Source organism: Ammospiza caudacuta, chromosome 3 (assembly GCF_027887145.1).
Source record: "Ammospiza caudacuta isolate bAmmCau1 chromosome 3, bAmmCau1.pri, whole genome shotgun sequence".
Taxonomy (NCBI): domain Eukaryota; kingdom Metazoa; phylum Chordata; class Aves; order Passeriformes; family Passerellidae; genus Ammospiza; species Ammospiza caudacuta.
The window spans coordinates 98,294,021-98,438,199 of record NC_080595.1 but is presented as its reverse complement, the minus strand read 5'-3'; positions in this window follow the sequence as shown (position 1 = coordinate 98,438,199).

Sequence of the window (144,179 nt, the reverse complement as noted above, 5' to 3'; positions counted from 1 at the left end):
CCCCACAGCATGTGTTGGTCTCCTAGCTATTGGTGGCTGTGGGGGTGGTCCAGCGTTGGCACAGCAGGGCTGATGGGGGGTGCAGCCAAACTCCCTATCTTACCTCAGAAAAGGGGTTTGAGAGGGAAAACCCTTCAGTAAGCAGTGGGATTAATCACATCTGGGGTGGGAATGGCAGATTGGAAGTGCAGAACAAAGTGAAAAGGTGGCTTTGATTACAAGGATTCATAAAGTCATCAGTCAGAGAAACCCTGGGAAAGACCATGTTGCTTGGAGAGGGAGAGGAACAGAAGCTTTAATTTTCACGTTTTTCTTGTGCCATAAAGCAGAGATCACACAGGGAATGCCATACCCAGCCCCATCTTGCCACAGACCAGCTGCTGAGACGTGAGCTTTGCAGTCCTGCATCTCCCTGGGGGATGAATCCTCATCCTCTTCAGAGGCATTTCAGTCCAAACTGAAAGAATATTAACCAAGATGGCTTTGTGTGTGAGAAAAGGCAAACAATCTGTTGTACAACTGTGACTCCTCTGTGTGCAGAGACCTTCATTCTGTTTCCCTGAACTGTAAGAGAAAGGAGGAGGATTTACGTGGTAGAGTGGCAATGGATGCTTCACAGGGACAGAGACTGGAGAGGTAGCTGCTTGGAAAATTTCTGTGTGAAACTGAAAACACTGAACTTTAATTTAAAAAAAGAGAAAACTTCAGTTTAGCTTTCAGCCAAAAATGGCAAATGATGGAAGAATTGTGGTTTCCTATGAAAAAGTAAGAGAAAAATTTCCAGGAAAGTTTTTGTCTAGTCAAAAATATTCTGTTCCATTATAAAATAAATTTAAAAAAAAGATTAGATCAGACAATTTCTTCCCAGTCCTGGTTAGGCCCAGCATTCCTAAGAGGACAATACCCACTAGATGTCAGTGTATTGCCATGCAATAAAAACAAATGAGCCAGAAATGTCATCAGGAGTGTTTTGGGATGAGGATATTTCCACTGTGCTGTCTTCTGTCAAAAATGTTGCCAATAACTCCTTAATTTCTGTAAAATTCCTAAGCTTTGTATTTCCAGAGTTTTTCAAGGTCGTTGCAACACATTCCATGGACTATGCCAGCCAGATATTTTTCCACTACCACATCTAACCCCCAACTGACCTTTGAGTCCCCAGATCTTAAAAAACCTTTAAGCAACTTTAGAACAGCACATAAAAGGAGTGTTATCCCCCTGACTTCTCTACCACCCCCACCTGCTCTTTCAGTTCATGGTGTTGCAGATTTTCTAGAGACAGAGAAACAAGCACTTTATTTAGCTGAGGGGTGGGTACACAGAAAAAAAAAATAAATTCTGCAATATTTTAAATAGCTGGAGTAAATACCTCTCACTTTGATACCAACATGTGAAGAAAAACAGAGTGCATTCTATGAAACACAGATGTTAAAAAAAATCTATGATTTTCTTTCTCTCAGCAATTGTTCATTTTGGGATTCAGGTATTCCAAGCAAAGGCCAAAAAACCCCTTTGAGATAATGACTACAGAAAAGTTTATTCTCCCCACCACTTCTGACAAATGCTATGATACTGCAAACTGCTCTCCTTCACTTTTGTCCCTGAATGGACTTCAGTGGAATTTATGGCAGTTCTATCACAATAAAATGTGGCCAACATTTTCTAAAAGTTGTGATCTGTGTGGTGGGCTGTTTCAGTATATTCTGCTGCTTGTGTCTTCTTCAGTACCTTCAGTATTGTTTGCACCTTCTTGAATATTTATTCTGTTTTAAGAAAAATGCACAGCATTTACCTCTGGCAATAGGAGAAATTGTTTAGGCCTTAGATAAGAATGGAACTTTCTTTCCTAGATGCAAACTTCCATTTTAGGAGAGTTGTTCACATATTTCTGCTGCTGCATTCAAATTTGAATGTTCAGAAGATCAAAACTGCCTTTCACATACACCTACAAATACAAAAACAAGTGAAATTCAGATTTGGAGTGTTTTGCATATGAGAAGCCAGTTTTTCTGAATAGCACATACAGACACCTGAGCAACATTTTACATACAGAATCAGTTAGGGCTTCTGGGTTGAAGCCTTTTCTTGGTAATCAGTTGGGATTCCTTCATTCTTAGTAGAAACTCTCTTTCTTAAGAAAAGTAAAATTTTTTTTCTGAAGATTTTTTTTTTGTAGAATTATTTTGCACCCATGAATTCCATGGTTTTACATAGCTCCTATGCTTTTAAACACCAGATTATTGGGAGACAGACAGCCAATTAGGAAAAGAAAAAATGTATGTATCAGATCGGTATTCGCAAGACCAGACAAAATTGGAAAGAAAAGAAGAGCCCTCTTAGTCATAAAACTTCAAAGCCTCACATTTCCTTGCAGAATAGAGAATGCAGGAGTGAAAATTGAGAAACATGCCTCCCTGTGTTAAATACCCTCCTGCTCTGCTTAGTGGTGGGCATCAAGCCATGCTTCACAGTAATGCTTGTGGGAGAGACCAAAGGACAGGTTTGGCTGGCCACCAGTCCTAGGATAGTAATGAGAGGAACACATTTAATTAGAAATACTGGAGCCTCATCTTCTGCCCAAGAAACTGCTGGGACTGAGCTGCACAAACTAAACTTGTGGCTGGCACAGAAGTGTAAAAAGGTAGTTAATAAGCTAAGTTTCTTGGTGTTTATTGGACCTTAGGGCCAAAAAAATTGTCAGTAATGAGACCCATACACATGCAACTTTCTCAAAAGGAGCCTGAAGAGATCAGCAGCAAGAGTTTTGGGGAAAACACCAGCTCTATATGTGTTCTGACTGGCAAGCACTATTTCCAGCCACATTTGGCTTTCATTTACAAGTCATGCTTTGCACATGGAGTCTGTCTCACAGGTGTAGCATATTCCAGACAGCAGAGATCAAACGAAATTGGATAAATCTGCCTATTGAGACTTAACATATGATGTATACTGGAAGATATGATACAACACCTTTGGTCCTCTGTAGTTATTCATAAGTTGGAACACTGTCCTATTTAAAGAGGTTCACTGTAAAATTTTATTTAATTTGTTCTAGCCCAACACCTTCAAATCATCATTTGGGATTTTCCTTGTAACTGAAACAGTTTATGGGAGCTGTGACATCTCAGGTGGGTCTTTGTTTTTCATCAGGTCCAGGTTGATTACACAGTCTGCTGCTGACAATTATTTCTTCCAGGACTTTGGGAACACACAGTAATCAAGCAGTTGAAACAACAAAGGAGTCAACTTGCTCTATTCCTTTGCAATTTCACTGTTTTACAAGCCCTAGCCTAGAGGGTCATCAGAAAGATTTAATTCTTCCAATGATAGTCCAGATATTTCTAGAAGATGGGAAATAATAATGCTTTTGGCATCAAAGTTTGTTCAACAAACTATAACAACAAGAGAAAGAAAAGTCCAAGGCTGTTGTTTTTCACTTTTGTTTTGGTTTGATCACTAATGTGAAAAGAATCTTCTAGTAAATTTACTGGTAGTAACCCTTCTATATGATAAATTCTATCCTCAGGGTTTATTCTGATAACCCTTACCCTGAAAAGAGTAATTAAAATAATGTGAAGGCTTATATATTCTCACTGTCTTCGAAATGGTCTGGTGTGGGATTTTTCTCATGCCAAGGCTTAGATCATTGAAAGAATCAGGATGAGATAAAGATCCTTCTTTGGAGGACCCAGTGATCCTTCAAATTGTGAATGGAAATAAGAACCATCATCATGTTCTTGTACAGAAACCAAGAAGTGTTTAATCCTGGGGATGTATATTCTCCAGACCAATTTATTTAGAAATTATTCTGTTGTGTAAGAATTCTGACACTAGGAAGCAGAAGACAGAGGAACCTAAGAAAAAGCAAAATGTTGCACATGAATAGGAATGGATCTCCAAAGTACAATGAGAACTGTGTACAATGAGAACCAATGAATAGTATTGCCCTTGCACTGAAGAAAGGTGGCTGGCTGGAAGATGACAATAAGTTTCAGTCAGTCTAGGGATGCATCTGTAAAGAAGAATATTAGCTATATCTTCTGAAAGAGAAGTGTATTTCTACAGCAGAAGCCATTTAGCACCAGGTTGATTTGCTTCCTTCTTATAACCATTCTGGAAAATTTAGGACATGGTACATACTGGCAAGCAGTGTGAATGAAGAGACTAGATCAGCAGCTGAAATGCTGTTCTACAAAACCCTAAGAATGATATCTGCTCCACAGGAGGAGTTAAGGAGCAGCTCCAATGCCCTGAAATCTTGCATCTTGACTTGGTGCGATAACTTGGGTGACCAACAGGACTCAAGAGGGCTCCAAAGTGAAAGGCTGCTGTCCCCTGGACCCTCTTTTTCAGGCCAAGAAATTCTGAGTCAGAATTCTCCGTAAAGCACACAAAGGTGACTGAGTCCCATACTGAAGGGGGACACATAATCTTCACTTTGCTACAATAGGTTTTTCCTGGGGAACTTTTGTTTGGGCACTCTAGAGGAACCTCTAAGGATGCCTGGGCCCACCTCTGAAATGTCACAATGGACCACCTGGGGACAGTAAATAAAATGGCCAGAACATTTTGGTCTGGTTGGACATTTTTATGTTCCTGCAGGAAATGCTGCCCATCCCCAGCTGGTCAAATCTAGAGTCCGAATAAACAAAGAAATTCATAAGTGTGGGAGAGCAGCCACGGACAGCAGCAGTTCTTCAGATCAACTCCAGAAAGAAAGTCACCTAGAAGATAGTGAAGAAGATTGCTTAAAACATAGGGCACAGCAGAAGGTGAGAGATGGGCAGAAACACAGGGAGGATATTGCTGGTGGGCTGGAGCAGCTGCTGAAAGGGATGTAGTAAAAGATTTGATCAGCTCAAGGAGATAAATGCCAGGGTTGCACTGCTTGGCTTGTTCCTGGGAACAGAGTGAGAGTCCAGAACACTGGGAAGATGGTGGGATATGATGGCAGAACACTCTCCAGAGGTGCTGGACAGACTAATATAACAAAGTAGGGCTGCCTGAGGTTGGGGAAATGCCAGGTACCTGCAGGCAGACACTATGACACTGCAGACTGTGGAAACAGAAAGGAGAGGTGGGAGAGCAGAGTGGAACATTTTATGAAAAGCAATAATATGCTGCTAAGATACCAACTACAAAAAAACTGAATCAATTTACTGAGAAAAGGATGTAGAAATATCTGGATAGATGTTTAAGAGTAAAACAAGTTGCTCTGCCAGGACAATCTGCCTTTAGACAGCTGGGAAGGAACATGAAAGGGGCTGACTAGCAGCAACCTTCAGCTGAAGTCAGGCTGAGAGGGAAAACTTTCATGTCTGAACATCAAAGATGCCTAAAAGGCCTAAGAAAAACTTGAGAGATTTTTTTCAAGCATTGTTCTTGCCCTAAGCAATGCTTGGCAGACTAAATAGGATTCTTCTTCAAGGTGTGAATTTAAGTTAGTGTTAACTCTGAGGCACAGTGTGAAATGTGATGGTCAGTGTACATGTTAGTGATTATCCATATTAATTATATGTAATAAGAATATATTATAAGTCAATAAGAGTGGTCTGGGACAAAGAAATAGTTGAGGGATGAGATTTTTGGTGCTGGACAATGTTTAGCAAGGTTATTTTTACAAACCATACTCCAGGAATCAACTGTTCCTTCTGAGATTTTTCAGAATGGGAAATTGTGACACAATCTCTAAGAAGGTCACCAAAAGAAATGAATGGAATTGTTTTGCCCATATAAAAATAACAGGGGAATGCTAAAATTCATCATTATTGGCAGCCTCAGGGCACATTGTAGCAAGTCAGTGCTGCTGGGACAGTGCAGAGAGGTTTGGACCAGGTCTGCTTGCACTTTGCCGAGTTCACATCATTGCTTATTCAATTCTCACTTTCCAAATATGAAAGCCAGCATTTTTCATATTTTGATGGCAAAGTCCAGCTGAGTTAATTAAATCAGAAGTGAGAAGGATACCAAGTGATTTCATAGACCATGTCAGTTGTGTTTTTTATGTAGGGGATTTTCTCAGTATGCTATTTGGAACACGGAAGAAAAATCGTAATATTGTTGTATTTCCCCCCAGTTTTAGTATGCATGGTAAGTTATGCTCCTCTGACTGTGCCATCTTTGTCAGGAGAGGTGTGGCAGCTCCTGACAAGCTCCGTGCCCGACCAGATAGGTAACAGCAGAGCAGCCTTAGGATTCAGACAACCATCCAAACTGATGGAGTTTGACAAATTATTCCATGTTCATTGAGTAATTCTGTGGATATGATTTAAGCATAAGGCAAATTTAAGTTACTCTTTTATAGCTTCACTCTCTTTTATTGCAGGCTGAGAAGTCAGCAGCATCCAAACTAAGAACTATCTTCTGTACTTACTCCGCTGGAAGAGTTACGGTAGTAGACAATGGAAATTTTATGTGATGGCTGAGTAATGGAAATGAAATATGGGTTCTACTGTTCAAGACTAAATATTGGGTCAAGTTTTACCATCAGCATGCTTTGACCTTTATTTGCCCAGAGAGCTAAATATCCCAATTTTCACCACTCAGCAGTCCTCCCTTCCACTTCCATTTTGTTGTGGCTGCTTTCCTCTCTCATCCCTGTGTATAACCCCGCTTATTCAGGCTTCAGATATGATTATATGAGGACTGACAGCAGCTGGTAAATAACTGTGATAGAGGGTTATGTGGTACAGACATAACCTCTCCAGAAATTGGAGGATGGCTGCAAGGATGATGTGTTCACAAAGACTATTACCAGAACCAAGAAAAATAAGGCTATGGACTTAGTACAAGGACAGCAGGATTTGAACCCTACAAAATTTAATTTGACCTACCAAAAAAGTCTTTTTGCTTTTGTTGACACCTTTTTATCAGGTCTCTACATTTTCAAAGTGGCATTATACAGTGAATCTTACTATATAAAAAATGAAAAATACATTAGACTTTTAACTGAGACAGTGAGATGCACACCTTGACAAAATTAAAATGTGTTTTTCTGGCCATTAGAGGTATATGAAGTTATTTTATGGCTCTCTGTTCTCATTAATTTTTGCATGTGGCTATTCATCAACAAATATATAGTATGAGTAATTTCCATTAAGAACAGTTATATTAAAGTTTTGGTCTCTCACAGTACAACTCCAAGAGATTCCAATGTGGTCATAAACTAGTAAGTAGCTAAGTGATTCCCTCAGGTAGCATTAACAGAGAGGAAACTGTACTGCCCACATGCCTAAGACAGTTTTCCACTGATTTTCCATTAAGTGTTCTGTAAGTTTGCTGAAGTTTGGTTGTTGAAAGAAGCCAAAATAATATATGGAAAAGAAGAATTAGTTAGAGGTAAGAGAATAATACTCTGAGAGTTTTTTTCAAGTTTGGGAAGTTGCTCTTTAAATTTTTTCCATTTTTCCAGGAACCACAAACAAATTTTACCTGCTTCAGCGCTATATGCAGTCTTACAATGTCTTGTAGGATTAGGAAAAAGGTTTTTGTGCCATGCTGAAAAACTCTCCTGGTGTTCTATTTTCTTGTCTCTAGTCTATAAATTGTAAGTATTACTAGAGGAATTAAGTCAGTGTGGGATTAGATTAAAGAAAGGTTACTATTGGTGTAAATAACAACCATCAAAAAGAGCATGAGAACGAGTGAGGATGTCTAAAAATACCCAAAGGGAAATATCTGAATACACACTGCAGTTATGTTTAAAATACACTTTTAATCTGTAGTCACTTGGTGATGCTCTTGAGTTGTATTTCAGCTTTGGGACTGATAATTTGCAGAAGGGAATGTGCTACTTAAATGCTCTTCCATTTTCACTCCAATCCCCAAGCCGAATCCTGAATTCAGTAGGGTCCCATTGTACACTTCTAAGCTCTCTCCTAGGTCTCTCCTGCACAGACTCAGTAGGCTATTCTGAAGTCATTGTGAGTTCTATGCCAGAAATGATCAGTCCAGATGGTGTGATGCATCTCATTATTTCCAATCCTCTGAAAGTATCCACTGAAAATTAGTTGTTCAGACTCTCTTCAGTGTTCCTAGAGACTCCAGAGAGTACTTCATCTCAACTCGCCATAAACAAATTCTCTTTTGACCACACAAGAAGCCTAAATGGGTCAATTCCCTTTTATTTGCGAATCCTTCCTAAGTTTGTTTTCTGGTTGTTTTTGGCCTTGTGAGTTAACCCAGCCCAGTACAGCAAAGCTGGGATCTACCTGAGATACAGCAGAGAGCATCTCATGGTATAGAAACCATGAGAGACATGACCAAATGTTCAGAGATTTCTGCAGTACCTCAACTGTAATAGGAACCCAAGGACCTAACCCATATCTTGAAACAATGGTAAAAAAAGGCTGCAGCAGCTCTGCCCTGGATTTTCCAAGACATTCCTTTCATGCCAGCTTCCCATGGATTCTCTGGGAGCTGAGTCTTCTGAAGCTGCAGCTGCTGAAGCCCAGGAGTTGGTGGAGTCACCATCCCTGGAGGTGTTTAGGAGGTGTGTGGATCTGGCACTGGATAATGTGGTTTAGTGGTTCAGGGATTACAGTGGCAGTGCCGGGTGGATGATGTTAAAGATCTCTTTCAACCTTGATGTTGTATGATTCCATGATTCTCTGATCCTGGGACTGTTCTGACACATTGCTGTTCATCTATAACAGTTAAATGGGAGTTTTAGAGTGATAAAATGATCTAGGAAGTTTTGACTTGTATACAAGGCCAGAGAACCAGTTACATTTTATTTTTCATCATATGTACTTTCTGTATCATCTATTTTCTCAGATGGGTAATATCTTTAATATATTGACTACTTGGATTAAAACGTTATTGCAAAGCATAAATACTTACACAGACACTCTATATTCTGTGTTTTAAGAGTGTGTAAAAAGGAAGCTACCTGTGTGATGCCAGAAAATATGCCTTAAATAAATGGTATTTAAAAGAAATACCTGCAAGTTACACAACAGATGATTTTATATTTAAGGAAACTCAGTTGGAAGTGGGGGTGTTGTATTCCATATTTCTAGCGTCCCATACTGTACCAAGCTGTTCTTCTCTGCAGCTCAGTTCTTCATGTGCCTTCTCAAAGGCTCCTCCTGGGCTCTCGACCCACCCCTATTTATTCCAGTTACCTTCACGAGCTACACCTGCTGCCCAGCTAAGGACTTCACAGCTGTAGCTCGTTTGGAGTAACTAGGACCCACACATAGATCTTACAGGGATTCTCTCCATAAGGACCCACTTATTTAATACATAGATTTTACAATACATAGATCTTAACAGGGACTCTCTCCATATGGGGGGACTTAAAAACCAGACTCAAATGTGAAGGTCTTTTCATTGGTAATGCCCTGTCTTTCCAAAGTGTATGCTTGAAAGTTGTAAGTTAAATGTTTTTACTTTGGCCTTGTGATCTGACTAATCACAAGCTTAGAATTTGTAGATATTGTATCAATACCAATTTTCCTTAAATTCCAAAGTTTTTTCTTGGTTGGCAGCAATTTAAACAACATGCAGCAGACCCTGTCTAAATGGAACATTGCATTTATGTTGCTGTGACATCTCAAGTAAATACTATTTCAAAGTTTTATTATTGGATGTGAGCAGTGAACACACAAACAAGGAAAACCAATTAATGCCAGACATTATTTTCAAACTGTAACATCCTGGGGGGTGCTTGAACCTAGTCAGCTGTGTGGGAATGTGGTGGAAGTGGGGTGCACTAAACAAGCTGAGAAAGCTGCTGAAGTACTGAGGAGGTGCTGACACTCCATTGCCTGTAGCAGAGGAATTTTGTTCTCATAGACAGCAAAGGTGCTCTCAAGGCAGCTGCTAACACAGCCAAACACAGCCTCCAGATGATGGCTGAGCCATCACCTACCATGAAGATGTCAGTGAGGTTCACATGAACTTGGACATTTAAATTTCTATTCCCCCTAGTCTGCAGTGCATTGATTGATGTTGCTGGCAGGCTTGTCAGCATTTTCTGGTCCCAGAGCCATGATTCCCATAGAATCCCCTCTGCTCAGGCAGAACAGAATGTTTTGTCACTGTAACTAAAGGGCAAGGGCACTTTTAACCCTCTCTCTAGGAACAAAAAGCAAAAGCAGAAATCCAACTATAAATGTTCCTAAGCTTTCAAAAACAAATTACAGTTTTGCTTTTGGGTCAGAGTCCTTGTCCTGTGTTCTCCATCAATGGAGAGAAATAATTATCTGTTGAATCAGTGAATTCCTCTCCAGCAGATTTCTCAAGCCCTATAAAGGAGTCTAATACATTGAACAAGACATCTGTATTGAAAATTTGAAGGAATGCTTATTACTATTTTGTCTCAATCGGTATTTTTCTCTCTATCTCTTTTTCAAGAAAAGAAAACAATCTCTGTATTCATCGGTCTGGTATGTGTAAAACATTCTGTTTATTTCTGAATGACCACAGGAAAAATTCTAAAGTTGTATGTTTACTGGAAATTGTATGAATTATATGAATTATTAGTCATACAAGCCCCTTAGTTTTGTAAAACAAGGAAGAGCATATGTTTTAAATTTGACGTAAAATAAGGTCATCTTACAGAGGCAGAAAACCCTGAATTTCACATATTGGAAGAAATAGTAATTCAGAATAGCTCTAAAGTATATTGCCACAGCCTATGCCAGACACTGAAGATATTTTCTACTTCTTCCTCCACCTATTTTTTTTTTATTCATACAAAACCACTCTTTGCAAGAAGAGGGACTTTATATCAGGATTTGATTGTCAACTGAATGTAAATGATGTTTTTCAATTAGCATGTTTGAATATTGAGTATTAACCTGAGAGTAAGTGCCCTTAAAATTTAAATGGTTGCTCCTGCAATAGTTGCCAATTTTATTTGCAGATTTCTCCATCTCAAATATATCTTACACTGAAAATGACATAGTGAAACCAACAACTTTAGTAACCTTAGAATATAAGATTATTTGTAGAACTTACATTGTTTTTAGGCCAAGTGCTATAAACAGTCATGTTTTCACTGCATTCTAAACTATGTCTATGTGATGTCTCAATGTAATTTAAAAAATGTGTCCAGGTAGGGTAGAGTTACTGGAAAGATATATATTGATCACCTTGCTTTTCATTGGAACTGCTGTCTTGCTAGGGAGAATGGATGGTGGGGAACAAGGGGCCAAAGACTGTAAAGCTTTGAGGCATGCCAAATGTATTAAGACTGGAACCAAGGCAATTCTCTGCTTGAATCAATAAATTAAACTGCATTCTCCAAGCTGCTATTTAATAATTGCTGATGATGGCTTGGAATATACTGTGTAGTCACTATAATGTGTAACCTAGTGGCAAGCCCAGAGATAACATTGCCTCTGCCAGCAGCTGTTGGTGTGGAAAACCAGATATAGTCTGTAGTTACCTATGCTTTACTTTCCAGCTCTTTTGTTCCTATGCTTTGGTGTCTTAGACCCAGCTGGGTCTCATGGAATAATTAAGCTGCTGGACGTTGAGGATGGCCTGGGAAAAATGTGTGAAACGCTGCCTGAGAAGGCAGAGATGCCTGAAAGGAATTAAAGGGATCAAAGAAGGAGATCTGACCTGAATACTACAGCCAACCTGGCACACCTTGTCATAATAATATGATAATATTAAAATAATCTTGTCATTTTGCCTCACGGTTCCTCACAAAGGACCATCAGGACACAGTGGCCTGGCTGCAGTGATGTGGACTCAGAGGTATTTTTGTGAGACTGACCGAGTCCTTAACAATTACTGTATGAATGCCTCTGAACATGAATTTTCCTAATTTGTGAGTAATTTTAACCTTCACTTTCTTTTCTGTAGAACTGCTGCCTAGGTGCACTTCTGTGCTGCTGATTATGCTGGCTCAAGTGCATAACTGTGCTCTTACTGAGGTGCATTGTGTGGTTCACAGAATGTTCACAGAATGTGCTGTGTTGGAAGGGACCCACAAGGATTGCCAAGTCCAACTCCTGGTCCTAAACAGGACCATCCCCAAGAGTCACACCATGTGCCTGAGAGCATTGTCCAAACCCTTTTTGAACTCTCTCAGTCTTGGAGCTGTGACCACTGCCCTTGGGAGCCTGTTCCAGTGCCCAAACACCCTCTGGGAGAAAAATCTTTTCCTGATATCAACCTAAGCCTCCCCTGACACAGCTTCAGGCCATTCCCTTGGGTCCTGTCACTGTCACCTCAGAGCAGAGATCAGTGCCTGCCCATCCTCTTCCCCTCACAAGGAATTTGTAGCTGCAACGAGGTTTCACTTCAGTCCCCTCTTCTCCAGGCTGAACAGACACAGTGCCCTCAACTGCTCCTCAAGGCCCTTCCCCATTTTTGTTTGGACACTCTCTAATGGTTTAATATCTTTCTCATATTTTGGCACCCAAAAGTGCACAAAAGTCTTCAGGTGAGGCCGACCCAGTGCAGAGCAGAGCAGGACAACCCCCTCCCATGCCCAGCTGGTGATGCTGTGCCTGAATGCACCCTAAGGAGGTCAGCCCTTCATTTTGAGAAGAGCAGTCAGAATTCCCTTTCTCCCCATCAGAAACTTTATTTCAACTCTTCCTTACTCCAGCACCACCTGCTGTTTCAGTAGCACTGCTCTCTTCATCACAGAAGATTTACAACTCATCAGCTGTAAATCAAGAAGCAATTCCTGTGGAATTCCTTGAGATTTCAAGTTTGGCATTGATTTCTGATAAGTAGTCTCTAGGCACAGTTATATGTGATGATTAAGCATGCCAGGGAATGATCTTGGGATCAAGAACCTCCATCATTTGTGTGACTTATGAGCTGTTAGAAGAGTCATGGTTGTAATTTTGGTCCAAACCAGCTAGCAATTTCTTGAGTGGTGTCTGAACATGGGTGGGGTTGATATGGACGAGATTGCACAGGCTGAATAAAAGGCACCTTAAAAGTGGTCAATAAATTAGGAAGGGAAGGAAGTCAAGCAGTGTGGGTATAGGATGTTCTGTTCTAGAAAATGGACCTAAGAATAATTTAGTTCACTTGTAGTTTTGTATTGTCTGGACCTCTTTTTTTCATAGTAGTTGCATTTATTTATATTTTGTATATTATCTATTTATTCCCAAGTTACTTATGAAAATGTACATGCACTCATGGCAAAGGACAGAGAAAGTAATTTTATAATTTGTCAAAACCTGTGCTGAACAGTTTGTTTGAGACAGTGTTGTGCAGACTGTCTTTTTTAGGGAGTGATATGAGTGACTAACTTGGTAATGGAGTTGGCAGAGACAGTGTTGGCTAAGAGCTTGGACCAAGAGCTTTGATGTAATAAAGCTGCACTTTCAGGGCCTTTTCTGCAGTGTTTTGGACAGCCTGGAGATCCAGCGATTACTGCTCCATTATATCAGTCCCCATGGGTATTGCCAGCTGATCCCCACCAAGCTGCTTAAGTGCACTAACTTCTGAGAACTTAGAATTTGACTAATACAATTTTTTTTTCATTCTGGATTAGATTTATTAATTAGTCTTGCATGGATTTAGAAATTCCATGTACTTCATGTTTATTTCTGGTAGGAATGTTGTTCTTTTGAGTTTTAATGGAAGTGGAAAACCACTTTAATCTCTTTTGAATCAATTTCATCTCAATTGAAACCTTTTGTTTTTACATGGACTGTAGTTAGGAGCTTTTGAATAACACTATTACTGGTAGAATCCTTAAAAAAATTTATCTCTGTCACAGGCCCGCTCTGCCCACTGAGGCACGATGCAGTCATTATCTGTTCTTATGTGTAGAACATACTTAATAATAGTCCGGCATTTCTTAAATTTTTGGACCTGATATTCTGGAATAGCATATTTTTGGGTATAATTAGGACCAATACTGTTATTACAAAATAACTATCTCATTTTCTGGCAATGTCCAGCAATTTCTCCTTGACATTTAGTCCCTAAATATCATGGTAATACTGTTGTTTCCACTCTACCAGCAAAGTGTTTAGCAATTCACCAACCTCTGTTATTAACATACAGTAAAAAGTAAATATTTTATCAGAAGATAGCTCAAAGATATTCAAGAGATGGATCAATCTTTCAGGGCTGGCAGTACCGTAGCAAGTTATTAACAGTTGAAGGGAAAACTTGATCAGTACTAGAGTTTATAGATTCTAAATGAAGGTGGGTGTTAAAGAATATTCAATGCTGACCTGATCATTCCATCACTGTGAAGAATGTCAAGACTGTCAAGACTCCTGTTGGGAGGGAATATAGCTTTGTTTGTAAAACATAAAATAATTGTAGTATTTTTTAGCCTTTCCTTCCTTTAATTTCTTTGATAAATTGGTGGATACATGGCAAGATATAATAAAGGAATGAATGCAAATCCTTTCATTATCACAAGTTAGAAAATATTTGCACCAAGGTGGCATTTATGGGGGAATCAACAATTAATAATTATCAAGACAGACTGAATCAGAACAAAGCTGGTCTCCTATCACTGGGGAACGCTAAAACCAAATTTAAATTCATGTTTCCTTCCCACAGAGCTCTGTAAGGTTCCTGGTATAAACATATTAAAACTTTTTTATACAATCATTATTATATCAGCCTTAAGTTATAAAGTTATAGGGTCTTAAAGTAGTGTTTGAAAAATAGAGGGATTTAGATAGTGGATTTAATGGTAATTTCAGTGCCAGTAAAGGGCACTAAGCTTCATTATTGTACTTTAAAACCTGTTTGGATCAGGCTGCTGTGTGTACGTGTACGAGTTCAGAATGTGTGCATGTGACAGCCAGGGTACAATAAAGCATGTGTGGGTTAGCTTGAACACTGTTTCCATTCCACAGTTATAATCTAATGAAAGTACATAGAGGTTTAATTTAAAAAGCAGCATTGAACTCTAAACCACTGTAGTGCTAGGACACAAGCTGTGTAGAAAACCACATGGGAAAGTGGTGATTACAATATTGCATTTTTTCTTGTGGACTCTGTTGGGTTCACATAATGTGCTCTACCAAAGTATGTCTGTTTTCCTTTCCTCAGCAGAACAAAAATGCTATTGCTGCTTCCTCTGCATTAGCCATGGTGTTTTATTTTGCTCTGTGGACATGCCATCAGTCCTGTCATTTAGTTCAGTTTCAGCACAAGATTTAGGTTCATGGGCACCTCCATCAAGACAAGCAGCACTTCCCTCCATCCCCTGCTGTGCAGCATGCTGGCTGGGAAAGGTGACACAGCAGATCTCAATGGGTTCTTTGTGTATGATAGCTAAAAACACTTCCCTACACAAGTTATTAATAGATGATAACTGGTAGAGGCTGGACTATGTAATGGCTTAGATTACTTGGTCTCTTGTAAACAATATCCTATTTCTAAAGGGAGGGCATTGAAGAATTGCTGGTTGTAACCGTGCAATTTGGCACCATTTCAGCAGTTTTGGTCAACTCATAAAGTTAACAGCTTCCAGGGGCAGTGCAAGAAGTGCCTTCTATTTTTCAGCTTTTTACCCCAGCCTGCCACAACTATAAAGAAAGGCTGTGAATGATTTTACTTTGAATCACTGAGTAGATGCCAAGTTATGATAAACCAGATCTCCCCTCCACCAATGATCCCAAGGGTTTGCCTGTAATTCTGGCCCCTCGCAGTCTCAGCAATGGCCAAACTGAACTGTACCTAGGAAAGGGCCATATAATAGTGGAGGGTCATATAAAACGAGGTACTTCACTACCCGGCTTGCTCATTGACAAACTGAATTAAGCTCTTTTGGGGGTTATCAGAAGCACTTATTGCAGAGGCTCACAGCAGTGAGCTCCAGGGTGAGTGGAGGTCAAATCAGGAATGGCAGAGAAGGGAGCAGAAGAGAGGGAAGTGCTGCTGAGAGCCCGAGCATGAGAAGCTCTCCTCCTGTGAGGCTCTGTTGACAGGGTCACTGATGGCTGCACTGGAAACAACCTGGGTGGCAAAGGAGGGCTCTGACAGATTGTTTAGAGGTTAGTGACACATGAACCCCTGCCTCAGGGTGGGTAAGTCTGCCAGTGTTTCTCTGGTTATCCAAAAGCATCCCAGCTCCATTAGGATACAGCTGGTAATGCCCAGTTCTCCCCTACACGTGGGAATTGGAGGCAGCTCACTTGCCTGGCCCATGAATTGCTTTTTGTGGGGCTCATAGACCCTTGGTACATCAAAAGGTATTTTAAAACCTGTCCTGTCTCTATTGCTAAATAATTTATTGCTCATGGGGAAAAAAAAAAAATCAGTGTGGGCTGCCATAAACCCATGCACTGCAATTTAGAATTCTAAGTTTTGTGATGTAACCATCACATAGATTACACTGTAGTTACCTTCTGTAGCTATTGTTTCTGTCTATGATATGTTTTGATATGAGAAAGTATACACAAAGAAATAGATCTGCATTTTCCAATATTTAAGATTTCTAGTCCATTTCATCTAAAAAGTCATGAATGTGTTAAACAGATAAGCCATAACATATGCAACTTTCCCATAGATTTTTTTTATTTTACAAAATGATCAGGAAGTAATTAGGGCAACAGCATTAGACTTAAAAAATTGGCCTGTAATTGAATGACTTAATTTCATCCTATTATATACATGTAAATTCAGAGTAGGTTCAAATCCAGGAACTTCATTTTTAGCATGTATAAATGTAGAGACTAGAGATAATGTATTTTTATTTGTGAATGAAAATATTATCATATTAATTTAAAAAAAATCAGATTTTTCATAAGCAAGATTTCTAATCGCAGGAAAAGATAATAATTAGAAAAGGACTCATGATTTTTCTTTTATGATTATAAAAAAAGAAGAAGGGAAAATCAAATGTGCATTTGTACCACCAAGAAAACAAACTATAGCTTTTAGGCAGGGTCCTAGATTCTCTTTTTTGTAGCTGTGCACATATATATCCTACTAGTGATACAAAAATGGATTAATTTTCACATGCAATCAAAATTGAAATAAACTCCAACCCAAACAAACAACCTTCTACTCTGCTCTATTTAAGTACCACAAATGCAACACATAGTGAGATACAAAATTACTGTTGAAATAATATTCCCAAGTCCTAAGGAAAGATATATTTTACTTTATGACAAGCAAAAGTCAAAACCTTGGAGAAATCTTTATTGAAAAAAGGTGTTTATTTCTACTGCTGAACAACCAGAAATAAAGTCTCTCTAATGTTTTGGCTGTATAGAAGTCACTTCAGCTGTACTCTGCTTAGTCCCTATCTCCTAGACTTGCTCTGTGGAAAACAGGTGGTTTCTTCTTAAAAATAATATCCCCAAATTCTTAAGTTGTGGGTGTTTTTTGTTTGTTTTTTTGTTGTTGTTGTTTTTTTTTTTTTTTTATTTTTTATTTAAGACTTTAACATATTTTCTCAGGATTCTTTCCACTTGCTTAAGTGAAATGCCCTAAGATGCACTTCATTCTGCCTTGAAGAAAATGTATTTAGGTATAATTATTTTTAGTTAGCAGTAGAAGTGGGAAAACCCCCCGCTTTTTGTGTGTTTATAGCAAGGGTTTCCCTGAAATAAGGTTTAACAAGATTCTCTTTGTCACTGTTTCATATTACATTCCCTCTTCCAGACAATAAAAATAAGTTTACATCTTGGAAACTATGGTTGAGTAATCATAAAATGAAATGTATGATGTCAAGAATAAAATAAACAAGCTGGAGGCAATCTGGCAACATGATAAAGTAATAGTTTAATTGTCAGAAATGGCCAAACATATAAAAGGGGAAACCCAAGTATGGGTAAACACAGATCAAAGTCCTAGCATTGGAGGTTTTTTAAAAATTCACTAGACTGAACCTTAGCAATGGAATAAATATTTTTAGATTATTTTTTCCAGAAAACATAATAGAAAAGTATTTACAAATTAGTGGCTGATCAAATGACTGCTGAATTACCATTTCCTAGTTACTCCATATAAATTATAATGGAGAATCAAATGTGAGTGATGTAATTAACTATTTTTTGTTACTTGTTCTTTCAGAAGTCAATAAACTTCATGGAGTCCAGAGAAAATAAAAATAATATTATTTATATACCCTAGCCACTCATTTGAAAAGTACCTATCAATTTCTAGATAGTTCTTGGGCAAATAGGCTTCCCCTAAAATTTTGTGAATGATAGAACTTTTGCAGAGTTCTAGGGGAGTGAGGGTGCTCTGTGGTCTGGAGGAGTAGTTTGACACCATCCCAGTCTTGTTCTCCCCTATCTTGTATCTGCTGTTGAGTATTTGTTGGCTGGAGACCACCTCTACTGGGGCAGAGAGCCCCATTCTCAGTGATCCCCTGTGTGCCTCTACCTCCCTTATGTCAGGGTGGACACCCCACTGCTAAGCACTGACTTGCTGACCTCTTCTGACAGGGACATTTTTGCTGTTAGATGGAAACCTGAGGATCAGGAGAGGAAGGGGATTCTCCCATTTTCTCTGAGACTTGAGCACCTGCTGCAGCAGGTAGCAGATCAGAGATGGGCAGTCCTGGTGGGGCTCACAGAGTATCCAACACCCACACTTCAAACCACCCGACAGCGTCACAAGATCTTCCAGCCTTGGACAGCTCAAACCAAGGGTGAGATGTAGGACTAAACTGTTCTACTGGTAGAGCTACAGGCACACCCAAGCTCACATCCCTGCACCCTCCACAAACTCTTGTTTCCCACAAAGAGGGAGTTTGGCTGTGGAGACTGTAAAAGTGCTGTTGAAGACTGTGACAGCTTGCCCTGCCTGAAGGCTTGGAATATCTGGAACCTAGAGCATGATCATGCTTACAAATGTAGCTCATATATGCTGCAGGCTTATAGTGAATGTCTTGATTTATTTTGTGAACCCTTCAGTCAGCATGTTTTCTGTAATTCTTAAAAACTTCATCAGCCCAAAATCACAAGAATAATTACTTCAGTAGGGCTTCTGCTGAGACCAAGGATTATGGTAATAACAAATCTGTAATCTACTTTGATTTTTGCCCTTAGTTTAGATAAATGACTGCTATTACTGCTCTGGTGGTTGTTTACTCAGCAAATGAACTTCGTGCCAATTCACTTTATTGTACTTCATAATTTATTTGCTCAGTGCTGTTTATAGTGTGACTAAGCTGATGAAGGCTCTATGATGTTTGCATTGAAAATGCTGTGAAGAACACCAGACTGATTGGTGTATACCCCGTGTATAGGGAATCTTTCATCGTGGAAAGCCACTAAAAACTTGATACATATACATAAGAAACAGCACTTCTCAAAACTGATGACCTTGTAAACTCGCAATTTCTTTCCTACACTTTTTATTTTCAAAAACAAACCTTTCAATCACAGCTTCTATCTCTTATTTAGATATTTTTGCTGTCACTGTTGGATGAGTTAATTCCCAGTTCCAGGATGACTCCTCCCTTTTCTAATACAAGCCTTCACTTCTCTGCGCCATTATCTTGCTGTCCTCTATACACATAGATCTGGATGATCCAAGCCTTCTTGTAAATTCTATGCAGCAAGAGATGCAGGGCTGAATTCTTCAGGCTCTGATTTTTTGCAAGTCTCCATCTACACACAGTGACTTTTCCAATCTGCCATCACCTGGGAGAAGACCTGGTCTGTACAAGTCAGGAAGGGAGATTTGCACTCTTAAATCCAGTTACAGCAATGAGTAGCACCAAGTTTTGCTCCACTTATCTGGAAAAAGCAGCTGCTTTCCTCCACCAATAAGTCATTATTGTCTGAAATGGTCAGGCATTCCAGAATAAATATTTAGAGTTGGCATTTTCAAGGTTCGAACAGAATTTCATTCTGCTGTTAATATAGCTGGTTCTGGGATTAATTAGGGCCACAGATGCCTCTGTTAGGCTGGAGAATATTCGTCAAATACATAGTTTGAGTCTGGGAGTGTCTGTACTATTTTACTTCCCACTCATTGAACTCTTATTCTGCTGTAATGATAAACACAGAGAAAATTGGAGCTGACCTGGGAACATGATAGGCAAGAGGAAAACATATAAAATACAACAATTACTGGAAAATGTCAAAGAATTTTATGTGGAAACTTTTGGATAAATTTGGTGGCCATTTGAAGAGCTGAGCCAGTATTGAAGCCGGCAGACAGGGGCATGTGTGCATCTAGGATTAAGCATGAATCAAAACACATAAAAAAAAAAAAAAAAAGATGACATTTACTTACTGTGGAGCTATATTGTTATGGACCTCATTATCACGGGCAACCTGGTTAGCTGAATGCCATTCCATGCCTCCTCTGGGGCTCCTCTTGGCATTTTTCACAAGAATAAATTCTTTAATAATGTCTATATTTTATTGTTATTTTATTATTATATTGCTGTACCCAGGCTTTGCCTGTGGTGCAGAATGTGCTTGAGAGGTGAATAAAAGTATCAAGCAGATGGTGACATTCCCTGCAATTATCTTCTCTCCAGAAGTCTGAGACTACTTTGCTTGAGGCAGGTTCATAGTCCCTGACTAAATGGTCTTACATGAATGTGTGTGATTGCTTTTAGACTTCTGACATTGTGTTGAAATTAATTTAAGAGCTTAAGAGATGGTTTGTGTGAATACCCCCTCCTGTTCAATCACTACTTGTGATGTGCTGACTTCTGATAGTGCTCTTGCCTCTGTTTAGAGAGGCCAAGTAGTGGGACAGAAAAATAACCAAAAAAAAGGAGTTTTATATAGATATACATCTCAATAGCCCTGATGGAGGCTAAATAAAAGGCTAGTTACCTCTTTTGGCCAAGTATTAGAACACTCAAACATGAAAGTGTTTGAATCCAGGGCTCAGCTTTTGTGCTTCGTACCCATCTCTAAGAAAAACACAGTCTCCAGGGCACATTTGCGATAGAGGAGCTGAAGCCTCTCTCTTGGTGGCTCCTGCGAACTTCTCTGAGATGTTTCATGGTCATCCTCAATAACCAGCACAGAAAGCATGAGAGCAGCCAGAGCAAACCTGTGCTCTGTGTTGGAGATAGTTTCTCTCAAAGCATTTGAAATAGCAGACACAGCTGGGGATCATTTCCTTTTCCAAACAAACATCACAACCTGATCTTTAAAATTCCATTTTCTTCAAAAATTCATCCAAAGCAATATATTAGGGAAAAGATTTTAAAAGCACTATGACTAAAAGGGCTCCAGGGAAACAAGATGAACTGATTAGACATTTTTCTGTGGTTTGATAATTCTACAACACTTATTCTTATATTTTTGGTACATCCAAAAGTAAAGTAGTTGTTACTCTATAAATAACTTGTTAGCTAGAGAAGCAGAGTGACAGACCATGTATTATATAATTTTGGGTTGGTTTGATTTGGTTTAAAAGATGTGCTCTATTCTAACTCCTACAGGATATTCCTGTGTATGTGTATAGCTCTTGAGGCAGGGTCAAGTGACTGCCTCTGTCTGTTTATTAATCTGAATATTCCTCAAACAACCATTTTTATCCATGTGAAGGAATAAGTTCCAGAAGGATGTGATGGGGATTAGCAGGCCAAACCTATCTCAATATGCCTTGTTTTATACTGAGCCTGGAATGAATCTATGGAGAGACAGCAAGGATGAAGAACAATTGCTATAAGGTCAATGAGCCTTTGAAAGACAACCATTGCTAGAAAATTATTGCTAATTCTATTTTAATCCTTAATGCTCCATTGTCTCTGAAGAATTTGTGAAATGAAGTTATGATATAGTACATCTGAAATGAAGGTTTTTGTAGCTGACCTCTCAAATCTTTAAGTAGGGATGGTATGTAGTTGACACAGACCAGAGATCTTCCAGCTTTCGCTCAATCTTAGATCACAGAAATTGATATACTTGTAAAAGTGTGCTGCTCTTACGGTGTTCTAGGCAAACACTGTGAAAAGGCATTGATTTTCAGTGGATTTGAACTCCAATTAAAACATTTCTGAGAATACTTCTCTTAGTTTTATTGTACTCAATAAGATGGATCAGCAACTGGGAATATCTTTGAGCTACCATCTTGTAATCAGCTGCTGCAGTTTTTAGAGTCCACCATAAAATATTTTTGTTCTAAACCTGAGTAAGCCTATGGTATCCTTTTCTCCCAGCCTGTCTGTATAATTTACTGTCTCTATAGAACAGATTCAGTCTTCAGTCTCCTCCAGATGTCTTCTGTCTTCTTGTCTCACATTCCCCTTAAAATTTACTACATAAATTCACATTTTGTACAGCTTTATTATTTGCATGCAATAATAAGACTTCTACAGCTTGAAAGAAGGAAAATTTCTGCCATGGCACATTCCCCATGAAGAAAATCTCTTCTAGTGAGTGGCATATACTGCTTCTTCTATAAAGTTAAAAATGTGATATATCACAATAAATTCCTATTTAAAGTGATAGCCTTATTCAAGTGTTGTCTTCTGGACAGAAGATTTGCTTTGTGCTCCAGTAACATATATCTGTCATCTACTCCATGAAGCAGCCTCTACATATTATACACACAAATTTAAAACAAGAGCTTTTTATGAGCATGAGGACAGTGATAGTGAATGTGGTTTATATTTGTATTTGGATACCTCAGCACCTTTTGTAGAAATGATGTATAGAATTGTCCATGGCAGCCAAGGTGGGACAATTCACTCTGTGCAGTCTGTGAAAGGGAACTTTTAAATGGAGTAACCTCACTGATTTTTGCTGGAAAGAGATAGATGCTTATATAGCACATAAGGGAGATGCTGAATCTGGTAGCCAGACAGAGGTGAAGCTGCTGCACCTCCAGACCCTGGGTCCAGCAGGCAGTGAGGCAGAGCATGTATTCCCAGCAGGCACAGACACAGTTGTCCATGTAAGCAGTACACGTGTCACACAGACAGACATTCAGCACCTGCACAAGCACAGAATCATCATTGTCACCACCCTCTTCCCTTCTCTGGCTGATCAGGAAGATGTCTGCTAGTGTGGGTACCCCAGCAGCTGTCTTATCCACTGGTCTGCCTGCTCTCCTGTGGTGAGCCTGACAGGAGCTGGGTGATACTGGAGTTCCCTCCTTTGCCATTGCTCCTCTCTGCTACTTCCCTCTCTGGAGGTCACCTTTTCACTGCATCAGCTGACATGTGTAGTATAGAACTAAAGATTATCTGCTTTGAAATACTGGATAGAAATGGAGTGAACTGGTGTTTGAAGAGGTTAAAAGAAATTCAGGGACAGCAGCTGCTGTAGAGTACTTATAGGCAATCTGCAGTAGTTAATGTTAAATGTTAACAGCCAGCATGCAGGCTACAAGGGTAATGCTTCCTTCACATGACGAGATAAAAGTGCCAAACAAGTTGTACTTGTTTTTACCTTTTCAAGCCTTATTTATATAATATTTTTCAGCAGAGAAATGATGTAGTTCTGAGTTTCCATTCATCATCTTGCATCATAACACTCTTGTTTAAATGGAGATTCAGAATTCAAAATACGGAGCAAAAAATTCTCTTAAAATGGAATAAATTCAGAGCTTTTACTCAAATATTCTAGAATTTTGGCAAATTGTGTCTGCAGATTTGATCTTTATGTCTTCCTGTTTCCTATTCTGAATGTTGAAAATATGATTATAAATAATATTGATAATAATAATAACCATAGTAATAACATAGAGTGTGGTCTCTGATTAAATAGCTGTGCTCATGCAGAATGGTGACTGTCTGAATGCTTTTCCAACAGCATGAACCATAGGAAAACCTCAGTTGGAAGGGACTTTAAAGATCCTTGCAGTGCTTTTCCACTGGTTCCTCTCATAAGGCTTTGTGTTTCTTATAGAGGTGATGGATCTTGGAATTGTTTGGAGACATGAAAATAAGACGAATCCCATCAGACTTCACAGATTTTTTCACTTGACTCCAATAGGTGGATGAGACATGAAAGCTTAATGTATACATTTGATGTCTGTTCAGACTGAAAAAGATGACTTTCCAAGACGTCTAAGCTTTTGGGGCTTGGGAATATGCTCATAAGCAGCAGAAGGTCACAGCTGACACTGAGCAGCTGGGCCTGTTTTGAAAGTTTGTGGTCTGGGAGCAGTAAGATAAACAGCAGCTCATCAGAGTCTCACTAAAAAATAAATAGAGCATGTTATCCCCAACTTTTGAACAATTAGGGAAAAGCATCATAATGGACTTTATTAGTTATAGTTTAAAAAAAAATGTCCAGGAGGCCCTGATTTGTGGGAAATTGGTTTTGGTCTGGAGGAAGAGAACAGTACTGTTCATAGTAGTTCAGTTATTTGGCCCATGCTCTTGGCAAATATAGTGATTGGTTTTCACTTAAATCAGCTTCCCTTATGAACAGCTGATATCCCAAGTTCAGTTCATGGACCTGACTGTGTATTCCAGCTAATTATTCCTAAAGATTTTTTATGACTAAGTTTAAACATTTATTCTGCAATTTTCTGCCTTCTGTTTAAAGCCTCATACAAAAATGGCACTGCAGAATTCCAGTGTCTGAGCTGAATATGAAGCTAATGATCCTGAACTGGACTCACATATTTTGCCATGTATTTGGGCCTTCTTGTTTTTTAAAAGAACAAATGATGATAACATCTATTGGTTTTCCTTTTAATGCACTAGAATTAGATGTAATAGAAATTTTCCAAAGTGCTGTAAGCAGAAGTATATAAAGTTATGCCAAAAAGACTATGAATAATAGATCTGAAGAAAATCCTGGAATTGCATGTGTTCCATTATGAGGTTGCATTAGGCAGAACTCATTTGCCAAATTTGCTATGTTTTGAAGAGTATTTTTTTTGTATGATTTTTGCTCCAAGAAACCAGAAATTGACATGCGATATATATCAGCTGTTGGGTAGGAAATTTGCAATGTTTAACAAAGAAAATAGGTAAAAAATAGAAGATTTAAAAAAAAAATAAGAATACTTTGTTGAATATGAAAGAAATACCTGGAGAAAAGAGCCTTGTTGGTTTCTTCTACACACACTCTGTAAGTGTGTATCTTCAGACTGCCTCCACAAACAGCTCCAAAACATCAAAGAACTTCAGAACTGTGTTAGTGTCTTCAGGGGAGCTATTAGAATTTCACTTTTCCCATATTCCATACGTTAAGTGGTTGGCAAAATTAGGATTGAAGAGTTGGATAAAAAAAAATTACATTCACTGCCCCTTCCTAAGCCATCATGTACTGAAACTGAATGGATTATAAATAAGAGTAAACAGGCATTTTGAGAAATTTTTACAACATGCAAATCAAACAAATCATCAACAAAATGTTATTTGTTAACATGATGATTAAAACATATTAACAGTTTCTTTAGTCAGCTATACTTACTGAACAGCAAAATCAAAATGCAACTGATACTTACAATTGAGAGACAGTGGATTTTACATACTTGTGCATTCAAAGTTACCTGACATTGTTTCTTGACTGAAGTGGTTTACAATTATGTTTTTCTATGTTTGTGTCACAGAAAAACATATAGTTTTTGAATCACAACAGACATCTAAAAGATGTCTATAAACACAAAAGGACTTTGCCTTGTCTGAACTTTGATGACAGAGGTGATGCTTTTCCAGAATTCATCTTTACAAGCTGCTTCAAACAGAAGACTCAAGTACAAAATATCTAGTGTAGTTATTCAAGTTGTCTCTGATTGGTCATGCTAACATTCTAACTGAGCAATAAGAAGTACATGGAAAACTCAGACAAACACCAGGGCATTTTCTACACCCTTTGCAGTTTCTCTGTTCACATTGAGTCTGTGGAATGGCTGCCAAAAGGTGACATTCAGGAATGCCCTTCTGGGCTGGTGAAGGCAGAGGGTGCACTGTGCCTCCCAGTGGCAGCATGACTGTAGATGTTCTTGAACCAGCTGTGAAACCATCCCCAGGGTACCACAAAGTGCATAGAACAGGGTGTACAGCAGACTTTAAAGCGAACAGGGAGTCCAACCCTAAAACCTCATCACAGAATTTGTTGCTGGTAAAGCAGATTCAACGTCATCTTCAGACCAGGAGTATTTGTATAAGTACTATAATTTTCACCTCCCCTCTTGCATTTCAAAACTACTAGAGATTATTATATTGGATCCAGATGATTGTGAGATAGAACTGATTTACAGCTCTGTTCCCCTGAGTGGAAAAGAATGACATCAGTTTCAATCAAAAGTGTGGTAATTTTTTTATTCATCCTTGTAAGTGTCCTTTTGTTTTACTTTCAATACATTAGGCAATATATTTACTCAATATATTAAAAATATGATTGACTAGATATTTTTGATATGAAAGTGCTTCTGGAAAATGTACACTGGTTAGTTTCCATAATATATTTCATATTACTGTTCTCTTAGTAACTCTCAGAAGGGAAACCATCACTTAAGCCATTTGTCCAATCTGGCTATAAATCAATGGACACTACACTGCAGAAAATATTCCTTCATTGGCAGGGACTTCAATGAGATGACCTCATCATTTTTTCCATCTCCAGTATAGAGGTGTCTACGATTTATTACAATCTTAATATAAATTCAAGACTATGGATATGTTTTTATGACTTATTTTCACAATGACAAAAAAAGGCCAACATAAGATAGCTTTATAGTGTCAGGATATTAAAATATGTCTATCCAAGTTTATGGTGAAATTTAAGTAGAAAGCATCTGAAAATGACTATTTTCTCATTTCTGTTCTTTTCTACTATATAAAAGCAATTAATTCCATTACAGAGAAGCAATGTTTTTCCTGTCAATTCATGACTTAAAAAGAAAATTTCAGTTTCACGATTATTTTAAAACAGTAAAATCTGCTAATCTTTCCAAATCAGATGGCATATAATTGCTTTCCATATTAGGACAAAGGTTTAAAGTAGGAGCTAGATCTTACAAAGTGTCCAGGCCTGAATAAGACTTCTTGCTTGCTTTGTTTAGAGAAGCAGTCAGCTTACCTCTTACCTAATAGTTCCCCTCTGAGAATTTTAGATTCAGTAAGAATTACTTTTTCATCCTGAAAACTCCCAACATTTAACTTAATGACTATATGCCAGCCTTTCAACTAACTGTCCCTGGAAACCAGGGGAAAGAAAAGAGACAAATTTAGTATCCCAAATGACTTTTTTGATATTGCTGGACTAAGTAAACCCCAAAGGACTTTCAGAGATGCTGGTACTAGGCTATAGTAGCTAATACTGAAAGACTAATGAGATAATTGCAGTAAAGCTCAGGAGCATTTGAGGGGCTAAAGATGTGAGGAGAATATCTCTGTTTGAGAAAAGAGGCCAAAAGGGGACTTCTTAGGAGTAAGAATGAAGGCTGGGTAGGACCACAAAATAAAGAGTTATACCGAACAATGGAGAAAAATATGGAGTCTGGAAACCAACTAGAAACACAAAATGGGCTTTACAACACTGTCTATATTCTATAGAGCCTGATAAAGATGGGATGGTCAAACTTAATTTTGTCATGCAAAGCCCAGTTGTTTTTCAGTGCAAATCTGTGGAAGAAGACATGAACTGTGGCAAACAAGGGATTGCAGCGTCCTCATCTCAACTTTACTCCAAGTGTACACACAAATCATGTGCAGAATGGGAATCAGGACTCATATGGCCTTCCTGGAATCCAGACCCTTTCAGTGGGTGACGGGTCAGACCAGTGAAATTATCCAGACTACCGTCTACAGGATGTTGGACTGGTTCCTGAGGTCATAACTTCTCCCCTTTCTGACTTAATCACATTTTCTCTTGGTTTTGCCATGTAAAAAGGAAATAGTTTAACTGTTGTTTTGCCTAAAAAGGCTACCTTGAACAGAGGCTGGACAGAGTTAAAGGAATAAAGTAGGTGTTTATTGAAAGGCCTTCAAAGGATGGGCAGCACAAGAGCTCGGCCGAGATGGACCCAGGATGGATGCAGGATGGACGCAAGGTGGACAACCGGTCACGAGTTTTCACACTTTTATAAATGTTGGTCCATTTACATATTGGGGTCAATTGCACAGTTAGAGCTTCAGGTTATGAAGTCTCATCCTCCCAGATTGCTCTCTTCAATTTGCAGTTGTTTACACTTTTTGGGCCCAAAACTGCAATGGTGTCCTTGGTTCTCAGGCTGGAGAAGGATTGTTTCATCTAACTAAACTGTGAAGAGAACTTGCTAACACTTTATATGAAGGTCAGAGTCACACAGTGAGGCAGTACAGAATCTGAAAAACATGAAAACTAAAACTTAAGACATCAATATCCTTTCTCAAGGCTGAGATCTTGAGCACATTCCTGTTTGCACCTGCCAGCAGATGCAACAATCACACAATGACAGGCATGGCCATTGTGCTTGTTTGTGCTTTTATTTTGCAGCTGTGGTTGGCCCTTCTGAGCCTCCTTTAACCATGACCATCAGACGACCCTTCAAGTTTCCTTTAGTGGTACTCACTCGGTGATCAAGATACACTCTCCAGCTACACCACAGAAGCCATCCCAGACTTCCAAAACAGTGGTAAATTGCATCAAGTGTACCACACACCTAAAATGTTGTATAATGCATATTTCTTTGCCTTTTGCCTGTGAGGGGGTTCTGTATGTTCACTACATGTAGCACATCAGTGCAGGAAGTCTCAAGATGAATATGCAATGTGCCTTGCAGTCATGGTGTCTAGGCATACACCAGTGCCTGTGGCTTCTGCCTTTATTTCCTGTGAGGGAATGTCTGATTTCATTAAATTTGGTGGTGATTCCCTAAGAGCTCTCCAGAGAAGAACAGTTTGAGAGTTGTGCATTGATTAGAGGCCCTTGCCTGTGCAGAGACCCTTTCAGGTATATATGATGAATTGGCACAGTTGCAATGTCAACATGGTTGGCAAAAAAGAGTTTGAGGCTGGGAGGAGACTGTTGGTAGGAGAGGTCTGGGAAGAATGAAGGAATTGAATAGATGGGATCATCATCCATAAGCAAAGTGGGGAAATAGGAGACCTAGGATGTCTGGTGATCCAGATGGATAGAAAATATCAGAGAGAAATGGAAACATGAGAGGCAAAAACCTGCCAGAGACAGCAATATAGCTAAAGGAGCTATATGTGAGCTGACATAGAAAGGAGAAGTGAGGGAAGAGGAAGGAAGAAGAGCTGTTGGACATCCAGGACCTCTGTGGGGAAGAGAATTATACAAAGGTGAGAGGAATGTGTGAAATGTGATTCTTAGAAAGGCAATGATGAGGAAAAATAACATCTCTCCCAGATGTTTGTATTTTCAAGTGAAAATATGATTATTTATAATAGATATAATATATTTCTAACTTTCAGATAAATATTTTAAAGGCCAAAAGCATATGCCAGTGAAGTCAATAACAAAACTCCATGTCCAACCTGTGCGAGGATGCTATTAACACACATATATACTTATAATATGTATACAACACTGCTAGGGGAAAAATAGTTTTACATTGTTGTCATACAAATAGCCAAAAATAAACAGAATAATTTTAGGTATTTTTCTCATTTTCACCCCTGTGAAAATCTATCTATCATCATTCAATGCCTGCATGTCTTGAAGGCTTTCTATCATCATTCAAATGCCTGCATGTCTTGAAGGCTTCAAAGCTGGCTGCCCATTCACAAATGCCTCATTAATTATTTAATCATAGATATAAATGTTGGACAAATTTTTTACTTGGACTATGCAGTTGTTGCTTCCATTACATTATTTCCACACTGTTGGCTGCTCTTCTGTGTCTTTTTGCTGACAATAATTTTTTTCAGGTCACAGTGTTCCATGGCTTAACTTCTCCAGAAGACCAGGTATTAGGAAGGTAAATGATCACCAGCATGGAAGATGGAAGAGACACTTTCATATTTGCAGGAATGCAGTTGCAGAGAAAAGTCCCATAGATTCATAGGAGAACAGGAGAGATCAAGCACAGCCTGTAGATTTTTGGAACGCATTAGAATAAACAAGAATCTTAAATTTAATCCCTCCTGTTTACAAGTACGTGATGTTTCAATGCTTATTTTGATAAGTGTCTTGGAAACTTCTGTGTAAGGACACCTAAAATGTAACACTTGTGGTACCCCAAGACCAACAAATTTAAGTAATGAGCAAATGAAGGAGTGATTGTTAGACTAAACTCACTGCTTAGGTGAGTTCTGACAGATTTTCTTCTTGTTTGCAAGAGGAAAGGCATTGCTTGATTTGGCTATTTTCCAAAGCCACCTTTTTGGGTTTTTACATTGAAAGAGGAAGAGCATCAGCTCCACAAACTGCAAGTTCAATTATAGTTCACATCTTACTGGTCCAACTGAAGCAAAATTGTTTTTACAGGTATATTAATGTGCTTCAGTTGTGTAGGATCTCCACTTTTAAGGTAACCGTGGAAATATGAGCCTGTGCTCATACACTGAATATTGAATCAGTCTTTTGATGCTTTGCTGCTAATGCTAGGTTTCTTTTGCTCGTGTATAATTTCCTGCTAAGACTGGGAGAAGTGTGCGTCTCTGTGAACCCGTGGAGTATGGAAGGTGTTTGGCTGAAGAGTTGGAGACACTCAGAGACGTTGCAGCTGCGCTCTCAAATCCTGCCTCATTTTTGTGAGGCTGTGGGGAGAATGGTTTGCTCTGACTGATGTATTCAGCAGCTCTCTGCATTTTTGCCCATCGATCATGATGGAGAATCTGTGGAGTCTCTCTGGATTTAAAGCTTCCATATATTCCCTTTCCTCCCCAGTTCTCTAGGCTGAAAGTGGCATGCTTTTCCTCAGAGGACAAGTCTGTTTCCCCTCTATGCTGCACTTGGAAAACAGCCGTCAGCAGTGCCAGCTGCAACACTCTAATTAAACCACTGGTGTTTTTTACTGTACTTATTATTCATTACAGAACAGGTATGTTTTCTTACAATTTGTTCCTAAGAAAAGAATTTTTCAATATTGTTATCACTTCTTTAAGGGCTGGGCCTTGTTACCATGTCTGTGACTCCCACCTTCACAATGCCCATTGCCAAGACGATGTTTCTGAAAAACATTCTTTAAGAACACCTAAACTAAAGAGGGTTTAGATTACCATGGTTAAAGGTCTATTCTTTTCAGGTTGCTCCTTAGATCCTAAGGATCTAAGCTCTAAGTAAGCTTGCTTTAATTCAGTTTCAGTTTTGCTTTGAGGAGGAACTTGGACTTGATTATTTTGTGAGACCTTTCTGAGTTATGCAGGGGAGGAAATTCTACTGTAGGTGCTGAAAGGTTGCAATACTTTTGTCCTGGGGAGACACAGGGTGCAAGATGCACCCCTGTTTTAACAGTCTGGTCTTAGCATGGTGGCTTTTATGGGCCTCATTCTTTGCTGCCTAAGCCTTCCTTTTAATATAATGAACTGATGTTATTTGTGGCAAAAAAGTAGCTAAAAACAGCAACATAAAACTTTTCTCTTGAACCCCAGAGCAATCCCAGAATGGAAGGATCATTAATTCAGTATGCATGACTAATTATTGCTATAATTCTTATGACTACTTCATGGCAAGGATTATATCACTGAAACTCACTTAGGGTGAATCATTCAGATGAAGTGGGCCAACATTTACCTTTCTGTTTTGCTCATACATTTTATTTAGTGAGTATTTTATCTATCTTATTTATGTCAAGATATGTATGAGCATGATATCTCACCATCATCTACAAATTTTAATTTTCCGGCAAGAGAGGTGGGAACCATCTAAAGAGGACAAACAGAAGAACATGGGTAGATCACACTGTCATGGTTTCATATGATGATCCAATAGGAAATGTTACCTTAATCTCTGCAAATCCAATCAAATAAAGAAACTGACATAGTATAAATGAGAAACAGCTCACAGTCTGTCTAACTAATATCCTGTTTCTGATGGTGAGTCACATCAGTTGTTTCAAAAGAATATATGGAAAACGGAAAATAGACTTCTAGGTGTGGAAGATTATACTAGAAAAGCTTCACACTAACTTCTGTGAGTTACAGATTTGTTCAGCTTTCTAAAATATTTCTTGGACATTGATAGCCATGGCAACTTCTAATTTTTATGAGTAACTTCTCACATTTTCCTGTCTGAGAACACAAATGTGAAATATTAGTGTGGGAATCCTGAAGCTGAATAGATGACTTTGACTCCCCACAGTCTTGTGGGAAATAACAGTGGCATTGCTTTTTTTAATTTACACACAGCTCCCAGTACACACTTATTTTAAGATGACATATACATCCATCTGCAATTTAAAGAAGTACAGCTATTTAAAACTTTACTTTTTTCAGTTTATGTACCTCTCTTCCATATAAATAATTAGGCTCAGCTGAGACCAAGGCACAGGTACATACATGTGTACATGTGCATCCACACCTTTCCCTGGAGACTAAATTTGCTGATCTTTCCACTGAAGCTGAAAGCATCTGCTAAATACTTTCTGCTCAAAGGGAAATGAAATGTGAGGGATTTAAACTTTGCTTTCTCAGTCATTAAGTGATGTTTATTCTGCATAGCATTATAGGATGAAATCATGCTTTTCTTTTGTGTGATTTTTATACTGACATAAGAAATACTACTGCAATTAGTCATGAACCTTGAATTGCTTCCTTTATTGCATTGAGCTGTTAAGACAAACACTGGAATAATATAATCTTTGGCGAAGTATTAAAAACCAAAATCAAGGATATAGACTCCTGAGAATTTGGAGAAACTTATCCTAAAATGCCTTCAGTCTAATGATTTACCGCTTGCACTTCCCTTTTCAAAGGATATTGGGATGTCTCTAGCTCTGGGCAACAGATTCTGGGAAAGGTAAGACCAACACAATCACACCTGTGATGGATGCCTGTTAATTCCTCACCACAAGTTAGCAGCATTCATCTGCACTGACATCTGCACTGGCATGCACAGTGCCCTGCTTTGCTCCCCTAAGGGCTTACTGTTCTTCCACCATGATGAGCAGCTCTGACAAGAATGGACTGAGATTGCAGGCACCTTGCAAGTGGAATTGAACTGAAAACTCCCTGAGAAGAATCAGGGTCAGCTATAGGCAAAATAGTGGCAGGATTTCATTTCTGAGCTACACTGGAGTCTAAAAGAACTGAAAATCTAGCCCGTGGTCCCAACCCCCATGAACCAGCAGCAAGCACAAGATTGTGAAGCCTCCCCAGTCCCTCTCCTGCCTCACATAAGGGCTGTATGTACTCCTGTCTTTGTAACAATACAGGGTTGCTTGTCTAAACATACAGTCAAAGCCTGCACCTCAGGAATCTTTGACTTCCTGAGAAATCCTGACTTTTACTCTTTTACCTTTCAGCTGTCAAGCTTCTTATTGTTATATATGTGTTTCAAAAAAATGAACTAAAATGGTCTTTAAGCAATTTAAATTAAATTTTTCTATTCTACTAAGGTCTTTGTCTTGATAAACCCTCAATTTTTTCTTCTGTTAAGCTGTCTGTCCAGCAATTCCCAGTTTAATGACATATGGGAACATGTATAAAATAAGTCTTAAATGAAATATAAATCTTTCTTTCAAAGAAGGTCCAGGTTTGGCTTAATGTATTTGCTTAAAAAGTAATTATTTGCTACATTCACATGTCTAGGAAAATAACAAATGCTGACTTTTTAAAAAATCCCCCCCACCCAAAAAAAGGTGAAGGTGAATAAAATACTAAATAAAAAGGTGTCCTATTAAATTAATATTTGAGACACTAGAAAGAAATTAAAAATTTGACCCTTTAAGCCAACAGGATAATTTATAGCATATGCTATGGCATTTTGCTGAACTGAGCTGTACAGCTTAACAGTCAGCACCCTGAAGTATTTGTCTAAGAAACCTACCAGTCAGCATAGTTAAAAAAGGGAATCATTCTAGTTCCATTTTACCTTATGCAAAAAAGATATATTTTGGGTGTCTATAATTGGGTTTTTACCTTAAATTCATTTTTATGCTTTGTTTGAGCTTTTTACCTACAGTCAATTGTTAGAAGTGAAGGTGCTGGAAAAAGGGACATTCTGAGCAGCTTCTCTTGAAATACTGTAATTTACAGCACAGAACAGTGATATGATAGCAAAACTTTTCACTATATGGACTAAATGCATTTTTCTTGATTATTCTGACAGATATCTAGGAGACAGTTCACCTCTGCAGGATGCCAGCAGGGTGGGTCCTCGTGCTGTGCAGCACAAGGAGTAGTTCTCCTGATCTGGTCCCAAATGCCTCGTACACCAACGCCTATTGCTCCCTGGAGTCAGCATGAATATCCCAGAGACTCCCATTCAACTTCATTGCTCCTTTAGTATTTATTTAGATGAGGGCTTTGGACTTCACCTAATGTAAAGATCATCAATTTTTTCCATAGATCAACTTTTTACGATCAAGGTTTCTTACCAATGTTGGCAGAATTCCATGCTGTCAAAGTGAATGCTTGACGCACCATTCTCTGGGAGCCATTCATGGTGTTCAGACCTGGTAACTTGCTTGGAACATCAAGCATTACAGAATCACAGAATCCATTAGGTTGGAAATAACCTCTGAGATCACGGAGTCTGAACCACACTTTGTCAGCTAGACCATGTCACTGAGTTCCATGTCCAGTCTTTCCTTAAACACCTCCAGTATGGTGACTCCACCACCTGCCTGGGCAGCCCATTCCAATGCCCAATCACCCTTTCTGTGTAGGGCTTCGGTCTAAAGCTCAACCTAAACCTCCCATGCCACACTTTAAGACTGTGTCCTCTTGTCCTGTCACTGGCTGCCTAGAAGAACAGACCAACCACACCTGCTTACAGCCTCCTTTTAGGGAGCTGTAGAGAAGGATAAGGTTTCTCTCCTGAGCCTGCTTTTCTCCAGGCTAAACTATCCCAGCTCCCTCAGCTGCTTCTCTCGTGCTCCAGACCCTTCATCAGCTTCTTTGCCCTTCTCTGGACTTGCTCCAGCATCTCAGTGTCCTTCCTGAACTGAGGAACACAGAACTGGACACAGGATTGAGGTGTGGCCTCACCAGTGCCCAGACAGGGGAACAATCCCTGCCCTGGCCCTGCTGGCCACACCATTGCTGATACAGGCCAGGATGCCACTGGCCTGCTTGGCTGCCTGGGCACAGCTGGCTCATGCTCAGCCACTGTCAACCAACACTGCCAGGTCCTTTTTTCAATGTGCCACTTTCCAACTACTCTGCCCCAGCCTGTAGTGCAGGGAATTGTTGTGGCAAGCTAAAAGCTAAGAGTGTTGGTGGAACTAGACCCCCACAAAGCAGTACATCCCTCCTGTCAAATTCATCTTCATGACAATTGCATCCCCTACTGTAGACCTAAGGGATAAAAAAAAATGGGAACGCTTAGCGCAAGTCACTCTGCTTTTACTGCTGAGCTGCTGACCATGGAAATAACATTTAAAATGTAAAACCCAAAGAGCCTCTTGCAATCAAGATCATAATCATTCTGTATCCCTCAGTCTACTTTCATCCAGAGATAAGTAGGTGAAGTCTGCAAAATATGTCACTAAAACTGCAGCTGCTTCTGATACTGATTGAAGGGAAGTCCTTTGGCCATAATTGTTTTTAGAACAGACCTTTAAACCAAAAAACTGGTTTGTTGACTTGAAGAATGTTCCAATTTTTGAGCATGATTGATTTTGACAGTTCTCATGTAAAGGAACCGCTATAATGATAAACTGTCAACTGTTATGGTGCTGTGAATTAAATCTGCTGAAGAAATGAAGGTTTACTTTTTATTTCTTTTTTTTTTCAGGAAAATTACTTTTGTAACTGTCAAAGGTTTAGTATATGGACTATAAAACTGAGACATTTTCCAAATTAATTGGCCAAAAGCAGAAATAAAATGTCTTTGCCTCTATAGCAGTTCCCTGTTATAATCATATTTCAACACATCTCAAAGCTTGAAAAGTGTTAAAAGGAGATTTTTTTGGTTTTTTTCATGCTTAGCAAAAAAAGTACAACTATTTTAAAGAACAACACATAAAACACATAGAATTATTTTTCTGCCTGAGTGATCTAATTTTTACTGTTTTAAATTTACGTAAAGAAATATACACTCAAAACTCTTTGGACAAGAAAACAGTTTGTGGTACACTGTAAAATTATTATTCAAAATTCTTTCTTTATTTTATAAACACAGAAATGAAAAAGATTATTAATACGCAAAATCAGCTTATTTATTCTAGGTGGTTCATTTAGGGGTTGCCATATACAAATGGCAGAAAGGGATAAATTAATGTAATAATTCATCTGAAATTCCTTTATTTCTGAAATTAAGTAGTGTATGCCTTCTCTCTTTGTGTCATGTTTTTTCAGTTGTATAGGTAACTATGCTTCACTGTGAAGTCCCCAGTTTCTGTCTTCAAATAGTCCTAGTAATAATGCCACATTTTAAAAGAGATGAAATTTTAATGTAGATTAAAAAAATCTAAATACACAGAAGATTAAAATCCTTTCTTTTTTCTCTGTTTTTGCTTTTTTGTTTCTATTGCATTTATACATGTACAGTGAGAGTCTTTCTAAAGAACTATTTCTGGATAAGTGAAAGCTACACAGCAACATAAATTGCATCTACACTGGACAAAGTGCTTAGTTTATTCTCCATGCAACTACAGAAGTGAAAATATAGCCTTGTTAAGCTGCAGTGATTAGACAGAATAGCTCAGCAAGGTATCCACAAAGTTGCTTCAAACAGATTTTGGCAGGTCTTTTAAAGTTGTTTCTCAAAGCCCTCTTGTGGTCCATTGCAAAATAATGTATGGCTAAAATACAAGGCAATTACAGTGATTCATGTCTTGGAAAACTGGGCTCACAGGAGGCAGAATCGGCTACTCAGGTAGTATAAATCCCCTGACTGCACAGATGTCAATACTGATTTATGCTCTATAAGGGCTTGATAATCTCAGCTTGTAAGAAAAGAGCTCCCTAAAGATGTGATTCAAAGACCAATGAAGTCATTGGGAGGTTTTCCATTAATTTCAGTGATTTTGAGATCAGTCTCTAAGCATTTAATGTTAATTTAAAATGTAAAATAGAGGTAACCCTGGAAGCAAGTGCAAACACACATATATATTTAAAAAGACACATCCAAAACATTAAACTTCAAATAAAACTTTGAATGAGAAACAGATTTAGAAACTTTAAGAACTGTAGGCAATGAATTGCACAGATTATCACCACTCTTACAGGCTGTGCTTTGCAATCCCACTATAGCTTTCCTTAGGTTTCATCTCCACTGTGAAGTGAACGTGAAAACACACACCATATAAGCATAGTAGGATTACAATGCAGAGAGAAGGGTTTATAGCAAAGACTTGGAGCTGGACAATTAATGAGATGAATTTTGGCTGGTGTCTCCAGCTAAACCTATTGTGCTCTATTTCCAATTTTTCCTAGTGTTTTTTCACTGACCAGTGGAGGCCCAAAGTGCCACATTTCAAAGGAACATTTGTGTTTGAGAGATGTTTGATTGACTTCCTATAGAGCTGTATGCATTAGCACCCACAAAATCCAGTGACCACTGTTGATGTTCAGGAGGACAGGCAGAAACACCATTCATTTTAGCAGAAATGCTGTTACCTTGTGCTAGAACAGGCTGCTCATGGAACCATAGCATAAGCTAAGACATAAATATAGACACTGACCTCATGAAGAAAAATCCACGTTTTTGCATCTTTGAGCATGCAGACCTGATGAAAACATGAGCTCTCTTGCCATTAAAATTCAGAAATCTATTCTGCGATATTTGGAGCCTTATTTCACTTTTTTCCCAGTCTAGTGAAAGCTATTTACAGTAACATTTTAAATTCAACCAGCTTGGCTATTAACAAAGTAATTCTTTGCGTATATAATTAAAATGATATTAAGACCATTTTGAAAAGTTTTTATTTATATTGCAAAGCATCGCAATATGGGAAAAAAAAAACTTTGTCATGCAGCCAATCATATATGAAGAATGAAGTAGTATTTCTATTATCCATTTTATAAAATCATAAAAATAATTCCTTCATTATGATAAAAAGAATAGTTAACCAAAAATCTATGACAATTTTTCTAGTCTTTGTCCAGCATGATGGAGAACCTGTATGTATAAAATTATGTAATAAATGATTTAAGAAAAAAAAAGACCTGGGTTTTAAAAAGAAAACCTGGTTTTGAGTTATTAGAGATCTAGGGCCAATTTTAATCATCATGAAATAAAATTCAGCTTTGTTGAGGTTAGTGATTTTTAAGGAGGCAGGAACAGTCCATTCTCTCCCAATGTTTTTAGGTTTACCACACTAAACAATGTTTTTTTGATTAGAGAAAGACCAATGTATTGTGATTATTTTTATTAGATTCATTTACACCTTTAATGATTGCCATTATTTTGAAATAAGGATCTATGGAGCTTGAATAGGAAATAATTACACTACAAAAAATATTCTTACTGTACCAAGTAATATGTCCAGCTACACTGAAGTCAGTATGGTTTTTTGGCAACAATAACTTCTTCTCTAAACAAATTCACCTTTTCAAAGGACCTTTACCCTCCCACTGGAGAGCAGTATTTCTGCTGGCACCCTCACTCCTTTACATTCTTGTTTGGTGATATTCAGGAGAAGGGTTCTGCTGCTGACCCGAAAAGTGAAGTGGGAAGCCATTCCTGATGTAAGGGACATGAAAAATGATGGGGGAGATGCAGTGGACATTCCTGTGGCAGGCCAGAGTAGTCTGTCTCTTCCCTGAAGATACCTCTAGCTCTTCTCCTTCCACTGATTTCTTAAAGGTTGTCCATAACCTTTTTTCCTGACTATTTCCCATGTTATTATTGGTTTTTCTCCTTTACCCTTCATCTGTCTTTTAGTGACAACAGAAAAAAATTGACACCTCAGTAAACATTGAGATATGAATCCAGAATCCAGCATGAACCACTGAATCCAGCATGTTATGCATGAATCTTTCCGTGGAAGTCTCCGGCTTTGGAAGAGTTTTTTGACACAACAAGAAGAACTAGTCTCCTAACCTTTGGTCCTTCTGCTGCAGTTTGAAAATATGCCTTTTTCTTATTCTTGAGCTCCCATGTCTATTGCCTCTGATGATGAATCCTTCAATGGAAGACTGCAGTAAAATTCAGATCTAGCACATAACTGGTGTTTTGTGGGGTCTAATTGAGATAATTCTCTGCATTGATTCTGAGAAAGTAGGTGGAGTGGTACTAAGCAGCAATAGCCCTTTTTTGTTCTCTTCAGAAAATGAAATCAACAGCTCAGCCATAATTCTGTGACCCTTATTTTGTCAGGTTTCGGTTGGCTCTGAGTTATTGGTAAGATTGCATAGTGCTTTAGGTGAAATAAGTTACATTCCCACTTGACTTCTGTTTTTGAACTCTTTGTCTTAATTTAATACTCAACATTATCATAATAAATTACTGAAATGAAATTAAATTTTTTTTACTTCTTTACCAGGGAATCAGTGGCATTGATTTCAGGTATTAATACTTTTGATACAGTTCTTACTGTATATTAAAGGCATTGCCATAAAAATATGATGGAGAGTAATGTTTAGATAGGATACTTACCACAGGAAAGTGATGATCAAGTGAATGATCAAGTGAATGCATAGATTATATTATCATGGAAATATATTCTGAAATATTTGATTTCTCAGCTTGCAATTATTGAATATGTTTTCAGAATTTTCAGTGCTCTGTGAAATCTGTGCATGAAAGTTTTGGTAAAAAATATTCCAAAAGTTGTAAAAATAAAGCTGAATAAGTAATAAATTATTCAAACCCATCTGGGGACCTGAGTTATACTGTCTGTTTCTTGGCTTTAGGTGTCTATTCTTGCTGGAGTGTGTCATAGTTTCTGTTAGAAAGCGCAAAAAACCTTACCAGATGATGTCAGCACAGACAAGGTGGCTCCTGGCAGCAGATATTAAATAATGGCTGGCCTCAAACATGTGAAATGCATTTGGCTATCTGGCAGCAGGCTGTGTGACCTCTCCTTCTAGGTGCTTTAGCCCCAGCCAGCAGAGTCCCTGGCACAGGGGTGTGAGCACAAGCTTGGAAACGTGTCCTTACTTCAGGCTGAGGTGCAGAGGCAGCTCCCCACACACCACTGGCTCCTCTTTGATCTCCTCTGACAGGAACGCCCACTTGAGGCTTCCTGAGTTGAACATTTTCCTCTGGAAAGAACAAAATTTATTAAATTAGGGGTTCCCAAAGTTTCCTTTCTGGAGGGCTATGTGATAACTGGGAAGTCCATAATAGAAGCTACAACTTTCCAATACTTAAAGGCTTCCCCATTCCCCTTCTCTGTTCCAGACCCCATGAGGCTGTATATGAAGCCAGATGCCAGGTCCTTTTGTTTTCCCAGGTGCTGGGAAAACTGTGCTGGACTATTGCCCAGTCCTGGCAATGCCCATGGAGGAGACCTTGCTGAAGTTTCTTGGGCTTAGTGTAAAAGCATAAAATGAGTTGAAGCTTGGGACACACACTGAAGCTTCCAGGATCCATCAGGTGAGTCAGTGCCAGCCTCTGATCACTCAAGTTCTGACACAAGGACTACATCTTTCTTTTGGGAAACTCTGCACTAGAGGGCACCTGTCTTTTGCCCTCAGCTGGAATTGTCATGCTATCCCTCATTTGTTAAAAAATGCACGTCTGTACATATGCAAAAAATAAAATGAAGCAAAAACCCATCTGCCAATCAACAGGCAAACCCAAGAGTGCTTTGCCAACCAGGCAGCTGGATCTTCTGAATTGTTTTAAGTCCTTTCAGATATAGTCTGAACTTCTCACTGAACACATTTGCTGCTCCTGCAAGGACTGGCTCAGCTTCCCCTGCTGCTGATGTGGAAATGTAAATATCAGCTTCCTCTTCCAAAGAGGAAAAGCAAATATTGACCCATGTTTCAGGTTACTGCATTATCCTGTTTGCCTTTGTCTAGCCTGGAACCAAGCAAAATTGATACATTTATATATTTGACCTCTCTCTTTTAGAATTATTCAAATCTTTCCCAATTCTGAAAAAGAACTGGTTAAAACATTTTCTTTTGCTTGCCCTTGTTCAGTGGCACCCAGTGTCCTAGCAGCCTGTGTGCAGCTCTGAAGATCTCCTGCACTGGTGGTGTTGCCTGATTACCCTGCAACCTTACCTGGCCGTGGTACAGAGGTGAAAGAATCCTTATGACACAGGAAGTGTTTTGCACCTTTTAGTCTTGAATTAATTTTTACTGCAGAGGTGTACAGCTTAAATGAGCTCAGAGACTGCTACCAGCCTTCCAACACACACCCAAACACCTCCTGCTGCCCTTCCAGCTTCATTCACTCCAGTGCCTTCTTTCCCCTCTTTCTCAGGTTAGCTCAGGCTGTGAGACAGTGTGTGATGTGCTGCCCAGGATGGATAAGAAGAGAGAAGAAGCAGAGGAAAGCAGCCAGCCAGGAGATAGGAGTCCTCTGGCAGGGCCAGTACGTGGCAGAAGTTTCTCCTAGGCCAGCCAGCAGTCAGGAGATGTAAATAGTCTGACTGGCATCAGCTGGGAAGTTCATAGTCAAAAGGTGTACACTGCCTTATCCCTGATGGGCAGCAGAGACTGCCTGATGGGCCAGACCCAGCCTGCAAACTGGCTGCACTGCAATCCTGCCTTAAACCTAAGAAAATAATTTTCCTTCTAGAATAACAAAAAAAATTGGCCTTAATTTACTGAGTTATTTTGGAGTATGAGATGCAGTTGCTAGTTACTTGGATTGGTGTTGCTCCCTCATTTGAATTTTCCAGAGAATGATGTGCATGCCATCAGAAAGGCATGCAGTTCTGGTTCCCCCTTCTCCTCGCCTCATTCACTTCCACAGCAGTTCTTGACATGTGTGGTTTGCTGTTCCTGCTACCTGGCCTGAAACAACAGCCTCTGCCCCTCTGACTTCTTTTTCCACTGCAAAGATCTTGCTTAAACTTGAGGCTGCCTTCTAGAAAATGGTAGCATTTTCCAGCTAAAACATGTGTTTTCTTCCTCTATGAAGAAAGCTTTCATACTTCCTCAGGAGATGGTTTCCAAATAGCACTCCTATGCCACTACCCCCAGCCCCCTTGCTGATTTAGCATTGTCAGTGGCCCAGTAGTTCTTCATTTGCTCTTAGTATTCTTCAATGACCTTGACAGGGCACCATATTCTACAGCCCCCCTCTAGAATGAAGGCTTTTGTCCAGTTGTTCAGGTAATATAAAAATCTGTTTTTGAAAAACCCAAACCTCTGGCTACAGCCCTCAGTCTTAGCTCACAGATAGGTACTATGGATAGAGGAAGAGCATTCAAGGACTGTGGTGTCTTAGAATTTGTGGGTAAATGGTTTGTGGTGTTATTACTCCACTGGTCTTTCCCACAGTAGACAATCCCTTTTAAAATGCCCAGGGCTTCTTGTTTTCATATGAAATGAAACCCTCTCTGCAAACTCTGATTTTCTGCCCTGCATTTCCATTGGTTTGCACAGATTAGTACTTTGTCTTGCTGTTTCCTTTATGATCATAAGCAATCCTTTCTGTGGTTGATCCTGCTCCTGTGCTGATCCCACATGCTTTTCTAGCCAGCAGACGAGAGCATCTTTGCTGTCTGGTCTGATTATTTTGCTGAGTATTACAGATTTGTGATTCACTATTTTATTCCAGTAACTTTTTGACCTGCGTTAGCAATGAGGTAGTTTTGTTCTAGGCTAGCCTGTACTGTCACGTCCCACACAGAGATTTTTTTGTGGCTGAATGCCTGAGATGATTTTCTAAATCTCTGCTAGCTTTTCCAGTTCTCATTCCTATACATGTATTTTGGCACAAAAAAATAGGGCAAAGGGAAATTCTAGCTTCTCTCCATTTCCTGATTCTCTTGTCTGGTAGGAAGTACTTGATGATCATCCTTCCTAAGATTTATTTCTAACATCTCTACCTAAATCAAGACATTTGCCTGAATATTCTGATCAAGAAAAGGAAAAGAACTGCCTCCTGGCAAAAGCCACAGACTTTCAGGGCTACCTGTGGATGCACACATGAAACCAGGAAGGCCATTATGCTGAAGGATTTAAGACATACCAAATTCAGTATTTTGGTACAATACAGTAGAAGGAGTTAGAGGAACCAGTTTGAAAGTCCTCCGAGAGTCAAGCTTGGAGTACAAAAAGAACTTCTTGTATTGCTTGGGGAGTTGATAAAATAATAGTAATGGATGCATTTGGAAAGAAACACAGTTGTTAACATGTTCCTCTTTTTCTGGCAACAGGAGTGTGGGAGCTGAAGTCAATGTAATTTCACTCTATCTGTGTTCAGCAACAGAACACAAAATAATCTGATTTTTTATTGTTAAGCTGGCAGTACAGAGACTCACAGTTTCTGAGTTCTGGAAAGCCAGACATTCTTCTGAACTGAAGAATATTAAAACAAGACAGCTTGAACTCTGCTCTAGGCCCAGGAGTGTAAATCTGGAATAAGTTCACTGGTTTTGATGAGGATACTTTGGATTTACACCAGCAACTGAGAATAGAACTTGGCTCTGTGTCTTATTCTTCTGGTGGTAGTGAAAAATATAATTCTAATAAAAGACATGCAAGTGATCACAGGAGTATTCTCATACTGGTTCTACGCCTCAGTTTTAGATGCAGGATTTGAGATTGTGGAACAAAATCCAGTTTATACCAGAGTAGCTCTAAGAAATCTACTAAAGAGGAATTCTTCTATAAGAAGAGCAGCAGTTTAATGCTTGCATGGATCCTATAGCTTTCCTGTATTCATCTGTATTGCCTTACAAGAGGAGATTAAAAACTTATTGTTTTGTTTTTTTATTTATTTTAGTCTGTGGGTATAACACACAAAATTTGGTTTAGGGAGAAATTGTTTGGAAAAAGGCTGTGTGTGTTGCAGGAACTGAAGAAGCCTGAATACCTTGTGTTGTAATGCCTTTACAGAAATGTCAGTTATGGAGTAGACCATTATAGACACTGGAATTATCATCTTTTGGACTGCAGCATTATTCCTTGTAGCCCAGAATTGTTTATTGTGGGTAACTGGTTTGCAGGTGAGAATATTACAAAAACAGTAAAGTTGCCTGATGTTCTATCTTCTCATCTGTGAGAACATGTGTGAAAAGTCTTATAGACATAAAGCTAGAACCAGATCAAACCTTCAAAGATTAGTCTTTTTCTTTTTGATAATATTGCAAATCCTGCTATGATTTTCCAGTTGTTTAGGCGCTATATTGCAAAAACTTTCTGAGCCACCCTTCTTGCCATGAAAAATCCACAGATACTGTGATTTAAAATGTTACACAGATGGGAAAGTTTCTAACAGGCATCAAAGCCATTAGATTTGTATTGTTTTTTCTATTGTTTGGTAATATTTGAGAGGGATTGGATGCGTCTGTGGCCTGGCTAATTGCAATGAAAATTACAGAGTATTAGAAACAAATGGGAAGATGGAAAAGAAAGTTGTGGTAGGATTTTGAAAGGAGTTTTCAATCTCATGGACATTTATTGCCACTTGAGTGCCTAACTGCCTCAGGCTGTATTGGAAGTCCCATCATGAGAGCTGGAAAAAAACAAAACCCCAACTAACCCATGCCTCTAGACTTAAAAACTCAAGAAGCTAGAGTCACAGACTAAATAGAGCATGGTTTGAGGCTGTGCTACGCTTCTGCCACTGGCTTTGATTGGACAAGCATGTGCAAATGCTTTGATTTTTGCCTAATGACAGAAAAAAAATCAATAGAAGTGTCATCAGGCTGCATATTTTGCTCTTTATTCACTTTGATAATCCCTCTCCTTAGCTGGAAACTACTGCCAGTGTACTTAAAATGTAATGTCTTAATCACATAACCTCCTAAACTCAATGAGGTGATATTTAAAGTTTACAGGGATGATACAAGAAAATCCAAACACTTTTGGTGCTAAATGTTCTTGAAACACAGTATCTCTGGATTTTCTCCAATTTCTGCATAATGAACAGTTGAAACCAAATGGTGTTCCAGTCCAGTAATACACTTACTGTTTACATAATAGTTGAGGGACATGAAAGGCTTTATGAAATCAATCAAACCACTTTTGAAGTTGAAATAACTAATAATATTTTCAGATAAATTCTAACCTAGTTTACTCCAAGACAACAAATAAATCTTAGGTTTTTTTATTCTTTGGTGCTTCTCTTAGCCTTCTTTTTTCAATATTCTCTCAAAAGAAACAGGGATAGATGAATAGACTGACTTCACTGATGTGGGCTTCTTTTGAGACAGAGAACTATGCTTGGATGCTGTAAAAAAAGGTGGCTAGGCACACCTCATTGGGCATGATGAACAGGGCTTTTACTGATGTCATTAAAGATTATATATTTAGTTATGTGTGCTTTCTACTGAAAAGTATATTCTGTCACACAGATGGCACATCTGTTTTATATGACATTTCTTGAGAGTTATTTGCATGAAAGTTCATTAGTATTCTAGATTCTGTTTATGTTTTGGGGGGTTTTCCCAAATGGGGTTGCTGGTCCCTAACACAGAACCACCAGCACTGCAATGTTACTGTAAAATACTTACAGCGTCCTCAGTGAAGGAAGGGTGACATGGGTAAAACAGTAAACATAAATTAATTCAACATGCCTGTCTGGGTTTTTTTGGGTCTTTCTCTTGCTCTGTTCATAGACAAGATCCACAGAGGAGATCCAAGTATTACCTGCATATTTCTATTTTGGTGTTTTGTTATCAATGGCTTTGGGAGCATGAAACACTTTTTCAGTGGTAGCTGTGTTCTGTTCTGTGTTCTTCTATGGTAAGGGAGAAAAAGGAGTTGACAAAGGTCTTTCCTTGATCTTTCTGTAATAATGATGGAAGACTGAAAGGTTTTGTCACTTCTTTGCTGGCTGATAACTGTAGGGCTACACATTAGGAAATCTGAGATCCTTCAGAGTTGCAAGCCTACAAGAGAAAACTGTGCTTCAGTTTTTCTCCATAACCCTTACCCAAATATTGATCTATGCTGTCAAACCATAGCTCAGGTAAGTCTATTATTTGCTTGCTTATTGGATATGTGTTTATTTAATGTTTTTTTCTATCAGTATAGATATTAAACCCCACATTCAGTAGCAGATGATGGGGAAATCAGTAGCGCTGCTCGCAATACAAGTCTGAATTCAGTTAAAGTCTAGTGGAAACAGAACATATTCACCAGTAAATATCATCATGATTGATAGCTGATGATTTGCTGTTTAGACAGAAGAACCCATCTCTGGAAAAAATGGACATATATTGTACTAGCACTTAAAATACTACTCCTTAGTTATTGGCAAGCTGATACCAAGGAGAGTAATAATAATCATACCAAATGAAGAAGACATCTAAGAAAACTAAGTTTAGATATGGTGAATTTGCTTCCTTAGAAGACTGTCCAGCTTGGTACTTTTAATTTTTAAAACTTTGTAACAGTCTTTGCAAGTGTAAGACATTTTGTAAAGTCAATAGCGAAGCAAAAGTAACGTTAAGACTGAACAGAAGAAGTAATTAAGCATAATTAATTAGTTTTACTGTCTATTTCCCAATATAATGGTCTAGAGAGACAGATAAAACCCCTGAAACTGCAGGATGGTCAGGCAATTAATGAACCTTAAAATGTAGATCTGTTGTTATAGAAAAGGGTATGTCACTTCTGAGTCGGTAGAGTATTTATGGCTTCTCAAGCACCAGCTCAGCAGGGGTATTTTTAATCTCTCATCACTGAAAAACATTCTTAATTTGAAATTCCAAGTTTTTTATCTTTTCTATTGCACAGCTGACATATGTCAGGGTTTTGAAATTCATGGTTTGACATCAGATACTTTGAATGTCTTGGGAGTATGGAAAAATCTGTGTGATTTACTATTTGCCTTCTTTCAGGTAAGTTTTTCAGGCACAGTTCTGGCATGTGAAGGCAGCTGAGGAACTGTCTTGGCTAGGCCAGTAGGAGGCTTTTCTTCCTTCTTCTTTTCTTCTTTACTGGTGCATGTGTAGCTTCTTTGGTAAATCCATCTCTTTTGTCTTCCAAAGAATCAGGGCAAAACAAAGAAAAGAAACAAAACTTGTGACACATGGAACTATGAAGTTGGACTTTTAACCTCATTTATTTGTATTCATTTGCTAAGTCCTTCACAGCAGGAATTGTCTCCTTCCCAAGTTAGTACAAGATGAAACCCTGGAGGGGGCTTTGGGAATGACTGCCATCAATCCTAAAATAGCAAGTGCTGAGTTTGATCCAGAATGGTGTGTTTGCAGAGCTTATGCACTGAGTAGTCTCAATTTCCAAACTTATTGTGGTTAACAGACTGAAAGGGAAAATATTTGCATCTTTTCATTACACAACTGGACAAAAATTTCTAAATGACTTTCAGCAGAAATAGGCAAATTTCACATCTCTCAAGATATGATATAACAAAGATGAACTTTGCTGCAGCTTTGAATCTTAGCTGCAATTCTACATAGATCTGAGAAACCTCCAGTTGCTTGATGGTCTGAACTGGTTTCTGATACCTAACATACTCTTGAAGATGAAGATGTAGGGTAGATCAGTATAGAAATGCCATAAAAAATGTATCCTAAACTGAATATACTAGCATATAGAAGTTACTTTATACTACAGGCCAAAGGCTATTGCACAACTTATATAATTTTTCTGAATCTTTCATGCAACTTAATTCCTTTTGCTAATTCTTCCCTTTCAAAATTCCCAAATGTATTTATTGTACCCACTTGTGTCAAGTCATGACACTTTCAGACAGTGATAACTAGTAGGCAAAGTTACCCAATGTGTCACCCAAGATTTACCACAGTAGATAAAGCCCTGGTGTGAGATTCAGTCCCTTCCCTGCCAGAAAGCAGCTGAAGCCAGCACCATAACTTGCTAACAGCCACTGTGGGGCTTGCAAGGGTGACTGCATGGGACAAAATATTACGAGGCAATGAGACTTGCTGCTGAATGACAAAGATGCCACACTTCAGTCTGTGATGCCACATGGAACCTTCTAGTCTGTGCTGTCCAACTCTGCCTCCTGCTGTGCCTGGTTTTTCCAGCTTGATCCCTTGCCTGTTGTGCTCCCAGTTTCAGTTGTCATTCTGTTGATTTGGCTGCAGTGAGCAGGGTTTATGGCTGTCTTATACGAGCCCTGAGAGATAGGTTTTTTGGTGTGATAATTCTCTCTCTAAGTCTCCTAATTGCTGCTAATATTTGTTTTGCTTTCATAACATCTCTAAGCCAGATTTTCCATGAAGAAGTTACCAATAATGCTGCATGCCCTGAGGATTCATGAGCATGCTCCCCTGCTGTGTCAATTTTTTACTCATTCTTGGTAAACAGCTCTTGTCTGGGACAAGTGTGACCTGAAAGACGACATGTGGTGCACTGATGCTCATCTGGATTTTAGGAAAATGCATGACTAGTTGAAGTCAGTCCTGTATCTGTGACTGCCGGTGGTATCAGGTTCCTCTCACACAATGTCTCCTCTCTGTGAGCCAAAGTGCTTCAGGGCACAGGCCAGATTATAGCAGTGCTGTTTAGTTTCCTATCCAGCATTTAGCTCCCCACATTTTCCTTGTGGATTGCTTCAAACTGCCAGTCCAATCACGTGATTTAATGTGCAGCCAGCTGGCTGGAGTACACTCAGAGCCTGGTTGATATTTGGAAAGAAGAACAATGCCTGATTTCAGCTGAAATAATGGAATATGGAACATGATTTTTTAAGAGTCTGCGCAGCTAGTCATTTGTCAGATTGGTTACAAATGATAGTCTTTCCATCAGAACAATTAAAGGGCTTCTACAAAAGCAAATCAGAAAACAAGATAATGGAAGACTGTCCTAAGCACTTTGCTGATGGTCCAAAACTTGAGCTTTGCCTCTCAGAATTCAGTTTCTCAACAGAAGAAACAAAAGCTGGAGACAAAGGACATCAATATTAACTGGTTGCAGGATAGCATGTATGTATTTCCACAAAGATGTCTCTCAAACTACTAAGTGTGGTTTAGGTCTTCATTCTCTCTCTGCATTTCAGTCTGACATTTCATACATACCCAAGTGACTTGAGCAGTTTGGGCAAGAGCAGTGTTACCTCAGAATGAAAAACAGAAGTAGAAAAAAACAGCCAACATGCCAAGAAAAGAAGGATCACTCACTTCTGCTGCCTGATTTCCTCTTGTTTATTTGTGAATTTACATAAGTAAACTTTCATTTCTACTTTGTAGTTTAAGTTGGTTCATTTGCTTCTGCAGGAGAGTTTTCAAAAATGCTGATCTTGGCTTTCACTTAGCAGAACTGAGTCTTGTGAGTGTGAAACTTGAAGGGCTTGTTTCTCATTCAGTCATACAGGAAGTTATCCAGGAAGCTGCAACCAAGAAGATGATATTCTGAAAACATTAAAGAATATTAACAAACTCTGAAGAACAATGATATGACATCTCATGACCTTAGGTTAGCAATAGAAGAAAGTTCTATTTGATTTAATTAAAAAAAAGTTTGATCTACCTCCCTAAATAAAACCCCTACCTATAATACTCCTGGCAGTATATGTTTGCTATGTACTGATCCTGGTGTATGGAGAAATAATAACTCAGAGAATTGAAAGTAACCTGAACAATGTGCAATAAGGCCTTGTGTAATGTGCCAATGAACAGTGACACCTGGCATGAATGTTTGTCTCAGCTGCTGTCCTTTATGAATGTGCTCCTGTGCTGCACCTGAGTCTAGCCCTGCCATGCCTAACAAGCCACACTAACTGAACAGTGAATATGAGTTGATTTGTAGAAGGAAATCAGGGATACTGAAGCCCTGCTGCTGACTCTGTGCACACTTCATAGATATTTAATTTGGAGTAATTCTAGTTTGTTTTCTTGGGCTCTTGGATCATAGTGATTATAAAACAGAATCAGCCATAGAAGATTTTGGATTAGAAAGAACATTTGAAAATATCTAGTCCAAACCCTTTGTGTGCTGGACATTAGGAACATTCTTTTCAATTATTTTTTTCTCAATTCAGCTTGTGTCTTGGTACCATCTCACAACCAGGCATGGTAGCAGGAGATGACCCAAAGACCCATGCAGTAAATTCATGAGACTACTGAAAACGTTCAGACTCCTGAAGATATCCTGGGACAAAAAAAACCTCCACCTAGCCTAGATTATGATAATATTAATTCTATATAATTTTAATTCTTATTTTTCTAGTTAATTAAATACATAAAATGTTATGGTTTGTCTACAATCTCAAATGCAAAACCACTTGGCTCCCCTGCACCTTCATAGTCTGGTTTGCCCTTACCTTTATATACAAGAGCTGGCAGAAAGATTAGTGCAGTACAAAGAAAAGTGGTTTTTGAAAAAACTTCATGGGCTTCTTGGGCCTCTGTCCCACTCAGGATACCTCTTGACCTGTTTTATGAACTAAAAATAGCAGGAAAGTGAGATTGCAGACGTCAGGCCTGAGAACTGCTGAGCAGATGCAAGAGAACTGTGCAACAGTCACTAACTTATTTTCTTGTCATAGATATCTTGGGCTTTCCATGCTGCAGAAGCTTGTCCTGCCCTTTAACTAGTATTGAAGCCATCTATATTAATCAGCCTGTTCATAGGGCAGGAAATTCATTAATAAATTATTTAAGCAAGGAGATTATATCCTGGCCCAACTCTCACTGACTCCAATGCAAGGATTTTACTTCTCACATCTTGAAAAAGACAGTGACAGAGCTATTGCTTGCTTCCCTAAATACAAACAGATTAGGCTATTAAATTACCTCATCACCTTTATATTAATGCAGGATTTATTTATTTATAGGGCAGAATAAAAGCATGAGTGCTGTTACACAGATGAGCAACACAGTGGAAAATGAAAGCAGGCTGAATGTCTTTCAGTGAATACATTTACTTTAATTCATGACTCAGGCCTAATTCTCGTCATGATTTTGTTATAATAAATTCTAAATAAAATAAGATTACAGTGATAAAATATCATCTCTTACCAATAATTACCTAGAGCACACATGCAAACAGTTAGACTGTCTGTCTACTTTGCCTGTTAAACATCAACTTAGCTAAATTTTTCACTATTATTTCCAAAACTGTCTTTGAAGCTTGATCTGGAACAACTCATCCCCAGAACAATGCCTTAGACTTCTCTGCCCAAAAGAAACGATTAAATTACAAGGAAAATAAACAGTTTATCATTCCCATGATTAATACTCACTTTTGCCTGAAACCTACATTAAGGAGATCTCGTCTGTCATAAATTCTTTTTTGATATGCATCTAAGTTGCTTGAAGTAAGAGATTTCTCAATTACAGCAACCCAGAAGTATTAAAAATGATAAGTTTTTAGTCATAAAGTATCATCCCATTGAAAGCAAATTGGTCCTTAGGAAGGAACAGTATAAATTAATCTTTGTATCTAGTAATAAAAAAAAATCTGAAAAATTTATGACATCAACTATTGCCATTGTTAACATTATTTTTTCCAATATCTCTACAGGCATAATAAATCTGCAATCAGTTTTAACTTTATGGCATTTAGTGGTATGCAACAGACTAGTGCTAATGAGAAGTGCTTGCTAGTGTCAACTCCATGCTTAAATTTGACAAGACATCTCAAAGGAAGTATGAGGAACAACTAAAATGGAATTTCACATGCAGTAGCCTATTGCATTTGCTTTTTTACTGTCAGTCAAGATAAACAAAGAGGGACAATTTTTTCATGTCCAGTTGAGGGTGAAATTATTTGCATTTAAAAGGGCCTGCAACTATAGACTTTATAGCCTAGGATCAGTGTTGCTACTATAGATGCCTACAATAGGTGAGATAAATCCATGTCAACATGAAAAATAATTAAGGTGCATGTAGTGCCATGTTCCACCCCTTCAGCTTTCCCCATCATTCCTATTTTTCTGTGCTTTATCTTAATATACAACTTCAAGGCTTTCCAACACTAGAAAACTAGGTTATTGAGAGTAAAACTGGTACGAGCAGTCAGTTTCTACAGAAGAATCCTATGGGAAATGTCCTCAATGGCTTTACTGAAGTCCAGGTAGTCTACATCCACAGTCTTTCCCCCATGCAGGTCATCTGGTCATAGAAGACGACCAGGTTAGTCATGGAGGACCTGTCTTTTCAGGATCAGGCTGGCTGGGCCTGATCCCCTGGCTGTCCTGCATCCAGCACATGCCGGATGATGGCACTTATTATGATCTGCTCCATGATCTTCCCTACTTGACAAATTTCTAGGTCTAGTATAGCCTTAGCAAAAAACTTTCTTGGTCTATGTTTCTTTTATCAAGTTGTGCTTCTATGGTAATTTGCATAAAAGTGTTGGTCAAGTAACTGATATTCATCTACGGCAGTTAGAAATAGTAAGATGCAGGTAAATTATGTGACTATCAAGTTTTTTGTTAAAAAAAATTAATATTATTTAGGCAATTGTGTAAAAATAGCACAATTGTTTTGACAAACTAGTGACTGTAGTATAATGTTCAGTTTGTAAAAATGTAGATTTGTGTCTGTGTATAAAATTTAAAAGACGTTTCGAAATGTGTTTCAAAATAGTTGAAATACAATGTTCTTTCATTGTTCTTTCACTTGTGATTTATTGCCCCAGTGCTGGTCTGTACCTATATCCTTGTCTGTTAGCCATGCTTTCTGCTATGATTTTTTTTTTTAATTTTATGAACTTTCTAAGGCTTCAACAGTCTTTATGTGTGCCTTAATATCAACATCAGTGAACTGAGAGCAGCATCTTGACTGCCAGTATGTATTTCAGATGTCTATTAATAAATATACTAGCAGGGAAAATAAATTCTTCCTAGGTGAAATAACTGTTGAAAAAAAACTATGTGAAAACCCAACTCACTGTGGAAAGAAAACTGGTTGAAAGGTGGTGCCTTTCACACAACACTCTGTGCTGCAAGTATAAATATGAGAGATGTGCAGTTTGTGCAGTGTTATGGTCCATGAGTCCATGCCAGTGCCTTGGAATAGCATTTTCTCACATCTGTTCCTTCCTTAAGTGTTTGCCAAAAATGTTGAAAGAAATTGTTTCAAGCCACTTAAATACTTGCATTGTTGTTTGTTTTGGTTTTTTTTTTAAATAAACCTTTTTCACATTAATGGTCTATTTAAACATGACATGGTCTGTCACAGTTTAAACTACAGTCTAGTTTTCCCATGATCTGTCTTACACAACAGTGATTTTTTTTCTTGGAAGGATAGCTTGCAAAGAACTGGACTTCATAGATTAAGGTAATTGTTTGTAATAGGAAAATGATGAAGAAAAAGCAAAACAGCTCTCTTTTTTTGAAAAAGAGTGAAAAGATCACTCCTTCAAACCTGAACAGAAACTTTAAATTAAAGTATTTGTCCCAAGGACAAGAACAGTCCAAAAAACTAATCCTGATTATACAAGGATGTGACATAGTAAACCAATAATGTTAAATCATTTTAGCAATTTTCACTCTTTTCTGACCTACATTGGTGTCTTATTGTTCTAATAGCTCCCAGTTTGCAGCTTCTTCGCTACACTTCACTGAAAGACAAAGATCATCTGCGTTCCTGTGCCCAGGCTCTTTCATTGCCTTCTCTGTGTCTAAGTTGATCACCTTAACCCTTGTATTACAGCTTTCTTCCCTGCCATTGTCCAAGACATGCTAAGGACCTTGGACTGGGGCTATTTTCCAGAATGTATATGTATTTTCATTTGCCTTGGGATATTTCTTTATTCATAGTATTAAATTCTGAAATTTAATTGTTGTTTTGATCTAAGCACCATGAGGATGGGGTTCTTGGAATGTTTAGCTACTTTTATATATGGAAAGTAAGGTTTTAAATTAAAAGGTATGAGCCTCAAGGGGCTACCTGTCTCTTTTAAAAGACTGCAGCAACTTATCAGAGCATACAGATGTGTTACACCTCTGGAGGTGTTAAAGAGGAAAGGTTAGAAATACTGTGTTTTCTCTAACTGTGCAAAAAGCACTGGCTGAGTACAAGCTTACAAGGTACTCTTCTGAACACAGACACAATAGCAGAGGCAACATCTAGGGATCTGAAAACAGGGGTTCTGATATGGGTCTTGCACACCCCACTATTACTTGTTCAATAAAAGCCTTAGTTAACGATATTGGCTGGGAGTACCCTTAAATCAGAGGAGCATGAAAGATCATCCATGTGACTGCAATGTTACCACTAATTTTTGTAAAGGTTGTAGAACTTAAAAGATATCTATCTCAACAATATTTCTTTTGGAGGTGTGTTTGTTTTTATAACAGTTACCTCCTAGCAAAGACTGTAATGTGGCTAGCTAGGTTTAATATAACAGCTGAGGCAGGTAACCTAGCTTTTCCATCTTATTGGCAACAAAGTTTGGGCACTTAGAACTGAAATCAGCCTGCTACCTTCGATCTAAAAGCCCTGAGATGTTGACTTAGCTGTTGCTTTAGCCAAGGTATGCCAAGTTTTTTTCTGTTGTTGTTAACATGAACATACCTTGTGACTGAAGATCAGAAGGATCAGACCTGACATGGGAAAAGGAAGAAGGAAGAATGGTTGAAACTACAGATCCTGCGAGTTCAAATTTGCATTGCTATAGATGCTATAGATGGTGTAACTATGGAAATAACTTACCATTTTCTATTGGAATTTCAAAATTTCTTGATGTCACACAAGAGACGGAGACTTGGAGACTTTTTTTCCTTTCCAGTGGTGTTAAGTTAAATAAAAGTAAAGAAAATACTGTTTCCAGTAAAATGAAACTGTCATAACACAGTCAAATACTTGCAAATATTACAAAATGGAGGAGATAGCCAAAAATAAAAAATCTGAACAGGCACACACAGGGCTGGACTATTAAGTACGTTTCATGTGAAGACTATAAATACAATTCCCTGAGCCTTTCTCTAGTGAGTTGAAAAACCCCCAGCTATTTTCAGTGAGGCATTCAAACCACCAGTGAGTAAATGTTCACCAGTTGCTCAAGGGCAGGCTGCAGGGAGCCCTGGGTAGCTTGGTCTGGTGAAAAGTGTCCCTGCCCATGGCAGGGGGTCAGAACTAGATTGTCTTAAAGGTCCCTTCCAACCCAAACCATTGTGTGATTCTATAGTTTGAAGCAAAGGCTCATCTGAGTTACACTTCAGTGCAATAGCTCTATCACTAATATGGAGCAATCCTGCAAACCTGAAAGTCAGGAAAGTTGTGAGTTTATTGGTTTGACTGTTTAGTGAGAAAAAGGAGAATATGCCTTCATTGGTGGGAGAACTGTAAACATGTCTAAGCATCATTTAGAAAATTAGTAACATCTATGCATGACAGAAGGCTCTAACCACTAGAAAAATATTAAATAATGATTAGTCCCATCAGCTGAGGGACGTTACAGACTGTGGTCTTTGGCTTTTAAATTATTTATGTTTGAACTCTACTGCATTAAAGCTTTAGCAGAAATACACTCGTGTCTTATGGCTACTTTCAAAGGTGTCTAAATACAGACTCTGGCAAGTAGAATTACTTTCACCATGCAGCAGAGATCCATTACTATAAACATCCTATGTGGTCATTTCTTCACTGTGGCCTCTTGCTAACTTCAATACAGGAGTCTTGCTCTTCTTGTTAACTTCCACTGTATGCAAACAGACTATGTAAGACATCTCTGTCTCCAACCATGTCAGAGACATTCTCAAAGAAAAGGAGAGGTTGGAAGCAGGTCCAGTAATGCCAGGGCACAACAATGTAAGCATTAGATCATCTCAATTTGCCATTAAAAATATTTTCTTAACGTGCTTTTCCAGCTGGCTTAAATTCTTTGTTTGAGCTCTGTGGAAATCAGATTCATCTTGACCCTGAATGCATTGATGAGTTCTTGGTCCATTTATTATTACAAATGGTTATTTTTTAGAGGAAAAACAGTGGCTAGGAGAAACATTACAGAAATGTTTTCTTAACTCTGGTGTACCTTGGGAAATTCAGGTTTGGGTGAAACTTTAACCTTTTGTTTCCACTGCAAGATGGGAACTTTTAAATTCTACCAACTTTTGCTATTTTTACATTTATTTAAAAAGCCCCTCTGTGGGTTATAATAAAATCTGTGTGTCTCCAAATAGAGTTATGTGGATTATGTGTGCTGTTTTTCCTAGTATTTCATCATGCTCATTATTAATATTGAACATATCAAAGGAGTAGCCAAAATAAAGCAAACTGTAACAGCTGTGGAGATGCACATTTCTGTATACTGGCACGCTGATTCGTGAATTATGTGTTTCAAGTAACCTCATTAAAATGTGTCCTTTGGGAAAAAAGCCTCACATATCTCTTTTTTTTTCAAAGTCTTTCTCTCCCCTTACATTCCTGAAGTGATGGAAACATGGTGCAAAACATCACAGGCCAAGACATTACAATAGAATCTTGAAAAGCAGAAGAAATGTGTTTGAGACATTTCAAAAATTGAAAATTTCAGCCAGAGTGGTTCCCTCAGTGCATGAGAGCTACTGGCAAGTCTAAATAAACTCAGAGTGCCATGTAAATACTCCATGTGCTGGAAAATAGCTTGAGAGTAGAAGCAGGTAGAATAGAATGGGCCCAAAATCCTCCACTACCTAAAGAAGAGTCACAGAGATGTGGTCAGAGTCTCCCCAGAGCTGATCCCCAGAGCAGACATATTAATTTTCTTTAAAAACCAAGGCATCAAAACCAGGATATGAATCAAAACCACAAGCAAGTTAACTAAGTACAATTATAATTGCACTTTTGGAAACTTCTGAATTTGAATTTTTTCATGCCAGTGGGCTCTATCATTAAGTGGGTTATTTTAAAAAATTACGTGAAATTTTTCCACACTTCTCGCTGGGGCTGGACCTGGAAATCTGTGGAAGAGGACAGCAAAACTCTTCCTATTAGTTGGGCTAACTGGTGACCCAAGCTAGCAGATCTGATCAAAGGCTTCATTGTCTTGAACCCTTTGCTAAGATCTCACATCTCACCATGTGTGAGAAATGTTTCTCACCATCTCCAGTTGGCCCAGAGACTACACTGTATTCTGGTGGGTGATGCTCTGGCCCCTGTTACCACTGGCACCTTCACCACCTCTTGGCTAGACTATAGCTGTGTGACAAACCTGAGCATGATGCCTACTGCACTTTGGAAACTCCAACTGATAGGGAAGAATGGAACACATCTTCACAGCCACGCTGACCACCTGGGATCCACCAAGCCACAGAGATTACCCGTGGTATTTCAGTTCAAGCTCAAATTTCTTTTATATCTCTGTGAAGAAATATGTGATTGACCCAGTATTGGATCTTTGGGACTGCAAGAAAGATGGAGATGGACTTTTTATGAGAGCATGGCTTTAAACTGAAAGAGGGCAGGCTTGGTTTAGCTTTTAAAAGGAAATTCTTTACTGTGAGGCCAGTGAGGCACAGGAACAAGTTACTCAGAGAAGTCTTGGCTGTGCTGTCCCTGAAAGTGTTCAAAGCCAGACTGAATGGGGCTCTGAGAAACCTGCTCTAGTGGAAATTGTCTCCAGCTGTGGCACAGGGACTGCAATGGGATGGTCTTTAAGGTACCTTCCAACCCAAACCATCCTTTGATTGCAATTTCTGCTCTTTTGATATGGACAGTGCATTGCAAATGGGATAAAGCTCATCTCTCAGAGCTTTCTTGTGTTTCAAACAGACCTAGAGCTCTTGCAGGGTCAATAGAATGTCAGTAGCTTTTGTCCCTCAGGAACTTCTTCCTGTTCAGTCTCTTGTTCCACTCTGCCTTTTCTAATGTAAATTCTTAATACCTTCCCTAATCCTAAAACTCAAATCCTGCCAGAACACTTGTCCCTCTGGAAAGCATGAGAAAATAGAAGTCATACAAGAGATAGCAGTCCTGTTGCTTACTGCAAAGTAGGGAGTCAGGGAGCAAGAAAGGGCTGCAGCTAAGAGGACCTATGTGGCAGAGCAGACTGACCACACACAGCTAATAGCACGTCCAGAGTCAAAGTTGTGACTTTCTTTTGAACAGAGGTAGTTAAGAGGTATAATGGCTAAATTTAGTGGTGGAAAATATTTTCTGAGCTCTCTGAAAAATTAATTTTGTTTGCTAGCACTAGAAACACCTGATAAAATCAGAGAATATTTTATGGTTTTAAGTCATCAGAGTATTTATGCAGACATTTAAGTCCATTCCTGCTTAGTGAAGCATATGAGTATTTTAGAGTTTTATTTCTACTTTTCTATTCATGCTGGCAATATGAGAAGTGGGCCTGGATGTTAACACAAGAAGGAAACAAGTTTCAGAATTTTCCGTTGTGGAAGCAGAACATCTGACGAGTTAATGCAAATAGAAATTGGACAAACTAAGAATGCTAGTCCCTCTGAAGTAAGCAATTAGTTCTGGGAGCAGAACTAAAGAAGCTTATAATTTTTAGAACTTGGACTCCTAACAAGGTAGAGGTTTGTATGGATGATACAGAAGTGCAATTCCAAGATCCACTTCAGTAAGAATAATAGTAAAAAAAAAAAAAAATTGCTAGAACTTCCAGTACTCTGCCTCCTGAATAAAGCCTCTCAAAAGAAAACTAAAAAGGATTTCTTAATATTTTGGTGGAATCTCCCTGAATAACTAACTATGACTTGTCCTAGGGAACTCTATAGAGCTCTTTAAAATACTCCTTATTTCAGTCTTCTGTACATAATCCAGTGAAAGCAATTCCTTCTGTGTATCACAGCTGACCTACAGCACCACTTCAGTTTGGGAGCAATGCAGTAAAAACAGCTGAAGAATGTGCTGATGAGAGAAGTTATTGAGAGAAGCGTCATGAGGTTTATAGCACCTTCTTAGTTTCCTGGTGCTTAAAATCAGCTGAGCTAGCAAAGCAGAGATCTGCAGCTGGGAATCAAAACCAGCTTTCAAATGCAAGTGTTACTGATATTACAGAGGAATACATCTGAAGAGAAAAGCAGAATATGCCTCTCCAGCACCAAAAATCTGTTCATCATATTATTTTGCCTGTACCTAAGCTTTCTGTGCTCCAATTGAAGTATTTGAAGGGATTGCAACAGCTATATATTTATATACACATATATATACCTACATGCAGTCAGATGTATATATAGATCTATATGCAGGTATATCTCAGATTCAGAAGAACTTCTTTTTAAAAATTCCATATTGTGTTCAGTGTGACATGGCTGAACTACTTTGATTTCAAGAAGTTAAAAGGAAGCTTGCAATGAATTTGTGACTCTCCACTGAAGTTGCATGCACTTCTATAGTCAACATTTGAATAAGGTTTTGCAGTTCACTAAAATGACTGATTCCTCTACCCACATGGTTTTTTCCAAATAACTGTCTGGTCAGTGTGTCAACAAGGTTTTCCAGCCATGATTAACAGTGATGAAGAACCAGTTATCTGACAAAGCTATTATATTTTACTGTTTCACGTGGGTCAGAAACAGAGTTCAGCTGTAAATTTCACTTTCTCACATGTCAGTGGTAAAATCACATTGTCAGTAGAAATAAAGCACCTGAAAAAAGCTTTGAAGATTTCTATCTGTAATTGGCACATCAAATACCAATTATGCAAACACTGTCAATTCAGGAGTTTAATAAATTGTGCACTATTGAGGGCACACATTTAAATTATACAAGTAATAGGTACTAGGTACAGTAAAAGAGAAGAAAAAGAGAAATAGGGAAATTATCACAGTAATCACAAAGAATTGCTGGGAACTTTCAAAGAACTGCTAGGAACTTTTCCTGTTATACCATGGTATTTTTGAGATATAGTATTGTAACTGTTTTGGTAATGCAAATAATAAACAAATAAAAGAAAGAGAAAAAAATACTTATTGTGTTCACTTCAGTCACATATGTAGCAGACCATGCAGAGGATCAGGTAATTATTTTTTCCTTCTTCACCTGGGACAGATCTTCTGTGGATCAACCAATAATTGGTGGATGTCAATGGTTATTTGATCAGTTATATTGTATTGTTATATAGGAAGTGTACAATATTCTTCTATGCAAAAAAGTTCTGTGAGAACCTCAAGGATGATTTGCACTGATGAATGAAAAGAAATACATAACTGCAGTTGTAAAAGAAGATTTTAAATACAAATGCACACTAAGGTAAATGCTGTTTTCATTGGCATAATGTTCTGCAGAGCACCCTTTGCACAGAAGGCTTTCATTATTTTCCTATAAAAGCTATTTGTCACTCAGTAACAAATTAAGATTGCAATATTCACTCTATTTTTTCTTTCTTTACTGTTATTTTTTATAACCTGATACAGAGGAATTTTTGAATCATAAAGAAAGACAAGAGCTATTGCTTCATAGCCTTGAGTATCTAAAATAGCAAAGACATTTGGATATGCTTCCACTATACTAAATCCTCGATGACAACATTAGCTCCTTTCTATTGTGAATTCCTTTGTTTGTGTTCCTAAATATAAATAATGTGAAGGAGTATGACTACAAATAATATAATCATGCATTAGTTCACCGGCAAAAGGAATCCTAGGACTGCCTTACTAAGGCTGACATCTCCACTTTTTCCCTTGGACACCCTCCATTTAACAAAGGGCAGATCCTGTATTTATCTTTCAGACAGCCCTCAGCACAAAGCCCAGTGTCTGCAGGAGCTGGCCTTTGGGCTGGAGAGGCCGCTGGAAGTGGGTAGTCTCTGTTTTGAGACTCTGTTTTGAGACTTACTGTTAACGTAATTTTTTTCACACTTTAACAAAACATATCCCTGTGAGATGTTCAAAACACTTAAAATGAGGTGGAAACTTTCTCTAAAACGGTAGAAACCTGCAGATAAAGGACTGCACATAAATTTTTTGTAAATTGGCTATTTTGCTAAGTTCTTTTTGGTGACTCTGTCACAATGGCAGATGTGAGGATGTGAGGCAAAAAGATGGAACTTAAGAAGCAAAAGGCAAACCTTTTTTCACAGGAAATTGCATTACTCCACTGGCCAGCATGAGCTTTCAACACCTCCATGCAGTGTGGCAGGCATTACTTGATTTAAAGAATCATGGAATTATCTAGGTTGAAAAAGGCTTTTAAGACCATTGAGTACAATCATCACCAAACACACCACTAAGCCATGTCCCTAAGCACCACAACTACAGGATGTTAGAGCACTTTTAAAGAGCTTGACAGGACTGCCAGTCTCATACACACTATATGGTCGACAGTGCCCCTACAGGAAGCAAAGTATTGCATAATTTCTGTACAGAAAAGCACACACAAGGGTTACTGAGCCCCACCCAGCTGTGTCTCCAGGAGGTGGTCACACAATAAGCAGTGTCTGTGTCCAGAGGAACTCCTGGCCTGTCCAGAGCTGCTGTGCCGTTTCAATTACCAGCTACAAAGAAGACAAGAAAGAAAGAAAAACAAAAGTAAGGTAAGTAAGCATGATGGAGCAGAGATAAAATAGAGTAATAACAAGTGTACTCAGAGTATGAGATGGTGCTCATTAAGGGAAAGAAAGAAAAACATGAGACAGAAACCTGCACCAATGATCAAGTGGAAAAGCAACACAAAACAGAAAGAACAGCAGAAAAATACTGCTGGGGAAACAAAGCACAATGAATTGAGGTACAAAACATCTGAAAGACAACAGCGGCCAAAAAGGAAAATATATATTGTGTACCCATGACAACACTCACCACCAAACTTTCTCATGACATGACAGACTTCATAATTTTCAACACACTTTTTCGAGTGAATTGTTTTGTCATGTTGTAAATCTCAACAAATTAAAAAAAAATTTAGGGCCATTAAAGATAAAACTAACAATACAAGTGAGGCTGTTCTGAAGAACAAGCAGTTTCCCTCTGACAGTACAGCAAAAAAAGTCATGAAGTTTTTTTAAACATTATTCTTCTAAGAAGTTTTACACTAAAAGCATGAAAATACTGTAGTGTTTAGGGGAAAAAGAGTTAACAAAATTTTTTCCCCACACCAGATAATCCCTGTATTAGAAATAGACAATTTGATATTTAAAGAAGAGTGCCAAGGAAAAGCATTGTGCCTAATCCCATATGGAACCTCATACCATATGCATTTTTAAAAAATATCTGATATAGTATGTTGATTAGGGAGATTTGAACACTTTGAGAAACAACATTCTGTTTGAACAATATCTTAATTTATAAATATTGAGAATCTGAGGAGTACTCTGAGATTTTAACAGGGGAGTTAATTTCTCAAATGTAACCTGCTACAGGGATACAGCCCCAGTTTCCATCAAATATTTTTGATTTTTTTCTCCACTGGTTATAATTATTGTCATTTCCTGCTGGGCACATAGTGCAGTGTGCGTATAAGTGTAGAGTTAGAGGCAGGATGGAAGTAATTAAAACAAAAAATAAAGTACACTTGATGCTTTTCCACCTGAAAGAAGCCTAGTTACTTGCCTAAACTTCAGGACTCATCTCTTTAGTTTTGCTCAACTATTCTATTGATGTCCGTGGAAATTCCAAGCATGGAATTGCGCGAGGGCGTATGAGGCCCAAAGTCCGGCTAGCTAGAGGGGTATCGGCCGACGCCCCCGCTGCATCTGAGGCCAGCCCCCCTTGGCGTCATGGCCTCGGGCTGGGCTGGATCGTGGGCTGGATTACATGCGCTGGACGAGACGAGGAAAGGGAGCGACCACTTGCTGGGGGTTAAAGTCGGTTTATGGGAGGATGGCAGGTATCAACAGAAGGAGGACACCGACCAGCAAATGGCGGGGAACAAGGGGTGAGGCAAGGTTTTAAGGGTAAGGGGTGGAGAAGGGAGGGAAGCCCAGCTAGCCAATGGGAAAACATATAGGGAGGTGCATAACATAACTGACATACAACCATATCCAATAAACACAAAGTAAAGGAGGAGCCCCGGGACACCAGCCAACCACAACCCCCAGAGAGAGGAAGGTTCTGGAAAGCTGGGAGGAGTGGGGGGGGTGATTGACTGGGCCCAGGGAGGAGGAAAAACTTACTTATATGGTAGAATAGGGGAGGGAAAGTTACATAACTTGAGAGATTGACAGCTGAGGGGGGCAGGGGTAACCATAGTAACATAACTGTAAGGAGAGCTGTGGCGGGAAAACTGGGGAGGGAATAACCATTTAACAAGGTACAAAGGGGGAACAATACATAAAATGGGAGAACATAAGAGAAACTTAAAAACGCACTACAACATGGAATGAAAACAGAATAGAGCTTATTGTAATTTGGGAACAAAACAAATTATAAAGCAGCCATTTGTAAAGTATTTCTAATTGCAATCATCGCAGATCACACCATTCTTAATATGCTCACCCAAGCTGATAAACAGAATTCAATGCAAAATAATAGAAATTTGTATTTTCAAGGTTTTAAAAGGTGTATATCTCTTCTATCTCTTGGCTGTATATCTCTTCTTCACAAGTGGCAGCCAGGAATTGTCAGATGATGCATGTTATCTCTGCTAATGATGTCACCAGTGTACTTTTTCATGTGCAATATATTAATCATTTTGTTTATAAGCTGACTGTCCAGGAAAAAAAAGGGTGAAGTTGCCTCACTAAAAACCCAAGAAGATAAAACAAATGGACAGAGCAGATATTAAACAGTTATTTAAAAAGATCATATCAGTCATTAATCAGTTTTGGTGGTTTTATCTGATTACTGTGCCAGTTAATATATCTGGAAATCTTATATCATAAAAAAAAATGAAAAGGGAGATTTGAATCATTTATGTATGTCTATTTCCAGCCAAAATTAATCCAAAATCCAGAAAGGAGGCAGATTTTAACCTGACTTCAAATGCACATGAACTAATTTCTTGGATGTTCTTTTCAATTTTCTTTTTGGTATGAAGCAGAGAAGTGTGGGATGAAAAAAATAGAAAATATTGAACTGCAAATTTGACTAATTTATTTTGCTTCAACTGTGTTTTTTTGTTCAGCGGCACATTGTCTGTTTCAGAAATTTTGTAAACTCTCAATAATTTTTCTCTAAAGACCTGGCAAATATAGCTATGTCTGGTCTTCCAGGTGAGTTGTCCATACTGTCAAATTAAATGGCTTTTGGATATGGAAAATTGTAGCTAATGGTGATTTAGACTGGAATATGGGAGAAGAAAGGACTTTGAGCCAAGCTGATGTTGGAGACATCATAAGCAAGATGCAGTGTTATGGCACTGGAGAGATTTCTAATCATCATTAGATAATGTAACTTCTGAATAGGCAAAAATCAGTGAATCTATTAATACTTTTTACTAAGTTTAAACTTTTTCAGTTGACAGTGTACCTGAGTCTGAGCAGATTTGTTTCAGCTGGTTCTGACAGCTCTATTTTGCATGCACCACATGCTGTAGTGAGATTTAATAGCCCATCACTGCATCCATTCAACATCAAGGCAATGATGAACTTCATTACTGAGTGAAGAAGGTACATGCAAATCAATCTTTTCCAAGCATTTGTAATAAAACAAATTGCTCAGAGGCATGGGCCCCAAATAAATTCATTTATTTTGTTACAGTGATACCTACAATGGTCCCTGACACCTAGTATTTGTGGTGAGCTTTTACAAAAATTACCTTTCTTCAATGATTATCTCTGACTGGAAAATGTTCTGAGTAACCTGATATATTGTACCAGTCTTTAAGCAGGGCTTTTGGCTAGAAATGGACTAGAGGTCCATTTCAATCTCAACACTTCTTTGATTTTGTGATTCTATTATTATGATTAATTGCGATAAATTATAATTACATATGTTGATAATTATTATTAAAAAGGTATATGCAAACATTTAGTTTTTATAGGTGCGGATCAGTGTGTGTGCAGGTACAGATTTTTTGTGCAGAGAGCCCTGAAGAGATACTGGTCCCCTTCACTGACATTCCTGAAATGCAGACAGGGATATTGCCATGAAAGTTTGGGTTATCAAAAGGGCTGATGGGGCTGATGAGACAGACTTGGGGGTGGGAAATTAGAGGCTCTCTGTTTTCTGACATTCTGGGAGGAACCTTCCCCTGCAGCTTGCAGGCCAAAGGAGACCAAGGGCCTTGCTGCTGAGACAGGTTCCCCTGTGTGAGGCATGGGCCAGCTCCCCATCTCCATCAGGCATCATTCCCTCCTTCCCCCTCAATATGTGATGGTGATGGAAACAATGAGACAATACATAAACACCAGAAGAATTTTTTGTCCAAACCGAAATAAAAACTGATTTAATCTGTCTCCTGTCTGTGTCTCATTAAAATTAAGCTGTATTGAAAATTCAAAATGTTTAGCAATGTCAGAGTTTAATTACTATTTAGTGGGAATGAAACTGCATATAAATGCACAATTTTCAGGGAAAGTCAGCATTTGGGTGGTGTGCTAAGGGCTGGGTGATTTTCAACATTTATTCTGTGGAAAGAGAAATTCATTACAGAATGGAAAATTGAGCACATTCTGAGAATGTGCAAAGGTATACCACAAAGTAGAAAGATACACTGAAAGCAATAATTACACTGAGCTCAGGTTTCTAGCCACAAGTGTGAACTTTCTCCAAAATACTCCCGTGGCTCCACAGTCCCTAAACCTCAGCATTCCTTTTTTGTTTAGTAAATCACTGTGAAGTCTATTGCCTAATGTACCCTTCATGCTTTTCAAACACTTTGTCCTCATAGGAAATAACTACTTCATCCTTCCAACTGATGAGCTAGACTGGATCATTGTTCCAGCTGAGTTCAAAGAGTAATTACATCCTGAAAAGGAAAAGCTATAAAACATCAGCCCTTTGAAAAGACAGAAAACTTCTCAGTCATCATGTAAGGATGCTCTGTGTTCACCATGAATAGGCATCAAGAGTTTTGATGTGTTTTGATAATTTATGGCAAAATTTTGTGTCCCACATACCCGAGCTCCCAAATGTTCACTTCTCACTTTTCCTCAGATGACTTTTGCCCTCAAAGTACCCACTGTTGGAGAAAGAGCTTGTGGCTCAGGTTCATGTGGGGAAACCTGCAGCTGGATTCCAATAAGTCATTTTATCAGTTGTCTTCTTCATCTGCCAACTAATAAAGTACCTTTCTGTTTCAATTTTCTTTTAACATCAGAAAGCAAATCTGTCACTTTAAACTGCTTCAGTAAAGGTGAAATATATGCTATCTGGAAGAAATCAAGTAAAAAATGGGCATGTGCACTACATCTGCATTCCAAAAAGAGCATATGATTTTAAAGTCTAGAAGTCCCCTAATCTCGGAATCCTCTGATGGAAGCTTCAAATTTATCTAAGAAAAGAATAAATAATATTTAAAATAATTTGAGAAGTCATCTGCTCTGGAATATTTTAGTATTTTCTGTCATTAATTAGAGCAAACTCAAGCATTAATTAACCTGAATTCCCAGAATTATTCTGTCATGTTTTTATGTTTCTTTCAGTTTTCTGTAGTTCCCAACCACTGGAAAGTTAAGCACTGAAATTTTCCTCTGCAAATATTGTTCGCTATATATTGGGTCCATTTATAATAACTACTCACATAGGGACAGTGATGCAGTTGTGATCATCCAATCTACATTCAGATCTCAGCTTTGAAAACCAGGCTCCCAGGACAAAATTCAGTGCTACTGTTGTTCCTTTAGTGGTTTGATCTGTATTTACTGATATTTAAAGTTCAGTGATCACAAATTATATCATCTTCTCAGAGGACATTAAACCAAATGCAAATAGAAAGCAAGTCTGTATGATTGGTCAAAAAAGATTTTGAATTTTATTTATGTATTATTCAATAATTGATTTAGGATATCACTTTACTGCTGCAGCTTGTATGCAAAAAAAATGAAAATGAACATGTACAGAAGTTAGTAGAAATATAAGAAAAAAATTGCTTTCAGCTCAAGGATTAAATAAGTTAATAACTTTATGTTAAAGAATTTCTGCTACTTCTGAGTCGTGTGAACTCATTCTCTAGGCTAGTTCAGGTCAACAGGTCTTATAATTTTCATTATGTTTCATTGTGGAAGCACTTTTCAGACACATTATCCATGATCAGTGGACTATATTAGTCTATTGGTTTACTGGTCTACTTTATTAGTGTACCAGTTTATTAGTCTACTAGTTTAGTGGCCCTTGCTTTAAATGATGTGTTGCACTTGAGTATTTCTGAATAAAAGCCACACACAAGAAACATTCCGGAAGCACTTCCACCAGTGCCTGCAGGATACACCCTCACAACAACCAGTGCCAATGCCCAAAGGGACTCCTGGCTTTCCAGAACTGCTCTGCCTTTTCAGCTCTCAGCTACAAACAAGGACTCGGATTTCTGTCTTGGACAAACAATGCCACAAAATATTATCTTTATCTGTTGCAGAAGATAGAACCAAATCTACCCAAAAGAAAAAATGAATTGATGGATCCAGAGTCACTCTGTATTTCCAATACAGGGCTTACATGGCTTTTCTCACTTTAATTTTGTTTGCTAAAATATCTGTTACAGGCCTGAGTTTTAAAAAACTAAATTGAAAAGATATGGATAGGAATCACACAATATATATTTACAACGAGCAGAATAAAAGTTTGTTTTATAATAACTATCTGCAAGATGAATATCTTATAATATTTCCCCTTTTCTGTATAAATAACACTTCTCAGATTTTTCTTAGCTCCCTGAAAGTAATTTCCTAGAATCTTAGCCATCTCATAGTAACATAAACACAATTTATCCCGTTCTGCCTCAAAGTGGGCACTGTACAGTGCTTTCTTAAATGCTCTAAACTTATCCAACTAAAAAAGTTTGAAACCAAAAGGAAATCCTTTACAGAGACACAGAAATTAAAAGAAAATAACTTATTAGGCCATGGTCCAAACTATCCTAACAACTACGCAGACTTTCATTGCACCACTGAGCTTTGCATGCAGTCTTTGGGGCTACAAACTGTAGCAAACTGAAGCAAATCTTTACGTCTTGATAGAATTTCACTAATGCTTCCTCTAAACGTCTTAAAATTAAAATTATTATTAAAATTACCAAGCACTATAGTGCTTGCTATTTTGCTCAATCAGAATCCCACCATGAGAATTTTGTGTACTGAGATTTTTATCAGTACTTTGAAATATGAAAATGCTTTCTGGTATTGAATCTTTTAAAAATTAATTATATTGAAGCACTGTGGAGCAGAAGATAACTGTCAGAAAACTTGATTTTAAAATTGCATGACGAAACAAACCAGGGTATCTATCATAAGCTTGATTTAATAAAATTTTTTCTTCAGGTTTTTTTCCCAGCAGTGTAATAAGCTAGAGAGCTATCTGTGCTTTTGAGAATTATGCACATGTGGGTTACTAAAAAGAAAATGGTTGGGGCCTTTCAATTTTGGTGAGACAAGATTCAGATATCGTGAAGCTTGTTAACAGAGATTGCAGAGCCTGGTCTTTCTGTTTTCCATGATTAGTGAGGTGTCCTGTTGGACATGCTGCAAGAGCACCTTCACCTCCTGGGACACTCTGGTCAGTTATTTCCTTTGGTTTTAATCAAGGTTATTAAAACAAAGCAAACTTTGGACCACTTGTTTTGGATTATACACCAAGAAATGTACAATTAAAAGAGTTCTGGCCTAATATATATAGCACATATCCTGTTTCCCCTCTCTTTTATATGCTGTCTCAGCTAGGAGAATATGGAACTTTAAGTTCTCTTGCAAGATGCCATATATATTTTGAAGAATGACGATTTTCTTTTTGAGGGTTTAATATATTAAAACACCACACATATTATTCAAATCACAGCATAAAAATAAATTCAAAGGCAAAATTCAAGGTCAACATACTAGCATTTCAGGAATTCTGTGTTAGTCATAGCAATGACAAGAAGGAAATATTTCACTCATTTAAAGTGAGATGTTGGCTTGCTTGAGAATGATATGGAACACTAAAACCCCCTAAAATATATCCACACAGCTCCTGGATCTGCTATGTTACAGAAAATATTTTTATTAGCACCCATCACACAAAATATACCTTATCCTGTCAGGAAATTAAACCAAATTATGTGATAGAGCTTTTTATTTTTATATTGGCACAAGTTCTGCACAAGGTCTGATTCATTTGGAGTGTAGCAACTTGCAAACATATGGCCCTTTCACCAAAGTAGACACAAGGATGTTTTTAGAGCCATAATGTTCTAAAAGCAAGGCAAATATTCTTTGGAATATATATATAGCAGAAAATCCAACATTGCTACCTCAAATAGTTCTGTCAAGCAAGATGATATTCTTGCCAAAGCAGCACCAATGCTTTTGTAAGCACCAACACAGAATTATCACTGTTTTATACAAATGTTGTGCTGTTTATTTGCGTCCTGGTGAACTACCCAGTTCAAGTTGGAAGTAAAAAACATTCACCATTATGTGGAAAGAAGAACCCTAATTCTACCAGCTCTGCTCTCTCCAAGCTTTGCACTGTCTTCAGGCTGTAAAATTGGCTTGTGCCTTTCCTTGACCCTCTCTGTTAATCCAGCCAGCTCCCTAGTCCTGAAATCCTCATAAAACATTTACTTATGCCCTAAAAATGCTCTGTATGAGAGAAATCTGCACCAAAGACTCTGCAATCCACTGCCAAAATTCTGTAAGGAGTTAAGAGCTGACTGTGAGGGCTTGTCTGCTTCCAGAGCCAGGAGCAAAATCTTTGTCACAGGAAATAAGAAAATGCATCAACAGCTTAAATTATCTTCCAACAGAAGTGCTTTGCCATGGGAAGGTACACTGAATGCCAGACACTGTCACACCAAAATCTGAAGCAATTTCATTGCTGGCCTTTCAATATGCAAAAATGATATATTCAAACTTTTGTTCAAGGACCTCTTAAGGATTTACAGAAAAAGTGGAGCCTGGAGTGCTCCTGACTGCAGCCACAAGTGTCAAGGGCAAAAAGGCAGCACGATGCCAGAGAAACAATATGTCATTGAAGTCACCTGAAGGCTTCTGCTGGGGCTGCCCCCAGCCCTGGCCATGGCACCAGAGCTGCCAGCCCCTGCCCCTGTGGTGTCCCAGCAATGCCGGCCTCCAGCTTCCTCTCCATTCCTGTAGGCAGGAAACCTCCTGCATGGACCCCCTCCTCCCACAGCGTGTGCTGCAGCTGCTCTGCATCCCTGCCTCTGGCTCCCACCTTTTGTCCTGTGTGAGCCTGGCCCTTGTTCACTGCTCAGCGGGCCTGGCGCGCCTGTACACAGGCATGGCCAAAGGTTAGGCCAAGTCTGCAGACAACAGCCCTCTTTCCTTAAAATCACTTTTGCAATGGGTATATTTCAGGACAATCTTTGTGTTTGTCTATTAAGTGGAAGAAGCTTAGACAACATTTTCCAAAATCATAAGGTGATGTAAAATTATTCAAGGTAACTCTCAGTAAAAATCTCTACGGTTAGCAATAACTTTGACTGCTTATTAGTGCAAGCAAAAAAGATTTCTTTCAGAGGGTGAAGGAGAAATTCAACAAAAGCTGATTGATAGTTGAATTAATCTGCCTGTTATATAGTCTTTTGACTCAGATCAGCAAATTTCATAATCAAACTGACAACTGTGTATTTTAGACTGTTTCTTTGTATAGTAGAAACTGAAGAACTGGAGTACAGAGGGAGGAGTAGTAGTAAATGACAAAAAATTGGCCTAGAATTAAGTGATGAGTGGGTGAAGTCAGCACAAGTTTTATTAAATTTGTTTTGGAAATTCATAGCAGGAAAAAACTACATAGCATTAAATGCATTGATCATATAAATATAATAGATACTGTAATTATTGTACCACAGAAGGGAAAAGAATTCAAGGAGGAGAAGCTGAGGCAACAGAACAATAAATTAACTTAGTGCTACAAATTAAAAACTCAGTTGAAGAAAACTAACCAAGAATGCACCGTGAGGGAGATGAGTGGAATGGAAAAAGAAGATAAACAATTAAGAAATTTGATGCTCATGAAAATGTAGCAAAAGCACTAATAAAGAAAATAAGAAGTTGGTACAAAGATTAGTCATAAAGGTACTAAGACACCAACTTGGTTATTATGTGTGTCACAGCTCAGGCTTTGGTTGAAACAGAGAATGTAGGTGTTGATTGACAATCCAGTAAAGTCAATTGAAATATTCCTGGTGAGTAATAAAGACTTTTGGGATAGGAGTTCAGGTATTGGGCTGTGCCCAAATGTCAAAGAAAAGTCTTGTTAGGAAAAACGGTTCAAGAGCTAAATCAAATGGAAGATAAATAATTGCCCTTCCTAATGACAGATTATGGAGCCTTGAGCAGTACCACAATTATTGGATGATCTATGTGTAAGGACATGTTCTGGTTAGAGATCAGATTGCATGTTTCCAACCAGAAATGTTTCCATTTAGAAGCGGGAAAAGATGATTACTGCTAAAGTAGAGGCTGTCAGTATTAAGTGTTGTGTAAAACAAGACTAGTGCAAATATTAATTCATATATTCATATATCATTATATGCATAGAGAAGCAGGTTTCCAGGGGGTAGATTTTTCTTTCAATCCAAATATTTTTTCTCTAAAATTAATGGAAAAGTGTTTCTATGAGTCTCCATTATATGAGATTCTATGAATTCCCATTATATAGAAATTACATGGGCATTTGAAGTTTGCTAAGTTCTGAACTTTTCTACTCTTATTGGCTGATAATAGTATTTTTAATTAAACATTGCTTTTTCCAAAAGGGAATATTATTACCAAGTCCTCTTTTTTTTCCCTGTCAAAAGGATTTGAGTGGTACAGTTTGTTAAGAAAAACCCCATGCTATTACATGTATAACTAGTTTATTAGCTATTTTACAGTTCTTGTGGCTTCCTTTAAGGTTCTAGGTTATAATTAAATAGCACCTAGTAAATATTTGAATGCCAGTAGTTTATTTATATGCCATTTCAAGTGGTCAGATTTTTATCACAAGTCTCAAAATATGTTGTATGAGAGTCTACTGCTGAGAAAAATCACTACATGGAAAAATTGAAAGCTTCAACCTCTTATGAATGTTGAAGATATCTTGAGCTCGTCAGCTGACATCTTCTTCCTCAGAAACAAGCTAATAGGTTAAATAATTCCCCAGTTTCTTTTTAAAAAGATTGAGCACACATTTTAACACATCTGACCATATGGTATGATTCTGATTTTCCTTGCTGAATGACCTCAATTCAGCAGATAAAAGTATTAGAAAATTGCCAGTGAATATAATTTATTCACTGATTTTCTGAATTCATTTTCCAAGGAATATAACCAAAGTATAGTGAAGCAAAAGTTATCCTGAATCTATGGCTTATTTTTGTAACCACTTAGCTTTATGAAAATTGTGCTCATAATTGTACTCTTTTGGAAAGTACAAGCCTAAATTTCTTTATGTAATAATGGAAAATACTGTCTTTCCTTATCAAAATAATATTCGAAATAATCTGGGAAATGTACTATTCTTATCTTGCATGTTTTTTTCCTCTTGATGCTTTTACCTTTTTCTTGATGCAAGAACTTTTTCTACCTGGGTCTCTAATACCATTTTTGCAAGCTCCATATGATAACTAGTTGTTGGGCACTGACACTTTTCCTTTACTCTGATGTTGTGTGCAATGATTAATGTAGAACTTTTCTTAAAGTCTTACAAACTGTTTGTTTCTAAGGGCGAGTAATTGAAGTAAGAGTTTTATCCTTCTATTTTTACCTGTTTGTAAACTTTTTTTCTTGTATGTTTTACCACATTCTCTGCCCAGATAGAATTGGAAAGACCATCCTGCTGGGAACTCAGCTAACTCATTGTCTTCTCTACTACAAAATTAACTAGACTTCTTATTCCTTTCTTTTTTTCTTTCCCACTAACTGTGCTTATAATATGAAAGTTACAGCCATTATAGACTTGTGCTGAGGGCAATTCTCTTTTCAGTTTTCTTGCAGTCCAGTAGAACTGCTCCCAGACTCCTGAGGAGTTCAAGGTTTCACAGATATTCTCAGTGCCTTGCATCACAGTAGGCACCAACATGTTGCTCTTGAGCATTGACATAGCCATTCATCCCTTCAGACTGGTTGCAATGGAAAATTACACTATTTTCATCTTTTGTATCTGCAAACATGAGAAGAAATATATGTTGAAAACTGCTCATGCAAAAAACCTTGAAATGCAAACCCACTAGGGATTCTGAGCCAGAGAAAATCCTAACAATCCAATCAGTAGTGCTTCCTGTTTTAGAGTGTTACTAAAATGTATTTTATTTACTGTGTAGCTTATTCAGAGCTCTGTCATTTGAGGTGTACTTTAGCAATAAAATTTACAAAGATAATTTGCTAGCAAATTCCTTACTTAGAACAAGTTCTTCCAAGCAACTGTTAAGCAATTCACCAGTGGCCAGAGAAGCAGACGTTCTGAACTCAGAGACCATAAGCATCAGTCCCCATTCTCTAGTTTATGGAATGCTTCTGTTTCATCTTCTGTGTCAGGTCAGGTTGTAGAACTTCTGTATCAGTGCACTTGCTTGCTAGATCGTACTTCTGCCAATGAATCTTTATCAGGTAACTGGTCGTGTCCTGTACAGGTAAGTTTAATTTGCAGCACAAACCAAGATATACAAAGCAGTAGAAGATCATGAAAAACTGCCTCACCAGTGAAAGAGGAAAAATTACAGGTCTTTCTGTAAGGGAGATGAATCTTGACAGTGGATCAAAAGAAAGAAGTGTGTGTGGGTAGATTTTAGTGGTGTATGATCATGAAGACTAGCAATGGGAGATGAATGTGGAAATCTGAAGATGATTACAGAGTAGAGTAGATTATAGATCATGGATCAGACTGGATTATGGGCAAGAAGGTAGGGAGGGAGCTGTAAGAATTGCACATGGCACAATTGATGAGAAATAGACTGATGGGATATAAAGTGATAAAAATGGGTACCCTCATATGCTCATCCCAAACCATGCTTCATCTAAATATGTGGTTGAACTGAGCTGTGCTGGACACTTAGGAAAAGGGTGCAGGGGACATCAGATTTAAGTTGACATCAGGAAGGCAGATTCAGTGCAGGCTATGAGCTCTACTACTGAGGTGAATCCACATCCCTACCATGGCACAGGCTGTGGTGTCTTAGATGAACACCTTCAGTCCTGCACACCTTATACTGGCAATCTAAGTGCTATGACACAGCCTTTCATCATACACATTCAACTCACAGCCTCCTTTTCTGCCTTACGTCTTTAACCCACAGCTGTCCCATCTCATTTTGCATATAACCCATTTGTTGGGACAACCTAGCCCACAAATCTTTGTCCCTTTGGTGTATCTCTCTTCCAACTCTCTTCCTCCCATTCCCACCCTACTGATTCTACAGGATAGATAGGCTCGGAGAACCAGTCTTTTAATATCAGGTGCACTCAAAGTTTCTGAGTGCATAGTTCTTAGAAATGAATAGTGGAATTAGAGCTGGGTTATGGTTGATCTGTCGGCATTCATCAAAAACCATGAAATATTAGCTATACAGAAGACATTGCAACCCTGTGAGTCAGATTCAATTTTACCCCCAGAGTTTGCATGAATTGTTAATATTTGAAAGCAACGTAAAATAGAGAGGAAGAAACTCTTCCAGAACAAATTCAGACCAATAATAGAAATATTTTCAGTGCATTTCTTATATGTTGTGAGAAACTTGCTTGTAGATCAACCCTCATTATAAAAAGTAGTCGCCACATTTTGTTACCTTTCCTAGAGAGAGGCAAGTAACATCATTCATTCTATGATTTGTTAAAATTCAGATTTACATTTTGGTTTGCTCAGGCAGTTTCCAACATTTCAGATTATTGCCTATGACTCTTCATTTTAACATCACTCTGTGGAGCTTGAGAACTGGATTGCTACACGTTGCCTGTGACTCTCATTAGCCTCCTCAGAGCACTTGGCCCAGTGCCTGTGCATCCTGTGGCTGTGAATCAAACACAGCTCACTGGACTCAGTGTGGATCTGCCGTGTCCTGCTTCAGAATAGCCATGTTGAAATAAACCACTCACTGATTTTTCTTATCATTTGCAAAGGGAAGACATAGACAGACAAACTTCACGTTTGCTTTTCATCAGTAAACAGGTTGGTATAACTTGGTCAAGTTAAAAGGGAAAAAGTAAAATATTTACAACAAATTTTGGTTGCTTGACTGTGGATATCTGGTAGGAAGTAGTGAGGCATGAAGTGTGGCATAAAGGATCCTGAAATGCTACATGAGGATTGTTTTAAATCATGAACATTTAAAAAAAACCCCAAAACCGAAACAAGGGCCATATTATTTTCACACCATATGAATGAGTGTATTAGAAAAATAGAGAATTAGCTGGCTCAATCACTTTGAATAAGTACTCCTAGCTTCCAGCCAAGGTAATGTATACTATTTTCCTGGATAACTGCCACATGTTCTCACATAATTTTTTAAAAACTGTGATATTTATTTGAATGTCAAGATGGGCTGCACTGTATTATGAGACTTTATAGAATTTTTAGGATTTAACTTCATATAACATGATTAACAATCAAAGTTGAAATGCAAAATTAAGAAAAAAGTTTTAGTGAAAAGAGCACATTCCAGCCTATCAGTAACAAAGGTAATACATGGACAAAGCGTTGTAAAAACTAGACATCTCTGACACAATATGCTATATTTTCACATGCAACACAGAAGCATATTTATTATTGTAGTATTTTGTGGTGGTAAAATATAATATATAGTTTGAAAGAGGGACAATATTGAATGAAACTCTTTCTTCTGGAAGATACTTGCCAAATTAAAACATTTTATAATGTGAATGTGAAGAACACTATGCTTACATCAGTTGGAAAAGCACATTCTTATACCGCAATAGTTGACATAACAGCAGACTGTACAAGAAAATGTACAGGCTGGGAGAAAATGTAGTTTAAATTGTTTTAAAAAAGATGCTGCCAGCCTTAGGATGCTGACATTAGAAATGAGAGAGCGTTATGGATGTAGATAAAGCTGGCTGTTACGCATACAGAAGGTTGACTTATCCCAGTGTCAGATTCCCTGACATGTTAAATCTGTTCAAGTAGAAGGAAAAGAAAAAAAGAGTAAAGCTCACAGAAATTATGTTTTTGTGTGGAATAAAGAACTCTATGTACCCTCTATGTCTGTTATTTTACACTATTAAAAAAAAAAGAGAGTTAACATATGGAATCTTAAAAGGAGGTTAACAACACAGTATTTTTCTAGATGAATGAATTGAGACAGCATAATTAAATGACTCATCACAGACTGTGCAAGAAAAGATTTGAATTAATGGAATCTACATCTACATATTTTATTGAATTGAAGTGTGAACAGGTAAAAAGTTGAATAATGCTTCATTTAATGCAATTAAATTTGTCTCAGTTATCCATCAAGGTTGTTCTCTAATTGTAATTTTCTTCTTTTCAATATTTAAGCTATACTGAAAGATTAAACCAACCTTTTATCAATCAATATAATTGAGAATAGACATAAGCTGTCTTCACTGAAATTGCATCAGAAATTATTTTGATTTAGAAATTACTTAGCTCTGTATTGCTTCTGACCAGTTGTTATATACTAATAAAAGTTCTTATAGCAGCAGACTTCACTTCTTGCTAATTATGGTGCTTGTCTATGTAGCTCTGAGCTCCAGTTCATGAGGGCAGGAGGCAGCCCCCTTGAAAGCTCCCCAAGTTACAAAAATGGTACCTGTAGCTCATGCTAATCTTTGTGAGCCATTTTAAAAATAGATTGTAACTAAAAAATGTAATGACATGATTTTTGCTCTCTGAAGCAGGGAGAGAACATGTGTTCCAACAGGTCAGGTTTATAGTTTGCTTTTCTCAGCATTTTCCCTGGAAATGGGGCCAATTTACATCTTTGAGTTTCAGAAGTGGATAAACTGCCATTTAGTTCTTCTCTTACCCTAAAATTCTTCTTCCTAGTCTCTAGCCTGAACCATCCCTTTTTGAATGTTAAGCATGTAGATTCTTGTTGTGCCCATGACTGAAATGAAAAAGGTGATGCCCCTGCTTTGGCAGAAACTTTGCAAGGCACTCATTTCATTCTCTGCCTTTTAACCCTGATACTATGACTTTTCAGTTGTCCTAAATAAGCCATATTTACTGTGACTCTGTGGCTTCCTGCTGCTCTTGTCTGGGTTGTTTTTGCTTGATTGAGGCGCAGTGCTCAGACTTGGTTTCATGACCTCTGTAGAGAACCCCAGGAAAGGCACTGCAGATGTTGGGTGTCAGAGTCATCCTTCTCCTGTCCTGCAGGTTCCATTAATTCTTTTCAGATCCAGACAGTGGCAGTTATTTTTCTCCAAGACACTTTGGCATTGTGGGTTGTTAAACAATTCGCAAGCCGCAATAATCCCTCTTCCCAACCTTGGCCAGGTGGGATGCGTGTAGGCTTGTCACCTACTTGCCTTGATACTAGTTTAAAGCCTTTCCCAAAACCCAGTCAGTAATTGTGAAGAATTTTTAGATTTTTTGGTGGAGAAATAGAGCTGTGACAATGTTGAAGGAAACCTTCACTTGGATAGAAGTTCAGACAGAGTTATTAGCAGCTAGGGTGGTGCAAGGCCTTCTCTTGAGCTGTCAAAATTCACTGCTGATTGCAGCCAATGTAAATAAATGGACTGTGCTTTAGATTTTATTAGCTGACCAGTTTAGTGCTCAAATCCCTGTTAGATGCTATTTGAATAATTAAAGAAGAGGCCTAGAATGTTTTGTAAATAGTGTGTTAGTCTCACTGGGATTGTCTGCTTATCACTCCTTAAGGAAATAAGCATTTTAATGAAAAAAACCATTGAAATTCAGAATGTGTTAAAATCCATACTTGGAAAAAGCCTAGTAGTCATTAGAAAAGAACTTCTCTCACTGTTCATTTTCCACCATTACAAAGTAGTGTGGGCTCAGCTGTAGAGTTGCAGAACATTTAATATAATTTTCAACTAAAGGTTAGATGTTTTTGCCATTAATGAGGTTCTCCTAAGTTCTTTACTTTAAATTGAAATTAGTCTCTTGAAATTAGTATTGAGAGGCCTAGCTTGCTGCTAGGACCCCAGCCTGTCACACGTGATTGCTTCAAATAGGATTATTTTTCACTCTATAAAGATTAACTGGGGCTCCTCAGAGCTTTAGTTTCTTGGAGGGAAAAGGAAACAATTCTTCATTGATACTCATAACATCTCCCAGGCTCATGGAAAAATGTGGTATTGGGCAGATCTTAAACAGAAATTGCTGAGCTTAAGAAGTGTGTGGGCTGGAAAAAGAAAGAAGATGGGTGCAGTGTCACTCATTAATTTTTTTCTGTATGAGTGTTCTGCAGCAACCAGTCCCAGTAGTGCAATAGAGCAACATAAAGGGAAGCTGATTACAAACTAAAACTTCTCTAGTATGTGGTCATATGCAGTTCAGCTTAAACAGCTTTCTACTGAGAAAATCACTGGAGTGGTTTTTGTTTTAACTCCCCAAATAATTCACTGTTGCAGAATGGTTCTTCCTCATCTGTCCTGGGTAGCCATATTCTGCAAAAGACTCCATTGCATTTTTTACCCATTTTTACTCACTTTGCTTAAAGAAAAATGAGTTTACTTGCAGGAAAGCAAATTCATAAGAAAAAAAATCCAGATGTGCATGCTGACAGATGCTCTTGTTTCCAAGTAAAACACAGAGTGGTGGGATATTTATTCATTGTAGAACATAACATATAATTGAACTTGTCTGAGGTAAGTGAAAGATCTTTCCTTCCATAGGAAGCAATGACTGTAGGAAGCATTTACTTATATATAATTAAAAATAAAATCATATTGCTTTTTCTCAGATGCAGATCCCACAGCAAAAAAAAAAAAAAAAAAGTTTTCCAGATAGTGATATGAAGATCCAATGTCAGTCATCTTTAACTGCTTTCTTTTATGAGAACCTGCTCTAGGTTCTTGTTATTTGACAAATTTCTATAATTTGTATTTCTCCGTTGCCAAGAACAAGACAATTTTACAAATCTATGAGAAAGCAATATATTCCTCTTTCATGAGTACTCTCTTTTAGAAAAAGTATTCCTTAGTTAAAAGGAGGATGGCGTTTTCAGCAGAAGGAAGTGTTTTGGCTTGTATGTAACTCTTTTTGTTTGAAGCATAATCATTACAGATATATGTGCATGTTTGCCTGCCACACAGGCACAGACCTATTCCTCTGAAATTCAGTGGAAACATGACTTTTGACATCTCTGTTAGCAGGTCTGTTTCTGCCACAGGCAAAGTTCTCAGTGCTGCCAACTAATTGTCCTTACTTCCTTTATTAGATCCTGCAAAATGTTTTTCTGTTATCCTTGAAAACCTAACTGAAAGAGATTGAAATTGTCCTGGCTTGATTATTTTATTAGGAAAAGAAATGAAAAAAAATGAACGTGGGGGAAATTCGAATTAGCTTGTCAAAGAGGCTGAGACTGTGATCCAGAAGAAGAGGGACAGAGATGTGGGGTGAAACTGGGAAGCACATTGGTGGCTGGGAAAAGCTTAAATAATTTGAGAAAAGTAAGGACTAACTGAAGAAAGAGATACTGGAAAAATGTAATTCAACAATGACATGGACAGAGACACGGGCTAGAGCCATGTGAACACTGAGACTGGTTCAAAAAGAAAATGGGCACCAAGAACCATGAGGCAAACAAAATGGAAAAGAAAGATCTGAAGTGGTGGTGTAAGAATGGCAGAAAAATCAGCTGTTGTTTGGGATATAAAATGAAGTCAAGGAGACACAGTATAGAAAGAGTGAGAGAGGGAAATGAAAATGGAGGTGGATAGGAAAGGGATGTAAATGAGGCTAAAACAGAAATAAGGTAAGGTGCTGCAGAGGAGTTAATGGATTTAATGAGGGAAAAGTTGCAAATTATTAGCTGGATCTCTGTCACATCTTTGTGTTCACATATGCTTCTGTTCTTGTAAAGGTGACATTCAGTATTATCTTTTTGATCTGTGACCTTGGGTATCCATTGATCACAGCAAAGTCCAATTGGGGTGTTTCCATTTTTTTTTTCCTCAGTTTCTTCCTGCTCCAGGTATATTGCCCCATTTACAGCTGGGCCATTCCATACTATCCAGACATCTATGAAACCCACGACTGCATTTTATCTTTGTGTTGCTGGGATGAATTTGAAGTCTGATCCCATGAGCTCTCAGCACTGACTGTCCATTCCTTGTCTTCCTGGCCACTGTTTTCCAGTTTTCCTGGCAGCTTATTTCTAACATAGCTTTTATTGTTCTGCAGCAGCACAAGCAATTGTGTGTGCACATGTGGACCATGTGGAAGGCAGAAATGCCTCAGTTAGCACTTCTGTTTATACAGCCTCACCCCAGCAGAAGTCCTGTGGTATGCCAGTGTACAGATACCAGAGCAGATAAAATGATCCTAACTATGCTACAAAACATATTTCCATTGATTTCAGTGGGGGTTAAAAAAATTCTTTTCCCCATGGGGAATGTGGCCTTGCAGATCACACATTTTGGATGTATCACTGTGCTCTGCTACCAATAAATAATTTTAAAGGGCATTTTCAAAATGCCTAATCACAATTTATATCAAGAATGACAGCCTGTTAGAGTTGGTATTAATTCTCTTAATACAGTTGGTGAATGAGTTTAATGACTCCACTGAACTTTGATGCCAACAATGCAGGTGCTGATAAAATGCCAAGGGATGGATCTTTTCATATGTTTGTTTATGAAGATGGTGCACAAATGACATGTGTTTTTCCAGACTGAGAAAGAGCTGACGACTCTAGTTCTTGTAATTTAATCTGAAATGATGAAGGTTGGCATTATTTTCCTTGAACTAATGGGTAACTAATCAATTCTTTCAGCTGGTTGCAATTATATTTCACTAGGCACACTACTTTACTACAAGAAATCTGAACTGAGCTGAACTCTAGCTGTTTAAAATATGACAACTTGTTATTGAAAGGAAAGATTTGTTTTTATCTTTATGTTGCACTATTTATTTGAGTTGATTTTTCAAGTAGATCAAAATAGAATTTGAAATCTAAATTTGGAATTCTATGTACCCTAAGCATATGGTACTAGTTTAAATGCAAAATAGTCTAGACAAATTAACAATGCCAAATAAAAAAAAAAAAGAAGAAAGCATTGTGTTTATTTTCTTCTGTTTAGCACTTCTAATGCACCTGGAGTGTTTCCATTTTCAGGCTTCCCAGTTAGAAACTGGTAGAAATGGTTAGGAGTCTGCAGTACATAGTGCACGAGGAATTGGACTTGTTCTGACTGATCAGGGAGGCTGTGGGGTTTCCATCCATGCACATTTTCAAATCTTGACTGAACACTGTCCTATTCAACATGGTCTATCTGTTAAAACATCCCTGCTTTGAAGAGGGGATTCACCTGGGGAACCCTTCCAAACTTAATTATCTTGTTGTGATATAATGAAAAAATACTGTTAGGCATAATTAAATCAGCCTATCTCCCATTTATTACCTAGAAATTTCTTTTATTTGCTTTTAATTATTCAAAAGAGGTCTCATTGCTGCTTACAGGAATAAGTAAGATACATATAGATAATGTACTTGACTGAACAATAAACATTGCTTTCATTTCTACACTTTTCTACCTGTATTATCCTACATACTGAACGCAGTAACTTGAGCTTTGATAAAACATATATTTTAAAACACTTCAGTTCTCACATTATTTTGTAAGAGGTAGAAAACCCAACAGTCCTATCTTTCATGTCTTATGATTAGTCATCCTTTCTGCTAAGCATATGAATATAATTTGTAATTGGATGGTTTGGCTTGGACTGTACAAATATCAGGGTTTCCCTGGCAGTGGGCCACAGGATGCTTTGGGTGGGAAGGGATGTGAGCTGCCCACATCCAGCCACAGCAAGGACCACCCCATGCAGGGGCTCTGCCATAACCCCAGACTGCAATTACCTGGGAGGGGTGTGCTGAACCGTGGCTCAGACACATTTAAGGTAATACATGGAGAGAACAGGTTTGGAGACAAGATGCTGATGCTTTTGGGAGGACATGTGGAGCTGATGCTTTGGAGATACATAGAAAGACAGCCTGTAATGGAGAGATGTGTAACAGCAGGTGTGATTGCTGGAGAAGGCCTTGGTGTTTGTTTATGAGTGTGTTTGGCTGTTTGCATTTTGTTTTTCCCAATTCACAAATCAGCAATTGGAAGTTAGTGTTAGCTGCCAACTAAAGAATTAAAAATTCCCCCAGTTGAGACTCTTTCTCCTGTATTTATCTTCTAGCAGTTGACCCTTGCTATTCCCTTCCCTGTGAAACAAAGAATTCTCTAGTATGATATATTTCCTTTCTAGCAAAGTATGCCTAAGTTGCATTCAAACTGACCACAAGTCTTTTAGGTGAATCTATAAATATATTAAACTCTTGATGTCTCTGTCATTAGGTCAGCCCTTGAAATTCTTAACTGGCCATTGCCTATAGACTTTTCAGTTTCCAGTGGTAGAAAGGTGGATACAGCATTGCAGTACCTGTCTATGCTGTTATGGAAGACAAAATAAACTTTTTCCATGCTGTTTCCGTGGTTATCTAATCTGCCTTCAATAAATTTCACAGGGATCTCTAACCAAGACCAGATGTTCAGCTCCTCATTTACTACAGTACCTTCATCTTTTACAGTTAAGACTCCTGTCTCTGTCCTCTTTAGTGCCTGAGCATTTATTTTCCTGAAATTTTGCACTTGTCTGCATTTTTAAAAGCATCACAGTTTCCAAAATGTTCTAAAACACTCCATAGAACTGCCTCATTCTCATTTGCAAATGAAACTTCTCCCTTCTTGACTACTCTCCTCCTCAGTCCCTTCTTCCCCTGGTTACCAGTTTCCTTGTCACCACCAGTTGCCATAAAGAACCAAAGATGACAGTACAAGAGAATGCCAAACATAGTCCCAGCTTTGCAAAAAAAAAAAAAAAAAAAGGAGCACTAAGGGATTACACATTAATCGAATTTGGCCTCATAAACAATGATTAAAGAAATTATAAAGCTATCTCCACAAAAGATAAAGCAATCAGAATGTAAACAGCCAGAAGACAAAAAAATCTCCAAAACAATTAGCCGGTGTAGGTTTGCCAAGGACAGGTCATATAAAATAAATGTAATTTTCTTTTATAACTAAATATAATTTTTTCCTTTGACGGGGTAAGTGACTAAATGGATAATGGGAAGGTACTTTTGCAATGTGACATAGTCTGAGCTTAATAAGGTTTTCATGCTTTTCTGCATGACATTCTCTTAATCTAAGAAAATATGATGCAGTTATAATGACCTTTAGATGAGCATAGATTTGGTGGAAATTTTTTTCTCAGAAAGCAGTTATCATTGTCAATCCAAAAAAGGTGAAGTCATATTTACAGAATAATAATATGGATGAGGAAAATAAAATTAAAGGTTTATAATGAAATATAACATCTTTTTAAAAGTGCCATTGCAAATTTTTATCTTTACTGGGAGAAGAAAAATGGTTAAAAAGGTTCTTCATGGGTTAGGCAAAAGCAATACTTAGGACCATATGTCGTTCAATTTTCACTTATTCATCAGATTCGATCAAATTCTTTGCTGCGCTTGCCTTTAATCTATGGGAGTACCTGCAAATGAAAGAAAAAAATCTCAAGGTAGGAAACTGCAAACAAAATGTCACTGCCACAAAATGTATGTGGAAGAATGCATACTTGAAAGTTTTGCTGTTTTGTGTGCGTTAAATCAAACCAAGAAGCAGAAAAAGAATACTCTTATGATAAAATCATTACCCTCATAATGATTTTTATTACAGTAAGCTCAGCATTTATTGATTTTTTGGGAATTTTGGCTCACCTGTTACATGAAGGGAAGAAAAGAATATTTTTCATTGCTAGAAAAAGAAGAGAGATAGACTTAGGCAAAAGTAAACAGAAGCACTCAGTCCTGATGGGAGGAGCAGACATCTGCACTTCATTAGAGGAGAAAACCCTTATAAGAAATGTTTACCTTGGGGAAGAGAACATTCTTTCTAAATAAACATTGCAACAAGATCTGTTCATACCCTGACCCTGGCTGCCAGGGCCACAAGCAGAGGTCCACAAAGAGCCCATTTTGCAGTCACAGTACTGCTTTCTTGTATTTTCTTACCAGTTGAACGATCGTGAAGACATGGGTCCCAGGAGAGGATGTGAAATGAAATCCTTTTGCTGCCTATAGCTGTATAGTATTTCACAATGTTAAAATTTGCAGCTGACAAGACAAAAATATTCTCCCTTCTCAACCCTCCCACCCCCCAAAGAAAGAACCCCCTAGAAAGCCACCCCAAAATGATGTTAGCAAATTAGAGAGTTTTTCATGCAATTACAAGTAGGATGCCTGATCATTAAGAGCATTTCTTAATGGAGATAACTTTACATGTATTTAATCTCATTGAATGTGAGGTGTTTAGCATTTAAACATTCCAAAGCAGTTAGGGGTCTAGGGTCATGCTGTGTCCACATCACTGAGTGCTGACCATGTCGCATTTCTGCTCTGAATGGGAGACCTGTTGGGAATTGATTTGTATTGCATTGGAAGAGACATCCACTGAAAATCCCAGAATTTGAGAGGGATAAGGGATAAAATTATTGAGCACAGGCTGCCTAAAATGAAAGTGGTGACTCCAAACCCATGTTTACTTTCTTCATATACAGTTTTGATTTACTTAACTCTCCTTTTGATCCTTGCAAACTTGTTTTATTGTTTTGCAGTGGTGTGCTGGCAAAATACAGAATACTTCTATGATATTTCATCTGTTTCCACTTCATGGACAGCCACAATTGTTTGAGTGGCTAAACATTTCCAGTTTGATTAGGAGTTTCTTTCTTGTTTTTCCTCTACTAACTCAGATTTTGGGTTTAGATTTTATTTTTCTTTCAATGTTCAGAGCATGGGAATTGTATTCCTGCAAGTAATAGTTGATGCCAGTTGCATCATAGTTGGATGTTTTCCCCTTCTTTTCAACCCACAGCCAGTGCTAAATTTACAAAATTTAGGTTAAGGGATATAGGTATTATCAGAAGTAATTACTTTAAAATAACAGTATATAATTAATTGTATACATCCATATTTATCTACACGGTATAGAGTTGGGCTACACTGGAGTAGTGGTTACTCCTTCACATGTCTCTTGTTTCAGCCCTGTTATAAGAAATTCCTGTTTTTCTTTTATCCTTGACTGTATCTCTGGCGTTAAAGATTATTAGACTAGATGAGAATGGAGTAGAACAGAACATTCCAGTTGTAAGGTACCCACTGGGATAATCTAGTCCAACTGCCTGAGCAATTCAGGGCTCAGACGAAGTTAAAGCATGTTATTATAGAATCTTAGAATCATAGAATTTTTAAGGTTGGAGTAGGCCTTCAAGCTCATAAAATCTCGCCCCAATTATGGGCATTTTCCAAATATCTATTAAACACTGATAGGCATAGGGCATTGACTACCACTTAGGAATCTGTTCCAGTGTTTGACCACTCCCCAGGTAAAGTAATTCTTCCTAATATCAAGTTTGAACCTCTCCTGGTTCAAACTTGAAACATTTGAAACATCTTATTATTGGATGCCCGGTAGAAGAGCCCAACACCTCCCTCTCTGCTTCCCCTTCTCAGGAGGTTGTATAGAACAAAGAGGTCATCCCTCAGCCTCTCTTTCTCTGGGGATTCTTCTTCAGATATTAAAATTTCCCTCTCTTTTCTTCCTTGTCCCACCTGTGTACCAGAGTCCCAGACTTAATTTTTTATGCCAACAATGATCACTTGATTTGCAGGTTTCAGTGGGTGATCTCTTTAGTGGCAATTATCCTGCTCCTCACTTTTTTAGCTGGCACTTGTCCTATACAGTGGTTTACAAGGTGAAACTTTTGTGTCTGCAATGCAAGCCCCTGGTTCCTCATGAACCAGTTATTTCCTTATGAACACCAACATATAAAATTTTTAAATTGCCTGCAGTTCCTTAAATGGCCTATTTCAAAATGATGATAGTTCCATGTTGACAATATAGTTGTATTCAATCTTTAGATGGGAAAAACTGTAAACTCTTTTCAGCACTTTAACTGTATCATGTCAGATACAGAGAGGTTAACTGTGTCCATGGGCATGCAGAGACTGCAGTAAGAGTTCTCAGGCAAGTTCTGCTCACTGCAGTTCTGCCCCTGGAAAAGGTAAAAAAAACAACTTGTGAAGAAAAAAAATCCAGAAACTGCAATTTTAGACCACAGCTAGAGGCCTATAAATGTATATAGCACTCTCTCTATATATATTTATCTACTTATAAATGTATGTAGAGCAATAAACATAGAGCTGAACTACTGGGAGTGGGGCTGAAAAGCTCTTATAGTCTCTTTTATACTTTTCCAGCCTGTCCACATTACAGAGTTGCATCAGCATCTGTGGAATTCCTGTTCTCATGAGGTTTGTGAGGTGAGGTTCTGGGTGCTGTCTATTTTCAGTGAGTGTTAATGAGCTTTCTTTTCCAGTGCATTTTAGAAAGTCACATTTTCTCCTCTGTGTTTTGTTTTCAGGAGCATCAAAGTGCAATATTTTGTGTGAAATTTGTGAAATGTTGTTGAAGAAAAAAAAATAGCATCCTAAAGAAAAAAGAGGAAACAAATGTAGAGGTTAAAATTCTAGAACACCTGCCTTTTTTGTAAATGTTGGTAAAAGAGAATGTCAGCTGGCACTTTCCCCTGTGAACCAGCATGGGGCAGTGTTATCCACGCAAACTCAGACCACCTTCGCTGGCACAGAAGTCAGCACTAACATCTTTAAGGTTTAGACATAAACATCTGAACAGACTTCGAACCTCTTGTATGTAACTGGATTGGACAAATATAGCTGCATGGAAAAGAGAAAAAAAAGTTGTCTTCAGCCACAGAAGTGAATGTGTTGCTCTGTGTTATACATTTTAGGAAGCAAAGAGTGTGTCATAATAGCTGGGCACAGGCATTCCCAGTTGTCAGGATTATTACAATTATGATGACAGAGATGATTATTAACACTGTGTACCTGAGGATCAAGAAATAGTAAAACTAGTCATGTTCAAGCTCATGCTAAAAAGGTAATAGAGAGAGATATGGGCTGATGGAGGCACTGGGTTTTACCAGGTTAGATTGTATTCATCTTTACAAATGAGATCTTTGTGAAAAAATGACAGGATTTTATAAAGGTAGCAAAAGAATTATATAAATGCAACTTTCAGAAGCTGTCCTTTATCTGCAGCTTTATTAAGTTCTTTTGCTTCTAATTTGTGTTAGGGATCTGTTTAAATATAGCTAAATTTTATCCCTGAATTCAGGAAAGTCTGCTCATTTAGATAGTAACAGATGACAGCTAAGGTCTCTTCAGTATTAAGAGATGGCAGCTAAGCCCATTACTGATGTCATATTTGTAAGCAACTCTCCATAAAAACATTTTCTTGAAAAGCAACCAAATAAATTCTGCTTTAGAGTTCTATGGACATTGAGGCCCCTATTTTACACACAGGCCAGAATACTTATATGACAACCATGATCACAGCAAAAATGCTAGAAAATATTTCCCTGAGCCTTGTTGTGCCTTCAGGTGTAGTAGCTCTACAGCTGCTCATCTGTAGCATTTGGGTGATCAGTCTAATGTGGGGCTTAGGTGGAGTAAGAGTTAGCATTCTGCAGTCACTGCTGATCACCAGTGACCAGAGGAAAGAGGGAGCATCCAGTGCTGGTGACGAGGGGGAGCTCCTGAACTCTCCTGAAGGCCTGTTGGAGGAGAAAGCTGGAGCAGAGGTGATCCCTGGGAGAAACTGTACAGCTTCACCTGTGAAAGCAGTTGAAAAATTGCGCTTCCATATTGCTTTTTTCTGAGTTCTGGCTGTAAAGAGCTATTTGGCTTACAAAAAGAATCGTTTAAGACTTAGCAGCACAAGACAAAAAGTAGAGGAACAGAAACCAGTGTTCTGCAGCAGTATTCACTGGGGCTTATGACTTCTTAGTATTTCAGCATTTGCTCTGAAGTTCACGATGTCATTTTCACGTTGACATCAACAAACAACGATGCAACAGCATTAACAAACTGATTCAACAAACCAGTCATTCTGGGCATCAAAGACACTTACCTGCTTTGACCAAGGACCTTGTTTTGGCTCTTTACCACGCTGTCACAGGTCTCCTTTACACCCCAGTCACTTCAGGAGTTACTGAGGGTGCATGTACATGTGTACTGGGGGACTTTGTCATGGCAGGATGTCCAAAGGTTTGTTACCAATATCTCTGTAATGATGAATAATGGGGCCTGAACTTGTTCCTGTTTAGCAGCTGCAAACACAGACCTGGATTCTCCTCTTACCCCCCCTCCACCTGTGACAGATTTTCTGCTCTTCCACATTACGTTCCTTCCTCATGCAGTAAAATCTTTTGAAGAATAGGCAACATATGTGCTTTGATGGTACAGACAAATTTTTTGAGCTCAGGTGTAATAGCTCTGAAGTATAGATTTAGAATACATTTAATTATTAACCACTGCAATTGTTTCATTTGAATTTGTTTTTTAGGACTTTTTGGATTGTTTGGATCGAATATATTTTTTTAGGTTTTTTACTCAATGAAATGTGCCACTTGTGAGGACATGCTTCTAAAAACAGAAATAGAAATATTCAGGGATATTTAGCTTAGGTAAAAAAGGTTTTCTCATTAGAAATAAATAAATGTTGATATATATGTTACAGAAGGACTACAAATTTTTCAAATCCCCTTCCATCAAATGCATGTCTCTGAATTCTTCTGGTGGCTCTGTGTGTAACTAAAATATCACAGATGCAGATCTGTCTGACATGACAGTAGTAGCATCTAGTAGTGCCTGTAGGGTCTTCCCCAGACTACTAAATCAGACTGGGAATCTTCAAGATTACAAAAATTTTAAAAACAAAATGAGATAGGTTACATTGGATGCAACTGCTGTGTTTTGAGTAACATCAAAACTGGGAAAGAATTGTCATTCTGTAGTTGCTTGTATTAATATTAAAAATGGTGATAAAATTCTGTATTATTTTCCTAGTTAAATATTGATATCAAAAATCAGTTTAAAATTAGGAGAAAACATAAACATATTTTTTCCTCCCAAAAATCAAGCTAGGTGGTGTTGAGGACACCTTCTTTGATCATTGTTGTCTTTGTTCCCTTTTATGACTGGATTTCACTGCTGCTGATAACCTCAGTTAATCTGCTGTGTCTTTTCTTCTTTCCTCCTAACAGCTCTTAAATGGAGACTGTCAGGTGTGTCATCACATTTAATTTATCACACATGAAGAAGGTAGTGTTTGCCCAGATGATCTGACAGGGGATTTAGGATGTTGCTAATTTGTGGACTGCTGACAAATTGAGAAGCTGGCAAAGCACTGCTTGGAAAAAAAAAGAAAAAAACCCCGAGAAGCTAAGCCAGTTTTTTCTTCAAATAAACTGTGGATAATATTGCTGAGTCTGTTTTATATTCCTAAAAATTAACAGGAATGAAAAGTCAGGAAAAGAGAATTATTAAAATTGATACCAAAACATGTTTAGGAACCATCTCTTGTATAAAAACAAAACAAAAAAATAATAATAAGGTGGCCCTGTGATTCAACCTATGTTTTTAAAAGACATTTACAAATAGAACTGGTAAGTGAATACTTTTAATAATAGCCAGGTTTCTGTGATATAATATCCCTCAGATGAAATTATGTGACTCTGGGAGCAAGAACACAGTGAGGAAACACAATTAAATTTAAATATTTTGAGAAGAAACTAAGAAATGAGATTTGAGAATAGGAAAAAAAGACTTCAACATTAACAGTACATTTTCTGTAACGTGATACAGAACACAGAAAACCAGACACTTTTTGTCTTGTTCTATCCCAAAATCAAATGGTAATATTAACATAATTTTTTTCAGTTACAAAGCTATGAAAAGGCAACTGTAGTTTTTGAAATAATTAATTAGGTTCTTATATACTCAACACATTTTTATAAGAAAATTTGCCCACTTCATGAAACTTTTTTCCCTCTGGAATCAATATTGTGGTGCCATGAAAACAAGAAATAATTAAATGTCCATATTAAAAGTATTTACAAATGCTTTAAATAGAATTTTTCACAAAATTTTAAGGGAGATAACTTTTAAAAATGACGTTCGTATGTTAAAAGCAAGGGCCTGTCAGAGCAACATACATCAGAGCAAGGAAGGGATATAGAAAAACCCGTTCTGTCCTGACACCCCAGAGGAACCAGCCCCTGGCAAATTCACACTTGTGGTTTGAACACAACAGAGGTTATGGAATGCAAAGTAGCACAGTACTGCCAACTTCCAGCAAAAACTCCCAACTAATTGGGCCAGACAGTGAAAAAAGGGGAAAAAAAAAAAAAGCGAAAGACTTCACATTGTCAGGGAGGATAATTTGTAGCTGAGTCTCTCAGGTTGGATTGCTTGTGCCGTGTCTGTGGTACATATTTTCAGCCCAGCCTGAATTACTTTTGCAGAATTGCCCTGGACAATCCATTTGTTTAAAAGTACGGAGTCTTAAGTGTTCTTTAGAAGAATGAACAGACGGTGCAGTTTGAAGGAATGTTATTTAAAAATGCTTTTGGCTGGGCCTGGTGCCTCAGTCTTTAGTCACAGTAAGTTGTACTTGATTGTTGCACTGAAATTACGCTAAAATCCCTCTGGTGAAGAGGCATTTGTGTTGCTTAGGGAGAAAGCCTGGGTAGAACTGGACTTAAAATTTCTCCTTTGGTCTTGCCCTTGGAGAAGAATTCTTTGCTACAGCACTTTACCAAACCTTGGAGCTAACCTCAGACTTCACTGACCTTCTATTGCCTACATCTCCTTGTTCTATTGCCTACATCTCCTTCTATTGCCTTCATCTCCTTCTATTGCCACCATCTCCTTGTTCTGCCACCCTGGCAGGAGCTAAGGGTTTTGTCATCCTTCTCCTCAGGCTAAAGGTCTGTGTCTCAAGAAGCATCTCGAGTCACATAGGGTACTGGGAGGGCCCAGCACATGTGCCATCTGCTGAGTAGGATAGGAATCAGGAGTGTGCCCAGTGCTTGCTTACACTGATACATTCTGTGATCATTACATGATCATATTCTGTCTGCTCTTTGAAAATGGCAAAATTCTTTGTAATTTTTCATGTAGAGCATACTAGGAGTAACATCACAACAGTAAATAAAGTAAACAGCAAATAAAAATTAAAAACTATATGCCATTTGTGTAGCTTGACAACTGATGAAATTCATTTTGTATAGCACTTTCTACAATTGCTTTGTCACATGTCAAAATCAGAAAAGGATACATAGTGCTATGCACAAAACTGGTGGCACCACTAGTTCAAAGTGAATTGTATCAGAAATAAATAATCCCTTAGCAAAACAATCAGGACAACTGTTACACAGAAAAAAATAAAGCCAAGTATCACAAATCAGTTTTTAAAAACTTTTTCAAACCATAGACACTGAATCTACATATGAAAAATTTAAATTTGACTTCTGAACAATTCTTTCCTAACAAGTAAACTATGTCTTCTTCTGAAGACATAGGTTTTGTTTTCTTGTTTTACTTAATTTAAATTTTGAATAGTTTTGGTACTATTAGCTATTATTGCAACAGAAAGGAAAGTTTAAGGGATGTTATGTAAGAGCCACACATGAGTTAAAAGTTTGCAGCTTTGGAATTTTGTTGATACGGATGGTCTGCTTTAGAACATTCTAAAATAATGCTTTTCATCTTTTAAACATATGAACTGAAGTGTTAAAACCTCTCAGGACACCTAGGTGGACAAAACTTCAGGACGAAACTCCTTTTATGAATGATATTTCCATGAGTATTGCTAGAAAAATCCCCAACTTATGAAATAGATCTTCTCTAAAATAGGGAAGAAACTATCATGAGAGAGGACAGAAATTAGAGGGAAATTAAAATAAAAAACCTCCCTCCTAATATTATGCTCCCAGCTGAGCTCTTGGAGGCTTAATTTCAGTCCAGCACCTGAAACCAGCTTCTTTAATTGCATCAAGCCCTTCCCAGCCTCCGTGGCTCCCTGGGGCTGGTGTCTCCTTGCAGCACTTCTGAAGCCTGGCTGTGCATCATCTCCCTCCTCAGGCTCTGCTTGTGTTTGATGGTTTGTTTCCCCTTGCTCAGCCTCTTCCCCTGCCAGCCCACCCTGCCTGCTGGATGAACATTTCAGCATTTCTTGATGTAATGCTGTTTCCAGTCCAGTCCATTGGGTGGGACAGACAATCACCTTCCTTTCCACTGTCTTACATGATTAGAAATTGTTTTTCTTTATTACATTGAGCAATCTCAGTTAATTCGGTCTCTTTTTGAACCTTCTAAGTTGCTAGTCACTGATCATTTCTACAGTCTGTTCCCTGGACTTTCCACAGTCTGTCCAAGTTCTGCTTAAAGCAAAAGTGCTTTAAGCACAAGAAAAGATCTAGAGCTGAAATGTGTAAGGTAATGGCAAAGCTGATTTTAAAAATGCCACTTCTTGATTCTTTCTGGGAGATTCTCTATGCTTTCCTGTAGGTGTAATTTCCTTGTGAAGTGCCTATCTTGACATGCATCACTGTTTCTTATAATGAAACTGCATCTTAGAAGCTTCAGACAAGAAACAGAATATAGGATAGATGAAGTGTAACTCCCAAGATATACTGAATTGAAATATTCTAATTTTGGCTCCACCATTTTTTTTTTTACATCATATTAATTCTTTTACAGCTTTGTCACAAAGTCTTGCTTCTTAAACTGAAGGTTTAATTGTAAAATTTTATTTTCAGCATAAATAGTTTTTCAAAGAAGTTCACACCTCCCATACTTGAACACATTGGAAAATGATTTCTGTGGTATCCTAGCACTGTGCCCTAAAAATACCTTTACCAAGTAAAAAACCCTGCCTCTGAGGGACAGGAAATTTTACTCTAGGTTTAAAGCAGTGCTAATACTTCCCTATATCTTCCAAAGGGTGCTGGACACATTTATATGGGGTGTGAACAGAAGGAGATTACATCTCCTTCTGAAGTCTGTGTGGATAAGTTGTATGGAGTACTGAAATACACCCAAACTCCAAAATATTTACGAGGCAAAATTCTTTTGTAGCCTGTCTCTAGGGCAGCAATTGTGAGGACTACTAGATGCCCACGCAGCTCTGGCTTTTGCAGCCCACAGAGAATTTGAGTTCTTGGGTGTATATGCCATTGTATGAAAGCTAACATACAGCCAGAGCCTTGCCAACCTTATACTTTAAAAATGGTGAGTCATGATCTCAAGGCATGAAAGGGCTTTGTGTGATGGGATCCCCAGTCAAGCCGGTGCCTTCGGCTGGAGCTGCTCCACCCCTAAAATGGAGCAGCTCCCTGAAGCTAAGCATGCCAAAAGACACTGAACGTTTCCAATCCCTAGAGGTGTATTTCAATAAAATCCAAAAATAGTAAGGTGAAACATGGCCATTCTTTCCAGAGAGAAAACTCAAGATTGCTGGTGAAATTGGCTAAAAATGAATGTTGAAAACACTTATTGCTTTTCTCACTTGCATCCTGGCAGTTTAGGATTTTATTTTGCTTTCCTTTCAGTCCAGCAACCTTTGGTGGTTTCCTGAGTTGCAGAAAACATACACTGACCCTCTGAGATCTCCAGGAAAGCCTTCTGGAGGAGTCCTGTGGTGCCTCTTGATTCCTTGGCTGCTCCATGCATGCCGATCCATTGGTCTGCTCTTGCAGTTGGACACATCTGGCTGCAGATGTTCCCTTTTCCATTGAAAGAGAAGGAATCTTCCCTACCTCCTGAGAACTTCTGCTGGTCTGAGGACAGCAGCCAGGAAGCAGCATGTGGCCATCGTTCTCCCAGACTCTTTAGCAGAATGTACAGTATGTGGTGACCTGAAAACAAAGTAATTAAACTGCCATACCCATCTGTCATCACTTTTCCAGTGAGATGAGATTTAAGGAAAACTTTTTTCTGAGAAGTGAAATCAATGATATCTGGTTTTCTGAAGATTTATTCCTCTCTTTGCAATCCCACACATTTCAGTAATCCTATTTTTCCTGTTAGAGCCCCAAGGTAAGCACTATTCCTGTTTTGGAGCTGTGTGCCTGTTGATCTGTCTGGCCAGCAAGCACACACTGTTTGTCCAACAGGAAGTTGCAAAAAATTCAATGTATAAATATAGAGATTTGCTTTATTTTCCACATACATCAGGAAATTTTCTCTAAACCAAGCTGATTTTCATGACACTTATGGGATTATCTGTTGGGATCTTCAACATTTTTTTTTCATCTACATAAAACTGGCTAATAGTTTCCAAAATTACTAGAAAGGGAGGGGCAGATAGTTGGACAGAAATATACACTGAAAGACAACAAGATGTGATATGCATATTAAACCAATTTCTAGATGGCACCGAATTAAAATATTGAACAGCTCACGGTATTTTTTATTTATGTCTTCCTTAATAACTCTTTATTGTTAATTTTGCTGCCTCTTAAAATTTTTAATGTATTTTCTTTTAGTGAAAGCTGAGCTTAATCATTGGATTGAAATACTGTACTACTGTCTATAACTTTAAACAAACAAATGCAATAGTTGTGACAAGATAATGAGATTTGGCAGAACTTTTTCTCTGAAGTTCTGCTCACAAGGAATAAAGGCTATCAAAGCAGGCAAGTCTTGTTTGATCCATATTTTTTTCTCCTTTCCATTTGAACAGACATATTACTATAGTATCCAGAGCTCAGGCAGTTGCAAAAATTTATGTAGTGTTTGTAACATGTATTACATTTATTGTTTTTGTAATTCAATTAAAAGACTTTACAACCAAAATTCAGAAATTCCTGGAACTGTATTTTCTGTAGTGTTAGCATTCTCACAGAGTGTTTTCACAATGATTAGAGAAATAAAAAATGTGTTAGTTATGTGTTATTGTACTTACTATTCTGCTAAGAGATTTAGGACTCTTGCAAAATAAAAAAGCATATCACTTTTCTCCTCTAACTAATAAAAAAGAGTATATTTTAAAAACAGAAAGTGAATATAATGCCCAGCTAGAAAAAATCTCAACAAAATCTCAGCAAATTAGGGGGATTGAGTAGGGGAGGGAGGGAGGGAGGGAGGGAGGAAGGAAGTGTCGGAAGGAAGTGTCGGAAGGAAGTGTCGGAAGGAAGTGTCGGAAGGAAGTGTCGGAAGGAAGGAAGGAAGGAAGGAAGGAAGGAAGGAAGGAAGGAAGGAAGGAAGGAAGGAAGGAAGGAAGGAAGGAAGGAAGGAAGGAAGGAAGGAAGGAAGGAAGGAAGGAAGGAAGGAAGGAAGGAAGGAAGGAAGGAAGGAAGGAAGGAAGGAAGGAAGGAAGGAAGGAAGACATAAAAAAGGGGGTTTTATATAAAAGGGTTTTTAAAAGCTCCTGAAGAAGTTAGTGTAATACCTTCCACTACATTCTTGTATTTGTCCTTGTAGATCTCCTGCAAATTTGTTTCTTTACTGTAATATCAATTAGTAGCTAGTTTCTCTTATTAATATTTGCATAGAGATGTGAAGTAAGGCAGAATGCAAATGTTGGATCTAAGGCCAGAGTAAATTCAAATGTCAAGTGCTATTTGAAAACTAAGTGGAAACTGACTGCCTGAAAAAAGTTTAATATTAAATGTTTTGTCTTCCCTTCAGTGCCTGTAATGTGTATATATATGCTTACATTTGTATTATGGGGAACATTATACTATGTTTGCCACTTTTACAAGATGTGGCAAACACAGTATAATATAAAAAGCAAAGTCCTATCAGCTGTTTTTCATTATTCTGAATAACCCTGGCAATACAAGGAAATCTATTACAGTTCCCACCAGTGCCAGTGAGGTTTTAAGTAAGTTTCATTGGAATCAATACATTCTTCCTGAAAAGCTCCTGTATTATCTTTTAAGATGCTCGTTTAAAGATGATCTTTTTAGAGTTCATCACTTTTTTATAGATGGCCTTTTTTAGTTCACTTGTTGCAGAGAAGATAAATTGGACATGAAAATATTACATGAACAAGCGATATAGTAAAAGTTCCATGCTATGTGTTTTGGGTGAAGCAATAAAGTTTGAGCCACTCAAGGTTACCATTTGACAAATATATGTTTTGTGAGTTTGTGCACTGACTGAAAGGCCATTGTGGTTTGGGAATGGAAATCAATTTAGTGCTCCCACTAAAATGAAACACTGGCTGCTCCTCTCCTCCAGTCACCTCTGATGAGAGAGTAAAAAGGCAGAGATCCTGAGTTAAGAACAATTTACAGGAAATATCACTGAGATAAGAAAGAGAACAGTAACGACAACAATATTCATAAAAAAAGTGTACAAAAAGATGATTTGCTTGTGAGAGTGCTCACTGACCAACCAGTCTGGCACCACGTGAGGTCAAGATAAGGACAAAGGTGGCAGACCCTCTGCACATCACTTTTTTCTTACTGACCTGCTCATTCTTGGAAGTGAGAATCCCTTAGTTTGGCCTTACAGCGGTGACATAAGGTAGTATAAAACAGTAACCTAGACATGCCCACATGGCTCCACACACTGTCTCTTCAAGGCTACTGCAAAAAATGGACTCTGTCCTTCCACACTGGGAGCACAGACTAAAAAATTGACACTTTTGGGGCATGGGGCACATGAGGGTGCTAACCAAGATCTAACACTAGCATCATTTTAATGGCACTTAATACAGGTCATATATTGATAGCAAGGCTACCAAGAGCTAGCAAAACAAACATCTGTTCTTCTTTGATATGTGTTCCAGTTTTTTCCCCCATATTTTCAATCTTGTCTGTCTTTGAGTTGATTTTGAATGTTGCCTAGTAACATCTTCTTTTAGCATTAGAAGCATGCATAGTCTTGCTGTATTTCTTTCATGCTAGAGACAAACTACAACATCAAACAGAAAGTCCAAATGCTAGTGTAAGCACCAATACAGAAAGGGAAGAATCTATGCTCACAAGAGCTGTTCATCAAGTAGTTAAAGACACTATTAATTTTTGAAAGGGTTAAAAATATGAACTAGAAATACAGAAAATCTTGAACTTTTCTTTATGTCATGTGGTGCAATCAAGCTGAGTCAAGAGTATAAAGTGTCTTTGAGACAAAAGAGCATTTCTGGAGTGAGATGAAAAACCTCCAAAGATATATGAGGAAATGGGATAAACTAGAACGTACAAATCATTTGAACACTTGCTGACTAAAGTAAGAATCAGTGATGAATAGTGTAGAACTTGCTCAGCTACTTAAAAATTTATTAATTTATAATTCTTTCCTGAGACTAGGAATCTGAAGAGCTGGCAAGTGACTAGGGATGGTAGTTTCTACTTGTATAGCTACTAGTATAAGGTGATAAAGGTACACTTTTTAAAAATACTGTTATTCTGTACACTCTCATCTTGAAACTTTGGAAATCCATTTAAAAGAATTATGAAGAGTGTACTTTATGCTAAATTGCTACAAAATATAACACAGGCTGAGAACCCAAACTAATGCTTCTATAGTCAAGAAAATATAAAATAGTGTATGTTAAAACATAATATTCTTATGCCAAACGAATGAATACCACAACTTTCTTGTGTCAAATCTTGTGATGAAACAACTATCAAAGCAAGTTAGGTAGTCTACATAAACATATTACTTGTTATAGGAAATAATGTATTTATATTACTGTAAACTACACATTGGATGATATGTATTTATATTACTTTATAATATACATTGCCTAGATAAGAAATGTTCAAATAAGATGAATTTCAGGACATACAATATGCTTATCAGTATATTAATATTGTTCAGGCTGAAGATAAAACAGAGGAAGATGCAATATTTGTGTTGCACATTGCCCTTCATTATTATGTTTTTGTAATTACGTTATTTGTACATGCTGTTTCTAAGTCTATTTCACCTAAGCCTCTAGAATGCTTAGAAAGATGCTTCCTGACATTATTCTCTAAATCCAAAGAATGAAAGTGACAAAGATATAATTTGTATTTTGGAGACATAGAAAATAACTTTGGAAATATAACACCTTTTCCATTTTTGGAGTAGGCAATAGTTGAAATAAAAAACCTGAGTAATTTGTTTTGTGTTCAAGTTCTTGCAAAACTGAGATATACTATAAATTGAACCCAAAACTTATGGGTCATAAACTTTCTTCCCTGGTGATATTAGAGGATGGAAAAGCAGAAATTCTCACCAGGTTCCTCAAAGTGATAAAGGTGAGATGTGCTTCAGGAGAGGCTGGGCTTATGTGCAGGAGAGGCCTGAGTGTTATGATGAGGCATGATGAACTCCATGAGGCCAGAAGTCAAGGTGAGAACAGAACCAGAGCTCCAGTCCTGCAAACCTGACTCATGGTGGTAGAGGAGTGCAGGACTGGAGGCAATCCTGACCTCTTCCATCAAACACTGAGACCCGCAGCATCCTCATTCTTCATGGGAAACCAGCATGAGCTTCGCACAATTCCACTCACAATCCAGGAGGAATCGGATCTTTGTGGAAGCTCAGAATATCCTGCTTTGGTGTGGTGAGATGTTTCTGTCCCATGAATGCACTGACAGTGATGCAGCAAGGGCTTGGCTTCTCCTGGCCATCGCCATCGCCAGACTGGTTACGTGGTTAGCTAAGCCTTTAGTGTGAGCCAATGCAGCTGTTCTTATGTTTACATTACTAAGTGCAACTCTTTATCCATAGCTAACATGAATTATAAGGGATGCATGGATATATTAATTAGGGCACATGTAGACAACTCCTCAAGATGTATAAACTGGTCCTGCTCCATCCACTCTGTGAATTTGCACCTGATTAAGAACTACTCAGAATACGCAATTCTCTGTTGAAAACAGTGCAACACAGAGGCACAGTTCTATAAAATATGAATATGAATGTTAAATTTTCTGAGATGTCTAGTTTTATGACTAGTCAGTCTTGAAATATCTGAATGAAGTCAGATTTCATGACAGCAGAGCATGAAACATTTAGGCAAATTTCAAGAAACATAGAATGATTAATAACTAATTAAATTTCCATTACAAACTGTAAGAAAATTCATGTGAGGGGTTTCCAATGAAATATGGATATAGATTAAGTTCAGATGTAAGAATATTTTGTTATGAACATAAGACTTGGCCCATATTTTCTAAGTTTTGCAAATAGAATTCCAGCAGAGACAACATAAACCAGTCTGCGGCTCAAGTAAGAAACGAAGTAGAAATTCACCTGAAAATTTTGGTCCTGATTTCAGAAATAAAGTCCTGAGAGATAAGGTTGTGTAAAGCAAGAGTAAGGAAACTTTGACTAGAAATTAGTGAAACCTGACAATTTGTATCCAAATGCTTTCCTGCATGGGACTGACTGAGCTGTGCAGATGTCAAAACCCATGCTTAAAATAATACACAACTTGTCTTTTGAATTGGGACAGAATTACAATGGGAAGCGAGAACTCAAGAAGTTTAAATATAATTAGTATCTGTCTCATATATGAATTCATGAGTTTTAAAACAAAAAAAACAAAAAGTTTTTTCATGAGAATAGCTAATCTTAGGAGAATTCTACACATAAGCTTTCAAAACTCTCAAGAAGTATGTAACACTTTGGCGTTTCTAAACATTCAGAGTAACTCTGCCTTCCTGAAATGACTGCTGTGCACCACGTAGTGCACAAACCAGAACTGTTCCAAGAAATGATGGTAGTGTTCTTGGAAGAAAAAGAATTACGAGCAAGTGTAGATGTGTAAGAAGTTATTGGAGGAAAGCCAGTGGAGTGAAGGGCGTGAGGCAAGAGTCTTCTGAAGGTAGTGGACCACTCGAGCTGAAACAAACATCAAGGAAGCCAAAAAATTTAATAATTTCTGGAGGCAGTACTCAAAGCTCTGAGACTTGCACATCTCTTCTTTTCAGTTCTTTTTTTAGAACTTTCAAAATCTGATACCCACAAATACTTTTCCTAAACATTGTTGGCGGACCTTGAATTCTTTTAGAGGTAAATATGTTTTATCTGTGTAACATTTGTTTTCTGACAGACAAAGTAGCCGTTTTATCACTTTAATTTAATTATTTTGATATAAGTAACAGGTTTGGAAAGGACAGATGGATGTCTAGTTTGTCTGGAGGGTGGACACCAATCCAGATGGAGGAAGGGAGTAATAGTTATCAAGCCTGGATGAGCTCTTTTCCTTCAGTGTACTTTAACAATTTCAGAAGATTTGATCTCCAATACTCTAAAACCTTGTTCTACGTGATATTTATCTAAAACAGACATGAGCAGAAACAGATGTTGTTGGCTTTTTCTCTCTGCATGGAAGGCATAGAATTTCTCTAGAATAAAAGATATGGAATCCAAGAAGAAACATATTTTCTTGGTCCACACATTTTCTACACTTGATCTACTAAAATCCAATTTTGTGATTGCCAGATGTGTTCACTTTGAAATAGTAGATATGGAATAAAATAGCCATGGTGGGAAAACATTTGAAGGTGGCATCAAATACAATCTGATTTATATACTGTTAAATTCCACAAAAAAAAAGAAATATGCAGGTATTTCAATTGCTTTTATGTATAAATAGGCCATGTTTTAAGGGTATCCATTTAGAAATGTGTAAATAAGTACTCAATTTAAAAAATGTAAAACTTTGCAGATAAAAATAGTAAGAGAATAATGGTCCAGAAATAGGCAAATTGGGAAAAAATGCTTCACAGATATTTTAGATTCTCTTCAAAATCAATAATAATTTTAAAAGCCTCCTAAAACTTGCTGAGCAGAGAAAAGAAATGCAGTAACATGTTTGTATTTCTATAAGATTAGGTACTTCATGGTTGCGTGGAACTCCCCTTGGTTCTATTTAAATTTATTAGTCAGCTATATGTGAATAGAAACTCTAAAGAATTGGACATATTATGACAAATATGAGTGGAAGAGAGTGCTCGCCACTTGGAAGCATACAAGCAAGATATTTGGTGAAAGTAATTCAATATTTGGAACATGGATAGCCAGTGACATGCAACACAGAGATGCCAAAACAAAATGGCAGCAGGAATGGCTGACTTGTAGCGCTAATGTGGCAGCAATGGAATGCTTGTTTTGTTTGCTGACACTGGAATGTGTGAGCAAACAAAATGAGCAACATTCTGGTTTAAGACATAATAAAAAATTTTAAAAATAATGTCATAGTGCAGCAGATGAAACTTCATATGGCATCTAGGTAATATCTGGTCTGCTCCACAACTCACAGCATCTTAGCACTGGAAACACATTAAAAAAATGTGGATGCAGCTCTGGAAAAGGCCAAAAAAGTAATATTTTATTTGTAAGAAAATTAAAAATAGCTAGATGAAACATAACTTTGTTAAAACACAGACAATTGAGACAGACATGGTAACTGAAAGGTTTTAAAATTTTTAAATGTTTTCTTCAATTATGTGTGGCTATGAACAATAATAGGAAAGAAAACTTTAGGCCATTTGAAGAAAAATTATTTCAAGAATAAAATGTAATTGGTGTATGAAAACCATATGGGAAGAGACTTGTACACTTGAAACAACAGAACAGTTACTAAATGTAGAAAACAAATCCATAATTACAGATGAGCTAAACAGACTTAACAGGAATTTCTTTACTTCTGACTTTATGACACTTGTATTTGTCTCTGAAAAGGACATTTTAAGATTTTCTGGAAACTAAAGTGTTTCAGTTGTTCCTCTTGTTTTAACCTAGGGATAGCTACTTAAAAATGTTATAGCTGTTCAGAAAGAAATCAGCTGTTCTAAGTTTTTCTATTCATGCTTATCTTGATAAGGCCTATGTTACGAACCATGAGTAGATACTGGAGGAAAAAAATCAGTCTTCATGAAAACTGAGCTTGGCTGATGGCCACAGTAAACATGTGCAGCAAATGTATAAGGACGACCCGAAAGCAAACATGTAAGGATAAAAAAGGGAAATTTTTTTTCAAGGTTTATAGGACAAAAGATTTGTACCTTTAGGTCTACAATCTGTAGCACAGACTATATGTCTTTTCCTTCTGGGAACTTTAAAGGTCATAGATGTTCATAATTACCCAGAATTATTCTTGAGGCAGATCAGGGACTGCTGGCACTGTGGTCCATGGTAGCACTTCTTTGGACTGGTCTTTCAAAGAACAATCTTCAATTTGTGTCTGACTTGGAGACTGATAAAAGGAATTCTCAAGAAGTGTAAGGAGGAACTGAATAAATGACATTCATACTTTGATATCTATTTTCACTCCTGCACTAAGCTCCCTATGCAGCCCCTTACAGCCCAAGCCTCATTCTGTTGTCATGGCAGAGTGGATGAAATGCACAACAGGGACTGAGTGCAGCTGCAGGCAGGCAGAACAAGATGTGGTACTTGGGAAAGCACTCTGGACCCTTTAGTTTAAGCAGGGCAACAAAGTGTGATGTTTGCTTGGAAGGAAAAAGTATGGGCTCTCCTCTGGGCATGTTAAATGGCTTGGATAAGAGGATTGGTGAAGACATGTTTGGCTGATATTTACACTGTTTGTTTGCAAGCTCCAGTGTGGCATCTCTACCATTTCCATCTATAGCTGCAAATGGACTCAATGATCCAGTTCAGGGTGCTTCTGAATTTAAAAGGGCAGAGTTAAAGGCTTTTTTTCCCCTGTGATTTCTTCATGCTCTTCTGCCCAGAATAAAATTTAATTTTTTTTCCAATGAAAAACTGACACGGTAATTTAAAATCTTATATTAAATTAAAAGTTAATATATACAACCTGATTTGCACATCAGCCTCCGTCTACTTGTATTTGTCATGCAGAAGAATCTGAGAATAATTACTAATATTTTATGGAACAGAATGTTCATATTTTAAAACAATAAATCTATTCACTCTAAAGCCTTAAATAATTTTATCTTGGATTTATACCTTGTTTCAATAGTCTGAAGAGAAATTGTGAGTTCCTACTCCCATGGAAAGAGGTAGAAATATGTTTACATTTTTTTCTAGTTCTCAGATTTCTGTCAGAAAACACAGGAAGGATCTGTGACTGTAAATCAGAAAGATTAGGACTCACATTGATTTAGATATGGGTTGCAAGGTCAGGTGGGATAACATTGTTTGTACTAATGTATTTTATCTTTTGTTGAATACTGAGGAGTTATGAAGCAATTATTTACAGAAAGTATTGTTGGTATGTCTCAGAAGTGCAGTAAATTTCCTCCTAAATTCCCAGGTCAAAACATTTTTCTAATGTCAAAAAAGCAATGACATTTAATATTTGTAGCTCTTGCAGCATAAGTAACAGAAGTTTACCTTTTTCAATTTTTCATTTATAATTGTCTGATTTAGAGCTCACTGGAAATTAGTCTGGCACTAATTGTACTTCCATGACCGGATAAAAGAGCTGAGAGTAGTAGAAAGAGATGTCACTTTTCAAAGCGTTATAATAATTCAGCTGAAATGTTCTTCCAAGCTTCCATGTTTCAAAGTATTGCAAAAAAACATTTAGTGACAATATTTATGGTGTATCAGTAATACAAAATAAAGGTAAAATTTCCATACTTTTATCATTGCTTTCTGAGATAAAAATAAACCATGACATGCTGTTACTAGACGACAATTCAAATAAGGCCTCTTAATGCTGGAATCCTTTTCTGTGCTCTTGCAGGAGCCACCATTAGCAATAGTCATTAATCTCTCACCTTTCTGGCCTGTTGAATTCATCAAAGTTGTGCTAAGAAATCCTCCTCTTTTTGATGTCACCTTTTTGGATTATCCTTTGTCATTTGCTTCTTTTTGATATGAAAAAATCACATCATTAATTTATAAGGCATTTAAACTGGCAGCTTTAAATTATATTATTTCCTGTCGACAAAATCCATCCAAGTTGTAGAAAGTTTCCTGAAATACGTGTGACCAACTTACTGGAAAAAAAAACAACCAAAACCATGCCAAGAAACCTTACTAAAATATATTATCATCCCTGAAGTCATTTGGTGTCTTTTCATTTATCCCAAATAGGAATGACCTGTCACAGAAAGCTTTGGGTACCTGTGATTTGTTGGCCTAATTGAAAAAGCAGCTGAACATCACTTGAAAAGCAGCAAAAGCTGTTTCTGAAGGCTTGTGGGGAGCCAGCATTTCTGAGGAAGTACAGTTTAAAATCAGATCAAAATGAAATTCAGCACCCATCTATTGAGTTTTGTCCTATGCAATGCCTTGGTTAGTGCTCAAATTAATGAGAATCTGCATGCAATTGGCTGCTATTAATTTTATAGCCAAGTTTGAATGTCACTGTTGTAGAATTGATTTTAGGCTAAATAAATCTGGACAAGAAGATTAAGAGCCTTAAAAGAATGAAGGTGAAGAAAGGTGCTTTGATGTTATTATTGTATATATAATCTCTGAATTAATCAGTGTCATATTTGCTGTGATGTAAAGCCAAAAGAAAGTTATTTTAGGGTATTCCTTTCATTTAGGAACATTGTTACTTCAACAAATAGGAAGTTCTAGTGAGTGTTCTACAAAGGTGGCAGAAATCACTGTATAAGTTCCCTTTTACTGTAGTTTAAGATAAGTGCAATGTCTGTAGCATATTTCCCACACTGTCATATCTCAGACAAATTATTTTGATGCTAGATAAGTTCTCTTTATGTATAAGATTAATCTCACAATGAGAAATGCCAATTTACTGCTAATAGTTTAAAATTTTCCACAGAAGCTGAGGCTAAAGCTGGCCACAATCGATACTACTTTTATTTCACACTTCTGATCAGGGTTATGTACCCAAATCAGAAAATACTGCGCTGAATCTGGCGCTTGCCTCCAGTCATTATCAGGTTTCTTTCAAAACTGAAACATACTGGTATTAATTGCAATATTTTTCTTTTCAGAGCACCATTACTCAGGCCATGGATGTAATGGCAATAGAGGTTCTAATGAAAGTGGTTGATTAAAAAGGCATTTGATTAAGTTTTTTTTGGTCAAAGTTAGCTTTGCCAGCCATAGAGCAGATGTGAAGGCATGCTTAATAAGGGAGCTGCACCTCCCCTCCAGCCCCTGGGCTTGCTTAGGCTGCACCCTCCATGTGACTGCAGTGAGAGACAAAAGAAGAGGCAAATGAGGTCTAGGAGGTGTTTTTAGCCACTCGTTGTGGGATGTGGCAAGAGAGATTTTGAATGCCCTCAATTCCCTACTGATTATAGGGAGAATGCTTGGGGTTAATTATTTTCCCCTCTCTAATCACAAGCAGTTAAGAGCTGGCATAAATTTTCAAAGTATGTGCGCACCCATTAAAAACTATTAAATGAAATATCTGAACATCATCTAAATGCAAATCTTTTTCAGAAATTATTTTTGTTCTAATCCATAATGTCAAATATGTTTTTTTAAAGCTTGAGATCCCTCTTCCAAAATAATTGATACTAACCTTTTAGATGAAAAGAAATTTTACAAAGCGAGGTATTTATGTATTCACTAAATAAGAAACATATGTACAAAAATTTATCTAAATAAAATTATGCTTTTAATATTTTAGTATTTTACTTTATACTCATCTACAGTATTTTACTTCTGAATTTTCTTTGAACTGAGGACTGTGAACAATGCCAAGTTGTGATTTGGCTTTGATATAGAAATTAATGTACAATAGGCATGTATAATCACAAGAGTGAAACTCACAAAGGAAATTTGGTGTTAGAGCTAAAACCAAAATCACTGTCAATACTGAAATTAAGGAATTCTCAGCTGTTTTTAAGGTATACTATTGCTTTGATCATTTTTGAGTAAATCCTCTCCTTACTGATGTTGTGCTACCACTTACTACTTCAACAGTCATTATTCTACTTGGATACATCCAAATATGTCACAAGTTGAATATATTTTGATGAGAGAACATGCAGTTTTTGTTTTGGTGTGCATCAGGTCTTTGTGGAGCAGAGTCCCTTGTTCTAAGTGGACTGGAATAAGACAGTTCACCTGGAGGAAGATCAATATTAAAACTTGTAAACAATCACAGCATCTGCCCTTACTGCCTTACTTCCCTTACTTTACAGGGAAACTGATCTGTCAGTTCCACAATGAGCCACTAGAAGGGCTATGCACTTGTTCCATGATCTTCTCAGATCATTACTGGCTCATTTCCCAGTTTTTTATGGTGTGTCTTAACTGATTACTGTTGAAGTTCAATTCCTCTCTGATTTCCTCATGGTTGTTTAAGGCTCGGCTTTCTTACCTTGAGACCTCCAGCCCCTTTTCAGAGAGGAAAAAAAGGACAATGAATGACAGTTAGATACAAGATAAGTGCCAAAGCCTCCATTAGCCCATATATTATGTGCTGGAAGTTATAACCCGAGTTGAAATTTCTGTTTGTGTTGTTGAGGAACTTCCTAATGATTGCCAAAGTACTGATTGATCCCCCAGCTCTGTAGTGAAATATGCCTACTCATTCTTTTCATGTCCTTCGGAGATACTCAGTCATAACGTGCTCTAGTAACCAAATATCTGAGGTAGTAAGGGCTGTTCTTTGTGCTGCTACAGTTTCTAGGAGTTTACAGTGAAAGAAGGACAGGGCCATACATGCCAGGACCAAGGGGACATGCTCCCTCACACTGCCTGATAAGGGAGCAGGTTTGGGGCCTCCAGTGCAAGTTCCTCACAGGTGGTATGGATGAAAAGGCAAGAAATAGTTCCAGCTGTTTTGAAAACCACAAACCAGCCTTGTGGCTTCCCAGGGGCTCTGCAATTCCTGGTGTTAGTACAGCAAGTCCTCTGGCTGCAACACCAACTATTCTACAGAGCTTTCCAAGAAGTAACCTGTGGTTTTCTGTGGCTGCAGCTTTTGCTGCTGGGCACAACTGTAATGCACAAACTTGTTAGAACAAAATCTGGTTTGGATTGTAGCTGGCCTGTCAGTTTGAGAAGATTTCTCCTTCAGCAGATGGTAATAGTTTTTACCAAACATTACAGAATTAGACATTTACTGAAAGACACATGCTCACTGCATGGTAGCCATGTGCATCTCTTGCTTGACTAGCACTGCCAAAATCTTACTCTATCCTGGTTTGCATATGCCTCAACTTTGGGTCCAGAGCACAACACAGAGTGGGGCTTGCACAGATTTCTGCTAGTAAACTTGGCATTGCACAGATTTAAAAGCCTGGATCCTCAAGCCTAAGCAGAAAACTCTAAAAACTGTAAAACTCTTTCCTCAGATCTGTTTACCAATGACAGCTGATTTGCTGTTTTTTCAACTGGGAGATGTCCCTGAATTCAAGAAATTGCACAAAGCACCATGAATCTCTCTCTGGAATTTAAAACTTAATGCTTTTTGTTGTAGAATTTTTGAATCCTTTCCAAGTCCTGATGTTGAGAGCAATGTTGCTGTCAGGCATGGCCTGCCAAGGAAACAGCACTAAATGTTTTCTGCATACCATGTACACAATCTTATAGACGCACGCACGACCCCAGCCTTAGAAATCAAGCCATAGACAAACAGAAAAGACAGGAAAAAGTTGCATGGGCTTTAAGAAGCTAACATTTATAAAATTTAACCTGATGTAGAAAATTTCTTGTCAGAGAAAAAATAGATACTAACTAACTAAGTGTCTGATTTGAATTATGTAATACTGATAGCAAAATGTGAGAATACACACACCTCAGGACTTTAAATTTAGTCCATCTCTTATTTCTCTAAATTATTTAGCATACTAAAATAAAGGATGAAAATTTTTAAAAATGAAGAAGAAAGCTGCCAGATGAAGAAAACAACAAGGAGGATCACTTCAGCAGATGGCTGCTATTCAGTTAAAAACTTTCCTTCCCTTATACGTAGAAATGAATGTTTCTTTTGCAGAAAACCTATACAGCATTTAGGTCAAGTTAAATGATAACAACTGTGTTCTGTACACTTTGTACTCCTTTCATAGAAAAAATGTCAGCACTATTTGTCAGCAATTTGGTGATGGATGAGGCTGAATCCTAAAGTATAAAAATAACAAGCTGGAGATGAAAAGCATCATATAAAACTGATGACCATGTAAATACTTACATGCTAACTCATAGAAGTTTGTAAAGAATTTTGGCAGCTGCTTATTAAAGAAATGGACAGGAGTGTCATTCCTTTGTGCTTTAGGATCCATGTTGTGCTTGAATTAAGAATGTGGGGGGGAAGAAGAGCATTCCAGGGAGGAGCCAATTACGGGGATGAAAGAAATATGTGCTGGGAAGATCCACATGAGAGCAGGGTTGGAGGGAGGGATTAACTGACACTTGGTGGAGTGAAAGTCGTTTTCACATATTTTTGTTTTGTACATCATCCTACTCTGAACGTGTTCCTGCTTGTACCTATCTCTGCCTTTTTCCTGAACAGAACAAATGATGTAAGCAAGCTTGCAAAAGAAAATGCAACATTAAGGTGGAACCACTAAGTAATGCAACTGTGGAATTCTGTACACAAATGTTCTTGCAGAGTTTCAGTGCAAAAGTAAATTCCCTGTGTTTTAATAAAGGTTTTCTATTTTGAGATAAGTAAATTGATTGAGCTAAGCCACAATTGTGTGCAGGGGAATGATCAAACCCTTCAGAGAGAGATTCTACTAAAAATGAATGAATGAATGAATGAATGAATGAATGAATGAATGAATGAATGAATGAATGAAAGAAGCCACGCTTCATAAGCTAAGCACCCCGATTTTGAGAAAAACTTACCTGCAAGTATGAAACTGAATTGGAAAATGGTGGTGGTGGGAGAAATAGGCTCCTTATTCTTTGAAAGAAAGTATTTCACTTCAATTATTGACTCTGATGCATCTGCCTCAGGGTGGGAATTCCTCCCATGGAGAACCAAAACCAAGAACACCCAGATCCAGATGGAAATTTGGGACAGAAAGCAAAGGTAACCTAGACAGTCACAACTGCCTTGGAGGGACAATTTGTTGCTCAAACAGTGTGGAATTAAGACTGAATGCTGAATGAATAGGAAAAAACAATACCATTCAGATATGTCTTACCTTACTTTTTAATAAAAACAAATTTCTATTTTATTTGAAAGGATTTTCTTTATTTGAAGAAATAAGTAAATAAAACCCAGGCAAAATATTAAAATATATTGGGGGAAACAAACTTCAACAGTTCCACATGTTTTTTAAGATATTACTAAAAGATGTCGAATATGCTCAAACACAGTGTAAGACTTTTGTGTATTGTGCATTGCTCAATACTTCAGATAATTCAGAGTGGTCAGGCATTTTAATGACAAGCAGGCTTGATTAAATGAGAAAAGGATGCAAATGTCATTGGCAACTACTTATAATATTCCTTTAAACAATCATAACAACACACATTTTTTATTCCATTTTGTTTAAAACCAATATCCCATAGTGTTCTGAGTGAGCAGACATCTTGAGAAGGGTTCAACATATTTATATTAATATTATATTTAATTTATATAACTATTTACTTTTTCTTACAGTTGTAAAGATTCTAGATATATAGCATATTTGAAAACCAAGCAATTTTTGGTACCTAACTTTAGAAAATGATGTTTTATCATTTTACATGTTGTTTCATTTCACAGTAAGGTAAAGTAATTAAAAGGTCACATTATAAATATAGGATTTAATATAGAACATTTAGCTCTTCATTTTTACAAATACTTCTCTTACACTCCATTGACCTTTCTGTTGGATTTCAGTACTTTGCAACTTAACACCTAACTTGTCATTCTGTGATAACACAGCAATGACTGGAAAGAGTTGAGACTTTTCCTGTTTATTATAAGCAAAGAACAAAAAAAAGTAAAAGGCATACATAAGCATTTATAAATTGATACATTTAACTAGGACACATTTTTTAGGTCTATCCCTTCTCTCAATAAAATGTGTTTCTTCATTAAATTCTGCACAGTCTCATCCAAAAGTCCAGAGAGAAATGCGCTCAGAAGAAAACTATTTCAGTATAGGAACAAGTAATTTGAAGCTCCTTAGAGAAAACAAGAGAAAAAGGAGAGATATTTCACATCTTTGCAAATCTCCTAGCACAGTGGTACGTGAGTTTTAGCCGCCGCCCTTGGCACTGCCATGCTGAAAAGTGATGACTGATGAAGACTCTTGTATGGAGAAGTGCCTGACTGGATGTCTTGCAACGTCCTCATGTCTCACACAGCAGCTCACCAGAACAATTGGACTCAGCCTGGTCTGTGGTTAGTCAACATTGTGAACTCACAAGCCTTCAGTGCATGCTCTGACCTAATTAAAAAAGGATTTTCAAACGGTTTCTGCCACTACATGCAAAGACTATACTGGCCACACAGTCAGTAGAAATGCTTCTCTCAGCCATTTCCAATCTTACCCTGATAGGAAAGTGGTTTTGTACACTTCTAAAAGCAAATTTTCTGGGATTGGGGTATTTAAAGAGATATCTAAAGAGATGGCAGTGAGTATAATTATCAGTCTATAACACATTAAATGTGTCTTCAGGGTTGGTCACATTTTAAAGATACACTGTAATCTCGAGTGACTTTAATTTGACATAAGCGTCATAAAATATTGGGGTTTTTTTCATCTTGAGTCTATGGTCTTTCTATTCCTAGTTAGGCACTAAAACCATGGCAGTGCAGATGAGGAATTTTTACTGATACAGTGCTAATTATAGCTTCCTGTGAGAACATCTGCACTTCCCATATGGGGGATCAAATGTGGAAGGAGAGCTGTCTATTTACAGACGTTTATTCACACTGTCCTCTAGCCACGATTCTGGGAGGACTTAATATGTTTATATAATCCTAAAGGCTCAGTCCAATAGTTCTTATCCTGACAGCTCCTGCTGTATAAACCGAAGTGTCTATGTCCAGTCAATATGTGCAATAGAACTGTAAGAAACAAGAGTTGAGGTAGAATGTCTCAGTTATGGTATTTCCTGCCGTTATGTTTTAAAATTGGGCTTGCATCTTTTCACAATTCCTGTGCCAGCGCACCCCACTAGATAATGAGGGTTATCCCACAGTCAAAAACAACTTCAAAGGCATTGCTATTCTGAACATTTGAAAGACGACTGATAGTTTCCTTAATATTCTTAAATGATTATGCACCTTGACGGAGAAGCTACTCATCTGAACTGTAAGGAAGTGAGACTGGCAATATACTGAAGGGAACTCTGTGCTAAAAAACACTAGAAGCAGATTTGTCTGCATATGAAAAGTAGAGATAAGGGGCACATGAAGGCAATGTGCCTTAGGTAATCTCTTAACACTGCCCAAAAGACAGAAGAATGTAGCACGCAAACAACGTGCAGGAAGACAAAGAGGATACATAGCTGAGAGGAAGAAGAAGGCTTTTATTGATACTTACCTTAAGTATGCTTACCTACACTCTGTCCAAAAACTCTGCAAACCCTGGGAAAGGTTCCTGCTGACTTCTGGATGCTCTTTTTTAATGAATTTTTTAAGCAATTGGGATCACTTGCTTTCACAGTAAGATGGATGCTAAGCCAGGTCACAGTGTCCCTGTGTACCTTGAATCATCTGGCCGGTGCATGTGGTTTACTCCTTGGGACAGTGAGGAGCTGTAGGACATTCTCTATTGCTGGACAAAGGTTTATAGTGTTTTTCTGTGCTTACTCCTCTTCTTTTTTGACTCCACAGTATAGCAGAGGGAAGAATAATATCTGAGCTGTGTTTTTCACCATTTGATTATTGGAAAAAATGTAAACACTTCTGACACTGTTGCCTGAAACCAGAGTGAAAGGGCGATGTTCAATAATTTGTTGAAGTTTGACTTCAGCTTGGGAGGGCTTTTCTCTGACAGTGGGCATAGGCTGTCACACTGCACAGGTGGCTCCAGGAGGCACTCCCTTCCTCCTTTAAGGCAAGCAGCTGTGAGCTTTGAAATCCTGTGCCAGTGGACTAAAAATATACCCATGTTTAAATTATTTCAAATGAGAACTGTAACACAATATTTGTATGAAAATAGCTCTAAAAGCACCAAAACCCCTAGTTTTCAATAATTTCCAGTATCTGGAAGTTAACCAGACTTTCTGTTATGCAAAACCATACTGAGCCATTTGGCTTCTTCTGTCTTCTTAAAGCCCTTGAAGCCCAAGCCCCATAGGTATAATAACTTTGATTTTACTGAACCTATGCTACCTACCTGTGATGTGCATTAGGAGTTCCTAAGACAATACTTAGAGGAAAGTTATAGACAGTTTGTTAGAAAAAAAATTCTTTTTGTCTTGGAATTTCCCATTGTAATTTTATCCTTCCTACAACTGCCTAATGGTGTATTCAAAGATCATGCTTTATTAAATACCATTTGTCATTTTTCCACTTGAGTCTTTAACTTTGTTCATTCCATCTATGACTTCTATAGGATTTGCTTCAAACAAAGCGTCTTGTCTGTAGTTAGTCCAATGATAAGGCAGGAGGCAGTAAATGTACAAGTAAAAAAAAATCTTGGAAGTAAAAAAAAAATATTTAAAATGAGGATCTGCTGGAGAGCTCTAATATGACCAGGAAAAGCACTGCTGGAAAAAATTCAGGGAAGGAGAAATAGGGACTGGTGCCAGGTACTGTAAGTGCAAAGACTCGGGATAGATGTGCAGCCAGTGAAGTGTCAGTGCCATTGGTGTGGAAAGCAGCCACTTAAAGCTGTGATGTGGCAGGGGATCAGAGACTGAGGCTGCAGCTCCACGCAGGGAAGAAGCTACATCACACAACAGCTGGACTCTGTCACACAGCCTTGAAGACTTGCCTGGGTTATCAATCAACCCTGCAAAAAATTGCTCTGCTGCTAGGTGACTGTACTCTACTCTCTTTAAAATCTGGGGACATTTTTGAGAGATAACTCTGCCCTGTCACCCTTCTTGCCTCTACCTCACAAAAAAAACTAAAACAAACAAACAAACAAAAAAAAAAAAAACAAAAAAAAAAGAGAAAGCAGGAATGATATGTCCATTTGAGTTTTCCCAAAAATATTGATTTTGTTTTGATTGTATCATCAAAGAAGAGATGTTGTTTACATGTATTTTAAAATGTGCATAGTTTTGTGTTTTCATTCAGATGATGAAAATGTCTATTTGCATAGGCTTCCAAATAGCAGGATGTTTGTCCAGATTTGTTTATGGTAATCATTTCCGCTGACCTGTGGATTTGTATGCTTGAGCTTTTATTTAAAAGTCAAAGGCAGAAGATGACTTTGTTATCTTGCACAGCTGATGGAAACCATGGCTTTTGCTTTCATAGGCAAACATCTTCTCCGATGCCTCTCTCATCTTCATTTGGGACTGGATTTCATTCTTCTGTCATTAAATGCCATGGAGAGGGCCAGCAGGGACGGAGGAATTACTATACCTATCATTTTATTGCTTTGTTTATGAAATTATTCAAGACTGATTCAGATTGTTAAGGTTTTAAGGGCTTGAACACACAAGGTCATCGTTGCTTATTTTCCACTGAGGCCTATGGGAGCTTACAGAGGGTGCCAGATTTCAGCTTTTGCCCTAAGCAAGGTCGGTGATATGATTTCAAACCTACTCATCAGCATATGACAAAAGAAGTATGCCAAACATATTCAATGCTGATATTGTGCAGGAATAAACATTTCAGTTTATGAATAAGAGTGACCACAACATCCAGAGGTAAATTCAGATATTGGGAAGCAATAGGAGGTTTGTGCTTCTCTGGAAATAATCAAGAAATCAACAGAAATGCTTTTGTGAAAAAATCTGTTAGAATTTAAAGGATTTAGAAAAGACCTTAAGGTTTTTGAAAACCTGACTGAAAAAGTGACTAACTAGAAGAATTCTTATTTAGTTTATCCAGAACAAGGTTGAAAAGTTCAGCAGAAATCTCTTGCAAAATATAATACATGAATCATAAATCTAAGAGAAAAAGGAAAATAGAGTTAAATTAACTCTCATTAACAAAAAAAAGGTTATCAGCACTTTTAAAATTTACCACTCGCTATTTAACTGGTGTTGGTTAAAAGTTGATACTAGATACTGTTCAGACATTATAGATATATAATATATAAATATACAAAAAAATTAAGTAGATTTTTGTAAAGAAGTATACATAAATATGTTGATACATGTCTGTATACCTAAGCATTTAGTCTTTAACTGATAATGCTGCAAACTTGTAGTGTTTATGTGACATTTTCTCTGGAAAAATTATAGGGCTACATTGGCCTTAGCACTCAGCAGAAGTAGTAGAGGTAAACACATAGGAGAGATACTATTATTATATTAATATTCCTGCTTAGGACAGGTAACAGGCAAAATTAGTGAGTATGAACTAATAGAACATGGGACTGCAGATGCTCTTTTCTTAGAAAGATAGCTGAAAAATTACCACTATCTAAAAAATTTGTTTTAGATATATTTTGCACTATAAAATCAAAATCTATCTGAAGAAGATAATGTTTGATCATTGTATAAAGTATTTTTCAGTTTAATTACTGGCAGCCCATATTTACCAAGTTTACCCCATATTTATCAAGTTTCAAACTGATGAGGAAGAGATCATCCAATGCATATGGGAAAACTCTATTTTCCAATGCAGTAAAAGTGGAGAGAAAGGAAAATATTGATTTCTGAGTGTTTTTCTTATATTTTCACTGCCAGATTATTGCAAGGGGGCTCCATACACTTTTCTTTGTATTTTGACATTTGAGTTCAGAGCTGGTTACATACTTGAACAGCAAGAGCCAATAAAAACAACTAAATCTGGGATGCATTAGGACTGTAAAGGCACATGTACTAGAAAAGCTGCAGCCATTGTGCATGGCCATGACCAACTGTAGCCTCAGGTTTGGTTGTAAAATATTATGTTTATCATGAAGGGTATTATGCTAGTCACTATAATCCTGATAATTTATCAAATTGATTCAAAATATATTCATGACTTATAGTAGAGAGAAGAGAATTTGTAATGTTTTTTCCTTAAACAGGAACCAGATGAATTAATATTGCAATATTGATGTAGCTTCTCTGAGATGACACATTGCTTTAACACTTCAGAATATTTATTAATTCTATTTTTCCCTATAATTCCAGAAAAATTTTCTTATTCCTTTAATATCTATAATTGAGTATCTATTAAGGTGGAATTTCATTAGTGTTATTTTCTTTTACTACAATACTGGCCATGGTTTAACATTTTTTTTAAATATCTGCTTTTCTTATTGTAGTATGTAGTATGCATTTGTGTTGTTTGTGCATGCAATGAAACTCTTTAAAAGAACATTTCTGACTGTGTTAGTAAACTTGCCAAGTAGTTCAGTCTGGACAACATTAAAAAACTCAAACAAACAAAATTGAAAACCAAAACAGACAATTTCTAAACAAAAAACCAAAAACCACAACTCCAAAACAAAAAAGCAAAAATCACAACACGTTCCCCCCCCAAAAAAAGAAAAAAAAATCCCAATGATGTAGTTCAGTCTAGTCCTTAACAGAAATTCTGCCTATGCAGCATTAACAATGCAGCCCAAAACCTGTAGAAAACTGCTGCTAACTCTGCAGCAAACTGTCCTGAGACTCGGTGATGTGTCATGAAGAGGACAGAAAATGCAAAAGCAGCTTCATAGAGATTAAATAATTGTATCTGGAATAAAAAAAATCAGGTTATAAACGATGCTGTTAGCGCATTGTGTAACTCTCATTACTGTTCCTCCCAAGTGCCTTCAGAAATCAGTGTGCAATCAACACACCAAGCCGTCTGGTCAATTCCATAGGGAATTCCTGTCTTCTCCCTGGCCCTGTAAGAACGTGGATAACTCTAGGGAAGTGTCTTAGACCCTTGCAAATTTGGACATCTAAACAATTCACTTGCTGGCTTGGTTACACTGGTCTGCGTATTGTACACATTGCACAATTAGCTGCACAAAGCCATCGTAAACAGGTAATTAAAATAGGATGAGCATCTGGGAACCAAGACAGAGAAAAAAAGAAACATTCAATCAAGGAATGTTGCACAGCATCACGTTATTTATGAAGGACAGATAATAGCTGGGTATACAATAGCTATTTGCTATAACAAGGAACATGTAGTTTTAGAGTCTACAATTCAAAACCAAATTAACATTGTACTGGAAACCATAGTTGTGTCTACGCACTGCTAAGGTGTTTAGAAAACTGGACAACTTCCTCAACAGCTATATTAAAAACTTCAGGTACCTTTACCCACCTGTTATGATGAATGAAATGAAATGGAAGGTCTCTGCTAGGAGCTTATGCTATCAAGGAGCTGTAGCATCACAATGCTGGATAACTCCTTCCATTTAAGAAACAGGAAGCAATAGATTAATGATGACCAGAGTGTTTGTTCTCCAAGAAGAAACTGGCTAAACACTACTCATCTGTGTCTTTAATGATTTTCTTGGACTGAATTTTTACAGATATTTGGGAAAAAATGCCTTCCCAACACTTAATCCTCCCAGAAAAAGGAAAAAAACCCTTGCTATTAAATCAACACCCTCTTGAACACTGAACCCCTCCTTGACTGCAGCAGAATTTCATCATTTGGGAGCACTAGAAAAAGCTTCCCTTAACTTTACACTGTGTGTATTAAAGTCAGTGATGAATTAATTTAATGTCAGACAAATCTTCAAAAGCAAAAGAACTATTTTGTTTTTAATTAGAACTTGCCGTTTTTAGATATTAAAATTTAGATCCTTCAGCTTTCTCTAATTTACCACTGTATTTTTGGAAGTGTATTTCTAAGCATTTGCCAGTACATATATAGTCATGTCACTACCCTTCCTGGATTTGACATCTGTTTATATCACACACTGTATGTTGCAAACTTGTTATACTGGATGAAAAAGACTTTTAACAAATTGACTTATTTCAGCTGTTCTAATGCCTATTTTTTCTTCATACAAGAACCCTGAAGTACAATACATGGATTTGAACAATGCATGGGTTTAGTCCTTTTAGTCTAGTTCCAACTGAATTATCCATAAGAAAAAAAAATTGTTTTACATTGTCTCAAGGATGTTTTAATAAGTAAGTCTATTGTGATTAGCATTTAATATCAGGAATATATAAAAATATTAGATACATTTTTTTCACTTGTGAATAGCATATCAGAAAATTTTTTCTACAGAAAGATATTTGGGCATATGATTCCTATTTCATAACCACAGGGTTACATCTATCAAGCACTTCAAGAATTCTGGCTACTATTCACTCTTAGTTACCCAGGACCCCGGTACCTGTTTGGCATTTCAACTTTCCCTCTTTCTAGTCTCCCATTTTCCTTTACAACTGGTCTCAACTGAAACTTCAGTCTCTGTTTATTTCCCTGTTGCGGTGTGTTTGTTAAGTTCATTGTATTACTCCCCCATGTTATGTATTGTTCCCCCTATTTTTATGTAAATGGTTCTGCCCTTCCCAGTTTTCCCGCCATAGCCGTGCCACTCATTTTGTTGCCATAGTTACTGCCGCCATTGGTTCAGTCAGTCCCTCAAGTTATGTAATTCCTCCTCCCCTTATTCCCATATATATATCCTGGTTCCTCCTCCCTGGGCCCAGTCAATCACTCCCACTCCTCCCAGGTTGCTAGAATCATCTCCTCTGTGGGGGTTATGATTGGCTGCGGTCCCGGGGCCCCTCCCTTACCTTGTATCTATTGGGTTTTCCCTAACGTCCGTTATGTTAAGTTCACTCCCTTACCCTTCCCTATTGGTCTTATGTAAACCCCTCCCTTGTACACCACCTCCCTTTAAAACCTTGCTTCTCCCCCCCTCTCTTGGTCACTCCCTGGTTGGCTTCTTGGGGCCTCCAATAAACCCGACTTGACCCCCAGAGAGTGTCCGACTCCTCTCTACTCGTCTTATCAGCAGCAAGACCTGTCTGCAACCAGCACAGCCCGAGGCCAGTAGATGCCGAGGGGTGCTGGCAGGATTGCAGCTGGGTGTCGGCCTTACCTCAGCTAGCCGGACACTGACCTCTAAGGCCAGATACATCTCGCCGCATTTCCCGAGACAGAAAAGTGTTTCTCTTCTCTGTAACTTTTAGTTTGGGTTGTAGTCTTGACTCACAAAGAAAGAAAATATGAAGTTATAGGTAATAATAACCAATACACATTACTGGGAATGTCCAAGGGAATGAAAACCTTTCAACATTTTTAAATTTCAAGAAAAGAAGATTTTTATGGTCCACTGTTGATTGTGTGCAAAATCACAACGACACAGGCTTTTCCATCTGGGTAATTAAATAGCTACCTGTACAAAAATTTGTGATGTACTATCAATGTTTAAAGAAAACTCTAGAAATGCATTTATATCTGTATCTATAAGTGCTTTTCAGAAATACCTTTAAATACAGCATTGCATAATTACTAGATGTAACAACTGCAATGGACATTTATATTGCTCACTCAAAAATTATTCCCTCAAGTCCAACTGAATTTTGCACCATGAGACTTAGGCCAAAAGAATACTTGGTTCTAAGTTTTACAGGAAAACATAAAACATAGTTTTGCATGCCTAAGTCTACTACATAATGAACCATCTAAGTAATTACATATCTAATGGAAAAAACATTTTATATAGAGCAGTGGGATATCTATTGAAACACCACTGCTTTTGTAACATTTTTTATTATAGATTTATTTGGGTATTTATGAAATGTCATCTCTCAATTCAGTTAGCTCCACATGCCTGTGATCCCATCTGCTTCTTTGTTTGCTGTTGTACACTTTTCTAAGGATCAAGTTACTTGAGAGTGCTCTATGATGATCTCATGTTAAAGCTCAGTGATGATCTCATGTTAAAGAGGAGTAGTTTTAAAGCAGTATGGAGTACCTGTGGCAGGAATTGTTATGTGGATCATTATACTGAAACAAGAGTGGAGAGGAATATTGTACTGGAAAACAAAGCTTTCCACACGTGAGCAATGTTCAGAGGGCCAAGCACAAAAAATATTTTATGACCAGCTCCTCTTTTTTTCTGATGCACAAGGGATTTGGCTGGCCCCACTGTCAGCACTAGTGTTAACTACTTTAACTGTACTTATTTTCTAAATTCAAATTGTACCTAGAAAAAGATCATTTACAACCACAGTTGTATACAGAGACATACAATTGATCCTGAAGTAATAAACTCTTTATAGAGGCATTGGGTGCTGGATCCAGTTCCCATAACTCTGCCTTGTAACTATTGTCAACTATCAAGCAACTAGTGAGGGAGGAGATCTTGCAGGGCAAAGCTCCTCCACGAGTTGTGACTTGTGTTTCTGACCATTCACTCTGCAATGCTGTGTGATATTCCATACTTGCTGGAACTCTACCATTTCCATGACCTTAACAATCCTGCAGACTTAATGAGCCCTGTGTTTCCCTGAGAACAGCCCAAAGAAACAAAAGCCATGAATAAAACCCACAAACTTGATTCTTGACTTTTAAGGAGGAAAAAGAAACCTCAACCAACCCCCACCAAAATCCCCAACCAAAAAGTAAAAAAAAAGTACAGGGAGATCAAGCAACATAGAAAAGTAGGTTTATTCTATATCTATGATACAGAGAGTATAACCTGAATAATATATTCATTTTCATGTATGTAGCAAACTAAGCTACAGTTTTTACAAGTCTTGCTACTGACAATCCCTCTACACAAGCATGGCAAATATTACAGAATTATTGTAGTTTGAGGGGATGTCTGGACATCATCTTGTGCACCCTCCCTGCTGGAAGCAGGGACACCTAAACCTGATTGCCCTGGACCATGTCTAGGACATGGACAAGGAGGGTGTCCATATTCAGTCTAAGTGCACCATGGACATGTTCCTTAGTGAGAGGTGTCCTGGCCCATGGCAGAGGGGATTGAGACAAGATGATCTTTAAGGTCCTTTCTAACATTTAACATTCTATGATTAATTCCATGATTGTGGCAATACAGTTGTGTAATACTTACAAAATACTTAGGAACACCATAAACATTAACTTCATGTTATCATTCATCCAAACCTAGGATTAGGGTGATCCAAAACAGATGAATGAGGAAAACAGCTACTGTTTTAAATAGCTCAATTGTACATTTTCTGGGCTGAAGACAAACTAGCTGTAAATCACAGTTGGTCAGTTTAACGTGGCCTTCGTGGTCCCATCAGAGTAAAACCAAACTCTGGAATCATTAGAACATAATAACATTTTCCATGGGTGTGGAGTTAACCCAGCCACAGGAATGGAGAAGCACACTCTAGATGGAACTTCAAGTATCATTGCAGATGATTTCCATGTTTATTAGAATGTGAAACAGATGATTAGTTAAAAAGGTGATGATTGCTTCATGTTGAAAAGATTTAATAAAATAGATATACCCCACATCATTAAGCATTGTATTCTAACATGTACTCTGTGGCTGTTTTGGAATGAACATGGTTGTTTTCATGCAGTTGATACCAGAAAACTAATGAAATTCATTTACTCTCATTGCTGTTAATTTTATATTATTCTAGTTATTCCACATTATCAAGAGATGAAGATATTTTCTGCACAAAAACCACTTATCTTTATTTATTAATAGTTCATACACTTTCCTTAGAACCTAAAAGAATAATTTATTAATCAATTAATTGATTTTCTTTAATACACACCAGTGAAACTCTTTTAAATTTTTTACATCTTTCTGGTCAAAGCAAAATCAGAATGCTGGTAATATAAATTTATATTTAAAACCTTTATTTTCAGTAGTATCCTCCACCACATCTTTATCATGGACCAGTATTTTAATTGGCTTTGGAGAGGCTTAGACTAGATCTCCAGTGATTTTATAAGAGTATCAAAATTCTGGTTTTATAATAGCTTCACCTTTTTGTTCACTGTTTCATAAAGTTCACTGATCTATGTGTAGGAAATAGCACATAAATCCCCAAGCCACTGGGAGAAGCAGAGAAAACTAATGGAAGTGCTGCCTGTTTCAGCTATTAACTAATTTTGTAGCTTCATCTTCATTTAAAAAGTAAAGTAAAAATTGCGCAGATTAATCCGTAAGAAGGCAGACTTCCCAGTGTGGATTCCCTTGAAGCTGTTTGTTCTGCATCTGCTTTTTTCCAAGGTAAGTTTATGACCTCAATGCATGTTTACGTGACTGTGGCACATGGCAAAGCTTTCTTTCACCTTGTTTTCCTCCCCTCCTTGTTCAGCTGTACTGTCCATTTCCTTCAGAAACTTTCTATCCAGAAAGATCTTAGCCTTTGTCATCAACATTGGCCAAGGAAAAGCCAAAAATGAAGAAAAAATAATTTCTTGGTCTCAGTAGTGTTGTAGTAACTCTCATAGTTCTGTGGTTTTTCCCCATAAACCTGCAGATCATAAAGAATTCTGCTGTATTACACAGCCAAAAAAATAATCCATTGTAAATATAGGTACTCTATCAACTAAATTTGCTTTTATGCTCACACTAGGAATAGTAATTTAAAGAAAAACTGCTGGAAAGCACAATTCTCTTGGAGATTCCCCACTAAATCCTATAGCAACCGCTGAAGGCTTTGTATCAGGATGCGTTCATGTCAGGAAATTGACATTACATTTCCCCACATGTTCTAAGAAATAATATTCTTTGCTTTGCCCCAAAGCTAACCAGAAAAAAGGTGCCTAACTGCACTGTCATCATTCATAAATTATATTTAGGAACACGTCCTTTGTTCATAGGAGCTTCTTTTACAACTCTGGAGAAAACTGTAGGTCCAGTAAATTCAATAGGAACTTGCCACTGACTTTCATTGAGCCAAGATTTCCCCCCCTGCATCAGAGTTCTGCCTGTCAGGAAAGTCCTTTCAGATTTCTCTGGTATTGTAAAAGGGCTAAAAGTGAAGACTGTGTTGTTTACACACGGTCAGAGTGCTGTCAGGGGGTTCTAACTTGTATGATGATTAGACCCTTAATAAACAGAATATAAAGGGGTTAAATTTTGTGTCTGTATCCTCAGTTGTGACAATTCCTTGTAGGTGTGTATATTTAACCTCATGAAGATTCCCTAACACCAGCTGAGGATTCAGAAAAAGTATATGTAGATGGTATTATTTGCTTAAGATTTTCTTATTTTTTAAAGCAAATTAATAAATGGTAAGATATGAATATTATTATTTATTTTAATTTCGAAAAATTAAACCCCAAACTCTTTAAATATAGTACTGTAAGTCAGGGAGTTGATTCACAGATAAAACTGGTTTTGTCAGCTTTGTAAAACCTTTAGCAAAACGAGGAAGAGGGTTTTTTTAGGTTAAAGGTCTGAGGATATTTTCTTTGCAATATATAATTACAAGTTTTAAAGTAATTTAAGTCTATGCATGGTTTTATTTAGTTTGTTTTGGTTTTTATTCCTAGTGGTAGAATAGTGTGATAATGTAGTTAATGCTCCTTAATATGAGTAAATGTCAGCTCATTCTCACATACAATTATATTTACCCATCAAGTGGAGCAAGAAATCTTCTACTTCCTTTTGGTATGCACACTAAGGGAGTTAAACAAATGAATCACATGCCTAGAAGAATAAACTGGAGTAATCTCCATAACATAAACAAACAGTAAGTGCAATATAATAGGTATGAGTTATTATTTTATGTGTAATAGCTAAACAAAGCTTACATGAGAACAAGTCCTTGGACAATCCTTGGACAATTTTGGGTTGCTCTTTTTAAAAAAGTTGGTTTTATAAAGATGAAATAGAAACTGTTGTATGTTTAGTAGGTAATGAGAACTTTTTGCAGGATACAAAGTCTAACATTTAAAGAGCATAACTTAACTGTAAAGAATTTACTATATTATGCTGCTTTTTTTTCCTGGATTTTTTTTAGATCAAGCAGTTCAATCATTGCATTTTATAGAAATGTTGATGGCATTTTTGCTATAGAATAAAATGAATTTCAGTTTTACATGAGGAGAGAATAATCTATGATATTCCACATTTATAAATGAACTAAAGCCACAAATTAAAAAAAAATAAATCCTATAATATTGAAAGCAGATGTTAAATTGATGTGGATGGATGATAAAGAAAATCTAGGGCTCAATCAGCTCCAGAGTAATTTTTTATGCTGTCGGGAATGCAAAATGCATGCAAGTGGAAAAAGAAGATTAATTTTAACACATGAATTTTAATGGAAAAGAAAATAAACATAACCCATTTAAACAAAATTACAGGCATGCTTTTGACAGATCTAATATACTATTTTTTTATAGAAGTGGAAATTTTAATTTGAAGGGGCAATAAACTTTTAGAAAAATATTAGATAGAGTTCATACCCTGTATTGGGATAAATGAGTTAGAATTATTTACAGTCTTTATGAATTTCATATGTAATCCTTCAATATTCCAGAAGGGGGCCACTATGACTGATCTTGTATTATGTCTGTCCTGTCTTAAATAAACTTAAACTTCGACTACCGTAGCTACTTCCTGTTACAGTTTGCACTTGTTATTTAAGTACCTGCATCCTTCTGGAGCGACATAACACTTAGTGGCAACATTTGCATTTCCCATTAATACAGACATTAAGTGTGGGTTTGCGGATGGAAGTTTTCAGGAAGTTTTACCTCAGGCTAGTTCCAGTTCAGTCTAGTGGCAAACATGTCCATCAATGGTGGGAGCTCATTTTCCTGTTACCAAACTGAGTCTTACGGGACAACAGCTTGGTTTTGGAAACTCTGCTGACTGCTATTAGGGTGACTAAAGAAGAAAATTGAATGATGAGCTTTTAATGATGGTATTTTTACATATCCCCAGGAATATATGGTCCTGTGTTTCTCATTACATTATTTCCCACTGAGATCAATTCACACCTTAATTTTAGGCCACATTCCATCACCTCAAATGAACAGTTATTTATTCTGGTGAAATGTCGAATTACTACTTTTAAGTGGTATTTTCAAGTTATTATTTTGTACATAAGTCATCATTAACACACAATTCTAGTTATTAAGGGTTTATTCAAGGGTTTTGTTCACTTTTTCCTTTAAGTCTTTTTTGTTAATTATATGACATCTCACTGATATATTTATATAAATGCAGGTTAGGCTAAAAACTACTCCTTAAACTTCCTCTTGAAAAAACTTTACTCATATGCATTCCGTACACCTGTGATATTCCAGTGTGTTTCCCATAAGGACCTGTAGCCACACCTGCCTCTCAACATCCATGCTGAATTTACTAGAATATCACATTGCTGGAAAAGAGTTTAGAATCCATCACCAGGAGCAGGAGTTACATGAGCAGGGTCTGTGATGTGTCCTTACATAATCACCAGAAACTGTCAGACTGGAAGGATTTCTAGCCAGTGAGAGTTACTGCTCCAGGGTGGACTGTTGTTGTCCTTGGCTGTGAGCATGGATTCCTGTACCACTAATCCTTTTCCTTCATGCCCCTCACTGAGATTTGGCAGGAGGCTTGGCATACACTGCATACTCCTGACATTTTCAGTTATTGTTTTCCAAAATCATCCTGGTGCTAATCCTAACTCTGCCCTCTGCCCGAGGAGTGGCCACCACTGAGCCCACCACTCTCTGAATGATACAGGGTGAAACTGCACAGCAGTTGAGGACCACTGCCACTTGCCTCCTAGGTCAGCCAGCTGAGGGAATGTTTTCAGCCAATTTCCTCATTGATTCCCAGGGAAGGTAGAAATTAGCTCCCTGCAGTGAGGATGAATAAGTATTCAAACATATCCTGACACTCAGAAAACATCACAGTGTGCTAGGTCAGTAGCTATTGAAAGTATTAAAGTAAACTGCAAATCAACAAACCCATGGTTAAGTGACTTTTCAATAGATCTTGTCACTCCATCAGAGTCCAGGTTCCTCTGCTGCTGCATAGCTTATTTCATGGTCAGGTCAATTATTTCTTAGCTCTTTTCGTATAAGCTTAGTGCTCCAAGTAGTGTTCAGAGCCATCGTACTACAGGAGTAATGGTGTCTCCCACTGATCCTGTAAAATATATTTGTAGTTTAAGGTGTACTTCGAAATATTTTAATATTTTAGGAATCTCTGGCTAGAGGACCATAGAGCAAAACCATTACAAGTCCTAAAGTAATTAATAGGTTTAACTCAAATATCCCTATTTCTCCGACGTAAGTCATTATCATTTATTTCCAAAAAATACACCCCATCCGAAACTTGGGCTGGTGTTGACTGTGATCAGGAATTTATGTTTTCTTACTGGAAGAAAGGGTCCTGTCCTCTGCAATCAGAGTTAGGATTAGATTGGAATTAAATATTGGCAATATAAAACCTTGAAGAAACAAGTTAATTCTTTTCTGCCTGCAAGAGTTTGGAAAAGAGCTGTCGTCATTCTTTTTTTTTTTTTTTTTTTTTTTTTTTTTTTTTTTTTTTTTACTGTGTGTATAGTTCCTATTATAATTACTCTTATGTTGAGGATTGCAAATAAAAAAATTAAGTCTAGTTTTTGTCTGAGACTGAGCAGCCTTCAGAGAGAACACTGAAGAGAAGTCTGGAGTCAATTGTGGTCAACAGCTTATGCTTCCTTCACTGGATGGGTTGTTCCCTTGGCTAGCATTATTTTTGAGGTTAAGGTTATTTGGGGGAATGCAATAACTGAAGAACCCATTTCAACATCTGGTGCCTTGCCCTCAGAAAAAGGAAAAATAGTTGTTTTAGGACAATACTTTGTGCTCTTTTTTTTTAATAATATGTTCTATGACCTTGGTTAAGTTCAGCTCTTACGTTTGGGAATGTACAGATTGAAGAAGGCTACATGTCTCAAGATTTAAGAGGACTGGTGTTAAGGACTGCTGCTGCTTTTTGTCTATCCTGTTTGCTGGGGAGCTGCAATCCCTGACCATTGCTAGGTTCAGAGTTAGGGCTGGATTCATGGTTCGAGAGTTGGAAAGAGAAGAGCTCCTTTTATTTCTTGAAGCTGCACACTCTTGAGCACTATGCAAAGGAATTTTAATGCTTGTGTATTGTGTCTTATTAAAATAATTTTTGCAGTCTTCTTTTCTTGTTGTTTTTCATTCCTGGGCAACAACAGTTAAGTTAGATTCAGGAAAGGGTACCTTGAGGTGAATATTCATTGTCTGGCTTGTATTTGACTCAGTTTGAGGCCAGAGTATTTTGAAAATTTAAATGCTGAATATCTCATTTTGTTACTAAAGGATTTGGGAAAATTAGGGATCAGAAAGTGATTTGTTTGTTAGGGATCTCAATGTTTTATGCTCTTGTTTTCAGTGAGTAACAGCCAGGGTAAAACTAAGTTTAGACTGGATAACCTAAGGACTGAAGTTGCTGCTCAGATGGTGTGGTCCTAATAGCTGGAAGTAATAGGCATGGGCTAGAATTATTAGGGTTAGGGTGGACAGCATAAATCACAAAGAGCCATACTGCTTATGATATAACATAGGACCTTGGGAAATTAGTATATATTGTTAGTAAGAGATTTTCTTTGTTGTAGTTAGATATGGTTCCATTTAAATTTAGACATAAAATCTGAATAGACCTCTGGTGACTCTCCTGTCTCATGACACATGGAAGTCCAGGAGTTTTTTCCTCTTTCTCAATCCCAGCAGAGATTAATTCCCTAAGTTACTAAAAGGTAGTTGTCTGCTACTGGTACTTTTGTATTTGTATGATGTAAATAAAGATACGAAGCAGTTTCCTTTGTATCCTGCACATATGTTAATTCACTGGTGTGATCCTTTTGGGAAGTGAGCTTACCATGTCTCTTTGAAGAGAGTTCAGTTCAAAAGATACCTATCTCTACAATTAGATAATTATCTTACAACTTGTTAAAGATAGGTAAATTTGTGCAAGATTTGCCTTCTGCTGTTCTACGCATCCCTCAGATTTCCTCCTGAATGCTTCAGCTCTTGAAACACAAATTCTTATTGTTCTAGAAAAAGCAGTGCTTTCCTCACTATACTGCAGGGCTCATTTTATTTCCTTCTTCCCTTCCTGTGCAGTTTTTATTCCCTCTGGTGCCCACACAGAGGGGTAGATACCCAGAGACACGTCTAGCACTGGAGAGTTCATTTAAAAAAATTAATAAATAAATGTTAAAGAAATATCATAGAATCATAAAATGTTAAGGGGTTGGAATGGACCTCAAAGATCATGTAGTCCCACCTCCCTTGCCACAGGCAGAGATATTTCCCACTAGACGAGGTTGCTCAAGGCTTTATCCAGGCTTTGAACATTGTTAAGGTTGGGATGCCCACAATTCCTCTGAGCAATCTGTTCCAATGTCTCACCATCCTTGCAGTAAAGAATTTGTTCCTAATATCTAACCTAAATTTCCTCTTTCAAGTGTTATCCATTACTCTGTCCTGTCATCTCTGCAGTTCCTGACAGAGCCCCTCTCCGTCTTCTCTGCAGGCCCCCTTCAGACTCTGGAAGGTTGCTGTGAGGTCTTCACACAACCTTCTCTTCTCCAGGTGAACAGTCCCAACTTTCTTAGCTTGTCTTCAGTATATCTTTGTGTTACACAACTTCCTATTCTGTATAATCCTTGTTGACTGTCTGGAGTGTTCCTGACTGGTTCCTTTCATGCAGTGCCCCTTCATCCAGGGCTATGTTTATGAGCAAATGTCTTTCTTTCTGGCTTCCAGTGCAAGTTGCACAGCACCAGTTACAGTCACAGAGTTAAGTCTTCCCACTCCTGTTGCCCCACAGGGTAAGGCAGCAGTCCCTGCCCCACATTAACCTCTGAGCTGTACTCACACGTTATTTGCAAGAACAGGGCAGACACTACAGGCAAAGTCCCTACCTGCCAAGAACAACATAAAATGGACAATTTCATACATGCACCCATGCCTTATCCTTTCTAGCTTATTAGCATAGACACAGCCCAGATGTCCTTTTTCCACCAGAAAAAACCTGGTTTCCTCTGTCCATTACTGGAAATCTGTCAGCGGAAATAGTCATCATGTACAAAGTTGTGATAATTGCTTTAAGAAATAGCTAAAATAAAAACAAGAACTTAAAAAAGGAATTTAGAAGGGGAAAGAATCCTTTCAACAGAAAAAGATACAGACAGTGGCGTAAGTGCTAAGGCTGTCAGCAATTTCAACTCCCAGTACAAACTAGTCCATGATCCATGAATTGTACTCAAGATGAATCAAAATGACCCATGCAGGCAAAGGAGGGCTTTGGTTTATTTAATTGCAAGTTAAACAAGGTCTCAAAATTAGTAACAAAGATGCAAATGCTTTTTTGGAATGTTTTCAAGCATTAAAAACAAAGCAAAGCTTGGATCCAGGACTCTATCTGTGATGAGAGTGATCAGATTACTAATGGCAATCTCTTGCTCTGCTCTCTGATAAAACGCGTTGTGAGGAGTTGTTTTGATTTGAAAACAGCAGATGTTTATAAACTGAACTCCAAATGCAGACTTTCAAAATGTCAGGAGCCACATGTAGTCTTTGGAGAGATTAGTGTAGTATATATGGTGTAACAGGGAAGTTTATTTCGCCACTGCGTTTCTTTGATCTTGGGAGTGCTTTCACAACCCCTTTTCTCCTTTTGTTTCTTTCAGTCGCGAGGCTGTAAACCCAGATTTATGATGGTATTAGTGTTTTGCCACAGAATGATTGGTATGTCCCAGATTCAGCCTTGTGGGATAAACATGAGCAACTAAGAAAAAAATTGTCTGAAATGGATGTAATCTTTTAAAAAAGAAAAATATTTTAAATAATATTTAAATGGGAAAAATTCAAATCAAGCTAGGAATGTTTGAAAATACAATTTATATTGAATGTCATAATTTTTTAATAAGGGTTATTCTGCAAGATTATTCATTTTTCATTCTGCTATTTCCTCAGTATTTTATTGAGAATATAGAAAACTTGAGAAATTTATACATGACGACAGCAATGAAGCATCACTTATATTAACCATATTGTTATTCATGTATCTTTATGTTCAGTGATCATGTTGTTTGTAGATACCTAAATCTGAGTCCTCAAAAAAAAAAAAAAAAAGACTTTTGGAATTATAACAGAATGTTTGAAAATTTCTGTTCCCATGGACAATATGTAACATTTTCAAATTCAGTTTCTGTGATGTGGTAAAGAAGTCTTTTCAGTTAATTTAGGATAGAAAGCCAAATCTCTGGAATTAGGTATAGGAATTATGCTGGATTATAGTATAGGAAACTCTGCTTTCTTTGAGTGGAGATGACAACATATATATAAAAAATTGACTAATAAGTTGATCTGAATGAACACTTGAGTGTCTTTCAGAAGTGAGAAATATTGCTAATAAAGTTTCTTGCAGTAAACTTAGCATTACATTTATATTTACACTTAAATCCAAAATATAAATATTTATGTTTAATATTTAATGTCTTATTTTATAAATGTCTTTTTGTTTCCTGCGATGTCTGAAAAATATGTGGCTTGTACTCCGATTCAAACAATATTTGTTTTTAAAGCTTTCTTTTTACTTCATTGCAGAAGATAAATTCCAAATCCAATGCTGTAATAATGTTTTTTCCTTCTCTCAGATATGCTTTACTTTTGGCACATATGCCTCCCTTCCAGTATTAATGAAACCAAAGAGAATTATAGATGTTTCATATTCTTTGTATTGAATTCCTAGCAGTTACACACATATGAAAAGACTGATGATGGCTATGAAGTCAGAAACAAGATTTTTATTTTTCCAAGTCATTTGCCACATAGAACACTCAAAAATCTCTGCTCTCCTGTATGAGAATGGTACTAGATCAGGAAATGAAATGTAAGAATTTTTAAAGAGAAAATAAATGGATTCCATACACTCTTTGGACTTGTACAAAGTGAAAATGAATGTAGCCACTTGTCTGAGTATTGATAAATGCACTACTAACAGTCTGCCAGATGGATCTCTGCTCTTGGACACTTCCTTTCCTATAGTCAAGACTGGAGTACACACCTGCAGTCTCTCCAAGGGGTTATCACCCGATGTCTCCTATGGAGATGGCTCATAAAAGCAACTGCTCAGAATTCATAATTTCCATCCAGTAGGAAATTCCACAATTAACCAGAAGATCTAATTAAAAAAACCCAAATAAACCTAAACACCTAAATATTTACTTGACACAGCATTAAACTTATATATGAGAACTACACACTTCCAGAAGGGTGGAAGAACAATATTTTTACCAAGAGGTTTTTTCTGTTTTTCTAAAGTGAGATGCTATTTTCCTAGCATTATATTTTTAATAGGCAAGCATCTTAGTACGGAAAAACAGCTGCACTGATGAGAAGCAGTTTCCGAGATATATAAATCTCCTAATAGTTTTTGATTTATAATAACATATTACATGGCAGCTGAAATAAAATGAATTAAAGGTAATTCCAAAACCACAGTGTAATAACCTTCAGGTGAGGGTGAGTGCTGAATAAACAAGTGTGCATCTTCCATTGTGCCACATCATATCACACCATATCATATCATATCTAAACTTTTAAAGACAGACTTTGATAGGTGAGGTGTATATTATACCAGCTAATAGTTACTAGGTTTTAAAGCCCGAATAAATACCTTAGGAAATAAAGAGAATAGAAAATAACCCTAATATTACTGTTCTAAAGGAAAACAATAATAATGTGAGTATCAACTGAAATCATCTGTCTCAGCCAAAAAGTAACTAAGCTAGATGAATCTCATCAGTGGTAAGAAAAGTAGAAATCTAAAGAGAAGGATTTGTAAAGGCATTAGAAATACCAGAAATGCTACTCCAAATTTTGAATTTAGGGTAACTTAATTTAACTTAATTTAGGTAACTTTAAAGTAACTTAAAGTTCACTCTCAAAAAAAAAAAAAACAAAAACAAGAGACCCACATGGACATGCACACTAATATTCCTATTCATTCCTAAAACAATTTGCAGATGTAATTGCACAGACAAACAAGAGCATTAAACAGATCATTTAGTTAATTAATAATCCAGAAGATGCTTGTAGAGTACAAAGTTTTATAACTTAATGTAGGCCTCACTACTTATATTGCAGATTCTAGGTCAGAACAACATTTCAGTCAACTTCAAATTGTACCTAGATACATGATCCTGTGACAATGTCAATAGGAAATGATAACAAATAAATGGAGGAGCAGCAATAGTTCTGGACAAACACAGCACGGTTTTTCCTTTACAAAAAGCCATTTTTTTGCAAGGACATTGAAATTCTGCATAAGTAGCTAAACTGAAAAAAGATTGGGTTTCAACATCTGAAGACAATCTGATTTCATCCAGATGGATTTATTTTTTAAAATATCAGACAATGTGAAATATATATGGTCAATTGCACAGAAAGAAAGTATACTCCGATGATAGATGAGAAAATTAAAAACAATAATGAAACTTCAGCTAATGTTTTAATCTAGTAGATTTCCTATGCTACCCTTTTACTAGAACTCACTTCTGTAACTAAACTTAAAAATGGTATTTCCTATGTAATTTTTTTGTAGACCCAAACACCCACATATACTTCTGTCTACTTAGGACTTCAGGAATTTCTCAGCCAACAGAATGTATTTAACAAATGATTTAACTTAAATGAAGCATCAGAAATGCCCCAAGTTCACAAAAGCCTATTCCATTGAAATTTCACTTTGGAGCCAGAAATGCTTGAATAGAGCCTAGGCATTTCCTCTTCCATTAACATTTTCCTTTCTGTGGCATTCAGTGTAGAATTTCTAACTACTGTTCCTCATATTTTCTTGGCCTGCCTCTTGTATTTAATTTTCATTTGCTGCTAAATCATTCAGCTTTTTACTACTGCTGTATAAATATGTGTTCAACCTTTCTGCTTGCAGTTGGTGGAAACATATATTACTGAAATGCTATCCTCCCAAACACATCATGTTTTCCCCATATGTGCCCTTGTATCCTGCTAGTTTTAGACCTCTGTAAGGCTGAAATTTTGTTTAATGTTTGGGTTAGGATCTGGGTTTATTTTTAGGTAAAAGAATAATTCAGGCAAACACTGCGGTTGTTTTCGAAACATCTGTTGGTGCCTTCTGTGGATCTTTCTGTCAGACAGAGCTGTCTCTGCCTGAAGAACATCAGAAGTGCATTCCCAAAAGACTAGTATGTGTTAGTGGTGTTTCAATAACTTGGAGGCTTTCGGTGACAACAAGGGATTACGCTAACGTGTCTCATGGCTAATTCTTGCTTGCCAGCAGAGCAATAGTGTTTGCCCATACGGGAATAATCTTTCCCTGAAGGCTGTCAGCTACCATGCTCAAAATGAGCCTCGAATATTGGCGGGAAAGACACATGACCTTCTGTAAAGGGACAATTTGTTTCACATCTCAGACACTTAAAGGACTTGTGTATACACCATAATTTCTTTAAATATGCTATTTCTGGAGTAACAGAGTACCCTCTCCTTGTAAAACTTGGCAGTTTTGCTTTTAGTAGACGAAATTAATGGAGAGTTAACAAGCAAAGGCTTAGTTTTCTATTACAGAACTGGGGAAAATGTTACAGGAAAAAAACAGAAGCAGGCTCATTAACATGATGTGTTAGAACATACTTGCAACACTTCACCTGTCTCTCACTTCGGGTTTTTCCTAGGTATGACTTAGTCAGCATAGAGAAGGAATCACTCTGTTCTAGGGATAAATTCATCCACACCCACTGCCCTAACCCTGAAAACCTGTCTCTTTCATGTTTCTAATAGTAACCTCGTTACTCTTGAGCACACATAAAGTTCCAGTGTACCCTGGGAGCTGTGTTTCCCTTTACAGTATGATTTAGGGAAATGAATCATGAAGTAACTTTGATTATTAATTCATATTATGAGAAGGAACAAAAAACTTTTTAGTTTGATTAGTTGACTTCCTATGATATGCAAGAAGCTGTTTGGAACATTTATTTCTCATCTGTTTTACATTCTTGCTTAGGAATTCAATTGAATTAGGGTGTTAGCTGACTCCTCCCTTCCCAAACAATGTGATGTCCACTGTGGAAACTTTTCCACTGGGCTTTGTAAGACCTTGAAAAATGTGCAAAAGAAAAAATATTAATTGTACAACTACTCAGTTATGCCACAGATTGTGACACATCTTTGTTTTCTCATAGAAATCCTTTAAAATAGACAAATAATGCAGATCAACTATTTAAAACATTAATTACTTTGTCCAAATTTCACCCTCCCCTCTGCCTTTTTATTGGCTCTGTTAATCTCATAATGGCATCCTATTAGCTCTTGAAAGGGATATGCAAAATTTTTACCTTGGCATTAGCATGAGGAGTAGGTACCTCTAAAAGCAAGAAAGATTAAGTAATACTCATAATCTTATGTAATAAGTAGAACCTTTCACTTACTTGCAACTTCAAAGAGTAAAAAAACAAAAATCCAACTAAAAGCAGACTGTAAAGAAAAAAGTTATGTACCTTGAACTTTATGAATGTATTTTAAAACATTTGGCACTGGAGTTTTCTTATTCCATGTCCCTGCCTGTAGAGTAACGTACAAAGAGCTACTAATTCTTCATTAAGTTATGAAATGTACTTTGATATATGGGTGTTTCTAGTCATTTTGCTTGAAAAGGGACTTGGCCATCTGATAAATGGGAAAAAAATGAGCTTGAAAAGAGCTGTTGGTTATTTGTACGTCATGAACCCCTGAAAAATGTAATACTGGATTTGCATAATGCTTTGTGGGAATGGCAAGTTCATGTGTTCATGGCAAGTACCATGGGAAGATGCCCTGGAATGGGATCATATGGAGAAGTGGTTTATATAGGACCACTGTTTTCTTGCTGTGTTCATTTAAGTGAATAGTTTTAAATGAATTTTTATATGAAGATGAGACAGTATTTTTTGTATATTTTCTCCACTTGTGTCAGAAATCTGTGATCTCTGATTTAATTAGAAGTTCCTAATGGCTGCCCTAGTCAACATCTTTTCTATTGGTCAACACCATTAATTCCTGCTGCATTGTAACTCCAGGTTTGTACTTTAAAATGAGTAAAATTTTTTACAAACCTGCGGGACAAGAGCTCAAGATAAGCCCTGTGTTTTTACCTGACAGAGTTCATGCAGTCTGACTGGTCATTGAGTTACGAGTATCATCTGGAACTTCTACTGGGAATGGCAGGTGAAGACTTTGGGAAAAAAGAGTATAAAAGGATGTTTTAGTAGCAGAGGAATATGTCTTCTGAGTAGTTTGTAGCCTGTAAATGGGAAGAGGATAGCACATAATAGCTCTATTAGATAGAGCAATAGATACTGTTCACCAACTCTGACTAGAAAGTCCTACTAATGCTAGTTAGTGGAAATCTGTGAAAGATTATTTGTGGGCAGCAGGTTTTATGAAAGGTTATAGACTGTAAATACCAGGCATTAGATCTGTTCAGATAATTTCTTAGCTTAAAGAGAGGTACCCACTGATTTTTTTTTAATTTCATGTAACTAATCCTTCCAAACTTGGCAAGGTCTAACAGAAAGATGAAAATGTTGAAAACATGACTTACTGCACTAAACTTAGGATATCTAGGAATCACAAACACTTCAGTACAAAAAATTTTAGGATAAAGTGGAATGCTGAAAGTTATCCAGATTTCTGTAACAATATTGCCAGATGTGCACCAAAACATCATAGTTCCCTGAAGACACAATTTAATGTATACTTAGTCCTGTGACATAGAAAAATTGGTGTCTTGGGTTCAATTGAGTCAGGTTTTTTTCTATCACACAGAATTATTTAATTTACACACTTCAGAACATTAACTCCAGAAGATCATACCTTAGTTATAGACTAACTAAACGTGAACTGCGTGCCTTTGGTGGCCTTGATTCAGGAGTAGACCATGCTGCTCTCACCCTTCAGGTAAGCAGCAGTGCCAGCCTTTACTCCAGGGCAGGCCCAGCAGTCACGCACTCTGCTCCTTTTTTTCCCTGCCATCCCCAGACAGTTTCTGGCCCTGGTTCACCTCATGGATCCTGATGCCCACGTGTAGGCTGATCGAGCCTTGGCTTGTCCTCATCCCCAGAGAACCTCCTGATGTCCAAGGCTGGGCTACCCCTGTGGGCTTGGCTGCCCTGCTCCTGGCTGGAGCTTTGGGACAGACCCTTCTGAATTCCCAGGGGAAGCCCACCTGCATCCTCCTCACAGGGAGCCCAAGCCTTCTCAATGAGAAAAACAGACACATAACTAATGTTAAATTCCATTTGAATCTTTTCTGCACATTCAGTGGAGATCCTTGCAGGAAATGTTCTTTGTGCCCTGGTTTAGAAGTTTTCCATCTAGAGTAATAAAAATCCAAATATATTTTAACCAAAATTAACTTTCTAAGTAATAGGAGGAATAAAACTGAACCCAAAATATGGTGCTCTCCATGAATTTTATCTAACTTGTTTAAAATTAATGCTTTACTATAAACTGCCCTAACAGTATCTATGTCTAATCAAAACTGAAGAGGCTTTAACTTCCTTAAAGAGTCTGACTGTCTCAATGAAAATTAATGAATAACACAGTATCCCAGAATATCCTGAGTTGGAAGGGACCCACAATGATCATCAAAGACCAGCTCCTGGCCCTGCACAAGACTATCCCCAAGAGTCCCACTACATGCTCAAGAGCATTCCAAATGCTTCTTGAACTCTGTCAGGCTGGTGCTGTGATCACTTCCCTGGGGAGCCTGTTCCAGTGCCCAACCACCCTGTGGGGGAAGAAACTTTTCCTGATATCAACCTAAACCTCCCCTGACACAGCTTCAGGCCATTCCCTTGGGTCCTGTCACTGTCACACAGAGCAGAGATCAGTGCCTGCCCTTTCTTGTCCCCTCCCAAGGAAGCTGTCACTGCAGTGAGGTCTCCCCTCAGTCTCCTCCAGGCTGAACAGACCCAGTGCCCTCAGCTGTTCCTCACACAGCTTCCCCTCAAGGCCCTTCCCCATCTTTGTTGCCCTCCTTGGACACTCTCTGATAGTTTAATGTCTTTCTTACATTGTGGTGCCCAGAGCTGCCCCCAGCACTGGAGGTGAGGCTGCCCCAGTGCAGAGCAGAGCAGGACAATCCCCTCCCTTGCCCAGCTGGTGATGCTGGGCCTGATGCCCCCAGGACAGGGTTGGCCCTCCTGGCTCCAGGGCACTGCTGGCTCATGTTCATCTTGCCAATGACCAGGGCTCCCAAGTCCCTTTCCCTGGCACTGCTTTCCAGTATCCCATTCCCCAGTCTGTCTCTACATCCAAGGTTGCCCATCCCAGGTGCAGATTCTGGCACTTTCCCTTGTTGAACTTCATTATTGGTTGGTGGTTGCCCAGCCCTCTGATTTGTCAAGGTCTCTGCAGGGCCTCCCTGCCCTGGAGGGAGCCAGCAGCTCCTCCCAGTTTTGCATTGTCTGTGAACCTGGTTAGTGTCCCTTGCAGTCCTGCCTTACTTTTTGAAGATGTGGAGTAGCACAGGACCAGGATGGAGCCCTGTGAAACCCCCCAGTGGCAGGTCACCAGTCTGATATTACCCATTCATTGTGTCCAACACACAAGCCAGCTGCTCACCCATCCCATGATGTGTTTATCCAGCTGAATGCTGGACATTTTATCCAGAAGGATACTGCAGAGACAGTATTGAAAGCTTTACTGAAATTTTAAAAATATTACAGCAACTGTCTTCCCTTCATCAACTAGGTGGGTTGCTTTGTCATAAAAGTAATTGTAAATTTGATTTAATGCTTCTACTCTCTTCCAGTAAGGAAATGTATTTGTGTTGTTCAGGACAGCTGCATTGGTCTTCCTGGGTTCAGCCCATTACTGACTGGGCTCTCCCCAGCTCCTATGATAGTTTTCAAATACATGTCCAATACAGAATTACAGTAGCAGCCATCTCATTTATGAATTGAAGAATTTTATAGAATGTGCATGGCCGTACTGTGCCTTAAGGTATCAGAGCCAGGTAATGGGCTGTGGCAATGTTTGCTGTGGAGGGTTATTTCAGCTCAGGCTGAAATCAGAAGTCTTTTACCCAGTATAGTGCTCAAGACAGGATCCTATATTAAAGTGGTAGAACAAGAAAACTGGTTTTAACTATTTTTATGTGTGCAGAAAAGAAATTACTAAATATATATTTTCATTGTCAGAAGAGTGAAGAAATAGGCTAAAAATATTATGCAGTACTGCTGCTAAAACCTGTATTTTTCATAAATGCCCAGAAAATTTATGTGAAACACAGCTAGTGTTTATTTCCATCTACTGTCAAAATCATTATTACATAATTACATTATTACAGTACAGAGTCAAAATTATGTCATCACAGAGTCATATTATGTCAACCTGTAGCACAAACTGTAGAAACAATGTGGTGCCATCTCTCCAGCTTATGTATTTACAGTTCACTTACTTGTTGTGGAGTAGTACTAGATACAAGCTGTATTCCTCAAACTTATTTTTTGGGGGGTTTTGTTTTAATAAGGAAGAGTAATAGAAATCTTTAGATAATCCCAAAATTTCTAAATTATGATCAGTGCTCAATAAGTTTCTTTAATCTTTCATTTTTAAAACATGATTTCCATTCAGGCTACTCTCCTTACAGGCAACATTCTTTGTAGTTCCTGTTATGAGGAGAGGCAAAACCAAAAAATATCAGGTTAGAGCCATTATTTTAAAGCAGGAGACCGATCCCATAAATCATTACTCATAAAAATACAAATAATGACTTCAATTTTGCTCCTTTATATCACTAAAGATGACATAAGGGTAAAGGGTTGGCATGTTATGAAAAGATCTAGAAATATATTTGGGACTTAAATACCCTTAGAGAATAATTTGCCTGTAATTATTATTTATCAAAGCCTCTGACCGATAGATGAACAGAAACACACCCAGAAGGACTGGTGGCTGTGATAGCATTCCATCCCAAGCAAAAAGTTCACATTTCAAGAATACCTTTTCAGATGAAGAGCTGGACAGAAATAAAAATTCTTTTCTCAACAATTGTTGAGGTCTTAAATCTTGTTTTTCTTCTTAGAACAAAACCAAAACATTTTAAATATTTTCAGAAAGGAAATTGTGGTGAAACATCTGTTTTCTGATCAGAAAGGTCAGCATTTGAGTTCATCATGTCTTTTGCCATTGGAAACAATCCAAGAATCTATACTGGACACTTGAAATTTCCCACTGTAAATGTTGTCAAAATCAATATTTCTCTAAAAGACATCTTGCTGGCTCTGATGCAGCTGTTCGTTTTGACCAAAACCAAAGAAACAAGCTGTAAGACCTGTGGACTAGTTGGAAAAACCCAGGTGGAAAAGATGGAAGGGGGACAGTAACTTTAATATTAGCTGTATAGCTTAACTATTCCCCACAAGAAAGAATGTGAGGGGGAGCCAGGGCCATAGACAACAGTGACTATCCAGGGTCAAATTCCATAATCATTGCAGATTGCTTCCTACTGCATGCAACACTTCACAGTGCTTCTAATACACATACTGACACTTGGTAATTAATGTTTATTGTTGCAATTGGGTCACACAAACAACAGAGACTTTAATAAATTTAAAGTCATTAGCAGAATGTGTCAAGCACCAAGGCAAATAGCTAGAGCTGAGTATGCTCTTTTCACTTTGGAATTAATGCACTATGAAATTTTACTGAAAAAAATGTAAAACTAGATTTTATAGAGGACTCAGTGGGGTAACACATTCTTGGATTTTACTGAAGCCTTACATTGTCCTTAGCTTCTCAGACAGTATGTTTCAGTTATTATTATTCCAAATAACTACTATGAACAGATTCTGTTGAAGACTTATATAACATTTATAGTTCTCAGCAAACCAGTATTCCCAACAGAATTTCTCAGTTTTTCCACATTTAAAATTCCTTTGTGCTTCAATAAATGTTGAGTCAGCTCTACTTTAGGCTAAGCAAGAGATTTTATGAGAAACCATACACATTAAGCTAACAAAATCTCAGCACTTGATTAGAGGCAGAGATCAAGTTTATGATTCAATTTATTCTGATAAATGTTAATGCTTTATATTGTAGCCCTTACTAGTTCCTCATATGAACATATTCTCCCTCCTTCTAAAGTACTGTGAATGATAGCATCTCATATGAATTAGGAACATCAGAGTTTTTTGCAGTACCAAGCACCGTGCTTTTTGTACATGCCATTCTGAATATTGCTAATATTGTGTAATGCTTTTCAGAGGACTTTGTTTCTCAGTGTCCCTGCTGATGTGTGCAGTAAGGCTGAACAGGTTGGGAAGACACGGTGTCTCAGCTGGCCTAGGGAAATGAGATTCAGCTGTGCCCAAGTTTTATGAGTTTCTGAGTTATGCAAGCAATTTGTCATGACACACATAACTTCATGGTTTGCTTTTTGTTTGACCCTGCTGATGCTGAAATAAAATTCTTAGGGACCTGGATGATTTTGGCTGCTGTTGGCAGGAGGAAGAGTGACTCGTGAGATAAAGTGGCATCTATCAGGCGGAGCGCATCACAACCAAATGCCAGGCAAAAGACAGGAAGTAATCCATTGGTAAAGGCCTGTTCACAAGCATGTACAGAGCCCAGTCTTCCCCCCAGCACTCTCCTGTTTTGTCCAGGACTTCTTCCTATAGTGTAAGAGGAGGTAAATCAGAGAGGAGATGAGGATGATGTTAAATCCTAATATGATGGATGTACTTCTAATGTCCTGCATTACGTAAGTTTCCTGAAGAAACAGTTCTGGGGGTCCTTACACAAGCTGAAGTTTTACAATAAATTCAAATGATCATGAGACCTGTGACTAGACTGCTCTGTGTGTCTCTGTCCTCCCAGTAGGTGCTAGGAGTAACTGCTTGTGGTGGTTATGACACCACATAAAATGTGCTTATGACATTTTCTTTGCGCTTTGTGCTTGTACTGTTGTGCAGCTATTGTATCAACGCTCTTCAAACCTCCACGGAGCCTCCTTCTCCTGCAGTCTCTAATAGGCACTCTGCTGCAACAATGCCTATGGCATTATAAAGGGTAAAAGACTCAGACTTGCCCTTTCTGTAGAAAGAAGGAGCTGAAGTTTTCCTAATGGAGTTCATCACAGGCAGCGCTGTTTAACAAGAGAAACATATCTGACTTTTCTGCTTCTATTATATTTTTAAAGTACGCAACTTTTTGCACCACAGCCATTTAAATTCTATAAAGGAATACCCCTCAGCTCACCTTGTTACTCTTCTTTTTTATTATTTGCTTGTTACTCTTCTTTTATATGATTTTCCATTCCCCAATTGTTCTTCTATGCAAAATACCAAGAGGATCTTCTGGTTGTTAGGTTGCAGGGGGTGAGAAGGAGGAAAATGAGGCAGAGGCAAGGGGAGACAGGAAGTCACTTTATTTCATGGGATAGGGGTGATTTTGATCCAGCAGCTGGTGGAAACTCAGCTTCTGAGCCAGTCTCTTGCTGCTGAGACAGCTTCACGTGCTTTTTCTTTACTATAGACATGGTTTGCCAAGGACATGTGGCTTTACTTCCAAGACACATTTTCTTTCTTTCAGCTCATGTTAAACGCTACCAATGAAAAGGGAAGCAAATAGAAGGTTTGCATTAACTCTTTAAGGAGAAAATTATATTTACAAAAAAGCCCAAATGGATATTATCTTCTTCTCTGTTTCTAATGTCATGTAAAAAACATTTATTGGTTCATTTTAAACACACTTCTAAAGCAACCAAACAGTAGTTTGTTTTAGGAAAGACTCAATTAAAAATTAAGGAAACCTTTAATAAATAAAATTCTTTAATTAATGAGATTAAATGTGATAAAGATGCTGTGCTCTCGACACTCAGCTTTCTTTGTTCAACAGGCTTCTGGTTTTTGGTTCAGTATTGAATTTGTGGGGACTTCATCACCCAGACACGGAGAATGCTAAAAAAAATTGCAGAAAAGCTCATATTAGCTATTTAATATGAGAGGCTTCAATTCTTTCTCATAAGAAAATACCACAGAAAAGTTAAGGTCACAGATGAAACCACAGGTATGCATTTGTGGTGAGTTCTAGGCAGATATGAGTTGGCTCAGGAGAACAGCAGCCAGGCATCATGTAAGAATACCAGCTCAGCCCAAACCCTGCTTGACAGCAATAGCCTGACTGGAGCTTCAGAGTAGAGCTTCAGCTTCTACAGTGGCTCCAAACAGAAATGTCTTGCCATATGTCAAAGTGACCTTGTAGAACAGCAGACCTCTGACTGCAGCACACTGGGTTGAACTAACTGAAATTCTGAACCTATAACCCATATTCTGCCATCAGTTGGACACTTGGAAGTTCCTTTCATATCTAAAAGACTGCTCTGCTTCTGCACAATGTGTGTTTGGAAAAAAATTCTGGGCTTCAGTGGACTGTCAAAAGAGAAGTCCCTCCTCTCTTTTTTTTCTCTTTAAAATATTCTCCTAATCTCTGCTGAGTTCCTATTAAAGTTTCAGCCTAAAATTTTCTCTATTTCAGAGTCACTAAATTTCACTTTTGGAAAATAGCTGTTTGGGAACCTCAGTCGTGTTTTCATTCTCTCAAAAAATCTTGCTGTTATTCTCCATGTGCCTTAATACTCTGTTTTTCTTTCAGGCTGCAGAAGACGGATAAGTCTCTGCAGGTATGTAAGACTTCATGCATATGTCTGAGGATAGCTGGGATTCCTACATACCATTGTTTTAAAAATAAATACCAGACACTCCTACAGGATTTTCCCTGCAATATCTTGCTTCAGTTGCCCCTCAACTCTCTTATTTAACACATAGTTTACCAACACATAAAAACTGTTGCTTGGAAACAATTTATATTATTGTCTTTGCCCTAATTTTAAATTCCCTTTAGTCACACTACACCACTAGCAAGTTTGTTCCTCATCCTGTGCTACCATTTTCAGTACAGAACCTCTGTCAGAATTATTGCTTTGGGCTTTTGTTATTTCTATAGTACTAATTAGGTGGTTTTGTCTTTTCTTACCACCTGAAAACAGACATTGAACATGGCATTTCAACTTGAAAACGGAAGTCGGTCTCTTTGCGACACGGTCCTCATTTTACTGCTTAAACAACGAGACTAGGGAATAGTTTAAGCCTCAAACAACATGATTATTATCTACACAGTGCTTCACTTTGAAAAGTCTCATTCTCCACTGTTCACTGTTTGTTTACATTTCAACTGTGTGCATTACTGACAGAAACCTGCATCTCTCTATGAATGGCATATTTTAACCATTCTGCAGTTTCCTCCATTTATCATTGTCCTTTATGCAATACCATTTGGTTTCAACTGGCCTATTTTAAATCCTATCCAAATTACCTTTTCCTCTCTCATTAGCAGAAAACTGAAATATGCCAGCCACAGCCCAATAAATTGTTCCATGCAGCTGGGCTCAAATCTGCCTAAAAACCATCATGCGTTTGTTGGTATCTTCATCTGCACAGTGAGTTGACCCCTCACAATATAATCTCTAGGGCTGGTGCCAGTGTCTCAGGCACGAATAAGACAGTCAACAAGGAATAGAAGAGTCTCTTTAATGTCAAACTAGAAATACTTCTACTGATATGGTAGGGCAGGACTTTGGCTAACACAGGACCTGGACCCCAGCCTCGCCCTCCGAGCTGACTGTGGCTGCCACTGCCATGAGCCAGACAGAAGCAAGGGATGAGCCTGCTCCCTCAGCCTTAGCTCCCTGTACCTCGGGGGCAGGACCCTGGCGTGCTGGTATCTCTCTCACCACCAGTTCCCTGCTCTGGGAGCTGGCACAGTCTGAGGCTGTTCCCAAAAGGCAGTTTGGGCACTGTTACATGAAGCAGCGCAGCAAGAGAGGAGAAGGGTCGACTTTCTTGAGCATCCCGGCCACCTGGCCAGCACCGCTTGCAGCTCGGGGGCCCCTGTCCCACTCTCGGTGTTTGGGACAGCGCCTAAGGAGAGCACCCTGCGTTATAGCAATGATGCTTCCTTGCAGAAGGATGAGGCCGCCTCTGGCTACAACCAGCAGAAAATAAAGAGAGCGCTCTCCAGCTGGGGCAAGTCCAGATTCAGTGTGGATCCTAGGGAAGCTAACCACCTAGGAGAGCAAGAGAAGAGTTACAGCAACTTACAAAGCGAGAGGGATACAGGGGAGGAGCCCATCCTCGGGCAGATAGGAACGCAGGGGGGAGTGGGGTACAGAGGATTGACCAAGGTAATACCAGTAATAACAACTTGGAGGAGGGGCCCCAGTCCCTGAGCCAATCACTCTGTGCCCTAGACAGAAGTTTCTGGAGAAAAAGGTGGAGGCAGAGAGTGACCGGCAGGGCACTGGGGCAGGGTTTAGAAAAAGATACGTTGATCTCCAGAGAAACCGGGGAGGAACCGGGGTAACTGACCGTGGCAGGGCGGGGAGGGAGAAACAGGGCAGAACCATTACAAAACAGGGGCGAACGGAACAGTCCAACACAACACAACATCTCCCCCTTTTTTGTTTAAAAAGATAATAAATAATGAATAGTCTAAAAAGAAGTGATCTGAGTTTGCTTGTTATATTCTGAGTCTGGGTAAAGGTCACCAAACCAGGGGTGGCTCAGTGGGGCTGAAGCCCACTGATCTTCTTCTGGAGCTTCCACTTTGTCAGATTGTCCATCTTCTGAGGCTGCTGCCTGGTTGACGCTCGGAGTGGGAACAAACTTACTTATCAGTCTCTTGATTAACCTCCAAATAATGGAGAAAACAACCAAAACTATAACTAAAATTAGAAGGACTAAAAGAACAGTCTTTAAACTGACCCCACCCAACCTGAAAGGCCCTATCTGGAGAAAATGTCCCCCAGCCAGTCTGATGTCTCTATTTTGATGTCATGGATTAGGTCTTGCATCTTCTTGATTGCAGTTCTCGCGTCCTCAGCCTTGGATGGTAAATTAAGGCAGCAGAGGCCCTCGAACTCCTCACATTGATGGTTGTGGAGCAGAAGACGGAAGTCAAGGGCTGCTCTGTTTTGGAGTGTCGCCTTCCTTGTTATTTCCTTGTCCGATAGGAGGTCCGATAACACGGCTGATGTAAGGTTGGCTTGTTTAGCTACCCAACACTCTAAGTGGGCCAATTCACCTAGAGCTTTAGCTGCGGATACCCAGGGCAAAAACACGGTAATCGCAACTCCTTCTGGCTTCGACCAATGAATAATTTCGGAGTCACACTCAGGGTGAGTGTCTCTAATGTCTCTTTTGAAGCAGGCCAAATTCAGTGTGACGTTCTTCGATCTCCAGTTATTAATTTGGGTCCTGTTGGGGCTAAACAGCGACAGATGACCAGAAGTACAAGGGCCTCCTACAAGGCAAGAGGGGATGCCTGCCCATGCTCAGTCTCCGCAAATCAAAAATATACCACAAGGCAGTGATAAGGGTTTTCCACCAAAGGTAGAAGAGGTATGAACCAGTGCGACAACTTCGCACCATTGATTTGCAGTATATTCCTTTTT